The sequence below is a fragment of the Pinus tabuliformis genome, chromosome 4_1, assembly GCF_031772625.1.
Source record: "Pinus tabuliformis cultivar Carrire ecotype Pingquan chromosome 4_1, CPIR1, whole genome shotgun sequence".
NCBI lineage: Eukaryota > Viridiplantae > Streptophyta > Pinopsida > Pinales > Pinaceae > Pinus > Pinus tabuliformis.
Window position 1 is genome coordinate 802,633,599 of NC_142303.1, and position 144,179 is coordinate 802,777,777.

The 144,179-nt window shown below is 36.0% G+C and overlaps 1 pseudogene across 1 annotated transcript; it reads right to left on the reverse strand.

Moving 5' to 3' along the window:
- Nucleotides 1-3,158: 3,158 nt before the first annotated feature.
- On the reverse strand, nucleotides 3,159-4,117 carry LOC149178646 (uncharacterized; annotated as a pseudogene). Its single transcript, XR_016258865.1, has 2 exons — nucleotides 3,817-4,117; nucleotides 3,159-3,702 (listed from the first exon to the last, which is right to left on the reverse strand). The product of XR_016258865.1 is annotated as an uncharacterized LOC149178646 (transcript).
- Nucleotides 4,118-144,179: the final 140,062 nt, after the last annotated feature.

Genomic DNA, 144,179 nt, shown 5'->3' on the forward strand with positions numbered 1-144,179 from the left:
AGTAAAAAAAATAAAATAATAGATTTATTTATTTAAAATTTTATATTAATAGGTCAATAATTTTTAATTTTTAATGTAAATAGTGGTGATGGAGAGTTTAGAATTATTATTATGCTAATTGTTAATTTAATTAATTTATAAATATAAAACCATTGTTAATATTTAGTTAATAACTTAGAATATATAAATAATATTTAGCTATTAGTATATCTATTAAAATTTAAATTTTTATAGAGAGGGAAGGAGTTAGATTTTTAAAATATATTATTTTTATATTTATTTTATAAAGATATATGATTCATTGATAGGATAGGATTAATAAGAAGAAATAAGATATTTAAATATTAATTTAAATTTGATTACCAACATAAGAATATTATTATTTCTTATTATTATTGATTAATAGCTCTAAGTTTTTGAACATAAAATTTATGTATTATATCTATATTAATAATATTACTGACAATAGGGAGGGAGGAATGGGAGGGGTTGTTTCGCACCTCGACGAAGAAAGGGAGATCAAATATGCATGGGGTAGGGGTGGTGACCAACAATCAGGGAGAGTATATGGCATTATGGTAAGCGCTCGAAATAACAATAGCAAATGGAATACAACAATTAAAAGTCTTTGGCAACTCTAAAATTGCCATACAACAAGATTTAAAGTGTTGCAACTCGCACAACATAGGACTTAAGGATTCCAAAGCTTTTGCATAGAATCAAATTATTAATGGGTCAATTTCAATATATTTATTTTTACCACATCAAAATACATTTGAATGAGTTTGTATATCAAATGGAAAACATGAGAGTCTTATTAAATCTTGGAGATCAAGTCAAGTCTTACTAGCACAACCGGTTGAGGATGGGCTCGTTAGCAAGGCGACCTAAGATCCAACATCACAGGGGATGGCTGTGTCCTGCGCTAAAGAGAAGAGACATGCGGCTCCTCAAGCCATAAGTCAAGTATCCAGAATCACAAAGAACTTGACAAACAAACAAAAATAATCCATGAAATCTCAAATTAAATGGGAGAATACCATCATTCAAACCTATACCATAATGACAAAAAAGAACTCATAGATGAGGCAGCTCCATTGGTGCATTAATCTCTGGAACAGTGAACAATTAGTGGAGTCAAGTTAATTAAACACATTTTAATTATATTAAAGATGAAGCGCCATATTTTTGTGGGAATTTTTGTTTTCATGGCCACCTGAAGCGGCTACGTAAGCCCGAAGATGACACCGTATAGAGAACCCAACGACGATTTCACATTTATTAAGGTGAAAATGTGTGAAATCCATATGCTGGTGAAGACATATCTATTTGGCGGAGGGTCGAAAATAAAATTTTATAGTTATCACGTTGAACCATTAATGGATCCGACGCAAGTGGACGGGCAGAGATTAGAAGCCTTCAATGCGACGGGTTTTGGGAGCTGGCTCGGGATAGGAATTGCACAGTTATATATGGAGAACGAGGGTATTCAGGAGGCCGAAGTGAAATTTTCTTATTTTCTCACAACATTGAGACGGTTAATGCAAGATTAACAGGCGATAATGGTGCATGTTGATGGAGAGAAAGGTGACGAGATTGGCGCCCATCTATTTGAGATCGTAGGGGCAATGGAGTTTCTTATTATGTTGACATATCGCCAAGAAAATATGCAACTGACCAAGACCAGAGCCATAAATGAAATATTCTCCCATCGGATAGGTCTGCGAGACCTTAAATTTGAGTGTCAAAAGTTGGCAATGAAGATGATATAGTTTAGGTGGAGAATCTCTGCGACTGGCTGGAGGGCAATGAGATGGTGCACAACGCGGGAAATCTTGGAGTTCAAGAGTTTGTTGAACTCAATGGGAACGACGACCATCCAATAATGGCCAATGTGGAGCATAACTCCAGTTCTGAATACTTTGCACAAGACAACATGCATCAAGTAGAGGATCCCCTATAGAACTGCATATCATCATGTAATTCTTAATGGAGATTTTTGGAGAATATATGGGAAAAACCTTCTTAGTATAAGAAAATTTGTTATGAACTGCATATCATCATGTAATTCTTAATGGAGATTTTTGGAGAATATATGGGAAAATCCTTCATAGGATGAGAAAATTTTGGAAACCAGAAGGAAATACTAGGATAGGACACTTATGTAAAAAAGGTTATGCTCTTCAAATCAGATGATTTTTAATGTCACTCAACACCTGTTTTTTTTTTTATATTACTAACAAACTAAAAGATAGGGAATCAAAGAGAAGAGGGAGGGGGTTTATATAAAAAATATATTTTTTTTTATATTTAATTATTTATATATTTAGGAGAAGGATTGATGTGGTTAATAGGATAAGTTATTTGGGATTAGTGTTATGATATTTTAATATATAATGGATAAAATATTAACTAGAATATGAAATTTTATATAAAGGAATATGAATATATATATATATATATATATATATATATATATATATGGAAAGATTTAGATAAAAACAAATTTTCATATATAAAATTTGATACCTATCTTAGAAAGAGGGATGAAACAAAATATAGGAAAAAAGATGGGTAAGCCAAAAGGAGAATTGGTTAGGTTTAATCTATTTGGTCCCTTATGATAGGTGAAGTGTCTACTTGAAGACAGGGTAAACATCTACTCAAATTTCTCTAAAACTTTTAGACAATATAAATGATTGTGGAAATCTACACTCTCAAATAATTTTAATTTAATTTATCATTCAAATATAATTAATAAATATCAATAATTTTGAAAGAAAATATATTTAAAATATATCTAGAAAACTAAAACAATCAAATAAATAAATAGCCTACGAAGTTATTAGTAATATCATCTATTAAAGATAGAACAATCAAATAAATAAATAGCCTACGAAGTTATTAGTAATATCATCTATTAAAGATAGAAAAGATGAATAGCCTTATTAATTGCAAACCACTGTTTAGAAGATCCTTATGAATTCGGAACAATGCGCATCTGGTTGGAAGCCCCTCGTGAAATCCGATGAATAATAATTTTTTTTTTTTTATTAAAAATATATAAAGAGTAATATTTTTTTTTTTCAAACAAAACAATTACTCTATCTGAGACCGTTTTATATAATAAAAAGACAATATTTCTTTATTCACACAATTACTTTATCAAATTGATGGTATTATCCGCATCTTGATCGTCTGTTCAAATCTCTGAACTGCTTTCTTATTTGCCCGATGATATTATTCGTCAGTCCTCAACGTTCTTTTGCAATATATCAAAATAGATCTTTCTAACTATTGAGTATGGATGAGTGAACTGAAGATGACATATTTTTCTTTCTGCATTCATGGATTATAATTTCCAGTTACGTCATTTGCACATCATTAACTGTGCAAACTGCTAAGTAACGCCATCGTAATTTGACCCACGCGGCTTACAGGACTCGCTGATACAATAATAATCGATAAGGGAACGCTGGCAGATATCAAACTCAAAAGTGTGATTGCAACAACAGGGCGAGTGTTGATCAAAGTGTACTGTAACCATGCAATTGCCCTGAATACCTGCGCATGATACGCGGGATATAATTCTTTCTCCCATTCCATGTACGCTTCCGGAGTTGTAATTTGTCTCCTGCATTTTGAGGTCGAACATTCGCTTTCTCAGAAGTATCATATTGGCGTCCACTATGTTCCGGCCACCTGCATTCAAAACAATTTGGCACTTAATGTAACTTTTGAAAGGCCACTCATGGGCATAGCAGTCCACTACATAGATATAACCATAAGTCCAGTGATAAAGAATACAAATAGTACCTGAACCAAATTGATATTCGCCAGAGCTTGCAGCTTTTATAACGAGCTGCCTCTGGTTAACTCCTCTCTTCCTCCTTGGAGCAGAAAGAGTGGGAGCTCCCCCGTTCTGTTTCTGCGGCATTGGCGGTGAGAAGGCTCGGGAGATATGGCACACGTGCCCCGCAGAATCTTTGGGGATTGCTATTCCAACTTTCAGATCCATCACTGACCTACAAATCTCTAGTCTCACAGTATTCTAAGATTGCAATTCTTCGTTAACGACCAACAGAAAGAAACAAGCGTATAGTTTTATGATGTTTTTGCGCTGTTAATCTCTTGCAAGAAAAAAACAGTCTCGATAAAACGGTGCAGGTAAGAGATCTCTCATTTATAGGGCAAGTTGAGTGGAATCATTAATTCATTGAAAAGAAAAACGAAGCAGCCGATCTTCTGCTTCCTTATCGTCTATTTCTACGCGGTTTAACCATCTCGTCATACTCCGCTCTTTCTGGTTTTGAGTGGGACAGGCACCTTTTTTTTTTTTAATTTCCAACGAGATTAGCGCCACCTGTTAATGCTTTCTATCTGGTTACGACATTGTTTTCTATCTGGTTACGACATTGTGACCATTTGTGGAAAGTGGCTCACAGCCATGTGCACAGCGGCTCCCACAATTCCAAATATGCAGTTAAAAAACCATTTTAACTCCAACAAATCAAGATTTAACCTCAATTTCTTCCGCCTGATTCCGTCACTTTTTGAAATAATTATAAAATTAATGAAATTTATAATAATATATTGCTTTTATATAATTTAAAAATACAATGAAAATATAATAATTACTTAATATTTTTAAAAGTTGAAATACAATATTGTTATATGGAAAAGATTTTGAGAAGATGCAATGTGGGTAGTGAAATCCTTGTTTCATGTATATATTTCACCAAATTTTATAGAAAAACACTATACTTTTTGTGTATCTCACTTTAAAAAAATTGGGGTAATTTTTAAAGTTTTTTCATCATATTGAAAAAGGCCTTTGGTGTAACATGTTTGGAAATTTTATGTTTCGCCAAAATTAATTTGATTGTAACATGTTTTATAAACTATTTGTATTGCACCCACATAGACTTTAGTTTAGTGCAACATTCTTTATAGTGTATTACACCTCAATAAACATTGGTTTAATGCTATAAAACAATTGTTCTAAAGATATCAAATTTAGGTAAGTGCAATATATCACACAAAAATATCGCTTTCCATGGTGTGATATAGAAAGGGTTGTTGCCAAGATAGAAAGGTTAAAGAGATGCAATATGTGGACATTGGAGAAACTTGTGCAATATATGTTAAGGATATGTTGCATCTAAAGTGGTATTTTGACCAATATGCCATGTAAGTAAAAACTTTTGGTCCATGCGATGTGTTGCATAAGTGGATTATTTTCTCCCATGAGATACTGACAAGGAACAAAATATTAAAAAAATGCCATGACAAGGATGAAACAACAAATTCTCTTTGACATAAACATAATAATGGAGGACGAAAACATGTAGTGAAACTTCACAAGGTTGAATTGCAATTGAAGTAATCTGTCCAATAAATTAAATCTAGCAAGGCCAAGGCTCTTATCTTTTCTAAAACTACATAGTAAGGAGTTGCATTTTTTTCCTATTGCTTTTTCTTGAATAATATGACAAGTGATGGAGTAGTATAGAGATACCATGTGTTTCAAATAAGTGCATAAACAAATTAATAATTCCCTAAAAATCAAATCTCTTGGTTTGGTTTACAATCCAATAAAACTAGTATCAATGAGAAACGTAAGAAAATATTGTTGGTGATAACTCCCTTGAAGCTAATATAAAAAAGAACACAACTAGTTATGGTTTACTTAACATATTTGATGTGTCTTAAACAATTTTATGTATCAAAACAAAAATGTTTTCTTTATGTGATATGTCACAGGTTCGTAAATTTTGGGAATTTTTGTATTGCACCAATTATTTAATTCATGTCATAAGCGTGTAACACCAAAGGTTTTATTTCATGTGATAAGGATGTCACACTTAAAGTAGTTTGTCATTTGTGTCTCATATAAACCTTTAAAAACTTTTACCTTATATGTATCACACCTAAACTTTGTTTCTACATAATAGGCTTAAAAAAAGGTCATATCTATTGCACTTAAGCTTCTTTTGTATGTGAAATGTCTTTAACATATTTTTTATTCAACCCCTAATGATTTTTTATGCAATATGTCACATGTTATTTCTAAAAACCCTTATTGCGATTATTTTTGTAAGACTTTATGGTTTTATATTTATACAGAGATTGACTTGTACAACCCCTTATGGCTCTGGTGAGGAGAAGTGGATTTACGTATCATTACCTCAGTAAACTAAGAAGCCCCTATTGAAGTTCAATACGAATCTTTGGGTACTTTCCACGAAATCCATAAACATTATCGAATAAGAAAAGGCAGAATGGGAGAAATCCTTAATATAATATACATTTGAACAACTGTTGGTCATACTTGTTTCAATCGAGAAATGGAGGAAGCCATACAAGGGTTTGCCTATTCTGAACACCCAAAGAAACCACTACTAGCTCTCAGGATCTAATGTTATTGATCTTATGATTTTTTTCATTAGTGCAGATATAGAGATTGAGGAAGACTTCGAATCATTGGCTTGAACCCATTGCTTAATCCTGCACATGAAAATATGGATATTTTTCCTTATGAAGGAATGAACTAGATTTCCCTTTGATCATTTTCCCTTTGATAATAAAGTGATGGATAAAACTACCATTAAAAATCTTATTATCAGATTAATAGATCACTTCGGAATGACATATACATCACATGACTTTATCAAATTACGCTAATACTTTTGTATGTTATGGATAACGTAGGAGGCATATTAAACATCTTTTTTTCTTCTCTCTCTTTTTACTTTTTTCCTCTCCCTGCATTTTAAACAACAGTTGGAAATGGCTGCTAATACCCCATAGGCTGAGGAGCAAAAGGAGGAATTTGCCCAAGGAGGGGCTCACGTCTGATTAGTTAGTTGGTGAGGCAATGTATTACCAAGGCGACGATCAGTAGCTGGTCCGAGAGGATGATCAGCCACACTGGAGACACGGCCCAGACTCCTATGGGAGATAACAATATGGAATTTTCTGCAATGGGCGAAAGCCTGACGGAGCAATGTCGCATGAAGGCAGAAGGCCCACGGGTCATGAACTTCTTTTCTCGGAGAAGAAAAAATCACTGTATCTAAGGAATATGCATCGGCTAACTTTGTGCCAACAGTAGCGGTAAGACATAGGATGCAAGCATTATCCAGAATGATTGGGCGTAAAGCATCTGTAGGTGGCTTTTCAAGTTTGCCGTCAAATCCCAGGGCTCAACCTTGGGCAGGCAGTGGAAACTACCAAGCTGGAGTACGGTAGGGGCAAAGGGAATTTCTGGTGGAGTGATGAAATGCGTTGAGATCGGAAAGAACACCAACAATGAAGGCACTTTGCTGAGCTGACACTGACATTGAGAGATGAAAGTTATGAGAGAAAATGGGATTAGATACCCCAGTAGTCCTAGCCATAAACTATGGATACTAAGTGTTGTGCGTATCGACCCATGCAGTACTGTAGCTAGCGCGCTAAGTATCCCACCTGGGGAGTATGTTCGCAAGAATGAAACTCAAAGGAATTGACGGGGCCTGCACAAGCGGTGGAGCATGTCATTCAATTTGATGCAAAGCGAAGAACCTTACCAGGGCTTGACATGTCGTAAACCCTCCCAAAAGAGAGGAGTGCCTTCGGGAACACAGACACAGGCAGTGCATGGATGTCATCAGCTCATGCCGTAAGGTGTTGGGTTAAGTCTTACAACGAGTGCAACCCTCGTGTTTAGTTGCCAGGATTGAGTTTGGAACCCTGAAAAGACTGTCGGTGATAAGCCGTAGTCTCCAGGACCGATTGTTGAGAACAATGAATTATTATTGTCATTAATAGCATTTAACCAACTTGGGTAACCATATGATCTTACCTGCATTGAATGCTAGACCACTTGTTGAAGGTAGGAGTATATCGAAACCAGATAATGTCTTACCATGAGCAGATTGTATCCACTGAGAAAATATGGGCTCGATCAAGATTTGTTTTTTCTGGAGTACTGAAAGCAAGCATAACATCATTAAGGACATAAAGTCCCAAGGTATGGAAACCTAGTAATAAACTAACCCAACTAAGATGAGATATTATAACTTCTTTCTGCGCCAACATTCTTGCCAATACATTATCCTTATTCTATCTGGATTATAATCCATAATGAGGAATATAGCTCCATGAGCAAAGGCTCCTATCATAATGAACCCGACAATGTATTGATGATGAGTATATAATGCTGCTTGGGTGGTGAAGTCTTGTGATATGAATGCATAAGCCGATAAAGAATACATGTGTTGAGCTACCAAGGAAGTTATAACCCCCAAAGAAGCTAAAGCAAGACCCAATTGAAAATGAAGAGAATTATTGATTGTGTTATAAAGACCCTTATGTCCGCATCCTAATAGGCCTCCCGGAGGAACATGTGTGTTAAATTATGGTATGTTCTATGCTTAGAGCAGTTTACTTATTTTTCTTATTATGATCCACAGATTAGCAATCACATGTACATTAATTAAAGTGCAGATAGAACATTTAAACGATCAACAAAAAACAAGCCAAGACAAGAGACACAAGATGTGGTGGCTAGCCAGGGACAAACCCCAATATGGGGAAACCCTTTGATCAAATCTTCTTTTATCTTCAATAATTCAGTAGAGAGAAATAGTATAAAAATCTGATTTATATTAGCAGCAGCAAACCCTAGATCAGCAAAGTCAAACTTGGTCAAACGAGTTGAAATTGACCTCCAATATGCTTGGTCAATTTCTAGTCAACTTGCCTTTGAATAGCCTAAAGAAGTAGCCCTAGAATAGCCCCAAAAGTTTAGTCGATTTGCAGATCTCTGAAGTCAACTTGCAGCCCTAAACTAGGGCAGTCAATATCAGTCAAACTAGAGGTCAGATCACCTCGATTTCTGTGCCAAAAATTGCAGCTTGCCAAGGAGGATCAGCCACACCAAATCCATAGTCAAGGAGGAGTCCACGCTAGTCAACGCTGGTCAAAGTACCTTTCTGCAGCTTGTAACCCTAGAAATCTGCATCCTTTTTTCCGCACGTGTGAGAGAGAGAGTCTTTCTGCGCAGGAGAGAGAAAGAGACTATTTTCTACGCAAGAGAGAGAGAGATGATGAGAAGTGAAGTGACCAAATGAGGAGGAGACATCCTACATTTATATGCAAACGTTGAAGATGAATAGATGTGTCTTTTGGGCTTCTGAGCCTACATAAGTTGCTGGTCGATTTTTACAATTTGTCCATAATCAAAATAAATTCATATCTCCATAAATACTTATCAGAATCAGATGATTTTTGATCAATCCTACACCTCTCGATGAGAGGAATCTAGGAAAAATATTATCAGCCATGAATAAGGTGACCCACATGGAGTTTGGCCCTAGTTGCCAATTTTAACACTCCCTCTCAACTAGGGAGAACTCCATCTACAATTCATCAAACTGTCGCTACTATTCATCCATCAAATGCACTGCCTTGTACAACTTGACCCCTGCTCTGCTCTAGTCTGTTCTGTTCTGCTCCGTTCTGCTCTGGTCTGGTCTGTTCTGTTCTGCTCCGTTCTGCTCTGCTCAAACTATGAAGAAGAAGAAGTGATTGAGGATGTATCATATCATCCGCCACTGACCCGAAGTTAGTCTCAGAGTGTATACCACTCTCACTGGTCCCAAACCAGTATCATTGATCCCAGATCAATGGAGGTCATCCTAGCATAGGGAGTATAGTAGATACAACGATGTGTCCATCGATAAAACTACTATGGTCCCTATCCTCATTTCCCTGCTCATTGATCAGATGATAGGTACTTCCCATGAGTCCCAGACTGCATGGGTAGGATGCCTCGACAGGAGAACTAATCAAGAGAACGAATCATCCTGTCCAGTGGATGCCACGAAGATAGGATGCCTCGATAGGAGAACTAATCAAGAGAACGAATCATCCTGTCCAGTGGATGCCACGAAGAACTAATCATCCTGGCCCTTAGGAGAACTAATCATCCTCTTCCATAGTCACCATGGCGTGTCACAAGGGAAGGTTGAACCTTTTGCCCTGTACAGAGTGCACCAACAGGGGATAGTGAGTCACCCTGTGGTCATATGTCGCTCCAAGAAGTACCCTGCGCCCCCTAGAGCTCCCAGAGCTCAATACATCATACTTAAACCTCATCAAAGGGTCTCTGAACGACACCAAGTCGTTCTCGGAAACTTAGGAATTTGACTTTTCCTAGGGGCTTTGTTAGAATGTCGGTGACTTGTTCATCTGTACCGATATGTTAGAGTCTTATTGCTCCTCGCTGCACCATATCTCGAATATAGTGGTGCCTAATATCGATATGCTTGGAGGGATCATAAAATACGAGATTTTATGATAAATAGATCCCTCTCTAGTTGTCACATAGAATCATGGTGGTATCCAATGTAAATCCAAACAGCTCATTGAAAAGCTTTCGCAACCAGACTGCCTCATAGGAGGCCATACTAGCAGCAATGTATTCTGCCTCAGCAGTGCTCAAAGCCACCAACTTCTACTTCCTGCTCATCCAGGATATCAAGGCAGATCCCAAAGAGAAACAACACCCAAAGGTGCTCTTTCTATCCTCCACGTTGCCTGCCCAATCAGCATCAGTATACCCAAATAGTCTCACATTTCCGGCAGTGTATCTCAATCCATGAGTGATTGTGCCACAAAGATATCTCAGCAGATTCTTGGCACCAATCTAATGTGAGTGGCGAGGCTCAACCATATGTTGACTCAAAGTGTTGATTGTAAAGCATATACCCAGACAAGAGTTCACTAAGAACATTAATGCTCTGACGAGCTGTCGATACTCGATAGCATTTCGTAAAATAGGTCTGGCAGCACTACTACTTAACTTCTTGAAGTTAAGCTCCATCGGGGTAGTTACGGGCTCGTAGTCCACCATGTCGAATCTTTCCAGTATCTTCACCACATATTTTCCTTGAGATAGGAAAATCTCCCTTGGTTTCTGCCAGACTTCGAGTCCTAGGAAATAGTGCATGAGTCCTAGGTCTTTCATCTCGAACTTAGAAACCATCTCCCTCTTACATTTGTGAATGAGAGGGTCTGCACCTGTTAGAAAGAGGTCGTCAACATAAAGCACCAGTATGAGAGGCATGTCATCTATCACCTTAAAGTAAAGGTTAGGGTCAGCTTCACTTCTAGTGAATCCCAGCTTCATCAAATAGCTATCGATTCTCTCATACCATGCTCGAGGTACTTGCTTTAGCCCATAGAGGGCCTTATTCAACCTGCACACATGAGATTCTCGATCATAAATCTCAAATCCTTCGAGTTTCTCCACATAGACCTCCTCTTTGATCGAACCATGTAATAATGCAGTCTTGACATCCACCTGATGTAGGTTCCATCCTTGCAAAGCAGCAAGGGCTATGATCGAGCGGATGGTGGTATATCGGGAAACAGGTGCAAATATCTCATCATAGTCTATACCTTCCTTATGGGAGAAGCCATGAGCAACAAAAAAAGCCTTATATTTTTTAGTACTTCCATCAACTGCATGCTTTATCTTGTAAGGCCATTTTGAAGTGACAATTTCCTTGTCCTGGGGTTTGGGGATCACATCCCAGACATCGTTCTTCATAATAGACTCATATTCTTCGGTCATAGAATCCTTCCATACTTGATTCTTGACAACATCTGTGAATGATGAAGGCTAATTTTGGATGATCGTGCTCATGATGGTCAGGTATCCCTGATACCTGTTCAGTTGCTTACTTTCACGTAAGGTTCCTCAGGGTGATGTGTGTCCTTCAGCACCATCAAGTGTCCCCCCTAAGCCATGAAGGCCTCTTCCTTGAAGAGGAAGGCTCAGGCGGAGGAGGATCAATAGGATCCAAGGGTTCTTCCACATTGGGCATTGTCTCATCTTCCTTTTCCTTCGGTTCCTTGGTGTCAGCTTCTTGAGAGCTCCTCAAAGTAGGAAGATTTTCCACCTTGCTAAGGGCCATATCTTCGTCAAAGGTGACATCATGACTAATCTCGACTTCCCTTTGACTAGCTACATAGATTCTATAACCCTTAGTATTTTCACTATAACCCACAAAGAGTCCTTTCTTTCCATATGCACCCAATTTATTCCTTTTCTCTTTTGGCACATGAAAATATATAGGGCTTCCAAAAATTCTAAAATGAGATATGTTAGTTTCTTACCAGTGAACATCTCTTCGGGAGTCTTGGAATCCAATACTTGATGAGGGCATCGGTTTTGTACATATACGACGGTGTTTGCAGCTTTGGCCCATAAAAACTTTAGAAATCTTTGATCATGGAGCATAGCATGGACAACTTCCACAATTGTACGGTTCTTCCTTTCTGCCACACCATTCTACTCAGGAGTATATGGTGTAGTAGTATTTCTCTTAATGCCAACCTCACTGCAAAAATTATGAAACTCATTGGATTCATATTCAGTCCTGTTATCAGTCCTTAAAATCTTGATCTTCTTTTCGGTTTGATTCTCAATCAAGGCTTTGAAGTGTCGAAACCAAGAGAACACTTCATCCTTCTTTTTCAAGAAGTATATCCAAGTTTTGCGAGAATAATCATTTGTAAAAGTGAGGTAATATGAATATCCTCCCAAGGAGTTCACATGCATCATACCAGATATGTCTGAGTGAACCAATTGCAGTATATCAAAGGTCTTGCTTTGGCTTGAGGGAAATGGTCTTCTTTTAAGCTTTCCTTCGGCACATCCCGGACATACACTTTCTTGCTCTACTCGAAATTCGGGCATCCCTATCACCATTTGTCTAACATCGGGTAGAGATTTATAATGAAGGTGAGAAAACCTATGATGCCATAGTTCGGACTGAAGAGATGTGTCACAAGACATGACACCTAGCGGACTTCCACCGACTTGATATAATGAATCAACTCGAAACCCAAGAGTGAAGGCATCTTTAATATTCTTTTTCCATACATGTACCTTACCGTCATTGAAAGCCACCTTGTAGCCTTTGTCTTCCATAGCCGAAATGGACACCAGGTTCTTTTTAAGGTTAGGTACATATAATACATCTTGTAGGTGGATTGTATTACCCTGATTCAATTTAAGAGAGACATTTCCTACATCTTTCACGGGATATTTCGAATTATCTCCAAGAACAATTTCTAGGTTGGTTTCTTTCTCTATTAGATTATGTAGAGCTTCTTTGTAACCAGTGAAGTGCCTTGAGGTACCACTATCAATAAGGCAATTTCCTAGCGAGTCCGAAGGAGCAGAGGTAGATAGAGCAATTGGTAGATAATATTCATCTTGCTTATTTTTAACGGTGTTAGATTCATACCTAGAATTTCTTGCGTTCTTGAATGGTTGTCCTCTTCCTTGATTTCCAGCACTTCTTTTTCCTCGGCCATTTGACCTGCCATTCCTTTGATTTCCTTGAGAGGGATTTTGATCATCATCCTGGTGTGAGTCCCTTTTATCAGGACACTCCCTTGCATAATGACCTGGTTTATTGTAGTTGTAACATTGTCCTTTTATTCCACCCTTTGGTCCAACCTTTCCTTTGAATTTAGCCCTGGTATTGTTTCTTCTTTTAGCATCAGAAGAAAAGGCAGCGGGATCACCTTTAAGTGTGGGCATTTATTGTTCTTCCATCCTTGCTTCTTCTTGAATGCATCTTGCCATTAATTCCTCAAATCCAAGAATTACATTATTGTTGAGGAGAGTAGTCCTGAATATATACCATTCAGATGGTAATCCTCCAAGAGTTGTGAGTGCCATTTCCCTGTCAGGAATTACTTTCCCAATAGATAGGAGATATTTCTTGATCTCGGTGGTCCTTAAGAAATATGCTTGCATATTTTCATATTTTCCCTTCTTAATTTCCTTCATCTTATTTCTAAGAAACAAGACTTGATTTGCATCATCAACTTTAAATAAACTCACCAGTCTATCGTAGATTTCCTTGGAGGTGTTCAATTCAGAAACATAGGCCACCAAGTGTTTGTTAATAGAGTCCTGGATGATCTTCTTTGCTTTTACTTCTCCCTTGGTCCATTTGTTCCTGGCAGCAGCGAATGCATTTGATGGAGGCTCAACAATTCCACCTCTCACATGGTTCAACACTTCTTGTTCTTCTAATGTTAGATCGAGAGACATCTTCCATCCGTGGTAGTCAGACTTCTCACGGAGTTTGTCTTCAGTAGGGAAGTGTGTTTAGGACCCCATAGTTTCTTTTAGATAGCATTGCTAACCTTCTCTTTGATGATTTCTCTTGCTCTTGCTCTTGCTTGGGCTTTGTCTTCACCTTAGCTCTGATACCATGTTAAATTATGGTATGTTCTATGCTTAGAGCACTTTACTTATTTTTCTTATTATGATCCACAGATTAGCAATCACATGTACATTAAGTAAAGTGCAGATAGAACATTTAAACGATCAACAGAAAATAAGCCAAGACAAGAGACACAAGATGTGGTGGCTAGCGAGGGACAACCCCCAATATGGGGAACCCTTTGATCAAATCTTCTTTTATCTTCAATAATTCGGTAGAAAGAAATAATACAAAAATCTGATTTATATCAGTAGCAGCAAACCCTAGATCAACAAAGTCAAACTTGGTCAAACGAGTTGAAATTGACCTCCAATATTCTTGGTCAATTTCCAGTCAACTTGCCTTTGAATAGCCTGAAGAAGCAGCCCTAGAACAACCCCAAAATTTCAGTCGATTTGCAGATTTCTGAAGTCAACTTGCAGCCCTAAACTAGGGCAATCAATATCAGTCAAACCAGAGGTCAGATCACCTCGATTTCTATGCCAAAAACTGTGGCCTGCCAAGGAGGATCAGCCACACCAAATCTGCAGTCAAGGAGGAGTCCACGCTGGTCAAAGTACCTTTCTGTAGCTTGTAACCCTAGAAATCTGTGTCCTTTTTTCCACACGTGTGAGAGAGAATCTTTCTACGCAGGAGAGAGAAAGAGACTCTTTTCTGCACAGGAGAGAGAGAGAGATGATGAGAAGTGAAGTGACCAAATGAGGAGGAGACATCCTGTATTTATATGCAAATGTTGAATATGAATAGATGTGTCTTTTAGGCTTCTGAGCCTACATAAGTTGCTGGCCGACTTTTACAATTTGTCCATAATCAAAACAAATTCATATATCCATAAATACTTATCGGAATCGGATGATATTTAGATCAATCCTACACCTCTCGATGAGAGGAATCTAGGAAAAATATTATCAGCCATGAATAAGGTGACCCACATGGAGTTTGGCCCTAGTTGCCAATTTTAACAATGTGCGTCCAAAATATCTTCCATACTGTGACCAGTCCCAAAGTTTGTTCTATACATATGACCAGCAATTGAAAAAACAAATGCAATAGCTAAATTATGATGAGCCATATCATTCAGCCATAAACTTTGACTTTGTGGATGTAATCCTCCGAGAAGAGTTAGAATAGAAGTTCCCACACCTTGGGAGGTACCGAATAAGTGATTACTAGAATCAAGATTTTGACCATAAAGTTTCCACTGACCTGTGAAAAGTGGTTTTAAACCTTGGGGATGTGGTAATACATCCAAAAAATTATCCCATCTGACGTGCACTCCCCTTGATTCAAGAATAGTGACATGAACTAAATGAGTTGTCCAAGCTAGAAAACTGACTCTGAAGAGTCCTGACAAACGATGATTGAGACAGGATTCGACATTTTTGAACCATGAAACACTTGGTCTCCATTTAGGTTGTAGATGTAACCTACCCGCTATTAAAAAGATGACAGAAATAAGTAGCAAGAAAAGAGCTCCAGAATAAAGATCTTTGTTAGTGCGTAAGCCAATTGTATACCACCACTGATAAACATCGAAATAAGTAATATTGATTGCACCGAGAGTCCCTCCTCAAGTAAAGGCTTCTATAGCTAGTTGACCGAATGAGGATCCCAAATTGCATGAGCAATGGGTCTTACATGTAAGGGATCACGTACCCATGCTTCAAAATTTCCTTGCCAAGCCACATGGAACAAATTATCAGAGGTCCACAGAAAGATTATTTCCAATTGACCAAAGTGAAAATTTTATGATAAAGGCGTTCTTCAGTAATATCATTATGACTCTCAAAGTCATGTGCGGTCGCAATACCGAACCAAATACGATGAGTAGTTTGGTCCTGGGCCAAGCCTTGGCTAAACTTTGGAAATCTTGATGCCATAATGCTTTTAAAATCCTCCTAGCCATTATCCTACTGCAATAATTCTTGCTAGGAAGAATGCCCATGTTGTGACTATTCCACCCAGAAGGTAATGAGCTACTCCTACATCATGTCCCTGTACAATGCTCAAGGTTCTGGGCTGGATAGCAAGAGCAACCTTCAATTTGTTATGGGCCAAAACAATAGATTCAATGAGTTCTTGCCAATACCCATGGTTGCTGAATAAGAACATTAAACTGAAGGCCCAAACAAAATGAGCACCAAAAATTAAAAGACCATATGTAGATAATGAAGTACCATAAGATTGGATCACTTAAGAGGCTTTGCCCATAGAAAGTCACGGAGCCACTCGTTAATCTTAATGGAACTTTATGCAAAGTTTCCTCTCGCAATATGAGTTACCACTCCCTGATCACTTATACTACCACAAACATCGGACTGCATTTTCCAGCTGAAATGGAATATTACTACCGAAATTGCATTGTACATCTAAAATAAACCAAGGAAAACATGATCACAGGTAGATACCTAACATGTTCCTCCTCTCCCAGGTCCATCACAAGGAAAGTGAAAATCTAGATTCGCTTTACCAGGTATTAAATGGGAGCTACGAGCAAATAGAACACCTTTAAGTAGGATTAAAACAGTCACATGGATAATAAATTCATGAATGTGATGTACCAAAAGATCTGCGGTTCTTAATGGAATTGGTAACAAATCCACTTTGGAACCCATTGTCACCAAATCACCACCTCCGCAGGTTAAGCTGGTACTCGCTGTTGCACCAGGAGTTGTTGAACTAGGTGCTGAAGTGTTATCACTTAAGGAAAAAATATTTCAAATTCTGAACATCAATTTTTTAAATTTGTCAAAGGGTTGGTGTTAGTTTTGGGTCTAGTCTTTTCATCTTGTTTTAGAGTCTAAGATTTTGAATAGGAGTCTTGTTAAGAGTCTTGTTGGTATGTCAAAAGGGGTCAATTCTCTGCTTTAGTCTATCATTGGTCTCATATTTCACATGAACATCATATGTCGAAACTTGTTTCAAGGTCCTTTAGCGCAAAAACCCAGTCTAGGTGATTTCGTAGCGCAAAACCCAGATTTTGCACTGGCTGCGCTACGAAATCGGGGATTCATGTAGATCCATAACAAATCTTGTCTAGCTGTCATATCTGTCAAAATCCGTTATTCTTACATCATCAGTGGTCAGTCCATACACTTCGCTGATCACATTCAACCGCTTATCCTCATCATTAAGATTGTTAAATGTCTTGGTACGCTCAGATTGCAAGTTTCAAAAAGAGCCAAGTTGTCATGCTCATCATTATGATTGGATTCATGCATGAGGAACGAATTGAGCAACTTTTCAATTTGAATTTCTTAAAGATCAAGCGAGGCAGTTTTCAAGCGAGGCAGTGATCGAAGTGTGAGACAGTGCCAGTCTTTCAAATTTTCATTCTGCTGGAGTTTCATGGAGGGGTCTACAGAGAGAAAAGAACATAGGTCGGGCAGGTGCTTGAGGAATGAACCTGAGGGTTTAGACAGCATCCTAAAGAATGACGAAGTTGAACAAGCCTTCAAACAGGTTGGTTGTTGGAGGTTTTGCGAAAAACTTCAAGGAGGCCATATGCAAGTCACCAAGGAGTTCGCTTTAAATTTCACGGGATTGAATTCAAAGGTTGGGGTACTTGAGTTGCCAATCTCTCCAGAAGTTATATCGACAGTCACTGAGATTCCAAGGGGACAGGAAAAATGGTTTAAAAATTTCAAGTTTGACATGACCCCCTGCAAGGAATTTCTGAAACCAGAGTTCATTGATTCAGACTTAAACAAGTCCATGCCCAGAAGTTCTGTCAAAGATTCATACGCTAATTTGCTTACCTGCATACAGAGGTACTTCACCTGTGAAGGGAGGTATCATAAGGTGTATCCTTATCACTTCAAGCTGCTACTTCATTTCACTGGAAAGATCTCTATTGATTTACCCTTCTACTTGTTTCGTAGCCTGGGAAAAATGTGTGACAAGGTCCAGTCAAAGAAGGAAGCCTGTGAGACCTCGTTGTTTCATCACGGCTTAGTCAAGTTGATCATTCTGCATGAGCTCTAGAAGATAAATAAAGAATGGTCTGTGTTCATGTTTATGTCTGGCTTCAAGACTGAAACTGGTCTCAGTCCTCAGGCTACGAAAAGTTCTCCACCAGCAATCAGTCATCGTGCAGAAACAAGATCAAGGAGATTCATAAAATTGAAGGCTAGGAAACAGGTAAAGGAGCCCACCAGACCACTGGTAATCCAAGACACACCCCAGCAGTCCCAGAAACAGAAAACTCAGATCAAAGAGGGTGTACGTGAATCATCTACAGGTGAAGCAGTCCATAGAAGAATGACCAGGAGTCAATTAGCTAAAGAAAAAGGCAAGAGAGTGGTTGCTGAGGAAAGCCCAATTTCAAAGGGAAGTCTGAACGACTTGTTGCAAGCTATTGATATTGAAGAATCTCCCTTGGTTCGAGCAGACTTGATAGAATCAGGTAAAAACAGAACCAAAGGGATCAAAGCCTCGAAAAAGCTCAAATTTGATGATCAGGTTTCTAAGTTTGTCTTTAAACCAAGAAGACCTGTGACGAGGCGTTCAAAGGAGATACAAGAGGAGCTGCCACAGTCAAGTGAAATAGAGGAGTTAGCCAAAGCTCATGAAGAACCTGTGACTACATCAGAAACACCATCTCAGCTGCATAAAAACGATAAAGGTAAGGCAATTATCCCTCAAGAGGAACATAGTGTTGAAGAGTTGAAAAAGAAGTTGAAATTAGCAAACCTTGAAATTGCTAAACTGAAGAAAGCTTCAAGGAAACATGCAATTAAAGAAGCTCATTTTAACAAAATGGAGGCTCTGTGGGAAGACAAAACAATTGCAATACCCGAGGTGGTCGACTGTCATGCTCAATACTACACCTGGTCAGTCCCTGCAATAAAGGAAGCAAAATTCATCAGAAAGGTTAATACAAGACTGAGAGCTGGGATCAGAATCATGAAGAGGCAAATCGAGGACTTGAAGATACAACTAAGCCAGTGGGAAGGATTTCCCTAGCTAAGGAAAATCACACAGCAAGTAAGGTTAAGTCCTTAAATTTTGATGAATTACCTTTTTGAAGTTTTCCTTGAAGAATGATGCCTCTGCATTTAGTTTTGAACAACTTTAGAGCAGAGGAAAAGGACATTCCAAGATAAAGAAGCTCAAGACAGTCGAATTTTGGCATTTAAACTGTGTTTTTGTGATTACACAGCAGTTTCGTAGCGCCTAATGCACAACAGTTTCGTAGCGCGCTACGAAACTGTTGTAGCTACATATTTTGATGAAGTTGACCAATTTTGAGGGACAAAAAGGAAACCTTTTCAAAAAGGAGTTTCTGAAGAAGGATCATTTACACAAGACAAGCATTCAGCAAGGGCAAACGAGCAAAGGAAAAGCATATATAAACCATAAGCCATTTGTTATAAAAGTGATCACAGCCAAGTATTGTTCATCATACTTCAGGCAGAATTAAACAGGTTTTGTCCTCATACACGTGCATGGGCAAGGTACATGAAAAACATGATAGTCCAAAAACATTTTTGTGTAATCAAAGAAGAACAGCAAGGATAATCGATTTCGAATATCCTTGTGGAGACCAAAAGCAGAAAAACAGGGGCAGTTTCCTACTTTCCAGGAGCAGTTGAGAGATGAGACATTAAGGGCCAGCAAGCAGTTTCAAACATCTACCAAAGCTAAACTGAAGAAGGCCATCTGTCAAAGAACGAATTTGGATTGTATTTAATGCTACTACCAACATGATGAAGAGTTAGAATCCTAATTGTCTTAGGTCTCTAAAACTGCTAGTTAGCAGTCAGTTGTATTTATTAGTTAGTTTTAAATGTTAATAGGTGTCATCATAGGAAGAATTCGAGTTCCCCTCATGCTGGAGGAGGAATCTCAGTTATGTAAAAAGCTCTATATATAGCAGAAGAGCTGATGTACAAAGGGTTGGAAATTTATTGAGAAAAGCTCTGATATTTGGCTTTATGTAAAGACTCTGTTTTTTAGTAATACAGTACTTTGGCTTTGCTTCTCAGGAATCAGAAGGAATTCGATGCTTTGAATGTCTTGTATTATTCTCTTCCTATTATCTACAGTGGTATGAATGTGTGATTACTTAGAAATCACTAACAATGCTATAATTTCCTTCATGTGCACTTTTAAACTGTGTTGGCCCTATTTGTTTTTGGTATATTCTACATGCATTGAGTTCTAAATGCCCTGACTTCTATGTAAAGCTAACCTTACTGTCAATACTGAAGCATATCTAACTCCATAAGCCCAATGGATAATTTATAATTGTGGTTCCACCACTTACATTTCTACATTTGTTTCATAAGAGTTAGCCATCTTACTCATAAGCAAAAACTATTAAGCCTTTGAGAGAGCCCTCTCAGGTTGAGGAGGCTAAGCCTTAGTCAAAAGTAGGTTTGAAATAGTTACTTAAGGTCTACCTGATCAGCAGCCTATCAGGAATTGATTTTGAGATAACATGAAGCATGAGGGTTTTGTATCCTTTGGGCAAAGATAGGTTGTAATTGTATAGTAGTATTTGAGAACATATCTTGAGGACATCCTAGAGCACTCATAGTATCGTTATTAATATACAGACCAAAACTATGGGAACCTAAGAATATACATATCTAGTTGAGGTGTGATACAACTGCATAATGATGTCTAAGAACGTGATCTAATAAATTGTTGTATTGAGTAGTTGGATCATAGTCTCTTACCATAAAAATTGTTGCATGTGCAACAACACCAACTATGATAAACCCACTAATCCACATATGATGTGTGAACAGAGAGAGTTGGGTACCATAGTTAATAACTAGGTATGGATAGGGAGGCATCGAATACATGTGGTGAGCTACAACAATAGTTAAGGATCCTAACATAGCTAGGTTAATAGCTAATTGAGCATGCCATGAGGTAGATAAGATCTCATAAATACCTTTATGGACCTCCCCTGTAAATGGACCTTTGTGAACTTCTAAAAGGTCCTTGAGGTTATGGCCAATGCACCAATTGGTCTTATACATATGACCAACTATCAAGAAAAGAACTGCAATAGCCAAATGATGATGTGCAGTATTGGTCAACCACAGATCCCGCATTACTGGATTTAATCCTCCATGAAAAGTCAAAAAGTTTAAATATTCTAACTAATTCAGGGTGAAAAATGGGGTCAATCCCTCAGCAAAACTGGGATAAAGTTGAGCCAAAAGATCGTGATTCAAAATAAATTCATGAGGAAGTGGTATCTCTTTAGGATCCACTCTAACGTCTAGAAGTTGGTTAATGGGTAGAGAGACATGTATTTGGTGTCCTTCCCAAGGTAGACATCCAAGTCCTAGTAACCCTGCTAAATGATGGTTCAACATGGATTCTACATCCTGGAACCAAGCCAATTTTCGGGTAGCTTTGTGATAATGGAACCAACCAACAAAAAGCATTAACGTTGCAAAGATCAATTCACCAATTGTAATGCCGTAAAATTGTAATTCACTGGTTATTCCAAATGCTTGCAAAATCTGGAAGAACCTAGAGGTTATTTGTATCCCTCGAAAACATCCACCTACATCCCCATTCAATATTTCTTGGCCTACTATTGGCCAAACTACTTGGGCACTGGGTTTGATGTGAATGGGATCAGCCAGCCATGCTTCATAATTGGAGAAATGGGAATTGTGAAAGTACATCCCACTTAGCCAAATAAAGATGATGGCTAGTTGACCCAAATGAGTGCTAAAGACTTTGCGAGAAATATCTTCCAAATCACTAGTATGGCTATCAAAATCATGAACATCAACATGTAAGTTCCAGATCCAAGTGGTAGTATCAGGGCCTTTAGCTAGCGTCTGAGACCCTGACTGCGGTGCCAAGACTAAATTTAAATATTTTGAATGAAAAATGTAAATGTTTATATGCAATAATTAATAAAATATTGTTTTTGGAAATATTATGGGAATTATTATGTGAGTAGTGAGGTTTCTCTCTTGTCAAAAAACTATTAAAGTGGTTGATACCCAAGTAATGGACAAGTAAGAGGTGTTAGTTGTCACAATTACCCTCCCTTGATTCCCCAAGTTTATAGGAGTAATCACCACCAAGAGATAGTGCAAGTAGAGATAAGTGTCATGTTGGGTGGAAGGAGAGATATCTAACATAGTTGGAGAGAAATGCAAGGCTAGAGATTTTTTTTTTTTGTAATAATCCTAGGTACAGAAAAGGGAAAGGGAAAACATTGAGAAAAATAAAGACATTGCAAAAGTGGACATGGAGAAGGAAGAAGAATACCACTTAATGATGGCATGATATTGATAGTAGGGAAGTTTGAGGCTTAGGGGGGATTTTTGTGTTTGTAATTGTTATATATCTTAAGAAATGTGAAGTATACACACACACACACACACACACACACACACACATATATATATGTTCTTCTATTTTAATGTGACAAGCAACCCTTCACAATTTTTATACTAAACTCCTTTATTCTAAGTTTTCAACCCCCTTAATCAGATTACTATAGAAAGAGTAATGAGGGGAAGTTCGAGGCTTAGGGGGGAGCTTTCAATAGTTTTAGATTTACCATGAGCTTCAAGAGTAAGGCTTCAAATATTTCTAGGTTCGGCACAAGATTCAAGCATAAAGCTACGGATCCTTGTTTTATTGGAGAAGCTTCACATTGCCACTGGATTGCTCATTTGGTGCATAAAATGTTAATTATTTTGGTGGTAGTAATGGTGGTGGTGGTAGAAATTTGCTGCCATGTTAATATAACCAATAAACATTAAACGAAACAAAAATTTATTGCTCCAAAAAATACCCCAACCTAAAAACTTGGTAATGCTTACTGCAACAACTTGAACGCAACATTGACCTCGGAATGCCACATTGTTAATATGTGGCTTTTTGAATTCAATAAATAACTCAGTAATACATGTTGCAGGACTACAAAAATAACACACACTAACTCAGTAATACAATCCTCATGTGCATTATGAATAAACACACTTGCTACTACAGGTTAAATGCAACTATAGGTGGAAGAAATAGTGGCACAATGAGTTGCAGCCCTCCGCAGAAAGAAGTAGAGGTTGTGACATAAAGTCGAGAGTTTCTTAAGTAATAATGGTATCTATGAAAAATATTTCAAGGTTCTCTAGCATGGAAAGAAAACATTGAATGTCGGCTTGAAATCCTTGTTGCAGTGCCGACATATTATTATAAATTAAATTAAATCACATGAGGTGGAAAATTTAATAGGCAAACATACATAGACTCCATGAGTCCTTGTGTGGAGCTTTCACTACGGAAAGGAAACTTTCTCCACAAAGTGAAATCCATGCACAAGGAAGATTTGCACAATGAAACATAATAATAATATTAATTCGAAATTTGATCAACCTCCCTCGCTTATGTAAAGGACCTGCAACCGCATGAGTTATGACATCATTAGGAATAGAAGTAGCATAATATTGTGAGTGTCATAGCACTTGGATGCCGCCACACCCCTCCTGGCCTGGCCTGCCTACCCCCCCCCGCGCCCGCACTAAAAAGACATGAAACCGCATTAGTTCTGGAAAAGTGTTAGTGTCAAAGCACTCACCCATGGAATGACCACTCACAAAATTATTATTATTATTATTATTATTTTTAAATGAATTATCAAGACTAACAAATCAAAAAATAAAACATCCCGATCCAATTGAAAATTAGAAATAAGATTTCCAAGAAATTGGGAAATTATTTTTGAATTTAAAGAAAATAGAAATTTTCAGCATTTTCCTAAAATTTTGGTTAAAATTGGAAAAATAAAATAAAAAACATGAAAAGTAAACACATTTTGATTGCAAAGTGAATGTTATAGTCCTGACGAGGCAGGGACTAATGAGTTTTATGATTCAATTTTTCAAAACTTTTATAATATGTGTCGAACTTGATCTCCATGGCATTGAAATTCATTTGTTACCCACACTATGGAAATGATTTTAATGAAGTTAAACATGATATCTATTCCAATTAATACTAAGGCATTGCTTTAAATTATTGAAAGCACTTGTGGACATGGTTTTGATATTTATTATGGTTTAATTATGTATGATAACAATATAATAGAGCATCAATAGAGATTGGAGATGTCTTTTGATGTTTCAGAGAAATAACTTATAGGGTAGTTGCATCATATAGTTAGGAAATAATTATTTGAAGGGGTTAGCTATGGGGAAGCTTCTTAACATATTTCAACATTTGCTGACATGCAAAATTCTTACCCTTAAATCAACTCTTCCAACAAGCATAAAATGAAGGAACTATCTTTTGTTGCTAATGAATTTAAGTAGGGCATTCAAAATTCATTCTAACCCATGCTAAATCAAAGAGAGTTGGAATCTACAACATTTTCAGAGGCTTTCTTTCTCATGTATGTTCTATATATATTTATTTATTATAGTCTCATTGCAGTAGAATAGAAAATTTGACTTTTTTCACATTCCCTTTGTTCCCTCAGAAAATCTCATGTTTTGATTAATTTCCTTATCCATGCCTTCAAGATAGGAGTAGGTGATAACCATTTATAAATTTTCATCACACGATCTTAGAGTATAAGATGTAATTGATGAGAGGAACCACATTAGTTATTAAAATTCAATAAGATATTCCTCTACCTCAATATTCTATTATAAGAAGATATCTAAAATTCCTCCATATAATGCTTGTTAGCTAAAAGTTAATCCATGCGCTTTTAATAACTTGTATACCCTAAAAGTTAAACCATTGTTTATCCAATTGGAATGATATTTATGGCCTGTATTTTCTATGCTAATTAATTGGATGGAAATTCTTGGGAAACTATTGATCCAGGTGGATATTGGTGGCCACCTGCCTATTCCACTTGGACCCTCAACATTATTTCTTTCATTTTTTTAGTTTCCTTAATTGTAGCCCAATTTACTATTTTTGGCAGTTTTTCGGGTCCTAAAATTTCAGAGCCATTTTGAGGGAGGAATTTTGCCAAAAAAACGTAGCTTAGGGCTTCAAAACGGCTCCAGAAATTTACGACCCGAAAAACTTCCAAAAATAGTAAACTTGGCTACAATTAAGGAAAATGAAAAACTGAAAGAAACAATGGTGAGGGTCAAAGTGGAATAGGTGGGTGGCCACCAATATCCACCTGGATCAGTTCTCCCCCCTTAGGAAGCAATGGTCCCCATTGCATTGAGTTCCTCCATGAGATGAGGAAACTTCTGCTGAAGTTGGTCCCTACCATTTGCCTTAGTGAAGGAGTTGGCCTTCTTTGACAACTTGATATAGTTGTATCCTCTGTTGCCAAGTGCTCTTGATCTGTGTGTCCATGATCTGATCAGTTGTGGCTTGTTCCACGTAGTTCGGGGGGTAGCTCTGTTGGTGCGAGTTGTTCTGCAATGTCAGATGTGTCCAACAATGGTGGAAAGTATGGCCGAAGGCGATCTTCAATGAAAAATGGGTTCAGACCAAGGAACGGTGGGATGCTGAGCTCTAAGGCATTGTCCTTGATGACCTTGGTGATGGTGTATGGCCCATATCGGAGTGGGAAAAGCTTGCAGTGGGGTCCAACAAGGCGCTCCTTCTAAAAATGTAGCCAAACTTTATTGCCCACCTAGAATTTGTGCGACACTCGATGCTGATAATGGCACTGCTTGTACTTAGCATTGGATATGTCCAATATCATGGACCTATTGGCATAATTGTTGAATGCACTCAATGAAGCTGTTAGCCCTTTCAGCTTTGGAGTTCACGTGATCCAAATCTATCTGAGTGGCTACAAATGGTATGGCCACATCAATGGGGCATAATGGTTGAAATCCCAGCCCTACCCAAAAGGGGTTGTGGCCTGTTAAGCTGTGGAGAGCTCTGTTGTAGCTGTGTTGGACATAGGGGAGAATTTCATCCCATGTGCATGGATTCTTCGACTTGTACATGCGCAGAATGTGTACGATCATCTTGGTGAAAACCTCTGTTTATCAGTTTTGGGATGGAAAGTCGTGGACTTAGTGAGTTTTGTATCTAGCATCGACTAGAGACTTGACCAAAATGCACTAAGGAATCTGCTCTCTTGATCTGAGATAATGGACTATGGGATCCCAATCAGTACCCACACTTGCTCAAAGAAGAGCTTAGCATTGGCCTCTGCTGTGATACTCTTCTTGCAGGCCGCCATGATGGCCATCTTATAGAATCTATCAAAGACCACAAAAATGCAATCGTTTCCGTGCTTATTAGAAGGAAGGCTCGTTGGCCCTCATTTTTTTAATCCAATTTTTCTTAATTAAATACACTTAATTTCCATGTCATCCATCCATATACACTCTATTTTGACCAATTTATGCATATTCATGTATATAAATTAAGTTTTTCAATTTTTAGATGTTTTTAAAATAATTGGATTTTAAGTGCATTTTTGGACACGACTAGAAATTCCCATAATGGCTTCATTGATGTCATACTTGTAAGACACCTGGGCACGCGCTGAGCACATTTCTAGAAATCTTGGGAACTAAGAATGGACGTGTTCCTATTGGTTCGGTCCAACTGAGCTTAAACAGGCTCGGTCAAAGCTAGTCAAACAAGACCAGTGATTCAGGAAATCCCTAGGAAATATGCCAAAATTAGTGATTTTTGGGATTTTTCCAAATTTTGTGTAACCGAATGGGTCAATTTGATCAATATATATGGGATTAGGATAGATAAGGTTGTTAGAGACTTTTTAGTCAAGCTTGTTTGTTATTTCTCTATTTAAGCCAAGACTATTGAAGGCTTAAGCATGTAGAATTTATGTAATCTGATTTTGAGACTCTTTGAAGACTAAATGTTAATTGAAGAACTTGTTTCATTTCAATTTGATGTTCATGCTTGGTTGATTTACTGAAGTTGCTATAGCTGAGATTTCTTCAAGTGTGCAAGGCAAGGGTGGAGGGCCCCCACACTGAGCTAAGTGCACTTCTTGGTTAAATTTTCATAGTTTTCATAAATTATTTCTTGTTTCAAATGTATTTAGATGTGTGATGGTTGCTGAATGAATATTGGTTTAATTCTAATCTACATATGAAGGGACACACAAGAATTTAAGTTAAATTCCACTTCTATTTGATCTTGAACTAAAACTGGATTTCATTCTCCTTTTTTCATTTGAATTTATTTCTGCATTTCTAGTTTGAAGCAATGGTGATTATGATAGAGTAGAATTGTTAAGAAGGACAACCTGATCCTCCTTAGTTAGGAGCCTCTTCTTTTACATCTTCTACATCATAAACCATTGCTAATTAGTTTTTTAGATTTATCTTCATGGAAATAGTATTGTAGGGAAGGATAACCAGGTTCTCCTAAGTTAGGAGCCTCATTCCACATATTATTTAAGTGAATTAGAAATTACTTAATTAGAGTTTATATTTGTAATATGCATTTCTTTTAATTTTTCTATTTCATCTTCTAAAATTGACTACTATTGGAATCCATAGACTTTGAACATGCTTCTAAGCTTACAAGCTCAGATTGATAATTAAATACTTGTGTTAATTTACATAGTAAATTGACCTAACATTTTTGGCGCCGTTGTTGAGGAAGAATACTTCAATATAGTCAATTAGGAAGATTAAAAAAAAAGCACTTTTCATTATGGTTATTCATGCTTAATCATAGAAATTAGGGAGTTAGATTCCAAAACAAAAACCCCAAACCACTAATAAAAATACACTAACTACTAAATCCATTTGCAAAACAAGATTTACAAAATATGATGTTAAAGAAATCATTTAGAGAAGGAGGGTATGCCACCATAAGAATATTCTCAAATCCTTGTCCACAATTTAGAATACTCACTAAGGATGAATCTTCATTTCAAAAATTATACATCAAGAGAATTCACAAGAAGAGAACCTAGAAATTTCTTCTATTTATCTTTGTAAGGATATAAATGAGTTATGGATCACATGCAATGAAGTTCAAAAAATAGAGTTAGAAATTGAAGGATTTATAGAAGATTCCTTGTGCATTCATGATTTTGAACAAGTTCCACAAGAAGAACTTTGTGCTATGATAGTTGAGCAAAATTAAAAACTTAAAGATCACATTCAAACTAGGCTTCAACTAGTCATTAAGCCACAATACCACTCCATTTTTCAACATCCTTTAGCACCAGATCTTTATGATAAGCTAATTTTTCAAGTCCAAGTATTCATTAAGGTATATTTTTCAAACTTGGATGTGAGTCTACTTATGATATTGTTGCACAAATGGATGCATTGGAAATTCTCTTACACTTGAGAGAATGACTTATTTTTCTACAATAGAATATGATAGAATAGAATAAATAAATAAGTAGAATGAGTTCACAATAAGACTTCCATAATAATTTTGTTTCAAACTCTCATGAATAATTCTTCAAATCGTTGTTCAATACTCATTTGGAAGGATTTTATGGCAAAATGCAGTAAATAATATCTTGAAAACTAGTTTTTAAACCTATTTTTCAATTAAACTCACAAATGAAAAAGACAAGGTAAAAATAAACGCTAAATCTCAAGAGAAATTTTGAGGACAGAGTTATTACAACCTATATTTGAGGTGTCTAATGGAAACATTTTTACCTAATATTCATAGGGAAGATATCCCTTAGAATATAATTTCCAAATCAATTTGTATCACCTCAATCGGGTATCATATGAAAAAATTATTCTTGAAATACTAACTGCTTCTTGAAAAATCTGCATGGTGACAATTCTAGGTATTGACTGTTCATTGGCATATTTGACATATCAAATAATCTTATTTTCAAAACCTATTTATATGGGACATAGATATTCAAGTCTAGATCAATACACAATTTGAATAATCCCATTTTGAGATAAAATGAAAAAGTTAGGCCACATTTAGTGGATGCATGTCTTCAAATCAGCATAGTAAAACTCTGCCTCTTAGGTCTGTTCATCAGAAAATTTGTGATATCAAACCTAAGAATTTTTAAAACCTATTTCTACTGAAAAAAAAAATTGGATCTACTTGAATCTCCAAGTGGAATCACATCGATCCAATCTTTAACGAAAACGTTACACTTCAAATAGTGATTGTTGGTCTCATAAAAAATTCACAAGCAACTCTATCAAACATGGTACTCCTTATCATTTTTACCATATCATTTTAACCCATTTTGAAAACCTGTTTATACTGGAAGTATCCATATGAATTCACTTTAACTTGGCTTTGGAATCACTCTAATTGGACATACAACAAATATTTTGTGAACTAAATACCGCTAGGAGGTCTAAGGTGGCCACCATTCCTCAGGGGGTAAACAAATGCAATTTCTTTGAATATCATCTTTGGACTTGTTTTTAAGCATCACTTGTAATTATTATACATATTTCTTGGAAGAAAAGAGACTGTACACCTCTCTTCCTCCATCATCTAATATTGTATTGCAGGCAAATGCTATGTTTTTGCAGGTCCCCGAAAGATTTGAGAGGTTAGTTTCATAGATGAAGGATTTTTAAAATCAATCTTTAAAAATTCATATCTACGAATATGAAATGAAAGTATTCAAGTGAAAATTAAGTGGTAATTCACCTGATGTTGAGTTCATTCAAAGAAACTCAAAACTCTTGAAGCTTGTTTTCAATTGCTGACCAACACCACCAACAACCCTACAACATGAATCGAGATCGAGAAAAAAGGCATGGAGCTAATCTTTAGAAGAAAAAGTCAAGTTTTTGTACTATGACAACTCACATCCATTGCCTAAGAAGCCTTTCATAAGCCACATTATTCATGATTTCATTCATCTACCATATTGTATGCTAAGCTTCACAATCATTCAGATCTACCATGTTGAAGTCCAAATCATGATTTCAACCTATGATATTTTCATAAGCTTTCCATACTTCCCTACACCTTTTTACCCAACCTCTATTAAATAATAATAATAATAATAAAGGAGTTTGGTTGTAAAAATCCAGGAAACTAGCGCAATACAAACTGGAATTCATATCAGAAAACCAATTAGTTTGGCCAATATGAATTCCCCAATTTTTATTTATTTTTTTTTATTTTTATTTTTATTTATTTTTTTTCGGTCATTTTGCAAGATCATTCTCCACAAGAGTTGAGGACAAGTCTCAATATCAACAAAGGGAAGATTCATAAAAATCAAACCATGCAATGGTTTGATAAGGGACCTGAATAAAGAACCCGCATTCACATTTATCAGTTAGGGACTTGAATAAAGAACATGCATCCACATTCATGAGTGAGGGCCCTGAACAAGGATAATATAAAAGGGACTTGAATATCAAATGCAGAAACTAATGTCTACATTCCATCAAAGAATATCCTTGAAGAACCATCATCATGAATAAAAAATGAACCAGCAAAGGACATCATCGGTTACCATTGACATCAAATATTTTATGGGAGTACAAGTACAGTAAGTGAAAATTTTGCTCTTAAAATTTCGATTTTTTAAAATTATCTAAAAATTGTTTAAAACTAATTTAGCTTGGACATGCATTCTACATTGACATCCTATAATCTTCATTATAATCATATCCATTACACCATCATACATCATCATAACCCTACCATTACCTTGCCATACATTTCACTTAACCTACATTAATACAAATATTCCTACATTTTCCTATAAGCATTTTTGATCCAAAATTGGGGACAATATTTTTGCCCTTAAGGAATTCTTTTGTTGCCTACAAAACACAAGGGTTAGAGTTATCATAAAAAAAATTGATTTAAAAATGACCTATCCAATGGTCATTTTAAAATCAAAATTAGAAAAAATGAATAAAATGACAAATATATGTATGAAGGCAAAACTATAGGCAATGAAAAGGCGCATATATATACCATTGCAAATACAAATGGAGCCATGAAATGATTGAAACCAAGATGGACATACAATAGAATGAGTTAAGGCCTTATGAAACTAATTTTCAAATCACAACAACGTTGAAATCGACATCAGAGGGTCAAATCAAAACGTCGAAATTTCAAAGAGAAGTCTGCAGTTCTAAAACTCAAAGAATTACGTAGTTCTGAAATGATGTGAGTTGTGGAGCAGTGTTGATTAGTCGTAGAGGATACTCTGGGCTGTAGAAGGATAGATGTAGTAAAATTTGTGAGACTCTGAGCCGTGGAAAGAAGAAATTTGCATAGGAACAGAGTAGAAATAACAATGAAGAAGACTGCCTAACAAACATAGAAAGAAACCCTCTGTGGAGGAATCACTACGCTATGGAGAATAGCGTGGAATTGGGCGAAGAAATTAAAGGATTGTGTGGAGAAATAAAGGGAAATAAATATGTTTAAATGACGAAGTTAGAGACCGAGATTTTCTCTATGCCAAGCTAACCTTCTCTCCGGAAAATCCCAAGCATTTCACAAGTGGCAAGAAAGAGTGAATCCCATAAATTTATCAACAGTTAGAGGATTACAAGGATAGTTAAACTCATGATTTTATTTAAGAGGTGTCATAGTATGGAAAATGCAACTTCAGTTAAGGATTTGTCACCATAGATACACACTGCCACATGCTACCACCTGTAGATTTTGAAATTCCTAGAGAAGGGTTTTAATTGAAATTGTATTGTTTAACATGGGAAAACAACCATTTCCCAAAAATTTCTACAAGTTTTCTTGCAGTTAATCAAAGATCGGGTAATCTCGCAATTTCCTCATGCGTAGTTGTATGTGAAACACAAAGTTTTCCATTTTGATTTTGATACATACAGAGAACAACATTTTTTCTATTTTTTTACACACAATGGGCATAATTCGTTTCATCCATGTATGGTTTGTATGGGCAAATTCGTTTCATCTATGTGCACAGTGAAAATTTTCGAAACAAAGAAGGGATTTTTGATGAATTTTGGCAAAAATAGAGATTGAATTATGAGTTAAGGAGCAATAAAAACATGGTCAAAATGTTTTTATGATCTTTGTATACAGAGATAATTTTTTTTTTTTATCAGAGAAACACACTCCTTTTTGCAGCAGAAGAGAGAAGACACAAAAATTGAAGGCAAAGAAGGATGATTTTCATTTTCTAGATTTCAATTTTTGAGGAAGATTATGTAGCTGAGCATAATTATGATCGCCTTGTAAGTTGATTTTCATTAAACAAGAATCGATTTCTCAAAAGGTAGTGAATGAGTGAGTGGTTATGTTGCATGCAGTGGTTACCTTGAGCATTCTCCAGCATTCAATGTCTCCAAATAAGATCACCTTCAACATTTCAATTTCTCCAACATAAAGTAAATCTCTAGCATTCAATTTTTGAGAAGGTGAAGAAGGTGAATTTTAAAAAATACTTGTTCATATTTATGAAAATTTCGCATTTCCAGAATTTGATTAAAAAAAAATGAAGCAATAAGTGGTGATGTTATTAAATTTAAAAGAAACATTCAAAATTGCAGAATGGTTTTTGTCTCCAGAAATCAATTTCCAATTGAATGCATGCATTGGTTAATCTTCCAGAAATTGATTTCAAATTGAATGATCATGAAATTTTATTCAGTCTGAGAAATGCATTTTGATTTTTAAGAAGCCACTATTTTTCGTTGCTTTTTATGAGAAAACTAAATTGAAATTTGAAAAATGAAAACATGGGTTTTCTTCAGAATGAGCCCAATTAGGCTCGACACAGACAATTTTCTCAAATTCGTTGCTATTTGGGATATTTTCCTAGTTCTTTCGACCCCTATTTTGCAAATTGCGTGGGTAAAAAAGTGGCTAAATTGAAAGTGAATCCCTAGTCATAAAAAGGATTGGCACAAGTTATTTTTCAGTGGATTTATGGCAAGAAGAAAACCCCCTACACAAGTAAAAGAAGCTTTGATGTGTTTGATTGGTGTTTTCTTTGTAACTGTGTGGCATTGTTGTTGATCGCCAAGGAGTTCATCATGTTTAAAATGTGCCTATAGTTTTCATCACATGGTCATAATTAATATTGATTATTGGAATTCCATAGTACAAGGTGAAGAATTTCAAAGCTCATTATTACTATCATTTGTAAACATGAGAAACAAAAAGGTGAAAATAGAAATCTATAAAAGATAAGAAAAAGGACATAAGGTTTTTAACATTCTTTTACAAGTAACTCATTAGGAAGCTTCAACATCAAGAGCCAGAGTCACAGGTACATCAGCAAGGTAGCTATCATATAGAAGAAGAAGGTCAAAGAGACAGAGGCAAGTATGAGGACGTGCTTGTACATCAACAAGGGGGAGATGTTAGCCCTAACTTTTTATCTAATTTTGTTTAATTAAATACACTTAATTTCCATTTTGTCCATCCATTTACCATCCATATACACCCTATTTTGACCCATTTATGCATATTCAGGTATATAAATTAAGTTTTTCAATTTTTAGATGTTTTTACAAAAAATGGATTTTAAAATTTTTGGACATGACTAGAAATTCCCGTAATGGCTTCATTGATGTCATAATTGCTGGACACCTAGGCACGAGATGAGAACATTTCTAGAAAGCTTGGGAACTAAGAATAGACGTGTTCCTATTGGTTCGGTCAAACCGAGCTTAAACAAGCCTGATCAACGCTGATCAAACATGACCATTCATTCAAGAAATCCCTAGGAAATAAGCCAAAATTAGTGATTTTTGGGATTTTTCCAAATTTTGTGTAACTCAATGGGTGGATTTGACCATGACAGATGGGATTAGGATAGGTAAGGTTGTTAAAGACTTTTTAGTCAAGTTTGTTTATTATTTCTCTATTTAATCCAAGACTATTGAAGGCTTAAGCATGTAGAATTTATGTAATCTGATTTTGAGACTCTTTGAAGGCTGAAAGTTAATTGAAGAACCTGTTTCATTTCATTTTTTTTTTCATTCTTGGTTGATTTAATGAAGTTGTTGTAGCTTAGATTTCTTCAAGTGTGCAAGGCAAGGGTGGAGTTCCCCCACACCAAGCTAAGTGCACTTCTTGGTTAAATTTTCATAGTTTTCTCAAATTATTTCTTATTTCAAATGTATTTAGATGTGTGATGATTGTTGAATGAATATTTCTTTAATTGTAATCTACATATGAAGGGACACACAGGAATTTAAGTTAAATTCCCCTTCTATTTGATCTTGAACTAAGACTAGATTTCATTCTCCTTTTCTCATTTGAAGTTATTTTTGCATTTCTGGTTTGAAGCAATGGTGATTATGATATAGTAGAATTGCGAAGAAGGACAACTTGGTCCCCCTTAGTTAGGAGCCTCTTATTTTACATCTTCTACATCATAAACCATTGTTAATTAGTTCTTCTGGATTTTTGTTCATGGAAATAGTATTGTAGGGAAGGACAACGAGGTTCTCCTAAGTTAGGAGCCTCATCCCACATATTATTTAAGTGAATTAGAAATTACTTAATTAGATTTTATATTTGTAATGTGAATTTCTTTTAATCTTTTTATTTCATCTTCTAAAATTGACTACCATTGGAATCTATAGACTTTGGACATGCTTCTAAGCTAACAAGCCCGAATTGATAATTAAAGACTTGTGTTAATTTACATAGTGAATTGACCTAACAAGGCCTGACATTTAATCCATGGATACAGATTGCCAAGGTTGACTAGGAGTAGGTAGAGGAGTATAAAGGCCTTGCTTCTTGATGGTTGGTTTGGCAATGGCATAGGCGATGCAGGATCTAATGCACTTCCCAACATCCTGACGAAGTTTCGGCCAATAAAAATACTTATGCAATACCTCCATGGTTTTCTCTACTCCGAAATGTCCAACGACCCAACCGTAGTGCGCCTCCAAAATCATCTTGGAATGCTCAGTTGAAGGAACACATATGTGTCCCTAGTCGTATAACAGTGCATCTTGAAGGTGAAAATTTATAACTTTATTTCCTTCCAGGAGTGTCTGGTATATGTTGTCGAATTCTGGATCACTCTTGTAAAGATGCGGCCACCCCGATGTCTCATGTCCATAGTAGTCGAGCATAGTGTCTAGCGCCATGATCGATGGTCGGTTGAGGCAATCAATGACATTATTGGTGCTTCCATTCCTATACTTAATGTTCAAATGAAACTGTTGCAGATAGGAGGACCATTTCTGATTATGATCGTTCTACAACTTCCCTTGTGTCTGTATGAACTGTAGAGGCCGATGGTCTATGTGGATAATCGTTTTCTTCCCCAGAATGTAATGCTTCCATTGATGGCAGACCTGCATAATGGAATACATTCTTTGTCGAAAGTGGGATACTTTTGGACTGTGTCTGAAAGTATCTCACTATGGTAAGCCACTGGATGCCCATGTTGAGTAAGAACTGCACCAATAACATAGTCGAAGGCATCTATCTCAATATCAAATGGTTGTTGCAGGTTTGGTAATGTGAGCACTAGTGTAGAACACAAGCGATTCTTCAACTCGGAGAATGCCCATTGCTGGGTTTCTGTCCAAAAGAACTTGGTTTTTTCTCCGCCCTTGGTGACTTGACTTAAAGGCCAAGAAATATGAGAGAACCCCAACACGAACCTACAGTATAAATTGGCAAGGCCTAAAAAGTTGATGAGCTCTGTTAGAGTGGTTGGGGCTGGCCAATCCCGAATGAATTGTATCTTGAATCGGTCCACATGTACACCCTGATCATCAATGATGTACCCCATATATTGAACTTGGATCAAGCCAAGGTACATTTCTCCAAGTTAGCACACAACTTGTGTTGTCGAAGGGTTTGAAGGATCTGTCGAATATCATGGAGGTGCTCTTCCCAACTTTCACTGAAGATCAAGATGTCATCGAAATACACAACCATGAATGCATTGGTGAAGGGCCGCAAGATGTCGTCCATCAGTCTCATGAAGTTTGTAGGGGTGTTTGTCAATCCAAATGGCATGACCAACCATTCAAAAAGGTCCTCCTTGGATTTGAAGGCAGTCTTCCATGCATTGGAGGGTTTGATAGGAACCTGGTGATAACCTGATTTCAAGTCGATCTTGCTGAAATATTTGGCCCCCTTGAGCTAGTCCTAAAGGTTGTCAATCCACAGGATTGGGTACCTATTTAGGACAGTGATCTTGTTCAACGCCCGATAGTCAATACAAAGCCTCTAGGTCCCATCCTTTTTCTGTACCAATACAATCGAGCTCCCACAAGGTGATGACCTTGGCCTGGTGTGCCCTTTCAGCAGTAGTTCTTAAAAATGTTTTTTGATCTTGTCGTTCTCCAGAATAGAGTGTTGATAGATCAGTCCATTGGGTAGCAGTGCACCCGGGGTTAGATCGATGTAGTGCTTGACCTGATAGTGTAGAGGTACCCCTGTGGGTGAGGCAAAAATGTACCTGTACTCCTCCACAACCTTGTCCATTTGTTGTTGTTGTGCAGAGGAGCCCTGCTTGGAATTTCCTGGTCTGGGAGATGATCTTACTGCATTGCTTTACAATGATCAATGAGATGGCAGTAGACGGGGCTACCTCTGATATCCTCTACAACTTATTAGCCAAAGAAATAATCACAGAGTGAGGTCTTAACTCATATACAACATGTCACTTCCACAAGTATGGTTGTCCTAACAATACATCAAAAACTTCAAGAGGAGAAACGTCACACAATACCTCATCCATGAAGGGCATGATGCTATAAGGAAGGCGACACTGCTGGCTAACACGAAGATGTCGTCCTTGGTGAAGCCACCCGATGGTGTATGGCTGTGGATGTGATGTAGTATTTAGGCCTAGCGGCTTCATGACTTTTGCTAAAATGAGGTTCTTTTGGCTCTCGCTTCGACAATGAACTGCAACGGAGAACCCTTCACCCACATCTGTGAGTGGAAGAGGCATTTCGATCTCCAGGCTCAATTTTCTAGATCTTTGTGGTGGCCACGATGGCACTGGGATCCACATTAATGATCTGTTTCCCTTTTTTAGTCCCCTTATTGGGTTCTGATTCAGAGTCGGAACGTGCGTCTGATTTGGAAACCTTCAACTCAGTAACCAGTGACTGCTTGGCCTGACACTCACTTGTACTGTGAGTGGAGCTCTTATGGAACTCACACCATTTTTCAATATCCTTCTTTGTCTTCGTGATGTTGTTCTTTACTTGCGGTTTTGGCGGGTTGTCCTGGGTAGCCCCGCCTTAGCTTGGTCCCTTGTTCTTTGGTTTGGGGGTGCCTTTTCCTTGCTTTGCATTCGCAGATCCAAAGACCCGCTTCTTCTGTTTAAACTTCTTCTCAATCTTTACAACGTACCAATACATCGTGCCAAGCAAGGAAATGTCTAGGAACTTCATCTCGTCATGGATGTACTTGTGTAGGTAGTGGCAGCACTTGAGCACCAAATGCTGCTCAGTATCTTTGATACCAAACTTCATGCGAAGGGTATGAACATTATTTGTGAACTCTGCCACATCTTGGTCCCTTACTTGCCATAGCGTAGTCCACTTTATGTATTTATCTTCATAGCTACTGACATGGTAATATTGTTCCTTGATAGCGTCTCAGAAATAATTCCAAGTGGGTGCAGCTAAAAAATTTGAGGGTTCACTCTCATCCTTTTGTTCACAGTAGGCATCCCACTAGTCATTGACGTGTGGTGTGCTTTGAGAAGTGCAAATGTAATATTTTCTCAATTGGAAAAGTCATGAACTGAAAAATATCCTTCCAATAGATTTAACCATTTATCTACGGCGTCTGCATCTATGAGGCCTTCGAATATGGGAATATCGAAGTTAACTTGTACCTTAAAAGGAGTGGTGCCTCTAGAGTGGCTGATAGATGAAGATGCATCACCTGTGGGTAGCCGTCGAAGGATCTGGGAAAATTTATCCATCATCACGTCCCTCTATCGCTCGAGGGCTTCTTCGGGCAACATTTTGAAAGGATCTCCTGCCCCCTATTCTTTCTTTTCTTCCGCCATGGGAGGTCATCGGGTTTCGCGAGGTTGATCCTGCAATGGTTCAACCAGATCGAGCCTAACTCCTTATACCCTGACCTCGTTGGGGACATGCAAAGAAAAAGAGAGAAATAACAGACCGTTATGATACCACTGATATGAAATTAAACAGGAACGCAAAAAATTACAGATATACTCATAAACACATAGATGCAGGAGAAAAACACTTCATTTCATTAATAGAAAAAAACTGAACTATGGTTACAAACACAATGGAAATAAGATAGCTTGGGCGATGGTAGCTTATCTCTGAGAAGAGATGTGGCGGGTACATGCCCCTGAATTGAGTTACAATGAGGCTCAAGGGCCTTTTTATTATTGAACAATAAGAGAAAACCCTAAAAAACCAAAACCCTAACCCGAGGAGATTTAACCTGTTGGGGTTAGTTGGGCAGCCAACTTCCCGGGGTTGTAACTTGGTCATATTATCTCTGTTTGACATGTATGATAGCTCGTTGGAAATATCTCTCCGAGGAATACAACTTTCAATGCAATTACCTACATAATCATTGGTGATTACATAGGAAATCATGTCGGAAGTTGTAGTCCTTGGAGAGATCTTTCCAACGAGGTATCATATGCATCAAACAGAGATAATATGACCAAGTTATGACCCAGGGAAGTTGGTTACCCAACTAACCCCAACATGACCCATAAACTCTTGGTGTTACATCTCCTAAGGTTAGGGTTTTGGTTGTTTAGGGTTTCCTCTTATTGTTCAATAATAAAAAGGCCCTTGAGCTTCATTGTAACTTAGTTCAGAGGCATGTAGCCACCACATCTCTTCTCAGAGATAAGCTACCATCGCCCGAGCTATCTTATTTCCATTATGTTTGTAAGCATAGTTTAGTTTATTTCTATTAATGAAATGAAGTGTTTTTCTACTACATCTCTGTGTTTATGAGTATATCTGTAAGTTGTTGCGTTCCTATTTAAGTTCAGATCAACTACAATTTTCCATTTGTAGTATTATATTAATCTTAAAGGATTTTCTTCTCTATTTTTATCCACAACGAACATTTTCAATCAATGATTCAAGTCCAGAACAATACCCATCACTAGGATGTGAATTGCTAAGAGAAGGAGGAGAGAGAGAAAGAAATATATAAATAAATGGGTACCACCAATATGTATAGGATCTCCCTACTTACCTCCACTATGATTAGCTCTAGTTTCATCTATACCACTAGTAGAGACTCCTTCTTCGCCACGATTGGAAAAAAATCATTAACATAATTAAAAATGAAGTTAGAGGAGGGTTGGATATGAGCTATCATAGTTCATGTCCAAAGCTAGGCCTGAAACTTGTCTTTGAATGAGAACCTTTGTATAATTTTGCGCTACATAAGTGGATTTCAATGAGTGACACACAAAATTTGTTGTCCATGGAGATTGAGAAGACTGAAGTTATTATTTTATTGAGAGGACAAATAGAAATTTGAACTCCACAAACCTTTGTTTTGCAATAGTTTTAGGTGTAACATTTTTCCAAGTACTCTATAAGTTCTCTAGCTTTATGTTTTTCTTCATTAAATTTTCCTTCGTATAATTTCCTCTACATTAGAATTGAGATTTACCATGATGCTTCCATTAATGTAGTTCTTAATTTTGTCTAAAAATTTAACCAACATAGTTTTTCAATTGAGATCAAAATTGATCCTCGCTTTCTTTAAGAGGAAATGATAGCATATCAATGTGAACCATGACAACATTTCATTTTTAATGAATGATGATGTAACAAACTCACTTACTTATTCTTTCTAAAACCCCACTCCCTTATTTTCTTTTCGTCCAAAATTATTGTGTTAATTGGATATGCTTTCCTACTTTTATGAGCAATTAATGAAGAATTTAGGGCATGCCCATTGTTTTCACTATCTATATAAATATATGCTCCTCAACTCTATTGATTTACAACAATTTATTTGCCTCTATTTTTTCAAAACAATCAATATAATTTAATTTTGATATGGATTAAATAACTAAGATTCTACCTTAATGACAATGACTCGGTTACTTTCAATGCAAATTTAAGCAAATTTTCCATTCAAGCTACCACTAAGCTTCAAATTGAGTAAAATGTTAACAATTGAAATAGAGATAGGCATGCTTCAAATGCATGATAAAATCAAGCCAAGATTTTTATAGCAAGATTTACAATTGAAAATAAGTGAATTCTTCAATTATAGACTTGAGTTTTCCCACCAAAAATATGTGTGACAACAAATTCTCTACCCTTTACTTTCACATCTTTGTCTTCTACCAAGCATAATTCATACATACACAATTAAATATGTCAATCCCAAGAGGAACCAATGTCACTTTTATGTTTTTGATGATAGGAAAGAAGATAATGCAAGTGATATGTTCACATCTGAAGAAAGTTATGACCGCTATTGACATGTTGAACAATTAGACTGAATATGGATGATTGAATCTTACATCTACATCTGCTTACACATTTGGAAACATGTTATTTGAATGTGACGATTATACCTATGCAACTCTACTAAAATATATAAAAATCATTGTACTTAAAATATAAAACCATTTACATTTTTACCAACACATATATCACGACCTCCTCCGCCACATCTTCATACCATACCTCCATTATCACTTAATTAAATAGACATGCTTTTTAATAAATATGGATCGTCTATCCATTATTCACGCACGATCCAAAACTATTAACATATCTTCTAGCAATATAACCAGATTCACTTCAAAACATATTTTTCTCCACTTTAATAGTATGCTAATAATCCAAAACCATCAACATATTTTCTAGCCATATAACCATTCAGATTCACTTCAAAATCTCCTTTTCTCCACTTTAATAGTATGCTAATCTATATTCACGTGAGAAAATTAACTCTCGATGATAAATATACTCATCATAATAGTTTCACTTCATTATGAACATAAGAATCAAATTTCCCATATTCAAAATGTATTTAGTTATTTCCTATCACAAGATCCTAGTATGCTAATCTATATTCACGTGAGAAAATTAACTCTCGATGATAAATGTACTCATCATAGTTTCACTTCATTATGAACATAAGAATCAAATTTCCCATATTCAAAATGTATTTTAGTTATTTCCTTATTACAAGATCCTCAGTAGTGTAAAAAGAATGGAAATTATACTTGATAATGCGGAATTGTCTAAATAATGGTAAAATGATTGTTAATTTATTCATGATTTTATTTATTAATATTTGAGGAAAAATAATTGAAAATATGTTTATAGTTTAAAATGGTTAATATATTTTATAATTTTATTAGTAATTTAGAAAATAAATTAATATTTTTATTTGTCAATTTTTAGGAATTTTTAAAATATTAGTATAGTAATTAAATTAAATGGATAATAATAGGGATCAATTTGTAATAATTATCAAAATACTTATTTTTATTAAATTATCAAAATACTTATTTTTATTTTAATAGGGAGATTTCTAATTTATAAATAAACTTTGTTATAATATTATTAATCAGTATTATGCTTTATCAATACCCTATTTCAAAAAAATTTATATTTTACTTCATATCACACATTTTCAAATAAGTGTTTTAAAATCAATCAATTAATTAAAAAAAACAAAAACTTCTTTTAAAGATAAATTCAAATTTTATTATTATTATTTTTCTTATTTAAAATTTTAATTATAACTTTTTACAATTTTATTTATAAAAAAGGAATTTTAATTTATAAAACTTATGGATAAAACTGTGTAATAACCAGATGATGGAAAGTGAAATAATAGTTATAAAGATAAAAAATATATATCAAAAGAAGAGGATGAACTCTCAAAAGATGAGAAAATACCTTTATAATAAAAGAAATTGATAAAATTATTTGATGCTGCAAAATTATAATTGAAAATGTAGTTAAAAAAAAAATAAAAAATTATTTATTTAAATTTTTTATATTAATAGGTCAATAATTTTTAATGTAAATAGTGGCCATGGAGAGGTTAGAATTATTATTATGGTGACTTGTCTGTCTATATATATAATTGTTAATTTAATTAATTTATAAATATAAAACCATTGTTAATATTTAGTTAATAACTTAGAATATATAAATAATATTTAGTTATTAGTATATTTATTAAAATTTTTATAGAGAGGGAAGGGGTTAGATTTTAAATATATTATTTTTATATTATTTTATAAAAATATATAGATTCATTGATTTATTTTTGGAAGAATATGATAGAGTTAATAAAAAGAAATAAGATATTTAAATATTAATTTAAATTTGATTTCAATATAAGAATATTTTTTTCTTTTATTATTGATAATAGCTCTATGTTTTTGAATATAAAATTTATCTATTATATCTATATTAATAATATTACTAACAATAGAGAGGCAAGAATGGGAGGGGTTGTTTCGCACCTCGACGAAGAAAGGGAGATCAAATATGCATGGGGTAGGGGTGGTGACCAACAATAGGGAGAGTATATGGCGTTTTGGTAAGCGGATGGAAATAACAATAGCAAATGGAATACAACAATTAAAAGTCTTTAGCAACTCTAAAATTGCCATACAACAAGATTTAAAGTGTTGCAATTCGCACAACATAGGACTTCCAAAGCTTTTGCATAGAATCAAATATCAATGGGTTAATTTCAATATATTTATTTTTACCACATCAAAATACAATTGAATGAGTTTGCATATCAAATGGAAAACATGACAGTCTTATTAAATCTCGGAGATCAAGTCGAGTCTTACTAGCACAAACGGTTGAGGATGAGCCTCGTTAGCAAGGCGACCCAGGATCAAACATCACAGAAGGTGGTTGTGTTCTGTGCTAAAGAGAAAAAACATGCGGCTCCTCAAGCCATAAGTCAAGTATCCAGAATCACAAAAAACTTGACAAACAAACCAAAACAATCCATCAGATCTCAAATTAAATTGGAGAATACCATCATTCAAACCTATACCATAATGACAAAAAAGAACTCATAGATGAGGCAGCTCCATTGGTGCATTAATCTCGGTAATAGTGAACAATTAGTGGAGTCAAGTTAATTAAACACATTTTAATTATATTAAAGATGAAGCGCCATATTTTTGTGGGAATTTTTGTTTTCATGGCCACCTGAAGCGGCTACGTAAGCCCGAAGATGACACCGTATAGAAAACCCAACGACGATTTGACATTTATTAAGGTGAAAATGTGTGAAATCCATATACTGGTGAAGACATATCTATATGGCGGAGGGTCGAAAATAAATTTTTATAGTTATTACGTTGAACCATTAATGGATCCGGCGCAAGTGGACGGGCAGAGATTAGAAGCCTTCAATGCGACGGGTTTTGGGAGCTGGCTCGGGATAGGAATTGCACAGTTATATATGGAGAACGAGGGTATTCAGGAGGCCGAAGTGAAATTTTCTTATTTTCTCACAACATTGAGACGGTTAATGCAAGATTAACAGGCGATAATGGTGCATGTTGATGGAGAGAAAGGTGACGAGATTGGCGCCCGGGGCAATGGAGTTTCTTATTATGTTGACATATCGCCAAGAAAATATGCAACTCACCAAGACCAGAGCCATAAATGAAATATTCTCCCATCGGATAGGTCTGCGAGAGCTTAAATTTGAGTGTCTACAGTTGGCAATGAAGATGATATAGTTTAGGGTGGAGAATCTCTGCGACTGGCTGGAGGGCAATGAGATGGTGCACAACGTGGGAAATCGTGGAGTTCAAGAGTTTGTTGAACTCAATGGGAACGACGACCATCCAATAATGTCCAATGTGGAGCATAACTCCAGTTCTGAATACTTTGCAGAAGACAACATGCATATCATCATGTAGTTCTTAATGGAGATTTTTGGAGAATATATGGGAAAAACCTTCTTAGTATAACAATATGTGTTATGAAGAAATTTTGGTATGCAATAGGATGAGAAAATTTTGGAAACCAGATGGAAATACTAGGATAGGACACTTATGTAAAAGGTTATGCTCTTTGAATCAAATAAGATGATTTTTAATGTCACTCAACACCTGTTTTTTTTTTATATTACTAACAAACTAAAAGATAGGGAATCAAAGAGAAGAGGGAGGGGGTTTAGATAAAAAAGTATATTCTTTTTATATTTAATTATTTATATATTTAGGAGAAGGATTGATGTGGTTAATTGGATAAGTTATTTGGGATTAATGTTATGATATTTTAATATATAATGGATAAAATATTAACTAGAATATGAAATTTTATATAAAAGAATGTATATATATATGTGTGTGGGGGGAAAGATTTAGATAAAAAAAAAATAAAAAAAATTCATATATAAAATTTGAAACCTATCTTAGAAAGAGGGATGAAATAAAATATAGGAAAAAAGATAGGTGAGCCAAAGGGAGAATTTGTTAGGTTTAACCTATTTGGTCCCTTATGATGGGTGAAGTGTCTACTTGAAGATAGGATAAACATCTACTCAAATTTCACTAAAACTTTCCAACAATATAAATTATTGTAGAAATCTACACTCTCAAATAATTTTAATTTAATTTATCATTCAAATATAATTAATAAATATGAAATTATATATAGAAAATATATCTAAAATATATCTAAAAACTAAAACAATGAAATAAATAAATAGCCTACGAAGTTATTAGTAATATCATCTACTAAAGATAGAAAAGATGAATAGCCTTAGTAATTGTAAACCACTGTTTAGAAGATCCTTATGAATTCGGAACAATGCGCATCTGGTTGGAAGCCCCTCGTGAAATCCGATGAATAATAATCTTTTTTTTTTATAAAATATATATATAGAGTAATATTTTTTTTTTCAAACAAAACAATTACTCTATCTGAGACCGTTTTATATAATAAAAAAACAATATTTCTTTATTAACACAATTACTTTATCAAATTGATGGTATTATCCACATCTTGATCGTCTGTTCAAATCTTTGAACTGCTTTCTTATTTGCCCGATGATATTATTCGTCAGTCCTAAACGTTCTTTTCCAATATATCAAAATAGATCTTTCTAACTATTGAGTATGGATCAGTGAACTGAAGATGACATATTTTTCTTTCTGCATTCATGGATTATAATTTCCAGTTACGTCATTTGCACATCATTAACTGTGCAAACTGCTAAGTAACGCCATCGTAATTTGACCCATGCGGCTTACAGGATTCGCTGATACAATAATAATCAATAAGGGAACGGTGGCAGATATCAAACTCAAAAGTGTGATTGCAACAACAGGGCGAGTGTTGATCAAAGTGTACTGCAACCATGCAATTGCCCTGAATACCTGCGCATGATACACGGGATATAATTCTTTCTCCCATTCCATGTACGCTTCCGGAGTCTTGTAATTTGTCTCTTGCATTTTGAGGTCGAACATTCGCTTTCTCAGAAGTATCATATTGGCGTCCACTTGTTCCGGCCATCTGCATTCAAAACAATCTAGCACTTAATGTAACTTTTTGAAAGGCCACTCATGGGCATAGCAGTCCACTACATAAATATAACCATAAGTGCAGTGATAAAGAATACAAATAGTACCTGAACCAAATTGATATTCGTCAGAGCTTGCAGCTTTTATAACGAGCTGCCTCTGGTTAACTCTCTCTTCCTCCTTGGAGCAGAAAGAGTGGGAGCTCCCCCGTTCTATTTCTGCAGCATTGGCGGTGAGAAGGCTCGGGAGATATGGCACACGTGCCCCACAGAAGTGTTGGGGATTTTTCTGTCAAAATCCCAAAAACAATATAAACTGCACACAAAGACAATACTCTGATGCTGCCACAGGATCTTTAACACAGCGGAAGTTTAAAAGATTGTTTCTGAGAACAGAGTATAACATGCATAAAAGGGATTTGTATTAAAAAAACCTTGATACAAAATTCATCCTCTTTCACTCAGAGGGATTCACCAGAAGCAAAAAAAAAATACTACTCTATTCATTCATTCAAAAACCCATTACATTCTACGCTGCTGCGTATTACCAAAACATTCACTTCCGCTGTTGCGCTTCTTCTCTATTACACTCATTTCTTCGACAGACTACTACTCAACAACAACTATGCAACCTAGAGTCCCATACTGTGAGCTGCTCGAGGCTGTCCTTCACGTCCTTGACTGAGCTGAACATTAACTGTGGTAGCTGAAAATTCAATGTGCATGAGCTTGAATGCAACCTGCTTCCTTCTCGGCCATGCTGAAAATTGAAAGCAGTTGCCTACCGCGCTGTACTGTTCCATGCTTACTTTAACTGCCTCCGCGCCAATTCTCTGTTTCTCCTTATATTTTAAAATATATGAGCAGCACTGCTGAACTCATAAAATTTCCGTTTGACGGACTTCAAAAGTTAAACCATTATGTTTCGGAAACCCATCGGGTCCGGGCTTCATCGCATATCACTTATATAAAAGATTGTGTACCCATGGTTTCCCCGATTGCGATATGCCGATCGCGCTATGGGCCGATACCTCCGATCATATATATATATATATATATATGCCTGAAATACATTAAAACACGAAAAAGAGCCGCTTACGGAACTGAAATAATATTAAACAAAATTTTGAATACCCGTCGGGTCCGGGTTATCGGGTTGCAACATAACCCATGGTAAAACCTGCCATATTGAAAATGTCGATAGCGATACGCCGATGCGATATCGGCGATCACTCATCACAACCTTTAGATGCATCTTTGTAAGTCCTCCACTGCAACTTCGCCGATGCGATATCAGCGATCGCTCATCGGCAATATTTCTTATCGCTGCCACTGCCTACCTACGATTTGGTTTTTCTCATAATATTGGAGTGTTTATGCCTCCCGATCCTTGGTAACTTTCCGGCGCTGTTTTGGTAGGAATGCAAGCGCTTGGTCATTAGCTTAGTGCTGCTGCACGCCTCAACTGTTGCACAATTGAAATTACATTTTCAACGCTCCCCTTTAATTTCAACTGTTGGGCATTCAATCATACCCAAACACTTCCTCAAAATTCAAAGCTTTTCTGATCCAATGGCTTTGTCAAAATGTCTGCTACCTGTTCCTGAGTCCTGCAATGTTGTAAACTGATTTCTCCATTGCTTACCAATTCTCTGATATAATGAAACCTTGTATCAATGTGTTTCGTTCATTTGTGAAACACAGAATTTTTGGACAGGGCAATAGCTGAGCTATTGTCACAAAAAATAATTGTTGCTTTTGCCCGCTCTTGGCCTAAGCTCCTCAACATTCTTCTCATCCACACTGCTTGACATGCTGCTGCTGTAGCTGCCACGTACTCTACTTCTGCTGTAGACAACGCCACGATTGGCTGTTTCTTACATGCCCATGAAATTGCTCCTGAACCCATGTGAAAAACATAACCGGATGTGCTTTTCCGATCATCCACACTTCCAGCCCAATCGCTATCGGTGTAGCCAACTAAATCTGAACTTTTTGAGAAGGTATATAAAATGCCAAATCTTTTTGTACCTTTGACATACCTAGGAATTCTTTTTGCTGCATGCCAATGTGCCTCTTTTGGCCTCTCCATGAATCTGGAAATCAAACTAACAGCAAACATTATGTTAGGCCTAGTTGCAGTTAAATACATAAGGCTGCCAACTATGCTCTTGTACAAACTAGGATCAAAATCCTTGCTGCTGTCCTCTTTGCTGAGTTTTAATCCCATTACTGTGGGAGTGATTGCTGCCTTGCACACTTGCATATTAAACCTGCTCAACACTTCATTTACATATCTTGCTTGAGAGATAAAAATTCCATTTTCATTTTGATCTACTTCCATTCCTAAGAAGTATTTCAGCAAACCTATGTCAGTCATCTCAAATTCCTCTTTCATGACCGATTTGAAGTTTTCAACGAGGTAGTCATCATTACCTGTAAAAATAACATCATCAACATACAATACAACAATTAAAATCTTACCATCCTTTTCTTTGATGTAGACGGTGGGTTCTCCCTCACATTTGTCAAATTCATTTTCCAGTAGATAGGAATCTATCCTACTGTACCACGCTCTTGGAGCTTGCTTCAGCCCATAAAGAGCTTTCTTCAATCTGCACACTTTGTGCTCTTGGCCTTTCTTCTCATAGCCTAGAGGTTGTTCAATATAAACCTCTTCCTTTAACACTCCATTTAGGAATGATGACTTCACGTCCATTTGGTAGACTTTCCATTTGTGTTGTGCTGCTATGGACAACACTGCTCTCACGGTTTCCATTCTTGCAACCGGTGCGAAAGTCTCCTCATAATCTCTCCCATATTGATGCTTGTATCCCTCGACGACCAGCCTTGCCTTATGTCTTTCAATTTTGCCTTCAGCATTGCACTTGGTCTTATAGACCCATTTGACTCCAATAACTTCTTTACCTTTTGGTAGCTCAACCAAATCCCATGCCTTGTTTCTTTCTATGGCATTCATCTCCTCATCCATAGCTTCTATCCATTTCTTATCTTTAATATCATCTTCGAAATGAATAGGGTCTTCAACATGACAATACAAGGCAAATAAGGAATTCATTCCTTCATTATAAATGTCACTTAGATTCCTAAATTTCTTACCTCTTTCACTTGGTGTGCAAATGCTTGAAGATGCATTTGAATCTCCTCCTTGTGGTGTGCTTGGAGAAGCACTCTCATTTCTTCTCAAGGGTGTTCCTTGCTGTCCTTGTGTTGGCGCTGCTGTTTGGGGACGCATTTCAGCCTCCTCTTCATCATCTTCATCATGAGACAAACAGTTTTTAACATTAACTGTTTTCTCTATGCTTCCATCCCAAGCTTCTTCCTCAATGAACTGAACATCTCGGCTCACAAAGAACTTCTTGGTAGATGGGATATACAGCCTGTAAGCTTTGGATTCCTCACTGTATCCTATGAAGATACATTTCTCCCCTTTGCTGTCCAACTTCCTCCTTAGTTGATCTGGAATGTGTGCATAAGTCACACATCCAAAAACTTTCATGTGGGTGACTCCTTGCTTTCTCCCACTCCATGCTTCTTCAGGCACTTTGTTCATCACAGCTTTTGTAGGACACCTATTCAAGATATATATTGCACAGTTTACGGCTTCAGCCCAATAATCATTTGGCAAATGCTTTGCCTTCAACATGCTCCTCGCCATATCCATAATGGTCCTGTTCTTCCTCTCAGCAACTCCATTTTGCTGTGGGGTGTACCTAGCTGTAAATTGTTTATGAATTCCATTTTCTCTGCAAAACCGTAGAAATTCTTTGGAGATATACTCACCTCCTCTATCTGTTCTCAAAACTTTGATGCGCAGCCCACTCTGATTTTCCACAAGTGCTTTGAAATTTCGGAATTTTTCAAACACTTCACTTTTATTCTTCAAGAAATAAACCCAAGTCTTTCTTGTAAAATCATCAATAAAAGTTAGAAAATATTGGCTGCCAGCTAAAGATGAATTTTGCATTGGTCCACATAAATCTGAGTGGACAATTTGTAAGGGTGCTTTTGCCCTTATGCTTTTCCCGCTTGGAAAACTTTCTCTGTGTTGTTTTCCCAATATGCAGCCTTCACAAAGGCTGTCCGGTTTCTCTATCAATGGTAATCCTCTTACCATTCCTTTTCTGCTCAACAAGTTAAGACCTCCAAAGTTGAGATGTCCAAATCTCAAATGCCACAACCAATTTTCATCTTTTGGTTGGCTTTGGAAAGCCTCTTGGGAAACTGCTGCAATTACTTCTTTGTTTTTCAATTCTGCTCTTATTCTGAGAGGGAACATTCTATTCATTGTCATTTTTACTTCAGCAATGCATCGCTTGCTGGGTGCTCTATCCATGATGGTGCATACATCATTCTCAAAGAAAACATTGTAACCATTTTGAACAAGCTGTCCAATACTCAAGAGGTTACATCTCATTCCAGGAACATAATAGACATCTACTATGGTTTTCCTTTCACCTTTCTTTGTAAATATTTTAACTTCTCCTTTACCCATAACAGAAATTTTGCTATCAGTCCCAAGTGTGACTTGTGACTTCACACTTTGATCTAAAGCAGAAAACAAAGCTATGTTTCCTGTCATATGGTTGCTGCAACTGGAGTCTAGAAACCATATATCTTCACTATTTGTCTCAGCCATGTTACAAGCTAACAATACATTATCTTGGCTGATATTTTCTCTAGTGATATTTGCACTAGATTTATTACTCACATCATGCTGCTTCTTCCTACATTCACTGGCATAATGCCCATATTTTTTACAATAATAACATTGGACATTGGATTTTTCATACCTTTGTCCTTGAGCATGATGTTGTCCTCCTTGTTGGCTGCTGCCTTGACCTTGGTTCTGATTTGGATTGCTGCCTCTTCCTTAAGCATTCGCTGGACTGTTCCTTCCACCTCTATTCTGGCTTCTGCCTCTTCCTCTCTTATTTCCTCTGCCTTGACCTCTTCCTTTTCCAAAGGACATCTGGGTCTTGAAGGCTTGCTCTAGAGATGAGTTTTCATTTCTACTCAACCTCTGCTCATGTGTGATCAGTGATGCATGAAGCTCATCAACTAAAAAGTTTGAGAGATCCTTTGTCTCTTCTATGGTGGTGATAATCACATGGAACCTTGAGGGTAGGCACCTCAATAGTTTCTCCACAATCCTCCTTTCTTCAAGTATCTCTCCATGAGATCATATTTGTGTGACCAGGCCAATTATTCGAGTGAAGAATGAGTCAATATTATCTGACTCCTTCATGTTCAGATTCTCAAAATCTTTCCTCAACAACTGTAGCTTTGCTGTCTTCACTTTCTCCATGCCTTGATAAGCTGTTTTAAGAGATTGCCATGCTTCTTTGGATGTCTTAGCTGCTGCTAACCTTGGAAACATGCTTCCATGCACTGCTTGATACAAGAAGAAAAGGGCATTTGAATCCTTCTTCTTGTAGCTCTTTAATAGATCCTTCTCTCCTTGAGTTAGATTATTAAACTCATTTTCATCTGCTGGTTGTTCAAAACCATCTTCAACTATTTCCCATAAGTCTTGGGAAGCAAACAAGGCTTTCATTGTTATTGCCCAATAGCCATAGTTTTTGCCGTCGAATAGTGGGAGCTGCATACCCATGCTATTGCTGGTGCTGGTGCCAGCCATTCTTGCACTTTCAACTTGGATTCTTTTGCTGAGTCTTCATGTTGCTGGAGAAGTTGCTACAGTAAGAATCCTTCCTTCAGCTTCTTTGAACCCTTCAAAGAGCCTGGACCAGCTCTGATACCACTGTTGGGGATTTTTCTGTCATAATCCCAAAACAATATAAACTGCACACAGGGACAATACTCTGATGCTACCACAGGATCTTTAACACAGCGGAAGTTTAAAAGATTGTTTCTGAGAACAGAGTATAACATGCATAAAAGGGATTTGTATTAAAAAAAACTTGGTACAAAATTCATCCTCTTTCACTCATAGGGATTCACCAGAAGCAAAAAAAAAACACACAATGCTACTCTATTCATTCATTCAAAAACCCATTACATTCTACGCTGCTACGTATTACCAAAACATTCACTTGCGCTGCTGCGCTTCTTCTCTATTACACTCATTGCTTCGACAGACTACTACTCAACAACAACTATGCAACCTAGAGTCCCATACTGTGAGCTGCTCGAGGCTGTCCTTCACGTCCTTGACTGAGCTGAACATTAACTGTGGTAGCTGAAAATTCAATGTGCGGGAGCTTGAACGCAACCTGCTTCCTTCTCGGCCATGCTGAAAATTGAAAGCAGTTGCCTACCGCGCTGTACTGTTCCATGCTTACTTTAACTGCCTCCGCGCCAATTCTCTGTTTCTCCTTATATTTTAAAATATATGAGCAGCACTGCTGAACTCATAAAATTTCCGTTTGACGGACTTCAAAAGTTAAACCATTATGTTTCGGAAACCCATCGGGTCCGGGCTTCATCGCATATCACTTATATAAAAGATTGTGTACCCATGGTTTCCCCGATTGCGATATGCCGATCACGCTATGGGCCGATACCTCCGATCATATATATATATATGCCTGAAATACATTAAAACATGAAAAAGAGCTGCTTACGGAACTGAAATAATATTAAACAAAATTTTGAATACCCGTCGGGTCCGGGTTATCGGGTCGCAACATAACCCATGGTAAAACCTGCCATATTGAAAATGCCGATAGCGATACGCCGATGCGATATCGGCGATCGCTCATCACAACCTTTAGATGCATCTTTGTAAGTCCTCCACTGCGACTTCGCCGATGCGATTTCAGCGATCGCTCATCGGCAATATTTCTTATCGCTGCCACTGCCTACCTACGATTTGGTTTTTCTCATAATATTGGAGTGTTTATGCCTCCCGATCCTTGGTAACTTTCTGGCGCTGTTTTGGTAGGAATGCAAGCGCTTGGTCATTAGCTTAGTGCTGCTGCACGCCTTAACTGTTGCACAATTGAAATTACATTTTCAACGCTCCCCTTTAATTTCAACTGTTGGGCATTCAATCATACCCAAACACTTCCTCAAAATTCAAAGCTTTTCTGATCCAATGGCTTTGTCAAAATGTCTGCTACCTGTTCCTGAGTCCTGCAATGTTGTAAACTGATTTCTCCATTGCTTACCAATTCTCTGATATAATGAAACCTTGTATCAATGTGTTTCGTTCGTTTGTGAAACACAGAATTTTTGGACAGGGCAATAGCTGAGCTATTGTCACAAAAAATAATTGTTGCTTTTGCCCGCTCTTGGCCTAAGCTCCTCAACATTCTTCTCATCCACACTGCTTGACATGCTGCTGCTGTAGCTGCCACGTACTCTGCTTCTGCTGTAGACAACGCCACGATTGGCTGTTTCTTAGACGCCCATGAAATTGCTCCTGAACCCATGTGAAAAACGTAACCGGATGTGCTTTTCCGATCATCCACACTTCCAGCCCAATCGCTATCGGTGTAGCCAACTAAATCTGAACTTTCTGAGAAGGTATATAAAATGCCAAATCTTTTTGTACCTTTGACATACCTCAGAATTCTTTTTGCTGCATGCCAATGTGCCTCTTTTGGCCTCTCCATGAATCTGGAAATCAAACTAACAGCAAACATTATGTCAGGCCTAGTTGCAGTTAAATACATAAGGCTGCCAACTATGCTCTTGTACAAACTAGGATCAAAATCCTTGCTGCTGTCCTCTTTGCTGAGTTTTAATCCCATTACTGTGGGAGTGATTGCTGCCTTGCACTCTTGCATATTAAACCTGCTCAACACTTCATTTACATATCTTGCTTGAGAGATAAAATTTCCATTTTCATTTTGATCTACTTCTATTCCTAAGAAGTATTTCAGCAAACCTATGTCAGTCATCTCAAATTCCTCTTTCATGACTGATTTGAAGTTTTCAATGAGGTAGTCATCATTACCTGTAAAAATAACATCATCAACATACAATACAACAATTAAAATCTTACCATCCTTTTCTTTGATGTAGACGGTGGGTTCTCCCTCACATTTGTCAAATTCATTTTCCAGTAGATAGGAATCTATCCTACTGTACCACGCTCTTGGAGCTTGCTTCAGCCCATAAAGAGCTTTCTTCAATCTGCACACTTTGTGCTCTTGGCCTTTCTTCTCATAGCCTAGAGGTTGTTCAATATAAACCTCTTCCTTTAACACTCCATTTAGGAATGATGACTTCACGTCCATTTGGTAGACTTTCCATTTTTGTTGTGCTGCTATGGACAACACTGCTCTCACGGTTTCCATTCTTGCAACCGGTGCGAAAGTCTCCTCATAATCTCTCCCATATTGATGCTTGTATCCCTTGACGACCAGCCTTGCCTTATGTCTTTCAATTTTTCCCTCAGAATTGCACTTGGTCTTATAGACCCATTTGACTCCAATAACTTCTTTACCTTTTGGTAGCTCAACCAAATCCCATGCCTTGTTTCTTTCTATGGCATTCATCTCCTCATCCATAGCTTCTATCCATTTCTTATATTTAATATCATCTTCGAAATGAATAGGGTCTTCAACATGACAATACAAGGCAAATAAGGAATTCATTCCTTCATTATAAATGTCACTTAGATTCCTAAACTTCTTACCTCTTTCACTTGGTGTGCAAATGCTTGAAGATGCACTTGAATCTCCTCCTTGTGGTGTGCTTGGAGAAGCACTCTCATTTCTTCTCAAGGGTGTTCCTTGCTGTCCTTGTGTTGGCGCTGCTGTTTGGGGACGCATTTCAGCCTCCTCTTCATCATCTTCATCATGAGACAAACAGTTTTTAACATTAACTGTTTTCTCTATGCTTCCATCCCAAGCTTCCTCCTCAATGAACTGAACATCTCGGCTCACAAAGAACTTCTTGGTAGATGGGATATACAGCCTGTAAGCTTTGGATTCCTCACTGTATCCTATGAAGATACATTTCTCCCCTTTGCTGTCCAACTTCCTCCTTAGCTGATCTGGAATGTGTGCATAAGCCACACATCCAAAAACTTTCATGTGGGTGACTCCTTGCTTTCTCCCACTCCATGCTTCTTCAGGCACTTTGTTCATCACAGCTTTTGTAGGACACCTATTCAAGATATATACTGCACAGTTTACGGCTTCAGCCCAATAATCATTTGGCAAATGCTTTGCCTTCAACATGCTCCTCGCCATATCCATAATGGTCCTGTTCTTCCTCTCAGCAACTCCATTTTGCTGTGGGGTGTACCTAGCTGTAAATTATTTATGAATTCCATTTTCTCTGCAAAACCGTAGAAATTCTTTGGAGATATACTCACCTCCTCTATCTGTTCTCAAAACTTTGATGCGCAGCCCACTCTGATTTTCCACAAGTGCTTTGAAATTTCGGAATTTTTCAAACACTTCACTTTTATTCTTCAAGAAATAAACCCAAGTCTTTCTTGTAAAATCATCAATAAAAGTTAGAAAATATTGGCTGCCAGCTAAAGATGAATTTTGCATTGGTCCACATAAATCTGAGTGGACAATTTCTAAGGGTGCTTTTGCCCTTATGCTTTTCCCGCTTGGAAAACTTTCTCTGTGTTGTTTTCCCAATATGCAGCCTTCACAAAGGCTGTCCGGTTTCTCTATCAATGGTAATCCTCTTACCATTCCTTTTCTGCTCAACAAGTTAAGACCTCCAAAGTTGAGATGTCCAAATCTCAAATGCCACAACCAATTTTCATCTTTTGGTTGGCTTTGGAAAGCCTCTTGGGAAACTGCTGCAATTACTTCTTTGTTTTTCAATTCTGCTCTTATTCTGAGAGGGAACATTCTATTCATTGTCATTTTTACTTCAGCAATGCATCGCTTGCTGGGTGCTCTATCCATGATGGTGCATACATCATTCTCAAAGAAAACATTGTAACCCTTTTGAACAAGCTGTCCAATACTCAAGAGGTTACATCTCATTCCAGGAACATAATAGACATCTACTATGGTTTTCCTTTCACCTTTCTTTGTAAATATTTTAACTTCTCCTTTACCCATAACAGAAATTTTGCTATCAGTCCCAAGTGTGACTTGTGACTTCACACTTTGATCTAAAGCAGAAAACAAAGCTATGTTTCCTGTCATATGGTTGCTGCAACTGGAGTCTAGAAACCATATATCTTCACTATTTGTCTCAGCCATGTTACAAGCTAACAATACATTATCTTGGCTGATATTTTCTCTAGTGATATTTGCACTAGATTTATTACTCACATCATGCTGCTTCTTCCTACATTCACTGGCATAATGCCCATATTTTTTACAATAATAACATTGGACATTGGATTTTTCATACCTTTGTCCTTGAGCATGATGTTGTCCTCCTTGTTGGCTGCTGCCTTGACCTTGGTTCTGATTTGGATTGCTGCCTCTTCCTTAAGCATTCGCTGGACTATTCCTTCCACCTCTATTCTGGCTTCTGCCTCTTCCTCTCTTATTTCCTCTGCCTTGACCTCTTCCTTTTCCAAAGGACATCTGGGTCTTGAAGGCTTGCTCTAGAGATGAGTTTTCATTTCTACTCAACCTCTACTCATGTGTGATCAGTGAAGCATGAAGCTCATCAACTAAAAAGTTTGAGAGATCCTTTGTCTCTTCTATGGTGGTGATAATCACATGGAACCTTGAGGGTAGGCACCTCAATAGTTTCTCCACAATCCTCCTTTCTTCAAGTATCTCTCCATGAGATCTTATTTGTGTGACCAGGCCAATTACTTGAGTGAAGAATGAGTCAATATTATCTGACTCCTTCATGTTCAGATTCTCAAAATCTTTCCTCAACAACTGTAGCTTTGCTGTCTTCACTTTCTCCATGCCTTGATAAGTTGTTTTAAGAGTTTGCCATGCTTCTTTGGATGTCTTAGCTGCTGCTAACCTTGGAAACATGCTTCCATGCACTGCTTGATACAAGAAGAAAAGGGCTTTTGAATCCTTCTTCTTGTAGCTCTTTAATAGATCCTTCTCTCCTTGAGTTAGATTATTAAACTCATTTTCATCTGCTGGTTGTTCAAAACCATCTTCAACTATTTCCCATAAGTCTTGGGAAGCAAACAAGGCTTTCATTGTTATTGCCCAATAGTCATAGTTTTTGCCATCGAATAGTGGGAGCTGCATACCCATGCTATTGCTGGTGCTGGTGCCAGCCATTCTTGCACTTTCAACTTGGATTCTTTTGCTGAGTCTTCACGTTGCTGGAGAAGTTGCTGCAGTAAGAATCCTTCCTTCAGCTTCTTTGAACCCTTCAAAGAGCCTGGACCAGCTCTGATACCACTGTTGGGGATTTTTCTGTCAAAATCCCAAAAACAATATAAACTGCACACAGAGACAATACTCTGATGCTGCCACAGGATCTTTAACACAGCGGAAGTTTAAAAGATTGCTTCTGAGAACAGAGTATAACATGCATAAAAGGGATTTGTATTAAAAAAAACTTGGTACAAAATTCATCCTCTTTCACTCATAGGGATTCACCAGAAGCAAAAAAAAAACACACAATGCTACTCTATTCATTCATTCAAAAACCCATTACATTCTACGCTGCTAAGTATTACCAAAACATTCACTTGCGCTGCTGCGCTTCTTCTCTATTACACTCATTGCTTCGACAGACTACTACTCAACAACAACTATGCAACCTAGAGTCCCATACTGTGAGCTGCTCGAGGCTGTCCTTCACGTCCTTGACTGAGCTGAACATTAACTGTGGTAGCTGAAAATTCAATGTGCAGGAGCTTGAACGCAACCTGCTTCCTTCTCGGCCATGCTAAAAATTGAAAGCAGTTGCCTACCGCGCTATACTGTTCCATGCTTACTTTAACTGCCTCCGCGCCAATTCTCTGTTTCTCCTTATATTTTAAAATATATGAGCAGCACTGCTGAACTCATAAAATTTCCGTTTGACGGACTTCAAAAGTTAAACCATTATGTTTCGGAAACCCATCGGGTCCGGGCTTCATCGCATATCACTTATATAAAAGATTGTGTACCCATGGTTTCCCCGATTGCGATATGCCGATCGCGCTATGGGCCGATACCTCCGATCATATATATATATATATGCCTGAAATACATTAAAACACGAAAAAGAGCCGCTTACGGAACTAAAATAATATTAAACAAAATTTTGAATACCCGTCGGGTCCGGGTTATCGGGTCGCAACATAACCCATGGTAAAACCTGCCATATTGAAAATCCCGATAGCGATACGCCGATGCGATATCGGCGATCGCTCATCACAACCTTTAGATGCATCTTTGTAAGTCCTCCACTGCGACTTCGCCGATGCGATATCAGCGATCGCTCATCGGCAATATTTCTTATCGCTGCCACTGCCTACCTACGATTTGGTTTTTCTCATAATATTGGAGTGTTTATGCCTCCCGATCCTTGGTAACTTTCCGGCGCTGTTTTGGTAGGAATGCAAGCGCTTGGTCATTAGCTTAGTGCTGCTGCACGCCTCAGCTGTTGCACAATTGAAATTACATTTTCAACGCTCCCCTTTAATTTCAACTGTTGGGCATTCAATCATACCCAAACACTTCCTCAAAATTCAAAGCTTTTCTGATCCAATGGCTTTGTCAAAATGTCTGCTACCTGTTCCTGAGTCCTGCAATGTTGTAAACTGATTTCTCCATTGCTTACCAATTCTCTGATATAATGAAACCTTGTATCAATGTGTTTCGTTCGTTTGTGAAACACAGAATTTTTGGACAGGGCAATAGCTGAGCTATTGTCACAAAAAATAATTGTTGCTTTTGCCCGCTCTTGGCCTAAGCTCCTCAACATTCTTCTCATCCACACTGCTTGACATGCTGCTGCTGTAGCTGCCACGTACTCTGCTTCTGCTGTAGACAACGCCACGATTGACTGTTTCTTAGACGCCTATGAAATTGCTCCTGAACCCATGTGAAAAATGTAACCGGATGTGCTTTTCCGATCATCCACACTTCCAGCCCAATCGCTATCGGTGTAGCCAACTAAATCTGAACTTTTTGAGAAGGTATATAAAATGCCAAATTTTTTTGTACCTTTGACATACCTCAGAATTCTTTTTGCTGCATGCCAATGTGCCTCTTTTGGCCTCTCCATGAATCTGGAAATCAAACTAACAGCAAACATTATGTCAGGCCTAGTTGCAGTTAAATACATAAGGCTGCCAACTATGCTCTTGTACAAACTAGGATCAAAATCCTTGCTCCTGTCCTCTTTGCTGAGTTTTAATCCCATTACTGTGGGAGTGATTGCTGCCTTGCACACTTGCATATTAAACCTGCTCAACACTTCATTTACATATCTTGCTTGAGAGATAAAAATTCCATTTTCATTTTGATCTACTTCTATTCCTAAGAAGTATTTCAGCAAACCTATGTCAGTCATCTCAAATTCCTCTTTCATGACTGATTTGAAGTTTTCAATGAGGTAGTCATCATTACCTGTAAAATAACATCATCAACATACAATACAACAATTAAAATCTTACCATCCTTTTCTTTGATGTAGACGGTGTGTTCTCCCTCACATTTGTCAAATTCATTTTCCAGTAGATAGGAATCTATCCTACTGTACCACGCTCTTGGAGCTTGCTTCAGCCCATAAAGAGCTTTCTTCAATCTGCACACTTTGTGCTCTTGGCCTTTCTTCTCATAGCCTAGAGGTTGTTCAATATAAACCTCTTCCTTTAACACTCCATTTAGGAATGATGACTTCACGTCCATTTGGTAGACTTTCCATTTGTGTTGTGCTGCTATGGACAACACTGCTCTCACGGTTTCCATTCTTGCAACCGGTGCGAAAGTCTCCTCATAATCTCTCCCATATTGATGCTTGTATCCCTTGACGACCAGCCTTGCCTTATGTCTTTCAATTTTTCCCTCAGCATTGCACTTGGTCTTATAGACCCATTTGACTCCAATAACTTCTTTACCTTTTGGTAGCTCAACCAAATCCCATGCCTTGTTTCTTTCTATGGCATTCATCTCCTCATCCATAGCTTCTATCCATTTCTTATCTTTAATATCATCTTCGAAATGAATAGGGTCTTCAACATGACAATACAAGGCAAATAAGGAATTCATTCCTTCATTATAAATGTCACTTAGATTCCTAAATTTCTTACCTCTTTCACTTGGTGTGCAAATGCTTGAAGATGCACTTGAATCTCCTCCTTGTGGTGTGCTTGGAGAAGCACTCTCATTTCTTCTCAAGGGTGTTCCTTGCTGTCCTTGTGTTGGCGTTGCTGTTTCGGGACGCATTTCAACCTCCTCTTCATCATCTTCATCATGAGACAAACAGTTTTTAACATTAACTGTTTTCTCTATGCTTCCATCCCAAGCTTCTTCCTCAATGAACTGAACATCTCGGCTCACAAAGAACTTCTTGGTAGATGGGATATACAGCCTGTAAGCTTTGGATTCCTCACTGTATCCTATGAAGATACATTTCTCCCCTTTGCTGTCTAACTTCCTCCTTAGTTGATCTGGAATGTGTGCATAAGTCACACATCCAAAAACTTTCATGTGGGTGACTCCTTGCTTTCTCCCACTCCATGCTTCTTCAGGCACTTTGTTCATCACAGCTTTTGTAGGACACCTATTCAAGATATATACTGCACAGTTTACGTCTTCAGCCCAATAATCATTTGGCAAATGCTTTGCCTTCAACATGCTCCTCGCCATATCCATAATGGTCCTGTTCTTCCTCTCAGCAACTCCATTTTGCTGTGGGGTGTACCTAGCTGTAAATTGTTTATGAATTCCATTTTCTCTGCAAAACCGTAGAAATTCTTTGGAGATATACTCACCTCCTCTATCTGTTCTCAAAACTTTGATGCGCAGCCCACTCTGATTTTCCACAAGTGCTTTGAAATTTCGGAATTTTTCAAACACTTCACTTTTATTCTTCAAGAAATAAACCCAAGTCTTTCTTGTAAAATCATCAATAAAAGTTAGAAAATATTGGCTGCCAGCTAAAGATGAATTTTGCATTGGTCCACATAAATCTGAGTGGACAATTTCTAAGGGTGCTTTTGCCCTTATGCTTTTCCCGCTTGGAAAACTTTCTCTGTGTTGTTTTCCCAATATGCAGCCTTCACAAAGGCTGTCCGGTTTCTCTATCAATGGTAATCCTCTTACCATTCCTTTTCTGCTCAACAAGTTAAGACCTCCAAAGTTGAGATGTCCAAATCTCAAATGCCACAACCAATTTTCATCTTTTGGTTGGCTTTGGAAAGCCTCTTGGGAAACTGCTGCAATTACTTCTTTGTTTTTCAATTCTGCTCTTATTCTGAGAGGGAACATTCTATTCATTGTCATTTTTACTTCAGCAATGCATCGCTTGCTGGGTGCTCTATCCATGATGGTGCATACATCATTCTCAAAGAAAACATTGTAACCCTTTTGAACAAGCTGTCCAATACTCAAGAGGTTACATCTCATTCCAGGAACATAATAGACATCTACTATGGTTTTCCTTTCACCTTTCTTTGTAAATATTTTAACTTCTCCTTTACCCATAACAGAAATTTTTCTATCAGTCCCAAGTGTGACTTGTGACTTCACACTTTGATCTAAAGCAGAAAACAAAGCTATGTTTCCTGTCATATGGTTGCTGCAACTGGAGTCTAGAAACCATATATCTTCACTATTTGTCTCAGCCATGTTACAAGCTAACAATACATTATCTTGGCTGATATTTTCTCTAGTGATATTTGCACTAGATTTATTACTCACATCATGCTGCTTCTTCCTACATTCACTGCCATAATGCCCATATTTTTTACAATAATAACATTGGACATTGGATTTTTCATACCTTTGTCCTTGAGCATGATGTTGTCCTCCTTGTTGGCTGCTGCCTTGACCTTGGTTCTGATTTGGATTGCTGCCTCTTCCTTAAGCATTCGCTGGTCTGTTCCTTCCACCTCTATTCTGGCTTCTGCCTCTTCCTCTCTTATTTCCTCTGCCTTGACCTCTTCCTTTTCCAAAGGACATCTGGGTCTTGAAGGCTTGCTCTAGAGATGAGTTTTCATTTCTACTCAACCTCTGCTCATGTGTGATCAGTGATGCATGAAGCTCATCAACTAAAAAGTTTGAGAGATCCTTTGTCTCTTCTATGGTGGTGATAATCACATGGAACCTTGAGGGTAGGCACCTCAATAGTTTCTCCACAATCCTCCTTTCTTCAAGTATCTCTCCATGAGATCTTATTTGTGTGACCAGGCCAATTACTTGAGTGAAGAATGAGTCAATATTATCTGACTCCTTCATGTTCAGATTCTCAAAATCTTTCCTCAACAACTGTAGCTTTGCTGTCTTCACTTTCTCCATGCCTTGATAAGCTGTTTTAAGAGTTTGCCATGCTTCTTTGGATGTCTTAGCTGCTGCTAACCTTGGAAACATGCTTCCATGCACTGCTTGATACAAGAAGAAAAGGGCTTTTGAATCCTTCTTCTTGTAGCTCTTTAATAGATCCTTCTCTCCTTGAGTTAGATTATTAAACTCATTTTCATCTGTTGGTTGTTCAAAACCATCTTCAACTATTTCCCATAAGTCTTGGGAAGCAAACAAGGCTTTCATTGTTATTGCCCAATAGCCATAGTTTTTGCCGTCGAATAGTGGGAGCTGCATACCCATGCTATTGCTGGTGCTGGTGCCAGCCATTCTTGCACTTTCAACTTGGATTCTTTTGCTGAGTCTTCACGTTGCTGGAGAAGTTGCTACAGTAAGAATCCTTCCTTCAGCTTCTTTGAACCCTTCAAAGAGCCTGGACCAGCTCTGATACCACTGTTGGGGATTTTTCTGTCATAATCCCAAAAACAATATAAACTGCACACAGGGACAATACTCTGATGCTGCCACATGATCTTTAACACAGCGGAAGTTTAAAAGATTGTTTCTGAGAACAGAGTATAACATGCATAAAAGGGATTTGTATTAAAAAAAACTTGGTACAAAATTCATCCTCTTTCACTCATAGGGATTCACCAGAAGCAAAAAAAAAAACACACAATGCTACTCTATTCATTCATTCAAAAACCCATTACATTCTACGCTGCTACGTATTACCAAAACATTCACTTGCGCTGCTGCGCTTCTTCTCTATTACACTCATTGCTTCGACAGACTACTACTCAACAACAACTATGCAACCTAGAGTCCCATACTGTGAGCTGCTCGAGGATGTCCTTCACGTCCTTGACTGAGCTGAACATTAACTGTGGTAGCTGAAAATTCAATGTGCATGAGCTTGAACGCAACCTACTTCCTTCTCGGCCATGCTGAAAATTGAAAGCAGTTGCCTACCGCGCTGTACTGTTCCATGCTTACTTTAACTGCCTCCGCGCCAATTCTCTGTTTCTCCTTATATTTTAAAATATATGAGCAGCACTGCTGAACTCATAAAATTTCCATTTGACGGACTTCAAAAGTTAAACCATTATGCTTCGGAAACCCATCGGGTTCGGGCTTCATCGCATAGCACTTATATAAAAGATTGTGTACCCATGGTTTCCCCGATTGCGATATGCTGATCGCGCTATGGGCCGATACCTCCGATCATATATATATATATATATATATGCCTGAAATACATTAAAACACGAAAAAGAGCCGCTTACGGAACTGAAATAATATTAAACAAAATTTTGAATACCCGTCGGGTCCGGGTTATCGAGTCGCAACATAACCCATGGTAAAGCCTGCCATATTGAAAATGCCGATAGCGATACGCCAATGCGATATCGGCGATCGCTCATGGCAACCTTTAGATGCATCTTTGTAAGTCCTCCACTGCGACTTCGCCGATGCGATATCGGCGATCGCTCATCGGCGATATTTCTTATCGCTGCCACTGCCTACCTACGATTTGGTTTTTCTCATAATATTGGAGTGTTTATGCCTCCCGATCCTTGGTAACTTTCTGGCGCTGTTTTGGTAGGAATGCAAGCACTCGGTTATTAGCTTAGTGCTGTTGCACGCCTCAACTGTTGCACAGTTGAAATTACATTTTCAACAAGAAGCTTGGGGATTGCTATTCCAACTTTCAGATCCATCACTGACCTACAAATCTCTAGTCTCACAATATTCTAAGATTGCAGTTCTCCGTTAACGACCAACAGAAAGAAACAAGCGTACAATTTTATGATGTTTTTGCGCTGGCAATCTCTTGCAAGAAAAAAATAGTCTCGATAAAACGGTGCAGGTAAGAGATCTCTCATTCATAGGGCAAGTTGAGTGCAATCATTAATTCATTGAAAAGAAAAACGAAGCAGCTGGTCTTCTGCTTCCTTATCGTCTATTTCCCCGCGGCCCGGCTACGCGGTTTAACCATCTTGTCATACTTCGCTCTTTCTGGTTTTGAGTGGGACAGGTACCTTTTTTTGAATTTCCAACGAGATTAGCACCACCTGTTAATGCTTCCTATCTTGTTACGACATTTTGATGATTTGTGGAAAGTGGCTCACAGCCATGTGCAAAGCGTCTCCCACAATTCCGTGTATTTAACAAAATCATTAATGTCCAATAATTTTTCGTCAACTTCAAGTTAGTGGAGAATATCATAATCACCAGACACGTGACATTTTCATGTAGAGTAGTGCAATTACTTGTAATCGATGCCAGTCGATCTAACTATTTTAGATTTGGTTTCCTGGCCTCTTAGGATAGTTTTAACTTCCGTTAATGTAACTTTTATTTTTAATCTTTTTCTATAAGATTATAAGAGTTTTTTCAGTAGTGATGGCGGAACAAAATTCCATATAAACTAATTGATTTACACAGAAAAATAAAATTAGTAATATATTTCTCTTCTAAGCCTCACCTTAATTTTATTCAAAATTTCAAATATTCTTTAAATGGAAAGTGTTGTAAACTCAACCAAAATAATCAAATATGTTACCACTATTTCCCAAACCATTCTCACAATATCAGACACCATTCTCATAGTATCAGAGAAAAATGAGGCAATGTATTATTTAAATTTAATTTTATTAGTAAATTATTAAAAAAAAGTATAATAGATGATTTGAAATTTAAAAAAAAAGTATAACAGATGATTTGAAATTTTAAATATAAAGGAAATTTGAAATTAAGTTATAGTTACATCCATCTGTATTAAATAATTAAAAAAAGAAAAAAAGCACAAATAGTTTTACAAAACCCTTGATCCTAAGTTTTCAACCCCCTTACTCAGATTACTATAGAAAGAGTAATGAGGGGAAGTTTGAGGGTCAGGGGGAGCTTTGAATAGTTTTAGATTTACCATGAGCTTCAAGAATAAGGCTTTGAATATTTCTAGGTTCGGCACAAGCTTCAAGCATAAAGCTTCGGATCCTTGTTTCATTGGAGAAGCTTCACACTGCCAATGGATCACTCATTTGGTGCGTAGAATCTCCATTTTTTTGGTGCTAGAAATGGTGGTGGTGTTGGAAGAAACTAATTAATTCCAACTACCGGCTACAAATGTTCAACAGTGATTTAAATGCTGATTCTAGAAATCGTTGAAAATAGGCAAGCTTCTCCAGGAAGCCATCGCCTGAAATGATCTCCAGAAACTTCTCCAGCTTGTATATATACCTGTTAATTGATGAATGGAAGCATGTTTTGTGTTCAGTGTTTGTGTGTTGAGTTAAAAGGTTGTGCGCCTATAATCTCTATCATGGTATCGGAGCCACGTTCAACGTTGAGAACCTGAGGTCCGTGTGTGAGCTGTGAGCTGTGTGTTGTTGTGTGGTCGAGAGTTGTGTGAGCTGTGAGCTGTGTGTTGCTGTGTGGTCAAGAGTTGTGTGAGCTGTGAGTTGTGTGTTGCAGAGGAGTCGCGCAAAGAAGGGCTCAGCTGTGCGTTGTGGTGGAGGTTGCAGCAGCCGCTGTGGTGTAGCAGAAGCGTGGGCGACTGAGCCGAAGTTTGAGTAAGTTCTTTGAAAGAGCGCTGCTGATACTAGCGCTGGCTGTGAGATCGAAGGGCGTGTGGGATGCCGCCAAAGTCAAATGCCGGGAAGCACAATCTGGAGCCACGAAGGCATTTCCTGAACATCTCATAATTATGGTGAACGACATCATTGGAAAGTAAGTTTTATTACAATGTAATTTGTTGAAGGATTGAGGATTTTTGAAATCTGTTATGTTTATGCTTGGTGACTCTGATAATGAAATATAGCTGTGTGGACCTGTTTTAGTATTGGTGTTGGTGTCTCCAATCTTTGCAGTGGTATTCCAGCAAAAGAAAATAGCATCTGGCTGATCATGGTCAATCTGTCATGGTAACGTGCATGTCATCTATGTTTTTTTTTAATGTTGTAAGCTAGTATATATACTGAATAGACAGAGGTGGAAGGCTGTGCGCATAAGGAGGCTGAGGAGCCTATGAATGCTTCTTTGCTAAACTCTCTGCTAAAGTTGAAGGATAATTTGCTGATGAAGCTGCCATGTGATACTATTTACCCTATAAGTCCAATACTGATAAAGTTGTAGTTTTGGAAGTATTATTGGTATGCGTGGAATGGTACCAAGTTTCTCCTTTCCATTGTCTTTGCAAAATTATAGGAATTAATTCAATATGCTGGATAAACTGAGAGAGCTGTGATTTGCCACAATTTTTTGTAAGATTTGTGCTGATTAATGTGATTCAGGAAGTACTCAATTGTTCTTAAAAAAAAAGGAAGGAAGAGAGTTGTTATTATTGAGTAAAGAAATATTGAAGTTGTAATTTAAAAAAAAAAAAATTGCATTTTGGTGATTGGAGAAAGTTTCTCATCATGGCAAATTTGTTGCTTGATAATTATATGAATGAATCCACCAAACTTGATGGAGAAAATTATGTGAATTGGAAATTCAAGCTAATGACTATTTTAGAAGGAAATAATTTGTGGTCCATTGTAAGTGGGGATGAGCCCAAACCCACTGTTGCAGGTTCTATTCCAGATTGGGAGAGAAGGGAGACAAAAGCAAAGGTATTGCTGCATATGTCCGTAAAGGACAACATTATTCCTCACATCAGAGATTACAAGACATCAAAAGAAACATGGGATACATTGAAGGGTTTGTATGAAACAACAAATACAAACCGGATCTTGTTTTTGAAAACTAAGCTTTGATCTCTAAAAATGGAAGAAAATGAAGGTATAAGAAATTTCATATCTCGTGTCAAAGATTTAAGTGATAAGTTAGGAGATATTGGTGAAAAGGTGTCTAATACTGACTTAGTCACCATCATATTAAATGGCTTAGTGCAAGATTACCAAATTTTTGTTTCAAGTCTTGCAACTAGAGAGAAACCCCCTTCATTTGATGAATTGACAGGAATTCTTCTACAAGAGGAGGAGAGGATGAAGAGCTTTAATTTGGGCTCTAGCAGTTCAGATTTGGCATTGGTGGCCAAGGGAAAATATCCATACAGAGGCAAGCCATGGGACAAGAACAAAGGAGGCAAGTTTCAAGCAAAACAAAAAGGTATGACACAGTCTAAATTTCCAAAGAGAAATGATGAGTGTTATTATTGTGGCAAACCTGGGCATCATTCTAAAGATTGTTATAAAAGGAAATATAATGAGTCTAGGCAAAGAAACAGAAGGCATAATGGAAATTTTGTGGACAAAGATACCTCAATCAGTGATGGATTTAAAAATCTTAAATTGTTTGTTTTTGATGCTGCATTGTCTATGGAAAATGATGATAAGAATGCCTGGATCATTGATTCTAGTGCATCACCCCATATGTCTTGTAATAAGGAGTGGTTTTATGAATATCATGAAAACATTGAAGGAACATATGTTTGCCTAGGAGATAACAGATCACTTAAAGTTCAAGGTTATGGAGTAATAGGTGTGAATTTGCCTAATGGACAAGAGAAACAGATCCATAATGTGATGTATGTTCCTGATATCAAAAAGAATTTAATTTCTGTTTCTACTATTGACCAAGATTTGAAGGTGGAATTTGTTAAATCACAGTGTGTAGTGAAAGACAAGCAAAAAGTTATTGCCACAGGAACCAGAGTTGGGGGCTTGTATAAGCTAGATGTGACCAGGAAAAGTCATCAAGCTTTGGCATCTACAAAAATGTCAACAGTAGATTTATGGCATCAAAGGTATGGACATCTAAATCACAAAGATTTAATGCTACTTCAAAAGAACACTATGGTTGAAGGGCTTCATGTCTTGAAGAATGATCTTATTGAATGTGAAGCATGTATACTTGGCAAGCAACATAGGGAGGAATTTCCCATACATAAAGAAAAAAGGCAAAGGGAAATACTTGAACTAATTCATACTGATGTATGTGGAACTATGCAAACTACATCTATTGGTGGAGCATGATATTTTCTTATTTTTGTGGATGATAGATCTAGGTATACATGGGTTTATTTCATAAGAAAGAAGAGTGATGTTTTTGAGTACTTTAAAGAATTTAAGAATGTGGTAGAAAAACAAACTGGTAATTACATCAAAATTTTGAGATCTGATCAAGGGGGAGAATTCAAATCAAAAGAATTTAATCAATATTGTAAAAGCAATGGGATTCTGCAACAATTTATAGTGCCACATACACCTCAGCAAAATGGAGTTGCTAAGAGGAAAAACAGAACACTAGTTGAATGTGCACATAGTATGCTTCAAGGTAAAAATTTCTCTAATGTTTTTTGGGCTGAAGCCATTAATATTGTTGTTTATTTGAAAAATAGAAGTCCAACCAAAAGTTTAGAGCTTAAAACACATTTTGAAGCATTTTATGGGTACAAACCAAAAAGTGAGTCATTTAAGAGTTTTGGGTTGCAAGGCATTTGCTCATATTCCAAAAGATGAAAGAAGAAAACTTGATGCAAAGTCAATTAAGTGCATATTTATTGGTTATTTTGATAATCAGAAAGCATACAAGTTGTTTGATCCCAGTACTCATAGACTGCTTGCAAGTAGGGATGTGGTGTTTCATGAGAATACAAATGAAGGTGATAAAATAAATAATACTAGTGTGTGGCATGATATTGATGATTATGTCAAAATAGATACAAGTATTGAACAAGAACAGGAACAAGCACAGGAACAGATACAAGCTGAAGAGCAAGGAGCATCAAGCAGTCATGATACTCCAAGAAGAGGAGAGGGGACTCCGCAAAGCAAAAAGAAAGATGAAAGCAGTAAAACTCCAAGAAGGTCATCACGTCAAAGTCAGGTACCCGTAAAGTATAAAGATTATGCATTAATGTCTCAGGTTATGAATGTTGTAGAACCTTCAAGCTATGATGAAGCTAAAGAATATGAAGAATGGAGAAATGCAATGAATGAAGAATATAACTCTATAATGAAGAATGACACATGGGAATTAACAGAATTGCCTAAAAACAAAGTTCCCATAGGATGCAAATGTCTTTATAAATCTAAATTTAATGCTGATGGAAGTATTGATAAACATAAAGCTAGATTGGTTGCAAAATGATATTCACAAAAGGAGGGAATTGATTATGAAGATACTTTTGCACCTGTAGCTAAGTTGAACACAATTAGAATCATGATTGCATTAGCTACAAAATATATTTGGAAAATGCATCAGTTAGATGTCAAACCTGCATTTTTGAATGGTGAGTTAAAAGAAGAAGTTTATTTAGTTTAGCCTGAAGGGTTTGTAAAACAAGGACAGGAGCATTTGGTTTGCAGGTTAAAGAAAGCTTTATATGGCTTGAAACAAGCACCAAGATCATGGTATGTGAAAATTGATTCTTTCTTTTATGAGAAAGGTTTTATGAGAAGCAAGAATGATCCTAACTTATACATCAAGGAAGATGAAGACAAGAATGTTGCTTTAATATCTATATATGTTGATGATCTTATCATAACAGGAAATGCATGCAAGTTGATTAAAGAAATTAAAAATCAGTTGTCACATGTATTTGAGATGAAAGATCTTGGTGAATTGCATTATTGTTTAGGTCTTGAATTTTGGAGGGAACCTAGTAAGACACTGATCACACAAAGCAAATATACAAGGGAAATCCTTAAAAGATTCAATATGATTGAATGCAAGGCAACATCTACTCCTTTAGAACAGAATGTCAAATTGTGTAGTGATGATGGAACCAAAGAGGTGAATGGAACTATGTACCATCAATTGGTGGGAATTCTAAACTATCTCATCACTACCAGGCCTGATATAGCATATTCTGTTAGCATACTTAGTCAGTTCATGGCTAAGCCTTGTGAAAGACACTGGAAAGAAGAAAAGAAAGTCCTTCGATATCTGAAAGGAACACTTAATTTTGGTATTATGTATACTAATGAATTTGATGTTGAATTGGCAGGTTATTCTGATTCTGACTGGGCTGGAAATCCAGATGATAGGAAATCTACTACTAGATACGTTTTCAATATTGGTTCAGGACCAATATCATGGAGCAGTAAGAAACAACCAACTCTTTCATTTTCATCCACTGAAGCTGAGTATAAAGCATTATGCAGTGCTACCTGTGAAGCAATATGGCTTAGGAGTATACTTGAAGATGTTGGAGAAACACAACAAGCACCTTCAATAATAAGATGTGACAATAAAAGCACTATTAAATTGGCAAACAATCCTATATATCATGCAAGGACAAACACATTGAGACATAACATCATTTTGTAAGAGAAAAATTGCAATCAAAAGAAATTGACTTATCATATTTTAATACAAATGAAAATGTGGCTGACATATTCACCAAGCCTCTTGGAAAGGCTAAATTTGAAATGTGTAGAAATAAGTTGTACATTGTAGAAAATCCAAATTATGTTGTAAGCCTAGCTGAGACTTAGACCAGCAGGCATGACAATCAAGAGTATAGTGTCTTGTTTATTATATGTAGTTGGAATTAAGGGGGAGTGTTGGAAGAAACTAATTAATTCCAACTACCCGCTACACATGTTCAACAACGATTTAAATGTTGATTCTAGAAATCGTTGAAAATAGGCAAGCTTCTCCAGGAAGCCACCGCCTGAAATGATCTCCAGAAACTTCTCCAGCTTGTATATATACCTATTAATTGATGAATGGAAGCATGTTTTGTGTTCAGTGTTTGTGTGTTGAGTTCAAAGGCTGTGCGCCTCTGACCTCTGTCATGTGGCGGTAGCAATTTGCTGTTATGTTCATATAACCAATCAACATTAAGCTAAACTCAAATTTATTGCTCCAAAAAATAGCCCAACCTAAAAATCTTGGTAATGCTTACTGCAACAACTTGAACGCACCATTGACCTCGGAATGCCACATTGTTAATATGTGGCTTTTTGAATTCAATAAATAACTCAGTAATACATGTTGCAGGACTACAAAAATAACACACACTAACTCAGTAATACAATCCTTAGGCGCAATATGAATAAACACACTTGCTACTACATGTTAAATGTAACTAAAGGTGGAAGAAATAGTGGCACAATGAGTTCCAGCCCTTCGCAAAAAGTAGAGGTTGTGACACAAAGCCGAGAGTTGCTTAAGTAATAATGGTATCTATGAAGAATCTGTCAAGAATCTCTAGCATGGAAAAAAAATGTTAAAAAAATGTCGACTCGAAAGCCTTGTTCCAATGCCTCCATATTATTATAAATTAAATTAAATCACATGCGGTGCCAAATTTAATAGGCAACATGTGTGGAGATTTCACTATGCAAAGCAAGCTTTCTCTACAAAATGAAATCAGTACACAAGGAAGGTTTGCACAATGAAACATAATAATAATATTAATTAGAGATTTTTTTCAATCCCTCATCTATGTAAAGGACCTGCAACCGTATCAGTTATAGCATCATTAGGAATAGTAGTAGCATAATATTGTCAGTGTCATAGCACTTGGAAATTTTTTTACCCCCTCCCCACTAAAAGGACATGCAACCTGGTTAGTTCTAGAGTAGCATAACAATGTTTGTGTTTTAGCACTCACCCATGGAATGACCACTCACAAAATTAGTTTTTTTTTTTTAAAATGAATTATCAAGACTGACAAATACAAAAAATAAAAGTCCTCCACCAGGGGAATTATGTCCTATTAGAGCTGGCTGATCCAATTGAAAATTAGAAATAAAATTTCCAGGAAATTAGGAACTTATTTTTGAATTTACACAAAATAGAAATTTTCAACATTTTATTAAAACTTTGGTTAAAATTGCAAAAATAAAAAAAAAAACATGAAAAGTAAATGTATTTTGATTGCAAAGTGAATGTTATAGTTCCTGACTAAGAAGGGACTAACAAGTTTTATGAGTCAATTTTTCAAAACTTTTACAATATGTGTCGAACTTGATCTCCATGGCATTGGAATTTATGTGTTACCCACACTATGGAAATGATTTTAATGAAGTTAAATATGATATCTATTCTAATTAATGCTAAGACATTGCTTTAAATTGTCGAAAGCACTTGTGGATATGGTTTTGATATTTATTATGGTTTAATTATGTATGATAACAATATAATAGAGCATCAATAGAGATTGGAGATGTCTTTTGATGTTTCACAGAAATAATAACTTGTAGGGTAGTTACATCATATAGTTAGAAAATAATTATTTGAAGCTGTTAGCTATGGGGAAGCTTATTAACATATTTCAACATTTGCTGACATGCAAAATTCTTACCCTTCAATCAAGTCTTCCAACAAGCATAAAATGAAGGAACTATCTCTTGTTGCTAATAAATTTAAGTAGGGCATTCAAATTTCATTCTAACCCATGTTAAATCAAAGAGAGTTGGAATCTAAAACATTTTCAGAGGTTTTCTTTCTCATGTATGTTTTGTATATATTTATTTATTATAGTCTCATTGCAGTAGAATAGAAAATTTGACCTTTTTCACGTTCCCTTTTTTCCCTAGGAAAATCTCATGGTTTGATTAATTTCCTTATCCATGCCTTCAAGATAGGAGTAGGTGATAAACATTTATAAATTTTCATCATGGGATCTTAGAGTATAAGATGTAATTGATGAGAGGAACCACATTAGTTCTTAAAAATCAATAAGATATTCCTCTACCTCAATCTTCCATTCTAAGAAGATATCTAAAATTCCTCCATATAATTCTTGTTAGCTAAAAGTCAATGTATGCACTTTCAACATCTTGTAGACCCCTAAAGTTAAACCATTGTTTATCCAATTGGAATGATATTTATGGCCTATATTTTTTATGTTAATTAATTGGATGGAAATGCTTGGGAAACTACAATTTTCCATTTGTAGTATTATATTAATCTTAAAGGATTCTCTTCTCAAGTTTTATCCACAACGAACATTTTCAATCAATGGTTCAAGTCGAGAACAATACCCATTATTAGGATGTGAATTGCTAAGAGAAGGAAGAGAGGGAGAAAAAAATCAATAAATAAAGGGGTACCACCTATAGGTATAGGACCTCCCTACTTGCCTCCAATATTGTTAGCTCTAGTTTCATCTATAGCACAAGTAGAGACTCCTCCTTTTCCACCATGGAAAAAACTCTTTAACATATTTAAAAATGAAGTTAGAGGAGGGTTGGATGTGATCTATCATAGTTCATGTCCAAAGCTAGGTCTGAAACTTGTCTTTGAATGAGAACCTTTGTATAACTTTGTGCTACATAAGTGGATTTCAATGAGTGACACACACAATCTGTTGTCCATGGAGATTGATAAGAATTAAGTTATTATTTTATTGAGAGGGGAAATAGAAATTTGAACTCCACAAACCTTTGTTTTGCAATAGTTTTATGTGTAACATTTTTCCAAGTACTCTATAAGTTCTCTAGCTCTATGTTTTTCTTCTTTAAATTTTCCTTCCTCTAATTTCCTATACATTAAAATTGAGACTTACCATGATGCTTCCATTAATGTAGTTCTTAATTTTGTCTAAAACTTTAACCAACATAGTTTTTCAATTGGGATCAAAATTGATCCCCACTTTCTTTAAGAGGAAATGATAGCATATCAATGTGAACCATGACAACATTTCATTTTTAATGAATGATGATGTAACAAACTCAATTACTTATTCTTTCTAAAACCCCACTCCCTTATTTCCTTTCTGTCCAAAATTATTGTGTTAATTGGATATGTTTTCCTACTTTTATGAGCAATTAATGAAGAATTTAGGGCATGCCCATTCTTTTCATTACCTATATAAATAGATTCTCCTCAACTCTATTGATTTACAATAATTTATTTCCCTTTATTTTTTCAAAACAATCAATATTAATTTTGATATGGATTAAATAACTAATATTCTATCTTAATGACAATGACTTGGTTACTTTCATTCCAACTTTAAGCAAATTTTCCATTCAAGCTACCACTAAGTTTCAAATTGAATAAAATGTTAACAATTGAAATAGAGATAGGCATGCTCTGAATGCATGTCAAAATCAAGCCAAGATTTTTATAACAAGATGTACAATTGAAATAAGAGAATTCTTAAATTATAGACTTGAGTTTTCCTACCAAAAATATGTGTGACAACAAATTCTCTACCCTTTACTTTTACATATTTGTCTTGTACCAAGCATAATTGATACATACACAATTAAATATGTCAATCCCAAGAGGCACCAATGTCACTTTTATGTTTTTGATGATAGTAAAGAAGATGATGCAAGTGATATGCTCATAGCTGAAAAAAGTTATGACACCTATTAACATGCTGAAGTATTAGAATGAGCATGGATGATTGAGTGTTACATTTACAATTGCTTACACATTTGGAAACATGCTACTTTAATGAGATGATTATAGCTATGCAACTTTACTAAAATATATAGAAATTGTTGTACTTGAAATGTAAAACCATTTACATTTTTATCGACACATATATCACGACCTCCTCCACCACATCTTCGTACCATATATCCATTATCACTTAATTAAATAAACATTCTTTTTAATAAATTCTTCATCAGTGAATCGGTGATATTTAATGAATCCACTATCCAAAACTATTAACATATCTTCTAGCAATATAACCATTTAGATTCACTTCAAAAACTTCTTTTCTCTACTTTAATACTATGGTAATAATCCAAAACTATTAACATATCTTCTAACAATATAACCATTGAGATTCACGTCAAAATCTCCTTTTCTCCTTTTCTCCACTTGATTGGTGTGCTAATATATATTCACATGAGAAAATTAACTTTCGTTGATAAATGTGCTCATCATAGTTTCACTTCATTATGAACATAAGAATCAAATTTCCCATACTCAAAATGTATTTTGGTTTTTTCATATCACAAGATCCTCAATACTCAAAATGTATTTCGGTTTTTTCATATCACAAGATCCTCAATAGTGTAAAAAGAATGGAAATTATATTTGATAATGTGAAATTGTCTAACCAATGGTAAAATGATGGTTAATATATTGATATTTTATTTATTAATATTCGAGAAAAAATGATTAAAAATATGATAGTTTAAAATGGTAAAATGATGGTTAATATATTGATGATTTTATTTATTAATATTTGAGAAAAAATGATGGAAAACATGTTTGATAGTTTAAAATGGTCTAAATAATGGTTAATATATTTCATAATTTAATTAGTAATTTAGAAAATAAATTAATACTTATTTTTGTTATATTTTTTGATGAATCTTTTAAGTATTAGATAGTAATATAAATTAAATAGATGTTGATAGAGATCAATTTATAATAATTATCAAAATATTTACCCTCATTTTAATATGGAGATTTTTAATTTATAAATAGATTTTGTTATAATACTATGAATCAATATGATGCTTTATCAATACCCTATGCCCAAAAATCCATAATTTACTTCATATCACACATTTTCAAATAATTATTTTAAAATTAATCAATTAATTAAAAAACAAAAAAATATAACTACTTTAGAGATAAATTCAAATTATTATTATTATTATTTTTCTTATTTAAATTTTAATTATATATTTTTTACCACTTTATTATTGGTATAAAAAAACGAATTTTAATTTATTGCCAGGAACTTCTAGATAAAACTGTGTAATAATTGGAGAATAGAAAGTGAAATAATAGCTACAAGGATAAAAAACTATATATTAAAGGAAAAGATGAACTCTCAAAAGATGAGAAAATATTTTATAATAAACAAAATTGATAAAATGATTTGATGAGGTAAAATTATAATTGAAAATGTAGTAAAAAAATTATAATAGATTTATTTATTTAAAATTTTATTTTAAAATTTTAAAATTTTTAATTTTTAATTTTTAATGTAAATAGTGATGGTAGTTTAGATTTATTAAAATTGTGTGCGTGTATATGTGTATATCTATATATATATATATATATATAGAGTTAATTTAATTAATTTATAAATATAAAATAATTGTTAATATTTAGTTAATAATTTATCATATATAAATAATATTTAGTTATTAGTATATATTAAATTTTTTTTATAGAAAGGGAAGGGGTTATATTTTAAAAAAATATATTATTTTTATATTTATTTTATAAAGATATATAGATTTATTTATGAGAAAAATATGATCGATTAACTAGATGAAATAAGATATTTAAATATAATTAAATATTAATTTAAATTTTATTGTTAGATTATAAATATAAGAATATTATTATTTCTTATTATTATTTGATTAATAGCTTTAAGTTCTTAACATAAAATTTATGTATTATATCTATATTAATAATATTACTAACAACAAGGAGGTAGGAATGAGAGGAAATATGCATGTGGTGACCAACAATCACGGAGAGTATATGATGTTATGGTAAGAGATGGAAATAGCAATAGCAAGTGGAATACAACAATTAAAAGTCTTTGGCAACTCTAAAATTGCCATACAACAAGCTTTAAAGTGTCACAACTCGCACAATATAGGATTTAAGGATTCCAAAGCTTTTGCATAGAATCAAATTATCAATGGGTCAATTTGAATATATTTATTTTTACCACGTCAAAATACATTTGAATGAGTTTGTGGTTCAAATGGAAAGCATGGGAGTCTTATTAAATCTTGGAGATCAAGTCAAGTCCTAATAGCACAACCGGTTGAGGATGGGCCTTAGTAGCAAGGCGACCCAAGATCATACCTCACCTGAGGTGGTTGTGCCCTGTGCTAAAGGGAGGAGACATGGTAAAAAGTCTAGTTAGCTTAGCGCCAGTCTTGCCTAGGTCGAGTGCGATCCCCAGATGACTTTGACAGATTAGATGCCCCTGAGTTGCAACTCCTCAAGTTATAAATCAAGCCTAGAAAATCATAGACAACTTGACAAACAAACAAACAAAAATCCGTGAAATCTAAAATTAAATGGGGGAAGACCATCATTCAAACCTATACCATAATCACAAAAAGGAACTCATAGATTAGGCAGTTCCATTGGTGCATTAATCTCAGGAATAGTGAACAATTAGTAGAGTCAAGTTAATTAAATACATTTTAATTATATTAAAGATGAAGCACCATAGTTTTGTGGGAATTTTTGTTTTCATGGCCACCTGGAGCGGCTACGTAAGCCTGAAGATGACACTAGACAAAGAACCCAACGACGATTTGACATTTATTAAGGTGCGAATGTGTGAAATCCATATGCCAGTGAAGACATATCTATTTGGCGTAGGGTCGAAGTTAATATTTCATAGTTATCACACTGAAGCATTAATGGATCCAATGCAAGTGGACAGGCAAAGATTAGAAGCCAAAGATTAGAAGCCTTCAATGCGACGGGTTTTGGAAGTAGGCTCGGGATAGCAATTACACGGTTATATATGGAGAATGATGGTATTCAGGAGGCCGAAGTAAAATTTTCTTATTTTCTCATGGCATTGAGACGGTTAAGGCATTTACATGCGATAATGGTGCATGATGATGGAGAGAAAGGTGACGAGATTGGCGCCCATCTATTTGAGATCGTAGGGGCAGTGGAGTTTCTTATTATGTTGACATATCGCCAAGAAAATATGCAACTGACTAAGACCAGAGCCATAAATGAAATATTCTTCCATCAGATAAGTCTGTTAAAGCTTTAGTTTGAGTGTCTACAGTTGGCAACGAAGATGATGTAGTTTAGGGTGGAGAATCTTTGCGACCAACTAGAGGGCAATGAGATGGCGCGCAATGTGGGAAATCTTGGAGTTCAAGAGTTTGGTGAACGACGACCATCCAATAATGGCCAATGTGGAGCATACCTAGTCCAATTCTGAATACTTTGTAGAAGACAACATGCATCAAGTAGAGGATCCCCTATAGAACTACATATCATCATGTAGTTCTTAATGGAGATTTTTGAAGAATATATGGGAAAACCCTTCTTAGTATAACAATATGCGTTAGAAAGAAATTTTGGTATGTAATAGGATGAGAAAATTTTGGAAACCAGATGGAAATACTAGGACACTTTGATGTAACAGGTTTTGCTCTTCAAATTAGATGATTTTTAATGTCACTCAATACCTGTTCCTTTAAAAAAAATATTACTAGCAAACCAAAAAATATGGAATCAAATAGATGGGAAAGGGGTTTAAATAAAAAGGTATATTCTTTTTATTTAATTATTTCTTTATTTAGGAGAAGGATATGATGTGTTTGGGATTAATGTTATCATATTTTAATATATAATGGATAAAATATTAACTATAATATATATATATGTGGAAAGATTTATACAAAAACCAATTTTCATATAAAAAAATTTGAAAGCTATGATAGAAAGTAGGATGAAACAAAATATAGGAAAAAGGAGGGTGATGAAAAGAGGGAATTGGTTAGGTTTAATCTATTCGTCATTTATTTCTTTTTTTCTTTATTTTCTTTTCTTTCTTCTTTTTTTAAGATGAAAAAAGCGATATATTCATTCATATATAGTAATTACATATTCTTCATAGCTAAGTATCCCAAATAGCAGCTCTTTAGAGATAGTATGTCGGTGCATTTTTGCTATCTTGCATTCATACAATTGTATCCTAATAATGAGTCTGAGTAGCAAAAACTGATCTTACAATTGTGGATATCAGATAGTTCAAAAATAGTAACAACTTGTGTAGCTGATAATAGGCAATAATATATAATATCTGAAATTTTGTAACTATTAAATCGAAAAGGAAATAACAAAAGGGATCTATGTGATATCAAAAAGGAATTATCATGATTAGTAAGCTATCCTACAAATGGCATAATCCCGGCCTTGAACCAAGTCTCACCCATCTTGATCTCTATGTAAAGACCATCCAGATTGTTTATGACGCCTTTTTTGGAGAGACAGTCCGCTTTAATGTTGAAATCCCTGCTAATGTGTTGAATGGTGGAGTGTTGAAGTGTACTCTAGAGTGTCGTGATTTGTAGATGATAGCTTTGCCGCCAACATAGTCTATGATGACCTTTGAGTCACCATAGATGTGGACAGATTGAATATCCAGAAAATGAACAAACCGGAAAAGTCCCCATAACGCCATAGCTTCAGCCTTTGTACTGGAGCCTCTACCCGCCCCGTAGTGAACGTGATATGTCATCTCTCCTGAAAAGTGGAGAATGAATCTGCACCCACATATGCTGCGTTGTGATGCGCCATTGAAGAACCCTGCAAGGTAAATGATCTCAAGGCCAGTGTTGGATTTAGTGGGCTTTTTAGTGAATATACCAACTTGTAATTCAACAAAGATTTTGCTTCTAATTCTTTCCAACACCAGAGCATCGTTTTCTCGGTAGTCGTTGAATATAATATTGTTCCTCCATCTCCAGATCTCCCAAAAGAAAATAGGAGGTATATAGTGCCATGAACTGTGCTGTTTACTCCACCATTCAAGACAGTCAGTTATCCAAGTGAACTGCGGGAGGTGGAGTCCATATGTGGCGTCCAGATTTTGCCAGAATATAGAAACCTCTGGGCACTTGATGAACATATGCCAATAATCCTCTTCCGCATTCCTGCATAGAACGCAATATCCAGGTTCAGACCAATTTCTTTTTTGAAGGTTTTCCCATGTCAAATTTTTGTTCCTCTAGACTAAACAATGAAATGGAATGTTTTTTGTAGGAATGTGGGAGTTCTAGAATTTTGAAAACTAGCTAACTTGTTGATTGTCATCCAAGCAGCAAAGTTTTTGATATGCATCCACCACCATAATGTTGTCTTCCTTCATCTTGCCTTGCCATGCGATCGAGTCACTTTCCAAGTCCCGGCGAATCCCAGTCAACGGATGGGTGAAATGTCCACCTAAACTTAAAAAAAGTAAACATCTACACAAATTTCTCTAAAAATTTCAGACAATATAAATTATTGTGAAAATCTACACTCTCAAATAATTTTAATTTAATTTAGCATTCAAATATAATTAATAAATATCAAGTAATCTATAGAAAATATATTTAAAAACTAAAACACAAATAAATAAATAGCCTACTAAGTTATTAGTAATATCATCCATTAAAGATAGAAAAGATGAATAGCCTTATTAATTGCAAACCACTGTTTAGAAGATCCTTATGAATTCGGAACAATGCGCATCTGCTTGGAAGCCCCTCGTGAAATCCGATTAATAATATTCTATTTTTTTTTTATAAAATATATATAAAAAGTGATATTACTTTTTTGCAAACAATTACTCTATCTAAGACCGTTTTATATAATAAAAAAATAATATTTCTTTATTCACAGAATTACATTATCTAATTGATGGTATTATCCACATCTTGATCGTCCGTTCAAATCTCTGAACTACTTTCTTATTTTCCCAATGATATTATTCGTCAGTCCTCAACGATCTTTCTAACTATTGAGTGGGACAGGTACTTTTTTGAATTTCCAACGATATTAGCGCCACCTGTTAATGCTTTCAATCTGGTTACGACATTTTGACCATTAGTGGAAAGTGGGTCACAGGCTACAGCCAGGTGGACAGCGTCTCCGACGAGTCCTGGAAGGTTCCCACAATTCCATGTATTTAACAAAAGCGTTAATGTCCAATAATTTTGCGTTAACTGCAAGTTAGTGGAGAATATCATAATCACCAGACACGTGACATTTTCGTGTAGAGCAGTGCAATTACTTTTTTTGTTAAGAAAAAAGCATGGTGATATATTATACTTAAATTATAAGTAAATTATATTATTCCATATGAAATCAACCATCTACATATTGATAATGATCTTCCCACATCACTTGATAAAGAGAAGAACATGGTGTTTTGATCATCATCTGAAGTTAGGATAGAAGAGATCAATATAGTTTAAGAGACATTTTCAACATAACTTATATCTCTAAAGAAGTTGTATCATCAAAACATATACAGTCATGATTGTATGCCACATTCTCTCAATGTGCAACAAGAAAAAGATTATAGACATATATAACAAAATTACAAAAAAAGAGGGAGAACAGGAAGAAAGTCTTTTAACCCGGATATGGAAAGTCCTCCATATCAAAAATGTTCTGCTCCTAAGTGATCTCAAGGTACTATTTGCCAATCGTTCCCAGTAAACCTTTCTTTGATAATCTATCCACTTCCTTGTTCAGGTTCCTTCCAATATGATGGATTGTGGAGCAGCCGTGTAATTGCCATAGAAATTCGATCTTTTCCAGCCATCCCTGAAGCATCAGGTTGTTGATGGATGCCCTCCCCATGACTTGATCAATGATAATCTTCGAGTCTCCATATACGTGCAAAATGGGGTTCCCAAGGAAGCTGTTGAACCATAGGAGCACCCAGAGTGCTAATGCTTCAACTTTGGTATTGGTATCACTACCACTATTCCAGTAGACCCTGTATGACAAATCAACGGTCATAGCAATCCAAAATCCACATGCACAGCTGTTCCATTGGGCAGTCCTGTCAAAAAACCCCATAGGGTATATGAATTATACATTATTATGCATTTGTGGATTGATATTAGTGCATGATGGCTGTGAAGAAAAAATTGAAAGATTGGTGGAGATTCTTTCAATGACCAAAGAGAAATCTTCCTTAGAGTTCTAGAATATACTTTTGTTCCTCCAATTCCAGATTGCCCAGAAGAGAAAAAGAGGAATGGCTCTTAAGGCAGCTTTTTGAGTACTCCACCATTTTAATGAGTCCCTGATGTAGGGATGTTGAATGTATGGGAAACCAAAGAGGGAAGCAATCTTTTCCCATACCTGAATAGTAAATCGGCAGTGCAGAAAGATGTGATCATTATTTTCAGTATCATTTTTGCATATGGTGCATATTCCAGGGCCATGCCAATTTCTTTTCTGCAAATTCTCCCATACAAGATTTCTATTATGATATACAAGCCATGTGAAAAGTATAACCTTTATAGAAGCTTTAGTTTTCCAGAAGGCGTATAGAGTTTGATGATCCCCCTGTCTGGCAACCATATTTGATAGAGTGTAATATGTTTCCGCAGCTATAATGTTATCAGTTGCTTTTCTACTCGACCATACAATTTTGTCTTGTGTTCCTGTGCGGCAAATGTCGAGATGCTTCATTATAGAAATAGTGTGATTCCATTCACGTTCCTTTTGGCCAGTGAACCCCAAATCCTGGGCTTTTTTCCATATAGGAAGCGGACTATGCCACCCATTTATAACTTGGCCCCAGAAAAAAATGCCTCGCCCATTCAGGTGATGGATAATACTCTCAGAGATGGTGAAATCCATTCCAACACCCAAGATTGGGTCCATGCCAATAAGAATACGATTGCCTGACTGAAATTTCCATGCGAGTTAGTGAATAATTTTTTTTTTGACATTCAGGAAAGTTAGCCAGATGGCCGATCCTTGTTTGATACCAATTGTGCCATTTCTATGCCAAACGCTGAAATCTTTATCCTTTAGATACTTGTGTTAAATGATCTTGCTCCATGTGCCAACTCCAAATAAACCCCTCCATAGGGATTTTATGAGCAATGCCCCACCAAAACGATGAAGGTCCATGATTCCCCAACCACCCATACCCTTTGGGAGAGTGATGTTTGATAATTTGGTCAAGTGATATTTTTTCCCATTGTGGATTCCCCCCCAGATGAAGTTTGCCATGAGACAGTTTAGGTTGTTAATGACGGAGACAAGGATATGGAAAGAGATGAGCCCAATAGACCCCCAATTGTCACAGAACGACTTGTGTGAGGATAACCCACCCCCCTAAAGACAAACATCTAAACTCCCACCCAGAGATCCTTTTGTAGAACTGATCAACAAGCCATTTCCAATCAGCAATTCTGTAGCAAGTGGGTTTGAGACGATAACCAAGATATTTCAAACCATTTTGTATAGGCCTTGCCTCAATACCAAATAAATCTTTGATATATGCAACAGTCTCCAAGTCAAATTGTCCATGATATAGAATAGATTTATTAATATTCATGTGCAGCCCAGAAGCATTTGCAAATCTACTGAAAATGTGAAAAAGATATAACCAAGAAAAATGGCAGAGCATACCCATTATAAGGATGTCATCAACAAAAATATTATGTGAAATGATGATGTTATTTCCCAACTTCAGTGGCTGAAATTGATCCTCCAAGACCGCTTTTTTAATATGCAAACTTAGACAGTCCATGACAAGAATGAATAATAGAGGGGATAGTGAACATCCTTGTCGGAGACCCCTGCTAGCCCAGAAGAACCTTGTAGGGTATCCATTGATAATGACATCTAAGTTTACATTATCCACACAGGGCATGATCCAGTTAACACATTTGGGTTGTAAACCAATCTTGATTAGGACGAGTCGGAGAAAACCCTAGTCCAGGTAGTCATATGCTTTTCGAAGATCAATCTGTAGTATAGAAACTTCAAGATGTTTGGTGTGAATCAAGTGCATACTTTCCTGTGCATTTGCCACAGCATCATGGATGAGTCTGTCTAGAAGAAATCCATGCTGTTCTGGGGTGATGAAGCGTGAGAGAGTTCTATGCATACACCCAACAATAGTCTTCGATATGATTTTATAAATGATGTTGCACAGAGAAATAGGCCTGAAGTCAATGAAACCCTTTGCAGAGTTGTTTTAGGAATGAGGGCGATATATGTGAAAGTTATCTTATGATGGATGAAGCCCGTGGTCCTGGATTCTTCAATCATGCCCAAAAGGTCAACTTTGAGAGTTTCAAAAAAGTGTGTGAAAAGTTCGATTGTCCATCCATCAAGACCAAGACTTTTATCACTCTTAAATGACTTAAGAACACCCAAAAGTTCTTCTTCATAGACTTCCATAAAAAAATCATCATTTTTCTCATAATCTTACATGATTGGGGTATGGATTAGTACCCAAACCATGTCTTCAGCAAAAATATTTTCATTGTTGCCATAAGCCATTTGGAAAAATTGTACAATAGCATTGTTGATCCCCTCTTGAGTCTAGTGTATGTGTCCATCAGAGTCTGTAATCTCCCATATGGTATTTATATTACGACGATGGTTAGCATATCTGTGAAAGAATTTTGTATTGCGGTCACCTTCCTTCAACCATAACACCCTGCTCTTTAATCGCCATGTGGATTCTTCCATAGTAAGGATCTGCTTCTTCCTGAGTTCTAGTGATTGAATATTGGAGCGGATGTGAGCAGGAAGATAATGAGTAGACATGGAGGAATGGAAAGAGTCCAAATTATTTTGGATATCAACAAGATCCTTTCTGTTGTCCCTGATTTTCTTTTTTTGCCAGTGTTTGACAGTCCCCTGGAGGGAGTCAAGTTTCTCCAGAATGTTGACCATGGGAGAGGTCCCAGCTGAGCAAAGTTTGTCCCAAGTTTCCAGCACCAATTTATTAAAATCAGGGTCCCCCAAAACTATTCTATTGAATTTGAAGGGGATGCCCGTGCGTAGTTCCATTTTTCTCCATTTAAGAGAGATGTGTCTATGATCTGATATGAAGTTACTGATGATGTTTACCTGGACATCCCTTAGACGATCCATGAATTGTTCATGGATCAGAAATCGATCCAGTCTCTTTGCGACGTATGCCGAGCTAGTGTGCGTATTGTCCCAAGTAGGGCCAATTTTGGTGGGGAAAATGTCCACAAAGTTGTGCATGAGAATGGTATCTTGTAATTTCCCAGCAAAAGGATCAACTTTCCTGAAACATCCTCAAACGTCATCCAGAAAGATAGTGCAGTTTAGATCCTCGGTTATGATGAGCGACTCCAGGTCTATTAAGCCAGAAGATAAGAAACAGTCCTAGAACTTCCTCTGTCTTTGTACGGGGTGTATATGTTTAGAATGTGAACATGACCAGGGAGACCACGAATGCTGCCTTCCAGTAGAATACCAGCAAAACATTCATAGGCCTTTATATTGATCCAGCTGGGATCCCATAAGGCCACCAGACCACCTAAGAGAGCCATAGCAACAGTAGCAGATATATACCAGTTAGGAAACATTTTCTGAAAGTATTGGACAATGCAGGGAACATTATGCATAGTTTCTTGAATAAGAATAATGAAGGGCTATAAAGACAAAAAAAGATGATTGAGGGCTGAAGTATTTTGGGGCAGTCCCCAGACCCCGGATATTAAGGGAGATAATGCACATATGGGAGATCTTTCTTGGGCTGTCATGCTCTAAGGGACCGTGAGGGGGAGATGTCAGCGATGGGGATGTCAACTAGAAATTGGTCCACTGGGGAGGAAAATGGATTTTTATTAGGGTGTCCTAAAAAATGACGACTACCGCGGTTTTGTTTTCTTCGCACAGTAATCTTTCCTGCCAAGGTAGGGCTGAAGTGGGGATATGATTGACCCCCAGGCTTGTGGATAATGAGGGTACAGAGATCAAGCGTCTTCCTTTGTAAGAGGAAGTCCAGGTCACTCCTGACAAAATTTGTAGGCGAAGCTGTTGGTGAATTTGGGGGAGTAATGCTGAGGCATGGACCTTTATCCTTTGACTAACAACAAGGTGGTGCCACAGGGGCAACGTATGCTACATGCGAAGTGGACAGTATATCTGGATCAAGGAAAAGTTTAAGAACCCCCCCTAAATTTACATGTATAATAAATGGGCGAATCTCCATGGTATATAGGAAAAATGGAAGGTGATTTTATCAATAATATGATATGTATATATAATTTTTTGGCGAATCTCTCACCAGGCATGGCGAATATTTTACTCAATTATAAAATCTTGTGTTTATTGAATACACAAATGAAATCATTGCATTTATTTAAAATATCTTTTGAAATCAAAATTACCAAAATTACATATTCATTGCATTTCTTTAAAATATCTTTTGAAATCAAAATTACCGAAATTACATATCGATAACCTAGTGGGTGTAGGATAAAATTCACCCGTGCCATTCACAGAAAGCATGAGAAAAAACCTAATACTATATATAAAACCAAGAAAAATTCAAATTCATCACTTCTAGGGACCTCGTAGCCACCCTGCCAATCTATTTAATATTTTCATTATCATAAAAACCAACCTATATCCATCTTAACTCCACATCTACCACTCTTAGGGGGATGAAATCTATTTATCCCTCTGAGCACTTGGTAGACCCAGAATTAAGATGGATCTAAGATGATAGAATTTCCCCTTTAAATAGTCTATGCTCACATGAATAACATGGTATTAACATGCGTCAATACCATGGGTTATCATAAACCTGGAGCTTAAAAATTACTATTAGTAATCTATAAAAATTAATAAAATTAATAGTTGAATTTTATTTTATTTTTTATTTTAACCAAGCTAAAATGTTTAACATACATTAAATTACAACATCCATTTTTACTCTTGATCGGATCAAATATTTTTTCACTCTATGCTAGTTTGCATATCACGATATTTATACCTCTCGGGGGTTAGTAGATCTAGAGTAAAGATGGATCTATGCTGGTTTAATTCCCCCATTTAAATAGGCTACATTCCAGGTGAATACCATGGGTCAATACCATGTGCCATTTTTATTTTTATTAATACTAATATTAGGGTTAATAATGTTTTTCTGCATGGTATTAATAACAATCTAGTCCATGGTATTTGTCCCATAGTATTTTGCCCATAGGTTTCACCTAAATATAACGCATTTTTTGAGTGTTCGTAAATAGAAGGTGACTTATGGAGTAAATATAAAAAAATGTTTTATTTGTTTACCATACTTCTCATTTATTTATATTTTTATTAATTTACCATACTTCTTTTACAAATATGGTATTTGGCCCATAGGATTCACTTAAATAAAACCTCTTTCTTGAGCCTTTATAAATAGAACGAGAGTTATGGACTAAATATAAAAAGAGGTTTTATTTATTTACCATGCGTCTAGTTTATTTATATTTTTATTTATTTACCATACCTTTTGAGTAAGTATAAAAAGAAGTTTTATTTATTTACCATACCTCCACTTTACTTATATTTGTATTTGTTTACACCCTTCATGTATATAAGGTGACTTATGGAGTAAATATAAAAAATGTTTTATTTATTTACCATACCTCTCATTTATTTAAATATTTTTATTAATTTACCATACCTCTTTTATAAATATGGTATTTGGGCCTTTGGCCCATAGGATTCACTTAAATAAAACCTATTCTTGAAAATGGGCGAATGGATTCACTTAAATAAAACCTATTCTTGAAAATGGGCGAATGGAAGGTTGTAACTCCTAATTTCAAGGGCTAAATTTACCTTTTTTACCCTCTCCCTTAAAATAAGGTGGGCTATTTGAGGTGATTTGTAAAAATGTACTATGATACAAAATATTCGCCCACTAAAAATTTAAAACCCCTTAATTTTGCCAAAGGGCGAACATTCGCCTCTAAAATTTTCTATGGTCTAGATATGGATGCGGAGTTGTAAAAGGAGTTGGAATGTCTTGACTAGTGGTAGGCTCAGGTGGCGAATGACATATGAAGGCTGGTGGATTGTCAGAAAGAGGAAAGTCTGATTTGGGAGAGACATTTGGGGATGATGGAATAGTAATGGGTGATTAAACTATTGAATTGAAAGCATCTGAATGTTGGGAATTTTTGTGCGAATGCATACCTGGATGATGTGATTGATGATTATGTGGCATAACCCGTTTTCCATTGAGGCATGGTCGACCCGAGTCAGAGTGTGATACCATGGCACCATTGTAGCATCTTCTACGATGAAAGTGTCCACCATGTCAAAAAGGGAATTTTTCATGCATATGACCAGTTCTATGACAGCAAGAGAATCTGAAGGGTATCCCCCAATAGTCCAGCCTTTGCTGGAGGAAGGTGTCACCCCAATGAAGTTCAATGTGAGCTGGAAAGCCACCACAATAATCCTTCTCAATGAGAATCCAGGCAACTCTCTTGTCCTGTGCCCCCAAACAATGTGGGTCAACATAGATAAATTTGCCGATGGCATTGCCAATATCAGTGAGTGCCTGTTTGGTCCATAATTCAAGTGGAAGACCTGGTAATTTGACCCAGACCAGTTTTTTGGAAGGCGTATTGCGAAGAGGATTGTACCCTATATGCCATTTATGAAGGGAAAGAAAGCTTTTCCCATATATCCATGGGATATCTTTAATTTTCTCCAAGTCCTCCTGACTGAGAAAATGAAAACTGTATGATCCCTTCAATAGCTTCACAACCGTAAGCAAGTACCCTAGCATAGACTTCCACTTTTTGTCAATCCATTTACCCATCTCAGAGTCCTCCATCTCTGAGAAATACCATCTACCTACTAAAGCATGTTTTTGGAGACTGTTAATATGGTCCACTAGTGTATCATTATCCAAAGCCAAAGCCGGAGGTGGTGGAGCAGTTTTTATAGAGTGGTGTTTTGAACGACGATGATGGAGTGCATGCCATCACCCAGCTAATCAAGAGGCCCATGAGCGACATTTGGCACACTGCCGCCACCCAGGATAGTACACCATGCATCAAGTGACTGGGGACTATTTTGGCAGGCGTGGACAACACAACCAATATGATGGGATTCAGCGTGCATGGTGGCACGAATAAGTGCCGAGCTGGCAGATACGTCAGAGGTATAATCTGCCATGGGCTTGGTTATAGAGGAAAGAGTGGAGTATAAGTCAATGAACCCTGACAAACTAATAAAGGTAGGCCATCTTGACGAGAGGGAGAAAAGAATGTATGACGCAATGAATGGAACTCCAGCTTTGGGATCACCAATTCTCGAAGAAAGAGGCGATACAAGAGCGTGTGAGGTACATAAAATATTTAGAGTCGAGAGGTCGGACGCCGTCAAGTGAACATTCCAAAAAGGGTAAATAATAAAATACTAACATAAGGAATTATACGCCAAATATGGACTGATGTAATAATAAGTGTACACATGGAAATGCGTCCAGCTGACACGTTGGCTTAAATGATATGCGATGACAGTTATAGCCAATAGCACCCTAAACCCGCCAGAAAATGTAAAAGCCACCCAGAAAAAAACTAGCTGACGGAATGAGAGAGACAAGAGAAGGACTGAGATGTCGAAGGTGGAAAGCTATGACAGAAACTAACCAGACGATGTGGGAAGAATCAATCCAGACAAAATGGAAAATAAAACCAAAAAATGTAGTGCTACTTCACAGAGACGTGGTGTATAGTGGCATGAAAGCTGAATTAGAACCTGAAATTCAAACAGCAACAGTAACACTAGTTGCAGACAAACAACAGATTGCATAAAGGAAAACCACACTGCTTGAAGGGTTTGGAGATAATTAGGTGATTTGAAATATTGAGCCACGACGGGATATGAATATTAATTTGGTTTGAAGCTAGCCTGAAGGTGGAGAAACCTGATAATATGTCCCCAATGGCTTGAAACCCCCACGGTATATGGAGGTAAGAGAGGATAGTTAGACGGAGGATTTAACCAGAAAGTAACGAATACGGGGACATTTACTTAAACCAACACAATGTGCAATTACCCAGAAAGTAACGAATACAGGGAAATTTGCTTAAACCAACACAATGTGTAATTACCCGGAACATAACAAATACAGGGATATATACTTAAACCAGCACAATGTGCAATTACCCAGAAAAAAACAGAGAATTTTTTACCCAGAAATCACATTTTGTGAGCAGAATAATCAATTTATGGTTCGATAAAAAACAATGGAGGCATACTTGTGAAATAATGATAACATTTGTCAGGAGCAGCACGTAGACTCTAAGACGCCCCTTTTAGGATGATGTTGTTTTATGACCACTCGAAAACTCGTGATAAGGATTAAACCGAGAACCCAAACTTAAACTAATACTGTATATTCAGCGAAATAACACCATATGTAGTGACCATGGATGCACCATCTATCGAGGAGACAACCAGTTAAGTGTAGGTAAATCAGGTCAATCCTGGTAGAGGACACTGAATGCCCAGTGGCCAAGAGAGAACTGCATGTCAGAGAGGGAAAATAACCACAAGCTCAGTATTCTGTGACGCAGGAGCCATGGCACTACACCAACATGAATTTTTTATCCCAGTCTATTCCATTATCAAAAGTCTAGATCAGATCAGTAATCTTCTCTGTAACCTTCCCTGGTTTTGTATATTGCTCACTATAAGCATATTGGAATTCAATGGTATGATATGGGACTTAAAGTCTTTACAGAGATCTGTTACTTTTGTTCATTTCGGTTTGGGTATTGCCTTATTAATATTTTGTCAGTAGTCATAGTAGTGCAATTACTTGTAATAGATGTCTGTCGATCTAACTATTTTAGATTTGGTTTCCTTGCTTCTCACGGTAGTTTAATTTTCTTCAATATAACTTTCATTCTTAATTTCTTTCCATTAAGATTTTTTCAGTTGTGATGTGGTGGGAACTCATCTTCGCACTTTATGAGTATGGAAAAACAAAATTAATTATATATTTCTCTTCCAAATGTATTAAGATAGTAATTATATAATATAAATTTTATATATTATTTAATAATTATAATTAACACAATTACATTAATAAATATGGTTAATATAAGTTTATAAATATCAGGTTAATTTGATCTAAAATCTCATAAACTTTAAGATTTTTTTTCTCTCTTATTGAATTGGTTATAGAAACCAAAATAATCGAATATGTTACCAATATTTCACAAACCATTCTCACAACATCAGAAACATTCTCATAATATTAAGGCCATGTATTATTTAAATTTAATTTTATTAATAAATTATTAAAAAAGTATGTGAAATTCAAATATCAATAATAGATTTAATAATATGTTACATTGTTGCGAATGGTTAATCCCATCATTTTCTAATACAAAATATAAATATTATAGCTATAAATTTACATAATATTCAGAAAAAGAAAAAATAAGTCATATATGATTCGAAATTCTAAATATAAGGAAATTTGAAATTAAATTATAATTACATTCATTTGTATTAAATAATAAAAAAAAATAACAAATAATTCAAAAAACTTCATCTTTATAAGCTACATTACCTCAACCCCAACTTTACCACAACACCCTATTGAACCAATTTCATGGCTTAACTTTTTTTAATGGCACCCCTAGATGTGTTAATCAGAGTAAGAGTAACATTGAATAAACTAACTCATTGATTAAAAAAAAAACAAAATCTACAAGCCTAGATCCACCGTGAGTGCTCATTGACTAAAAAAATCAAAATCTACCAGCCTACATCCTCCGCGGGTTGAAATTGGTAAGTCTATCAATATAATATATATATATTTTTAAATAATTATAAAATTATTGAAATTTATAATAATATATATTTTTAAATAATTATAAAATTATTGAAATTTATAATAATGTATTGTTTTTAGATAATTTAAAAATAAATTTAAAATGATAATAATTGTTTTATTTATTTGTTTAATTATTTTCCAATAGCTAGTTTTTAATGGTTAGTTTTCAAAAGCTGCCCTGGAGCAATGATGCATCCCTGCTATTTATTCAAGAAGATTGTATGATTTTTCACCTTGTCCTGAGGATGAACCACATTAGTTGGTTTAAAAAGTCGACCAAATTCTAATAATGTGATTAATCCGAAAGATATTTATCTCCAATATGGATCACAAAACTCTTCGATCTAAAATTACTCTATGCTTTTAAAAATTGAAATACAATGTTGTTATAAAAATAAAAGACTTTGAAAAGATGCAATGTGTGTAGTGAAATCCTTGTTTCATGTATATAGTTCACTAAAACTTCATATAAAAAGACTTTATTTCTTTTGTATCCCACCTAAAAAAATTGTGTAATGTACTTTTAAAAGTTTTTTTATCAAATTGAAAAATACCTTTGGTGTAACATGTTTGGAAATTTTGTGTGTCTCACCAAAATTAATTTGATTGTCACATTTTTATAAAGCTTTTGTATTGCACCCACACAAACTTTAATTTAGTGTAATATTCTTTATAGTGTGTTACACCTAAATAAGTATTTTTTATATTTTTTTCTTCTAAATATGACTAATTCTATTAATGTAACAAAAAATAATACATGGAGGCACCGGCCTCTGCAGAACCTGTCTCAGATTTTACCATGTTTTAACAAACAATAACTAAAAATGACTGCCCTCATTGGGGAAACCAGTCCAAAACTCGAGAAGTGTGCTGCCCACGCAGGGGAACTAGCCTGTAATAGCATTGTGGAATAGTTTTTTGAACAAAACAACAAAATTGACAACAATTACAACAACAAACATCAGAAAAGACCCCTAAGTTGGTGACCAGGTGCTCAAAGAAACCTGAAATAAACCTTGGCCTGCTAGGTGTCATTAGGTGGTAGAGGTTCCTCCACAATTATAGACTTGTAAGCCTCTAAGTCATCTTCATTGTGTTGTTGCTTGCTCGTCGTTGCTTCTATATTCGTATTTCCACCTAGAGTATTGTGTCCCAAAGCTGCATCCGTTCAGTTCAGAGCTTCACCATGTGTTCTGCGAGTCCCAGAGCTGCTACCAGGAGTTTTCCTTCTGCTGGTGTCGGTCCTTTCCTGAATGATGCGAGCCGGGACGACAGAGCTCTGTGGCTCCTCTTTGAAAGCAACAAAAATGGTAGCAATAATGCACGGGCGCTCCAGCGTGCACCGAAATTGGAACTAGGTAGAATGGCAGGGTTGCATCATCAAGACAGAGGCATCAGGAGGTTGATGAGCATCTGCAGCATGCCTAGAGTCGGCTGTTTGAGCATGCCCCCTACCACTGCGCGTGGCGGGATACCGACCCGTGAAGTGAGCCTCTGTCAAGGGAGAGGAGGAATCCGAAGGAATAGAGTCAGAGAGGGACAACGAGGGAGGGCGAGTTGCTCTACCTCTGTTGCTGCCCCTTCTACATTGCATCCTGTGCCACAAACGAGGCATATTTGCCTGGCTAGAGTTGGTTCGACGGGTGTTAGGAGGAGCAAGACGAGGGATAGAATGGCTAGTGGGAGCAGGAGAATGGGGAATTTGATGTTCAGAAGCAGAATTCAGGGCCGAAGCAGCAGTTCTAAAGCAGCAAAGCGGATTATGCGAGAAGTGGGCACCTTCAACGATTTTAATACAGTAGAGGATCTGGCACCTTCTCCCCGTTGTCGTGCACGAGCTCGGCTCTGCAGCAGCAGGGAGGCAGTTACAGTTCAAAGGAGGCGTAATAGGGGGAAGGCAGTTCGAAATTGCCATCTTATGGATCAAAGTGAGGTTTCCTCGGCTTTCACACAGCATTAAAACGCCATTAATTATGGCGGTGGGCTTCTGGCTAGAAGCGTGGGTGGCCATGTGGCCACGCCACTTGCCAACCCAGATTTGCTGCATTGTACCAACGCGATTAATAACCTGCATCCAAGAGTACACCTGAATAAGTATTGGTCTAATGCTATAAAAAAATTTGTTCCAAAGATAACAAATTTAGGTAAGTGCAACATGTCACACAAAAATATCGCTTGGCATTGTGTGATATAGAAAGGGTTGTTGCCAAGATAGAAAGATTAAAGAAATGCGATTTGTGGACGTTGGAGAATTTTGTGTGATATATGTTAAGCATATGTTGCATATAAAGTGGTATTTTGAGCAATATGCCATATAAGTAGAAACTTTTGATCCATGCGATGTGTTGTATACGTGAAATTTTTTCTCCCATAAGATACATGACAAGGAACAAAATAATAAATGAATGTCATGATAAGGATGGAGGAACAAATTCTCTTTGACATAAACATAATAATTGAGGAAGAAACATGTAGTGAAACTTGCAAAGTCGAATTGCAATTGGAGTGATATATGCAATAAACCAAATCTAGCAAGTCCAAGGCTCTTATCTTTTCTAAAATTACATAATAATGAGTTGCATTATTTTTCCTATTGCTTCTTTTTGAATAATAAGACAAGTGATGGCGTATTATAGAGATATCATGTGCTTTAAATAAGTGCATAAACAAATTAATAATTTCGTAAAACTCAAATCTTTTGGTTTGGTTTACAATCCAGTAAAACTATTATCAATGAGAAAGGTAAGATAAGATTGTTGGTGATAACTCCCTTGAAGCTAATATACAAAGGAATACAACTAGTTATGGTTTACTTAACATATTTCCTGTGTCTTAAATAATTTTACGTATCACAACAAAAAAAAATTTGTCTGTGATATGTTATAGGTTCTTAAATTTTGGAAGTTTTTGTATTGCACCAATTATTTAATTCATGTCATAAGTGTGTAACATCGGAGGTTTTATTTCATGTGACATGCTTGTCACATGTAAAGTAGTTTGTCGTTTGTGTCTCATAAAAACCTTTAAAAGCTTTTACCTGATATGTATCACACCTAAACTTCGTTTCTATGTAATGGGCCTTAAAAAAATGTCATGTCTATTGCACTTAAGCTTCTTTTGTATGTGAAATGTCTTTAACATTTTTTTATTTAAGCCATAATGATTTTTTTTTGCAATAAGTCACGTGTTATTTGTAATACCCATATTGCAATTAGTTTTGCAAGATTTTATGGTTTTATGTTTACTTGTAGATGTTTAAGTGAGATACATCGATTACGAGGTCAATATTAAATTTAAATATTTTGAGTGATGGATGTAAATGTTTGTATGCAATAATTAATAAAATATTGTTTTTGGAAATATTATGGGAATTATTATCTTAGTAGTGAGGTTTATATACTGTCAAAAAACTATTAAAGTGGTCGAGTCCAAGTAATGGACAAGTAAGAGGTGTTAGTTGTCACAATTTCAACCTCCCTTGATTCCCAAAGTTTCCAAGAGGAATAATCACCTCCAAGAGATAGTGCAAGTAGAGATAAGTGTCATGTCGGGTGGAAAGAGAGATATCTAGAATAGTTGGAGAGAAATGCAAGGCTAGAGAAAAATGAAAAAGGGATTCTGTAATAATCCTAGGTATAGAAAGGGAAGACATTGAGAAAAAGCAAGAAACTGGAAGAGTCTACATGGGGAAGGAAGAATAATACCACTTAATGATGACATTTTATTGATAGCAAAGAAGTTTGAGGCTCAGGGGGGTTTTCGTGTTTGCAATTCACTCATTGGGAGGAATGTACTTGTTCTTACTATATTTCCAAGTGTTTAGATAAGTGAGAGTACTGTAGATGGTATATTATCAAGATGCTTAGTTTGAAACGTGTTTTACTAAGTTATATATGAAATTATGTGTTTATACCAAGAATAAACAATAAGCAATGCATACAGTAAATCTCATGGAAGCATATGATTTTGATAGTTAGTAAAGAAAAGTTATAAATGTGTGTCAATATGTTGAACAAAGAAAAGATAGGTATGAATGTATTCTGTATAAGGAGTTGGAAATTCTAAACATATAATTAAATTAGAAAACTATAGATACCGTAGTATTTCATTGGACAAGTATTTTTGTGTTACTTGGTGTCATGAATAGTAAAGAAAGGAAAAAAAAAATTGGAGATTGATTCTTATTTTTACCAAGCTATCATAGAACCATCTAAAGGATTTATGCATGTTACACATGATTGTAGTTAGAATGAAGAGATAACTCCCGTAATAATTGTAAAGTATTCAATACTATTTGGTTAACAAAATTGCTCTTATAAGGTAGTTATAGAGGTTATTATACAAGACCCCTATAGTCACCCTTCTCACACAAAGTTACTTAGAATAATTCTAAGCTTAATCTTTGGCTAAATATTGAAAGGAAAAATTATTGAGGTAACTAACTACTATGGAATATTGAAAGCATCTATTAATTAGACAAGAAGTATTAGACCAACTAAAAAGAATAAGCATAAAGAATAATCATACATAATTATTGGTTGAAAATCATGTTGGAATTAGACATACAACGAAGGAAGTTCCAAGACTAAATACACCCATACATAATTGTATATTCATATTACATGTTTAAATTATATATAATAATTATGAAAAAATGGTGGGTTTAGGAACCTTAGACAAAATTAATACAATATATATAAACATAAAGGATTCCAAAACAAGTTTCTTATTGATACTGTGGATTTAAGTGAAAAAATTGTTAAGAAACAAAGTATCGAGCTAAGAAATAGACTCCTTGAAACTAACAAGATACTAGAGGTTGAGATGCTGAAAACGTATACAATAAGCTGAGAAGAAGTATATGCATTTATGATTGCAAAACCTTAATCTCCATATCATTAAATACTTGTGGAAGAAGAGTAATGTTAAGAGTAATGTTAATGGATGTTAATAGTTAAAGAAAAATTAAATTATTGTATTGAGAAATTCTGAGTTGGGATTTGTAAGCCAAAACTGCTATAATAAAGTAATTATGTTAGAACCTTCACATAATATAATTCTAAAAAAATTTGGAACATAGGGACTCCTTAGCAAACTTACCTTAAGAGTGTACAAAAAGCTATAACTGAGTGGCATGTTAGAAGAAAATGAACGATTAGGGGATTTGACAATACTTTCTAGTTTATAATTATCTTCAGGAAAGAAAAAAGAAGAGTAAACCCCTTCTTCCACAATTTTCATTCGAGTCAACCCCTCTATTGAGATGACCTTTTGCGTTCTGAGACCCAAGTACCAACATAATAAAAACTTAGTACAATGGTTTGACTACTCTTAATATCTAAAATGTAGGCTTTATACTGAGAAGTGAATATGCCAAAATACTAAGAAATAATTTGATCACCTAAAAACCTTAGAATTAGAAATAAGAAGAGTAACAATGACAATATCATTCTTTATCTGCATCAAAATTTCTCGCATCCTTGACAAGAATTGATACTAAGAAAATAAGGGTAAGGGTTTCTCTTTATCCGGTGAATTATGCACCCAAATACCCTGAAGGGGATTTTGGTTAGAAACTCTCATAATGAAAAAAAAAATAAAAAATTCCAGGATGACAAAAAGCCAATATAAGACTAACTATTCCAGGAACTGATGACAGTGAACCAAAAATGAAGTAGTGCTTTGCCTCGTAGAAACTATTTGCATCCATGGCACAATACGATATTAATAGAACTGGTTTTCTTCAATTAGTGTTGTCTCCATTGAAACCTGAGAAGAATTCGAGTGCAGAAATCCTCATATTTCTTAAAACACAAAGGAACCCTCGTGTTAATTTTAATCGAGAAGCTAAGAAAATCATAAGAAAGAAAAACTTCTTTACAAGAAAATGTAGTCATAAAATCATTCTTACTAGAGGTGTCATGAGGTCAAATCCTTGGAGCGGTTGTGCTCCTAAATTCTTGAGTAATGAAACCCTAAATTGGTTACCTTTCTTGTGGAGAACTGAAGACACCATATCAAGAAATATTGGTAAGATGGTATTGACCTAAAGCCTTCCTCTTTAAAACCTAAAGAAAACCTGGAAACCCCAAACGAATTGATAATCAATCGGATGTTTTTCAATAACCCGTTGAAGGACCTACAAACACTGAGTAGCATGTTGCTTAGAAAAATATTTTTCGAAGAAAGCTCTTGTAAATAGCCGAGGGATATTGTTATTTTAAGTTTAATATTGAAAAAACCTCGGTGACACAGTTAACAAAATTACCATCAGAAAAAGAGCCTAAGGTTACATGTCATTTGCAGCACTAAGATTTGTGACAGTGCGAGTTAAAAGCCAAACAGTCGGTGAAAGAAAATTACCATCATTTACTAGAAAATGAAACTGTAGAGTTAAAACCATAAACCTCCATCATGGAAATCTCTGACTGTAGTGGAAGAAAAATGTAAAGTGAGGTTCGGGGGTAGTCAATCCAACTGGTTGTTTCGTCGAGTGAATAATACAATCCGATCAAATCAAAGCATCTAGACCATACATCTATGACCCCATCGCATGGATGGGTCAAAACCATTGTTTTTTTTTTTTTTCAATCTAGGATAATCTAGGATAATGGGTCAAAACCATTGTTGCATGCTCGATGCATGGAGAGAGAGAGGCCCCACACATATTAGACTCCAAATGTATCCTGGTGAAGGGAGGGTCAGATAATGGATTAATATTTATGACAAAATAATAATAATAACAAGGACGGCCTGCAGCTGAGTCGTCCCTGCCAGCGCAGAATGCAAAAAATTGTGACTATATAATGCTAATAAGAAAACACCGCTTGCAACAAGTGGTCGCTACTAAGGAGTAAAGAAGTTTTAACTTAACATCTTCATTTTACATGATTACATGAAATGACAGTGACACGCGAATGGATAATTAGAGCGAAACCGTGGTAATATCCAGCAGTATCACGAGAACAATCTGGAGTGGGAACAACAATATTAGAAGCATTATCTAGGTCGAACTTCTGCAATGGAGAATTCTGGTTTATGTTCAAATAAGAGGTATACTACTACACTATAACAATATTTTGTATTTAACCAAATATAATCGTGTATTTTTTACTTAACCAAATATAAATCTGGGCAAAGCAGTTGGTTGGCATGAAGCAGCTGGTAATAAAGCAGTTTGATGGCAAAGGGCGGCTGGTAGTTGCTAGTTACTGCAGGTTGTCGTAAGCCAGAGCAAGAATTACCAAATGCTAAGAGAGCTAAGGGAAGTCCATGTCAAATGATTTCAGTCGCATATACCAAAATACAAGAGAAGTCCATGTCAAATGATTTCACTCGCATATACCAAAATACATCACATAGAGCTATTGTAAATCTTTATTTTAAAGATTAATGTAAACATTTTTCCATATCTCATATGGGCTACATGGGCTACATTCAATGCTATCAATTAAGGTGGGTAGAGGACCCTCACTAGATATAATGTTTAGCTAATTAAAAATTTTAAATCGAAGAACATATATGAGTTGTCAAGAAGGTAATGGTCTCCTTGAAATCAATAATATCGTTGTTGTTAAAGCCCTATTCCAGAATGAGCTAGTATGTACCAAATGGAAACAGGTGAAATAGGTCACTTTTTCTTTTTTTAACTATTCGTTTTATAAATTTTCATTCAAGAGATATCACAGATAAAGTTTTTCATTCAAGAGATATTGAAGAGATAAAGTTTGAAGTGAATCGATTAAGAAAATATGATTTTGACTTCAAGGTTTGAGTAGAAATATGAATTCGCAACATTTTTACTAAAGGATAAGCAACAGAACAAAATTATAGCAGCACACAATACTAGTCATTTTTAAAAACCACGTAGTCTTTAAGAAACCAATAGACTTCAAATTGTGCATTAATGGCAGTTGTGAATACTTGCATAAAGCAAATCACGTGTTGTCTTCATGAACGCTTTTGCATAAAGTGAAGAAAAAAGAAACCATGTGTTGTCTTCAATTCCATGCCTCAGACATTGTCCCATGCAACTTCCAGATAGAGTGAAAATACCAGCGACCCTTAGCGTTTCATGCCCTTAGCTGGAAAGCCTTATCGTTTCATGCCCTTAACTGGAAAGCCAAAAGCTGCCTTGAATACAATTCTGATGAACACAATTCTCAGAAATTCCAGTGCTCAAAAATGTCTCCATGCTTGGAAGCTCGCAGAAATGTTCATGGAAGCTTGTAGAAATGTTCCCATTCTCAAAATGGAAGCTCGCAGAAATGTTCCCATTCTCAGAATCTTGTAGCGTGGGCTTGGACATGTAAGTTCCTCTAATCTTTTACCAAACTCCTTCGTACCACTTGTGACACCTCTAATACCAAAAATTGTTTCCTGCAAAACATATTACACATATTTTTTGGGGGGGTTTAAACTAAGCTTTTGTCCAATTTTTGAATGGAACTCATTTATAGTTTTGAATTTCATCGTTTCATGTCTAGGAATCCATTTATTAGCACGCAAATCAAGAACCTTCCTGACCATGAATATCGTTTGAAACGCAAGACGTTGATTTCTACTTACCTGCTTCATTATGGTGATATAAGAATCAATGATACTACGACTCCTGGTTTCTTTGAGGATGTTTTCCTACAATATTCAAAAGAAAAAAAGAGTAAGCATACACTATACACTATACAAGCTTGAGAGAAACATTTTAATCAACTATTAACTGTATTTTTGCAATTATTTTTGTTAATCTAACTTACTATGCATGCTATGGTTTTCTATTTCCCTCAGACAGAGAACATGAATATTCGCTACTAGTTCACTTTATTCAGGTACTAGTGTTTCCCTCATGCTTTTCATGCCTGAGCTTCTCTCACGCAAACTGACATTTCTGCACCGCAGCCCACTATTCAAATGTTGTACATGTTTATTCTCAATCCTTTGCAGATGCACCATCAATGAAGCTTGCTTGAGTTTTTCTTCAGTTCATTCCTTTAAGATTCCTTAAGTTTAAGGAAGTTTAATTGCAGAGATGTAATTAATCAACAATGTAAGTATCTAAATTTTTACGTCAACGCATGGCCGAGATGTCCACTGGCATAGATCTTTCTTCTTTCTTCAGGTACAGGCAAGGCATCATTTATGACTTGCTCAACAGCGAGCTCTCTCTTTGCATACTAATGAGTTCGTCCCCGAAGCAGCAAGCTAGTTGGATATCATGTGATTATATTTGGATATCATGTGAGTATAGGAGATGGAATGATGCCCACACCATAAACTAGGCTCGACAACAACCTTGTATGGTAGCAATAGGTGGCGGCCCAGACCATAACCCAGGCTCGACAGCAGCCTTGCATGGTAGCAATAGGTGGCGAGGAAAAAATTTTGTTTAATTTATTCCAATGCATAGCTAATTGTAAAACTAAGGATAAGGATATATGTAGTGTCAAATTTATATACAGTGACAAACTTTGAAATATACAAAATGGAGGATATATGCAGTTTGAAATTTTGGATAAAGGGGTGGATGGGTTTTTTCAAACTTTGGATAAAACCTTTGCAGTTTCAAACTTTCGATAACTTTCGATAAAAAGGCGGATGGGTATTCTCAAACTTTGGATAAAACATTTTTTGGAGGAACAGAATCCATAGCCCAACAATAAGACCTCAAACCAGAAACTTTGGATAAAAGGATTTTTTGGTGAAATGGTTTTTTAAAAGATTGGATAAATGAGTTGGTCAACCCAACTTAATATGGATTCAATGCTCAATCGAACGCTATAGTCCCTGCTATGCCGGAGGCAAGGACTAATAATAGTAATCATGAAACATAACAATACCTTGAATTATAACAATGGCTGGCTTATCACATAAGGGTTCAATGGTGGATATGAGCCTCAAGCATTTTTATTGGTGTATAAAGTGTTCAGATTGAATATATGTGAGATGATGATGATGTGGGTTTCCATGATCTTAATCATATTTTATTTACAAAGAAAACTTTACATTGGTGTGATGAAGACATAGTGGACAAGCAAGATTTGTCTAAGTATTGTGGAACCCAAGGTTAATGGGTTTATTTTCATTCCTTTTAGTTATATAAACATAATATCATTTGAAAATAAAAGAAAATGAACCATGATATACCGAGGGTGCTTCTATATTCATATTATCAATCAAAGTTTCTCTTAGGAAACATACACATAGGGTATATTGATTCTGCATCATGGAATTAAAACTTGTATGTAAGAGCAAACTTTTCTAATACAACATTGAATAAAATAAAAGAAATGATAAAAACAAACTATATATGGTTTTGGAGGTACATTACATGTGGTATTAGAGATTTTGGCTATAAGACTGATACCTACGAGTTAGATCATGGCTAGAATTTAATTGAGTACATGTTTTGTCTTACACAATAGAGAGAAACTTCATAGCAGAACCATCTTCATGACATCTTGATGTAGAGAAACTTTGGGTACAACTCGATGGTGAGGCATCATCACATACATTAGAATTGTTACAGATTCTGAAGGGTCTAAAATTGGAACTAGAAAGCATTAGAGTAGATAACGAAAAGCTATTGAAAGTTAGTGTGGACCAGGAAAGACTCATGAAAAGTATAATTGGAAAATGAAATCATTAAACATTAGGAAAAACCTCAAAGAATGGAGATAAAGAGGAATACCTTAAAAGGAAGGATCATGATAGTATAGACGAGATTGAACCTCTCAAACCTAAAAATGAAAAGGAACTAGATGAAGAAGGAGTTGAATGTAGTTTAGCGAAAATGCCACTTATAGCAACCTAATTAGGTGAAGAAACATAAAGTAGAACTGCAAGGAGAAGTTAAGAAGATTATGTCTCAGGTATTGTATGGTGAATCAAAGGAGTTAGTTGAGGCATGGTTGATGAACATGAATAAATATTTTAAAGTATATGAATTTCCCAGTAATTTGAAGGCCAGATTACCCACATACTAGCTGGAAGTTGATGAATTCCTGTAGTGGGAAGAAATCATAATTGTACATAATATAGAAGATAATAAGATGAGTTGGGAGGATTTAAAAAAAACAATTCAAAGGAAAATATCTAAGAAAAAGGTATTATGATGATAGAGATAAAGAGTTCCATGAATTGAAGCTTAGCCACATGACCATGGATGAATTAGTCACTAAATTCACCCATCCCCTAAGATTTGTAGTGTACATTCATGAGGAAAAAGCTAAAATTCATTGATTCTTCAATTGTTTACCCATTTCCTTCAAAGTGAATATTGAGTATGAAAACCCTAAGGAAATGGATGAATTTATTAAAAAAGCTAGAATATGTTACCAATAGTCTCAAAAGAGAAATGATAAATTAAAAACCTGGAAAAATAAGAAAAAGGATAGATTCATACAAGGAATAAAGGGTTCAAATCATCTTTTTTTAAGAATTTTGTTAATAATCACCAAAATATAAATTTCAATAGGAATAATAACCAACAAGAGACTCATATACGAATAAGATTCAGACAAATATCTAAATTGTAGAATCTCCAATGAGAAGGAAAGATAACCCTCCAAATGTTCGGGCTTTTTAGAGCCTCATATTCTTGGAAATTTCCTATACAATGTTAAATTTAGTCAAGATTACACAATGTACAAGAAGCTTCCATGATAAATGATGTGGCTGCAAGTATTCCCAAAATAAATGCAACTCTAGAGGATTTATAAGGTGAACATCAATCCTCTATGATGGAAATAGAAGGTAATATTTTGAACCAAGATGTGTCAATTTTAATAGACCCAAGATCTATTTTATGTTATGTTAGTCCAAAGATAGTGGAAAAATTCAAGTTGAAAATGGATAATGAAAAAAGTCCTCATTGGTACAACTAGTAAATGGTACTAAAAGAAAGATTACTAGTTGGGTCAGGGAATTATTAGGAATAGATGTAGCATAATATTTTGAGTGTCATAGCACTTGGATGCACCCCACCACCCCCCCCCCCCCCCCCCCCCCCACCACCACTAAAAGACATGAAACTGTGTTAGTTCTGGAAAAGAAGTAAGTGTTAGTGTCAGAGCACTCACACATGGAATGACCACTCACAATTTTTTTTTTTTTTTTTTTAATTATTATTTTTAAATGAATTATCTGGACTCCTCCACTAATTTCACTATGTCTTCACCTAGGAAGGACCAGGTCGCTTGGAAGAATTCGACAGTGAATCTATCTGGCCCTGGTGCTTTGTTTCTCGCCATATTCCTAATTACCTCTTCCACCTCTGCTTTAGATATTTCTCTTAATAGAGCCAAGTTTTGGTCTCTGCTTATCAAATTGGGGATATGTTGTATGATTTTATTAATATTATCTCCCTTTCTAATGTTTGGCTCTGTCAAGAGCCCTTTGAAATGCTATACTAACAGTTTCTCCATTTCTTCCTTTTGGGTGAACCGATTTCCTTGTTGATCCATTGAGGAGAAGATTTTGTTCTGCTGCTTGTGTTGTATCATTGCTTTGTGGAAGAACCTTGTGTTTCTTTCTCCTTCTTTTAACCATTGGATTCTTGATTTTTGTTTCCATGGGACTTCTTCTTGTTGTCTTTTTTCTTCCAATTTGTTAATCACCAGCCCTTCCTCTTCTGCAAGCCCTTCACATCTACCCTCATTGATTATTTGCTGCTATACTTTCTTCATCATTGTTTGGATTATCTCCTGTTCCTTTTGTATGTTACCAAATTCTACCTTGTTCCATTTCTTTATCTTACCTTTTAGATCTTTTAGTCTAAGTTGAAAGGTGTGCATCTGGTTGCTTCCTCCTATCTCATTCTCATTCCCTTTCGACCATTCCTTCATTTTTCCTATTAGGGTCGGTTCTCTTAGCCAAAATGCTTCAAACCTAAAGGGTTTTTCTTGATTTCCTTGATTCATTTCTACTTCTATTTTAATAGGCTAGTGGTCTGATCATAGGCACGGAAGAATTTATGCTTCATAGAATATGTCATTGCCAATGAAGTGTTCTATTGCCAAGAATCTGTCCAGCCAAGAGGTTATCTGTCTGCTCCTCCCCTTCTGTTGTTCCATGTATATTTTTCATTTATAGTTGGGATGTCTACTAATTTTAGTTCTTCTTGAAGATCCTTGAATCTCTCCATTTCTGACTCTTCTCTTTGCAATCCTTCTCTTTTCTTCTCTGTTGAGGTTGTCAAATTGAAGTCCCCTACTATCAGCCAGAGTTTTTCATCGTGGAGTTTACCAAGCTTCTGTATTTTTTGGAGGAAATTCCCTTTTAAAACTAGAATATGAGATTCATATATTGTAGAGACTAAAAACCATTCTCTGTTTCCAATTAGACAGAACCGCCCCGTGAGGATTCTTTTCATACCCACCCAATAGTCTACTATGATCTGTGCTGGGTTCCACAATATTTCTATACCTCCCGCACTACCTTTCACATCTATGGTCATGCATTCATACTTTGGTTTTATTTTGCTTAGTATGTCCTCCATTCTCCCTCCTGTAATTTTTTTTCTTGTAGTAGCATAAGTTGAGGTTTTTCTTTTCTCAGTCTCTCAATTAAGTGTCTTTGCTTGCCTTTGTTGTTGAGGCCTATTATATTCCAGGATGTAATTATCATTGAGTTACTTGGTTTATTTGTTGAAATACCACCGATAGCGGTACTACCCTCCCTGTATTCACCAACATTCCTCCCATAATCTATATAGATTCCTGTAGGTTTCTTCGGCCTCTTTTCTTTCCGCCTTCCATTTTTTTTGAGTAATCTTGGGAATTGTCTTGGTGCATCCCCAGTTGTCTGCCATCTGCACGTTCCCCTACCCCTGTTTAACTTGATACTACTGGAATGTTTCTCTGCATAGTCGCTTTTGGTCTTCTGGAATGGATCACTCATCTAGGTGTCTCCGTTCATTCAACAGTTTCCTCAGCACCTCTTCTTCCATGCTTAGTTCTTCTCCCATACTTGTATCTATTTCCATTGTAGTGTTATCCATATTCTCTCTGTCTCCCTTCTCCTCCTTCTTTGTCGGCTCACTTTGGGATTTCCTCTTAGGTTTTAGCTTGCCTTGACTTGAGCTGCTTTCCTTTCCTTTTTCCCCTTGATAGTCCATTATTTGGACCTTGTTATCTTCTTCTTCTCCTCCTTGTAACACATCAAAGCTATTTGTTCTGCTCAACTGAGCTTGCTATTCTTTTTCCCCCTCACTGGAATTCGCTCTTATTTGTCTTCTCTTACTTTTCACTTCTTGAAACCCTTCCTTATCTTCTTGATTTTTCCTATGTTGTTTATTCATGTTCTCTCCCTCTTCTATATTCAGAGGGCACTCCTTAAATAGGTGACCATACTCATGACATCCTATACATCTGAATGGGATGTGTTCGTAGTCTAGGGTTTGCTTCCAGACCTCTTCATGGTACTCTAGTTCCACTGTGTCTAGGATGGGTTTAGCTATATTCATGTATACACATATTCTCGCATATGAAGTATATCTTCCTTTTTTTTGTCGTTTCTAGTATTTTGACAAATCTACCTATTGTATTTCCTATGCCCTCCGTATCTCTGGGTCCCAGAAGTCCCTTGGGAGGTCAAATAACCTAACCCATATTGAGGCTGCCAGAAAGTTTTCCTTGTCTGGGTCATAACATTCTTCCCAACATCTCATAAACAATCCAACATTATAATGGAAGTAAGGACCATTTTCAAATACTTTTTCTTTGTCTTGCAAGTTCGAGAATATTACTGTGAAGAAGCCTCTAGCTCCTAGCTTGAGCTTGATATGGCCTTGGGGCTACCATTTTTGCTAAATTCATTTGGTGAGGTCCTTTTCTGTCGGCCATACTCTGATGAACTTGCATATTAGTGCGTTGTCTTTCATGTAACTTCTATATTGCTCTAGTTTGTTCATCTGTATGATGAATCTCAGTTTCTCCGTCGCCACATGGTAAACATTTACCTCTGTTGCCTACCAGCCATCTCGCTCTGAGGACCGGTCCTAACATTTTGTTTGTTTCTCCCGCTTATTTCTGGTTACTTGTGTTCTGGCATGATTTCCCTGCCGCCGCGTCTGATAAGAGGGGATCTCCACCACCCCCCCTCCTCCTCTGTCATTTTGATCTGGTTCCTGGCCTCTTGGGTTTGCAGCTTTTCAATAGTCTGTAGGTTTTTGGAGACGTGGTGTCGTTTATCTCATGGCTACATCACCATTAATGTTGCAAAACCATTCCAATAATGAAAGAAATATTTGTGTGAATTGTAAATTTGAATTATTACATATGTACGAAAATAGTTTTTTTTTTTTAGTATTATATAATCAAATTTTAATTATATTTAAAAAAATAATTTTCATTTAATTATTAATTAGCATAGATCTATCTTAACTCCGGATCTATCAAACAACCAGATGGATCAAATCTTTAGAGGTTCAAACCTTTTGAGTGTAAAACTTGAGAAAATGTTTACACCTTGAGAGATTTTATCCCTCTAAGAGCTTCATAGATCCCGAATTAAGATAAATCTAGATTGATTTAATTGTTAATAATTATAATTATTAATTTTATTTTTAATTTTTATATAATTTGATTGCGTCAAAATGTTTATATATATATAATTTGACCAAGTCAAAATGTTTAGATAACACAACATAACATGATATTACAACATCTCTTTCATAGTGGCTTCCAGAGTGTTCAACTCAAAAGTGTAATAAATTAAATTAAAAAAAATTATAAAATACTTTGAGTATGAAATGAGAGATGGTTGTTTGGGAGTTGTATTGATAAGCCATGGTATTGTAACAAATCTCATTCACTTCTTAATAATATCTATGATAAAAAGGGTGTAAATATCCGTGGTTAAAAATCTTATTATATTGTGAATATTAAGTTTCTATGTACTCATTAATGAAAGTTAAATATGGTAAATTATGATTTTAACTTAAAATGTATCTTAATTATTAGCTACTATATATATCTTATAATTTTGAATGTGATAGGGGGTTTAGATATAGCTTAAAGGTAATTATAATTTTTTCATGAACCACACTAGATGGTTCGAAACATAGACCAAATAATACTAATGTCATTAATCCAAAAGACATGCTTACTATATTATGGATCACAAAATCCTAAGCTCTAACAATAAAAAAAAGTTATAAAATTAAATTCAAATAAAATATTTATAAAATATTTTGATTGTAAAATGAGAAATTGTTTTTAGGCATGCAGTATTGATGAGTCACAACATTAGCCCATGGTATTGTTATAAAGCCTATTTACAAGTTAATAATATAATGAAGATAGCTTTTGGCTTAATCACATCTCGTCATCTAATGTGGTTCATCCTCAAGACAAAAGTTAAAAAATTAATCGATCCATAACTGTAAATGTAAATAGTAAATATGCATTTGCCTCCAAAATTAGGAGTTGGGAATTATACATTAGGAGTTAGTTATTATAAGAATGTAATTAATATTATTTTGGTATTGAATTAAATTAAATTAATATTCAATTATAAATTATTAATTATCCGTTATGAAATAATTGTAGGAGTTACCCTTAGAAATAAGGGGTTAAAACAATTGAAATAATAATAATTACTTAAAACACACACACAGGCGGGCGCACACACACATATATATATTAAATTAAAAATAATTGAATAAATTAATATTAATATTTAATTATTAGAATATGAATTAATATAATTGTTTATAAAATCAGATTATTATTTTTGGGTTGAGAGGTGTTCTACAACCTAGTATAGGTTAGATGTGTAGATGTAATTCAAGTATGTAAACAATTTTAGATGTTGGGCTAATTAAAAAATAAAAATAAAAGTTAAAAGCGATATTAGGGATGAGTTTAAACATTTAAATGTTGTCTCAGTAATAATAAAAAGTTAAAGTAATAAAAATAATAAAATTCAGTTTGTTATATTTTGATTTTGTTATAACTTTTGAGTAGGCTTTGTTACAATACCATGGATCAATACCATGGCTTATTAATACCACATGCCCAAAAGCCATAACTTATTTCACCATTACAATATTTTATAACAATACAAATTCTTAATCATGGATATTCATCCCCACTATATCATGGATATTATTAACTTGTAAAAAATAGGCTTTGTTACAATACCATGGGCCAATACCATGGTTTATCAATACCACATGGCCAAACACATAACTTATTTCACAATCAAAATATTTTATATCATTATGAAAATATTCTTAACCATTGATTTTCAATTACACTTTACCATGGATATTATTAACTTACAAATATGCTTTGTTACAATACCATGGGCCAATAACATGGCTTTCAATACCACATGCCTAAAAAAACATAACTTATTTCACAATCAAAATATTGTATAAGAGTATGAAAATATTCTTAACCATGGATATTCGCCTCCACTTTACCATGGATATTATTAACTTGTAAATAGGCTTTGTTATAATACCATGGCTTATCAATATCATATTCCCAAAATATATAACTTATTTTACCATCAAAATATTTTATAACAATATGACAAAATTCTAAACCATAGATATTGACCCCACTTTTTCCATTGATACTTGTGAATAGACATTGTTACAATACCATGGGTTATCAATAATGCATGCCCAAAACTCATAACTTATTTCACAATCAAAATATTTTATAACAATATGACAAGATTCTTAACCATGAATATTATTAACTTGTAAATATGTTTTGTTACAATACCATGGGCAATACCACCATGGCTTTTCAGTACCACATGCCAAAAACCATAACTTATTTCACAATAAAAATATTTTATTTTAATTCAATTTTATGATATTTTTCTAATTGAATCTAAAAGGAAAAAATTATAATTAATTTTGAGATATATCTAAACCTTGTATCCTTAGGGCTATGAAAATATTCCCATAGAAATTAAATTAACTTTTAATAAAGTTAAAAATGAGAACACTTTTATATATAAACACTTAAAATTTCTAAAAATAAATAATATCATTAAAAACCAGATCCATCCTAAGTGATGAGACCAATCAAAGTGACTAACGATACTAGAGGAAAGAGAGTGCATGGTTTTTTTTAAGTATTCCATTATTGTATTTTAGTTGACATGATTGATACAAAATATAGATTCAATATTTTACAGCCAATTAAGTTTTTTTTTTTTTAATTTAGATATTTTTCTAAACACAATACAATGGGATCAAAATTAAAAGAGGAAGGGGGAGGGGGAGAGGGGGGAGGCAGTGAGAGAGAAAGGGGGAAAGAACAAATACATAGAGAGATAGAGGTGGAGAGGGAAAGGGAGTGAGAAGGAAGAGATCGAGAGAGAGTGAGGGACAAAGGAGAGGGGGGAAGACAAAGAAGAGGAGATGATAGAGATAGGGAGAGAAGGGGAAGAGAGAGAGGGATGCACAAATATGGAGGGGAGAGAGAGATGGAGAGAGGGATGGAGATGGTGACAAAGTGTGTGTGTGTGAGAGAGAGAGAGAGAGAGAGAGAGAGAGAGAGAGGAGATAGACAAGGAGATAAGGGGAAGAGAGAGAGGAGAGGGACAACAAAAGAAGGGTAAGAGAGAGAGAGAGGGAGACACAAAGATGGAGTGGAGAGAGAAAAGGAGAGAGGGTTTGAGATAGTGACAAAGTTCAAGGGACTAGAGAGAGAGAGAGAGAGAGAGAGAGAGAGAGAGAGAGAGATGGGGGGGAGAGATAGAGGTAGGTGGGAGAGAAAGGAAGACAAATAGGACTCAAGAGAGATAAGGAGAAAGAGTTGGAGTTGGAAGGGGAGAGAGAGGGAGGGAAGAAGAAATACATAGCGGGAGAAAGGCAGAGAGGGAGAGGAAAGAGAGTGAGAGAGAAGAGCAGTAAGGAAGAGAGAGAGGGAGAAATTGGGAAGAGAGATAGAGAAGGGGAAGAGAGAGAGAGGGAGAGATAGTTAGACAAAGCTAGAGAATGTGTATGTTTGGGGGGTTAGATAGAGAGAGGGAATAAGAAAGAGACACATATATGAAAATATAGATATTATATATTATTATATAAGGAGCCTAGATCCATCTTAACCCGGATCTATCAAGTGTCTTGAGAGATCAAATCTCTCAAGGTGCAATCATTTCCTCAAGTTTCACACTAAAAAAATAGATTTGCACCTCGAGAGATTGGATTCATCTCGGTGCTTGATAGATCTGAGGTTAAGATGGATCTAGGTTGGTTATATCATTCTTTCAAAATATAATTGATAATAAAAAAAGGGAGGGAAATCAGGAAGAGAGGGAAGGAGCTCCTGCTTAATTTGCCATTGTCTTGTTGAGATTGATTTCTTGTTTCTCAATCTGAATGGCCTATCTTAGCTTCCCATGATGGAAATGATCAACCCTTGTGATGAACCACATTAGATGGTTCTAAACATCAACCAAATCTTAATGATGTGATTAATGCAAAAGACATCTTCATTATCATTATGGATTACAAAATTACAAAAGTTTAAGATCTAGCAAGTTAATTACGTCGTAAGGCATTCCGTTTGAAATGAACTCCCTCTCTTGCCCACTTGTCATCATTATGGGCCATAAGATTATGTGTTAGATGATTGAAAATAGTTCCACCATTGGAGGAAGGGAAAGTAGTTATAATTCGTTGCATAGTATCAAGGATGTCATTTGATTAAATTAGCACACCATGGCAATGGTTGCACTTGCCACTGCAACCACAACAACCACAACTGCACTGAAACATCAAAATGATTCTGATACCCATATCTATACATCCATTGCTGCTAATTACAGCCCTAGAGGTTACCCAGTAGCAGAACACATGCCTCATTTTGGATTTCTTACTCAACGAATGTGGGTTGCACCACTCTGAGCTTTCAAGAATCCTCAAAATAAGGCCAATCTTTGTCAGAACGAGATCCACTTCTATAGCCCAACAAACTGTTCGGTTCTTGACAGATTCGAGATTCACGGATGACCGGGTAAGGAACCTCATTACCAGAAACCCATCTATTCTCACTTAATGCTGATTGGCTGTTGAAATCCAAGTTTGAGTGAATGAAAACATGTGGTCTCACTGCCTAAGACATAAAACTTGCCTTATCTCGGGCACCCAGATTAATTAAATGTAGTATAGAGAAACTTCTGTGTCCTAACATGCAGTATCTTCAAAATCTGTTAGAAACAGAGGCCGATGTTTCCACAGTTTTTAAATGGGCACCTCAGATTCTAGTCAATAGTAATATGTCGTGACTTTTGGAAAAAAAAATGAAGTATTGGGCAACTTTTGGCCTCCTGGAAGATGAGATGAATGAGATTTTTAGCAGAAACCCTTATATACTGAATGTTTCCATGTTGAAGGTGCAGAAGAACATGGATTTTTTCATGCACACTGCAGGGCTTCCTGCAAAGTTTGTTTTATCATATCCTAATTTACAATCTCATTGCAACTTGGCGTGTAGGATCAAGCCTTGACACAAGGTGTGGAGCACTATTAGTGCTATGCACAACACTAAAAATTCAATTACATAACCCTTTAACAACCTCCAACTAGCTATAGCTTTTCGTAGTTAAAAGAGTGTTACTTGTTTGATACATTTCCGTAAAGTGAGTGTTTTTTCATTTTTTGTTGCATTTGTAAATTGTTTCATTTTTCTAATTAATAGAAGAAATTACATTGGTAGTAGAAATCACAATGTAAGAAAAAAAATTCTTCTTTTATTTATTTACTAGAAAAATCGAAAAGCCTTAAAATTTCATTGAAGTCAACCATGCAATAAAGCAGTCCCAAAGATATTTGATGTTAGGTAACACTCTCATTCGTACTCTGTTGCCTTAATGCTTGCTATCTAGGGCTGACACCAGTATGCCAATTAGTAGCACAGTTAAATCTCATAGAAATTTTCCCTCAAAAGTTTGTTTTAGAGGAACCATGGACCGTAACAGCCTTTGATTTCTTCTCAGTGGCACATTGTTCTCCATATATCAATCTGAATGCAGACAGATATCAATAACCAAAGAGGCAATAGAATTTGTGATTCAGATTTTAGAAAATTGGACTCCATATGTTCATTAATGAAATAGATCAAACACTATAACATCATCATTCCTGAATTCTGGGTCACTCCTAACTTATTGCTAAACTCCACCTACAAATGAGATAAACTATCTCACACTATCCATCACACACTCCCTCTGTACGATAAAAGTGATCTCAATATCAATTTGCATGCATGAATTGGTGGATTTCATTTCATTTGATAGTGTATGTAGAGGACAGAGGAAACAGATAGAGGTCTGCATGTATTTTGCAATTTTCTCTTGTCCTGAATCCCAACTAATTACTTGTTCATTTTCTTGTCTTGCAATATTATAATTTACGGGGTCATTGTTCTCCATATATAAATATAAATGTAGATAGATATCAATAACCAAAGAGGCAATAGAATTTGTGATTCATATTTTGGAAAGTTGGACTCCATACGCTCATTAATGAAATAGATCAAACACTATAACATCATCATGTAATATTTTATAAGTGGTTGGATTATCAGCTCTTGAGAGGGTAGTTAAAGTTTAGTTTTTTTTTTTTTTTTTTTTTTTTTTTTTTTTTTTTTTTTTTTTTTTTTTTTGTGCAGCATAATGTGGATGTTTAAACCTGAGTCTTTTTTCGAGCAATATGAAACAGAAAAGGAAGGAATGAAGGATGGACCAATCTTGAGAATCAATTCGAATGCTTGGTTAGACTTGCTGGTATCCCATGGAATGAACCACACATTTCATGTATATTATGATAAAATGAAGTGACTTAAGGAATTAAAATAAGCATGCTCTAATGGATGGGTTGTTTTCTTAATGACTTTTACATTATGGAAAACCTATGCCTGTCGAATCTTCTCATCAAAAATTAGCTTTGATGCTTGAATGTAGACAATGCCATAGGCTAGCATGCATTGATGCGATAGAAAATAGCAGGTAAGAAGAAACTTCACAGATATAGGTAACAGTTCTCTGAACAATATGATGGAAGTGAAAAGACCCTACTTTAGATATAAGTTATAAACTTCATAGCTTCCTGAATTCTGGGTCACTCCTAACTTATTGCTGAACTCCACCTGCAAATGAGATAAACTATCTCACACTATCCATCACACACTCCCTTTGTACGATAAAAGTGATCTCAGTATCAATTTGCATACATGAATTGGTAACAGATAGAGGTCTGGTTTTTACCTTTTCATATTTGGCATGTATTCTGCAATTTTCTCTTGTCTTGAATCCCAACTAATTACTTGTTCATTTTCTTGTCTTGCAATATTATAATTTATGGGGTTATAAAGCCTCCGCAGGTTCTGTGACACACTTCTTGGAAAGACAAATGTTTTACTAAGAAAAGAGACGTCAACAGACTCTAAAGTCAAATCATTATCTAGTAAACGCTAATAAGCAAAGTCATTTCTACGACTCCATTATGTGCAAGAAAATACCAAGGGGCAACACTACATTTCAATCTGAATGTACATGCCAGAGCACCAAATGTTATGCACAAGCATCGCATAGAAAGAACCTTGATGACGAAATTTTCTAGTATAAGTTGTAACATTCCCATTGATATTTTGAAGGTGGCTTATCATGTAATTTACACAATAACTATAGTTGTTGCAGGTAAAAAATTTCCTTTGATTGGAACTCAATTATCAGAAAGTAGTTCTTGTTTAAGCAAATAAGAGCATATGCAGCTCATTTTGATGGGTCTGCCATGAACATATTCAAAACGGTATCTCTGCTTGTATATAATGTGTCCGACTTTTTTTATTGCCATTGCTTTATAAATAATACATATTTATAATAAAAAATATAATAAGAAACTCGAGCACAAAATCAAGAAACATCTTTTTCAAAACATGAATACCAAGTAACTAATTGAGAACATGTCTATTCCAGCCCTCATGCCACAGAATTATTTGAACTTTACAGTGGAAAACCTGCCCTCTTGTAAATGACAAGGCACAATGGTTTCTAGTTTGGTCATAGTTAGATTGTATTGCCTTTCTCTTGATGATTAAGTGCATTAACCAAGGGATCGTCTATTGGTTAAGATCCAGTGTCATGATCCCTATTTGTTCTCCAGTAATGTTGCGACTATAATGCATTGGCGAGGATAGACCAATCGAAAATCCATTACACAGTTCTTTTCCAGAAATACTCAACAACTGTGAAAGCCTCTAGTCACTTGTAGACATGAAGATTTTTAGTTTGTCTGAATTATGGCTAATTTGTAAAAGTAAATGCCCAATCCCATTGGCATGTGGGGACCTCTTAAATTCTTATATCCTTTATAGTCTTTAAAGTGGCATGAATTTTTGTTTTCTTATCAGCAATTGTTGTTTGAATCAATTAGTATTGCTACAGACACTATTTAATATAGAAATGCATTTGTTGGTCACATTACACAACCTTTAGAAACTTTATGCACAAGTGTGCCTGCTATGTTAGTAGCTTGCAAGAAATACTGTAGAAATATGGAGAAAGCAGATAGAACCTTGATGACGAAATTTTCTAGTATAAGTTGTAACATTCGTACTGATATTTTGAAGGTGGATTATCATGTAATTTACACAATAACTATAGTTGTTGCAGGTAAAAAATTTCCTTTGATTGGAACTCGATTATCAAAAAGCTTAAGTAAATGAGAGCATATGCAACTCATTTGATGGGTCTGCCATGAACATATTCAAAACGGTATCTCTGCTCGTATATAATGTGTCTGACTTTTTTTTACCAATGCTTTATACATAATAAATATTTATAATAAAAAATATAATAAGAAAATCGAGCACAAAATCAAGAAACATCTTTTTCAAAAAATGAATACCAAGTAACTAATTGAGAACATGTCTATTCCAGCCCTCATGCCACAAAATTATTTGAACTTTACAGTGGCAAACCTGCCCTCTTGTAAATGACAAGGCACAATGGTTTCTGGTTTGGTCAAAGTTAGATTGTATTGCCTTTCTCTTGATGATTAAGTACATTAACCAAGGGATCGTATATTCGTTAAGATCCAGTGTCATGATGCCTGTTTGTTCACCAGTAATGTTGCGACTATAATGCATTGGCGAGGATAGACCGATCGAAAATCCATTACATAGTTCTTTTCCAAAAATACTCAACAACTGTGAAAGCCTCTAGTCACTTGTAGACATGAAGATTTTTAGTTTGTCTGAATGCCCAATCCCATTGGCATGTGGGGACCTTTTAAATTCGTATAACCTTTATAGTCTTTAAAGTGGCATGAATTGTTTGTTTTCTTATCAGCGATTGTTGTTTGAATCAATTAGTATTGCTGCAGACACTATTTAGTATATAAATGCATTTGTTGGTCACATTACACAGCCTTTAGAAACTTTATGCGCAAGTGCACTTGCTACGTTAGTAGCTTGCAAGAACTACTGTAGAAATATGGAGAAAGCAGATATGAGGAACACACTGTGGATGGTCCCATCCATGCTGGCCTTGGTAGATTGATTTATGACTAGGCTTCTCTGAGATATGTTGAGGCAATTGCACAGGGGATGAGGCAACAACTGGAAATTTTGAAACATCAAAATGATTCTCATACCCATATCTCTACATCCATTGCTGCTAATGACAACCCCACAGGTTACCCAATAGCAGAGAACACATGCCTCATTTCGGATTTCTTACTCAACGAATGTGGGTTGCGCCTGTTTGAGCTTTCAGGAATCCTCAAAATAAGGCCAACCTTTGTTAGAACGAGATCCACTTCTACAGCCCAACAAGCCGTTTGGTTCTTGATAGATTCAAGATTCACGCATGACCGGGTAAGGAACCTCGTTACCAGAAAGCCATATATTCTCGCTTTCAATGCTAATCAATTGTTGAAATCCAAGTTTGAGTGGATGAAAACATGGGGTCTCACTGCCCAAGACATAAAACTTGCCTTATCTCGGGCACCCAGATTGATTAACTGCAGTATAGAGAAACTTTTGTGTCCTAACATGCAGTATCTTCAAATTCTGTTCGGAACAGAGGCCGATGTTTCCAAGGTTTTTAAATGGGCACCTCAGATTCTAGTCAGTAGTAATATGCCTTGACTTTTGGAAAAAAAATTGAAGTATTGGGCAACTTTTGGCCTCCTGGAAGATGAGATGAAGGAGATTTTTAGGAGAAACCCATATATACTGAATGTTTCCATGGATAAGTTGCAGAAGAACATGGAGTTTTTCATGCACACTACAGGGCTTCCTGCAAAGTTTGTTTTATCATATCCTAATTTAGTGTCTCATTACAGCTTGGAGTGTAGGATCAAGCCTCGCCACAAGGTGTGGAGCGCTGTTAGTGCTATGCAACCTTCCAAGCATCCTCGTAGTCTCATTAAAGCGCTTAAATTAAGTGAGCGGAGGTTCCTTGAAGAACATGTCTATTCCAGCCCTCATGCCACATAATTATTTGAAATTTACAGTGGAAAACCTACCCTCTTGTAATTGACAAGGCACTATGGTTTCTAGTTTGGTCAGAGTTAGATTGTATTGATGATAATCTAATTGAAAGAAGAAAAGTAAACCTATGACAGCCTCCCATAGGACCAACAATTCTAAGAACTACTTTATGACCAGGTCCATGCCCAATAAGAGCAGGAAGAGGAATAAACTGCTAGCATTGCTAGAACCTGGAAAGAACAAATGGATAAATAACAAGTGGTGGTCCAGGACTAGCCTCTTCCTATTCCAAGTATCCCAATCCAGTCCTAGACCATTGAGTAGGTGTACCCCAAAAGAAAAAACCAATTTTGACTGCTATGGGCTACAAGGGCTCAGGAGGTTTGGCTAAAGAGAAGCGAGGACCAACAGAGCCTCCTTTAGTGTAGAAGAGGCCAAAGGGGCTTGGGCTAGGGGCTGGTCCCAATGCTCCTACTACAATAAAAAATGACTTACAGTATACATTCACCCCTCCCATGGTTGAGCAAAAGTAGCAATAAGAAGGAATTCTTCTGAAGAAGAGGAGACATGCACTCTTAGATGGAGGTGCAGACAGTTTTGGCAGCAGACAAAGACCCCGAAGGGGGCCACATCTGACAAGAAGAGTCAGATAATCTACCCTATTGCAATGGGGGTATGCTTTTTTCAATAAAAAAAGAGCTAAACAAGCTGCCAAGATCCTTGAGGCCATGAAGTTCCCCCTAGATAACCCCTGCAAGTATGATCATAAGTGTATAATGGCTTAGCTAAAGGGAAAAAATTGGAAAACATGAGAGCATACCTACACAAGAAAAATTGGAAAACATGCACTCTTGGGTGGAGGTGCAGGCAATTTTGGTAGCAGATAAATACCTTGAAGTGGCCACATCTGAGGTGTTCCTTGCTCCCTTTCCAGACAGATCGGGGGTACAACCTTTCAACACTTTCTATAGAGCACCAAATGAGGTGGTACCTCCAGAAGGAATGAAGTCTGTGGCCCTTACTTAAGCAAGGAGGAAAGATGTGGCCCTTATTTAAGCAAGGAGGAAAGAGGCAATTGAAGATGCTTTCACTACGAAGAAGATGGGGGCTTTTAGGTTGTTAATTATGAGGAGATTGCAGAATTCACAATATTCTAGAAATTTAACTAACATGAGTTTATTCATAAAAATACAAACTCAATGTCACTGCTAGGATAGCAATAACAAAGGTTATTGGAGAAACATGTTTTTGAGATGACACAAATTAAAACAGCAAAAAGAGATCATTTACTTATAAAGGTTTCAAAATCTTAATGAAGAGAATTTTTATAAATTCTTCACTTTGAACATTCACTTCTTTCTTCTATGCTATTGATTCTTATGCGATTGCCTTACGGCGTTTCCTTTGCAACATGTGGTGTAAATGCTAGTAATATCTCTTGTAAAGTGGGTGTGAATATCCATGGTTAAAAATATTAGTATATTGTAAGCTTATTGTAAGTACTAGAGTTTTTAATTTAAATATGGTTACAAAATCATTATTTTAATTTATAAGGTAAAATCAATCTTAACTTATAACAAATAGAATTTTATTAGTTTATTACTTTTAACTCTTTTGTAGACACTACAAAATCTCTCACTTTAAACTTTTTATTATTATTTAATTGAACCCACAGGTAAATTTTTACGAAGCCTTTACCTATTATAAATTGAAATATATTTAAAAATATTTACTTTCTTATATTACATCTACATATCTCTCCTATATTGGATTGTAGAGCCGTCGGACAATAATAAAACAAATAAATAATAATAATAGTTGTTGTTGTTATTATTATTATTATTATTATACATGTAAACTACAATATATTTATTTATTTATATATGAAAATTGTGGTTGAGACATAGAGGGATTAGATTCTATAGGTTTGCAAACAAAAGTAAGCAACTAGAATTTTTTAATTGTTACATTAAAACTTGATGGCTAAGCCCACTAGGGGACACAAAATTACAAAGTGATGTCAAACAGGGGACAAAGAAGAAGGGCATCTATGACATTTAGGCTTTGCAAAAAGGATGCAAAGCATGGAAAAATTACTTAGCATTTGGACGAGCTGACTAGTTTAGATTTGGAAGAGGATCATCCTTAAATAGTTGATGGGATAGAAGGAGAACTTGAGAGAAGGGAGTTTTTTGGGTTCTTGCATGCTACAAAAGATGCAGGGAGGAGGCTAATCAGACGCACTTGCAGAAAAAGGAGGAGATGTTCATTCGCGGGTCAATTCGTTGATTTAAGTGAAAATGTACTGTCATCCATAATTCTTCCAAATCAACAATTAGCTATGTAGGAGCATCCAATTCAAATCATAACTCATGTATGAAGTCTCCATGAGAGTGCGCTTGGGCATGAGTACGTCGTAGTTCATTGTAATCCATTGTGCAGGGGAACAACCTCGACGAAACATGGGACTCCAGGGGATCTAGAGATCTAGAGATTAAGGGAAGCGCTTATTGTTGGGTTGCGAACCTGGATGGAAATGGAACATGGATGGGAAGTGAAAACGGCATATATATATGACCTACAAAGCATAAAATGGAAGGAAGAAAAATAATTTTCATGAGGGAAGACTGCAATGCCATGAGATTTGAGTTAGTGGAGAGGTATGGTGGGATGTTCCTCTTGTGTGGATTTATGATCTTATATCACCTTTTGAGTGAGAGATGTGGAGAGACTCTTGTGATTGATATGGTTATAGAATTAGAATGAGGCCACATTGACTCATTATAACTATAAGTCCTTTTTACCCCTAGTTATATTGCTTCATTGGCTTGGGAATTTGCCACATAGTTGTTGGCTAATATACCTATAAGTCTCTTTTGTTCCAATTTGTATTGTCTCATTGCCTTGGGAATTTGTGATAGAGTTGTTGGCTATTATAACTATAAATCCCTTTTTCTTCAAGTTGTATTGCCTCATTGGCTTGGGAATTTGCCACATAGTTATTAGTTCTTTAGATGTGCAACCAATCTTTTTGGCACTCCATTATGGATGATAAAGCTCTTATTCTGGATAAGATTGCTTCTAGAAAAAGATCTTAGACATAGGTTTTTTTTGTATGTGTTAAATTATCATTAAAGAATCTCCAAAAACAATAAAGTGGTGAGAAGCCTTGTTATAGAACATAAGTTTTTACCAAATTATTGATCGTAACCCTTAGATTTAAGGAAAACTTCATCTAGAATTCCTATTGATGAAAAGCACCCTACACATGTCCTCCGTTATAATTTTTTTAATATATTAAATATATAAATAATAATACTTTAAATTTTTTCTTTAATATATTTTCAATAATTAAATTTATTTTTTAGTTTACTTAAATTATTATAATATTACTTTTATTTAAATATAATAATAATTTTTTTAAGGACTAAACTATTATTTACATATATATTAAATAAATTTATATATTTAATATTATTATTCATTAAAATCCCTTAAAAATTGAACAAAATTTTATTAAAAAATTTAATAATTTATTTAGAAAGCTCAAATCATATATGAGTTAATAGTAAAACCCGCACGTGTACACCATTAAAATTGTTAATATAATATATATTAAAATTGTTATTAAAAAGTATCTGAAGATGAATTTTAGAGGACGGATTTTTTTAATCACTTTTCTGGCTAAACTTTTATGCAAATACAAAACTGTAATTGATTTTTTCTTTATAACTTTAATAATATTTTATTCTTTTTAATATTATTTATTGATTATTAAAAAATAGAGATTTTAAATAAAGGTATTCAGCTTAACTCACGTACGTTTGCAGTCACTTGTGTTTCCGAAAACAGGGAGAGGATAACTGAAATAATTATAACGTTACTATTATTTTAATACCATTTTAGAATTGCTTTTGTTTTTGGATGTGTGTTTGTCAAGAATATAGAGGAGTCTTTGTTGTAGAAGAAACACAAGCAGATACATCGGAAGAACCAGAACAACGCCTCAGAATCTGGATGGTGAGGGCACTGGGAACAACGCCTCAGAACCTGGGTGTTGAGAGCACTGAGGACGAGGCAGTTTCCAGTGTGCTCTCTTCTTTATCGCTTTCCAAGAAGGGCATGAATGAATAGGAGCACCCCTGTTATTGGGTAAACTCATCTAGAATTAGGGCCGCCTCCTTAACCTCGCCCTCATACGCCATGATTCGGAAAACCAGGAAGGAAGATGAGATGGAAACGAAGAAGGCTAAACAAAAATATGATTTTATTTCCTTAGACTCTAGAGTTTTCTCCCAAGGTAGGTAATCTTAAAATTCGCATGAAATTTTACTGCCTTTTGTAGATAACATTCCCGAAGTCGTCTTCGTTTTCGCAGGTTCTGGAAACGTTGAAAGTTATTATCGGAAATTTCGTTCAAGGGTTATGCCAAGGCGTGAAAGACGTGTCGTCGAGGATGAGCCCAGCAAACACCCAATCTCTTTATTACTGCTCTACATTAAACGAGAAGAGGATTGAAGTAGAAATTTCAGACATTAATAATTAGGTTATAAAACGGGAGACGACAGTTCAGTTTCCTTGAGTTTGACTCGTGAGTCGTGTGGTTATCCGGGTGAATACCCTACAATATTATGTGATACTTTTTTCTGTAAAATTGAAAAAGAAATTTTCGATAAACATGTAAGATTCCTTTAATCTTAGTACTTTATTTTTTTCGATAAACATGAAAGATTCCTTTAATCTTAGTACTTTATTTTCGTTATTTATCATAGGAGGATTTTATAAGGAATTTTGCTAGACACAATCCAAACCAAATGTAATGTTTATATTGAAAATTTAAATAGTAATTAAATTTGAAGAATTTGATTTAATTTCTGATTTATTTTAATTTTAATCTAAAAGATTTATGTTCATTTATTTTTTAAAATAGATTAATTTTACTTCCATTAACAATTATAAATTAAATAAATATTTCATAAAAATAATTAAAAAAAATACAAATAAATGTTTTACTTCAATTAACAATTTTAAACTAAATAAACATTTGATAAAAATAATAAAAGTAAAATACAAGTAAATATGTGAATCTAGAGCCAATAATTTTCATAACAAAACATTTTTCTAGAGTCAATAATTTTTATAACAAAACATTTTCCTAAAAAATATAGTGATACAATATTTCTAATATTTATATTATTGGGTAAAATTAAAACCTAAATAAATGTAAAGCTACCATATGTGTTATCTTTAACAATCAGAAAACCTACTGTGTATAGCTACCCTATGTGTTATGTTTAACAGAGTAAATCCTACATGTGCATGAGTCAAAGCTTGTCTAATGAAGAGTTTAGGTATTTTTTCATTGAGAAACATACATTTTTTTTGGTAAAAGCCATCCACAAATTCAGAAATTACATTCTTGGTAAACACACATGTTAAACTCTCTTTACCTCCGGTTAAATTCCTCCCATCACAAACTTTGCTTTCAGGAGAACTTGCACACCAAGATATCAGAACATGATTTTACAATTTCAAATTCCAAAACCATAAAGGTAGGCGACTTGGCATTACATTTAACACAATATCTTGAGCCAAGTGTTTCAAGCGATGATGATGAGTCACTTTCTGCTTCGTTTTTATCTTCAAAACCAAAGATGTCCAGATAATTTGAATAAATTCCAATGTAGATGTTTACGCGTAGATTCTTCTATATTATATTATGAACATGATGTTGTATCATAAATCATATGATGGATTATTGTTAAAGACTTGAAGGGTGTAGATGATAAGGCTCATGTTAAGTTGTTATCAACTTGTCATGGTTCAACACAACAGGATTTCACTGCTCATAAAATTTTCAGATTAGGTTTTTATTGGCCTACTATCTTCATTGATTGCTATAAATATGTGCAAAGATTCCCAGCAAGCAGCCAGAAGAGAGATTCCATGCTCTGCCCCATCGTCCTGTAATTCCTGAATTCTCTTTCACTAAATGGGGATTGGATTTCATTGAATCTATAAATCCTCCCTCTTTTGCAGGTCACATCTTCGTTTTAATTGCCATTGATTACTTCAACTGTTCAAAAGCCATTCTTCAAAAATGCTCGTGATGAACAAGTACTCAATTTTTTTTGGAAACTTGTATTTTCTCATGCTTTGGACAGCCTCTTGAATTGAGTTCGGATTCAAGATTTCAGATAGCGGGACTACTTAAATATCTGCCCATATCACCCAATTCTGCAATCAATATCATGTCAAAAATTCTACTTCGTCAACATATTACCCACAGGGTAATGGTTTAGTTGAATCTACCATCAAAAATCTTATTAGAATCTTGAAGTGGTTAATTAATGACAAATCACATACTTGGCACATCATGTTGAAATTTGTGCTATGGGCAAATCACACCACCATTAAATTCAGCACAGGTGCTTCTCCCTTCTGTGGGATGGAACATCATAGTTTATGTCTCTCAGTCCCTCTTCTTGTTGCCCATGCTTCCCTCCCTTTGGACAACATGTAACATACTCTTTCACAGTCACTTACCTTATGTATAACCAAAGATTCTGAATTCTAACTAGCTTTGCAAGTCTCTCTATGAAATCAACAATGTTGACCATGATAAACACTAATTAAACCCGCAATACATTGGGCATTTCAAAAATTAACCTCTCCTATAATTATTTCTTGGAACGCCTAATAGGTCGGATCCCTCTTAAGAATTCATGGCCATAGATTATTAAACTATTATGAAGAGGATTCACTTCACAATCATTGTGTAAAGATGGTTGTCCTAAGGTCACTTGTCATGGGTTTCAAAATCAAACATTAATGTTTAGTTATATGTGCAATGTGGAAAATGGGTAAGGTTTATGGTGGGATTGGTGTAATGTTACAACCTAATCATTGTTTCATATGTTTGTGATTGGATGTGATCTTTATACACTGCAATATACATAAATATGTATTATACTCATGGATAAACATTTTATGGCATAGACGATGGGTTATATATGATTATTACTTGGGGCTTTATGAAATGTCTCGACACTCGGCATATAATATAATTACATGGGGTAGTTGGATCGATTTGATTCACAAGTAACCTGGAGGATTATGGTATGTATTTGGCAAGGGTATCTAGTGTTTGTTTTGATTGGCATTGCATTTTAAATGGTATGGTTATGACCCCTCGACAATCAATTTTGATAATTACCGGCATAAAATATATGTTTGCGGAGCATCTAATATAATTTCATAACTTGAAACATATTTCTGAGTATCGTTAGTCGGATTATTTTCACCAAAAAGTTTGTATTGTTTCATGCAATGTGACTTTGGCAGCGGTGTTTAATACTATGCGATGTACACATGAATCGGTGTGCTTTCCAACCCTTTATTCATTAATAATTTTGCTTTGAATTATATCAATATGATATGTTAGCTATTGACTTGGAATTCTTTCACTTGTTTGATTGGTTAAATCATTGTCCTGGCTCTGATTCAACCCATATCTATTGTTAATCTATTGTGTAGTGTCTATCCTCATCATCATTTCCCACTCGAACACACATGGTTGGAACATATAGATGTGGTATGGGAAACATAACTCAGTTAATGAAGCATGCCTACATTTCTTTCTTGCATTTACTCCACCACCTCGAGTTGAGCACTTAGATTCTTGTCAATTTACAAAACCCTCCAATGTGGTCATTCTCATTATTTTACAATTCTTGTTTCTCTGCAAGTAAATCCTAGTGGTCAGTAAGTGTTTACTTTTTTTGGAGTTTGGAGTTTGATTACATGGATTAGAGGTGGTTTTTCTAGATTCAATTTCTCGTTGTACCCTCACTACTCACTAGGTATGTACAAAATGGTTGTCATTTGCTTTCTCTGTGAACTACGCTGAGTTTTTCCCCTTTTTAACCTCCTCCATTTTGGTGTCTGCATGCATATGTATATGTATCCCTCAGTTGGCGATGAAATTCATTTTTCAGTCTTGTGTGTCAAATATAGGTTCTGTCATGAGTTTTTGCCTAACTTTTTATGATGTCTTCCCTGTGCATTATGACTAAAAAGCCTTGAGGCCTCAAAGCCTTGGGCTTATACTATCTGGAATTAATTAAAAGGCCCAATCATGATGGCCATGAGTCGATCCAAAGAAACTCATAGCTATGAAATATTGGCCCCATCCCAAAACCCTAAATAAATTCCATGAATTCTTATGAATGGTAGGGTACTACATGAAGTTTTTGAAAATAATGGAATACTTGTTTATCCCTTAACCACGGTACTCAATAAAAATACTTTTGATTGGAATGAGGTCGTTGAAATATCCTTCTCACCTTTAAAATATACCATGTGACCAATCCCAATATTAGTTGTACCAAATTTTACTATGAATTTTTTCTTCAAATGTGGTGCCTCTCGTAGTGCATATAGGGTAGTACTCATACAAGAATGGAACCCTTTGGAATTCACTTCTAAGTAATTTCATGACCCCAATTTGGGTAAATTCACACATGAAAAATAAATGATTGTCATCATGCAAATTGTAAACACTTGGCATGCATACCTTATTGGGTGATGCTTCCAGATTAAGACTAACTATCATAGTCTAAATTTATTGAATTAAGGTTATCTTCACCAAAATAACATAAGTGGGCCACCAAGCTACTAGGGTATGAATATGAGATTGTCTATAATAAAGATAAACAAAATGTTGTAGCAATTCCTTATATTTATCCTTTCAAGTTTAGTTTAAGGAAGTTGGTCAAGCATTCTTGGAAAATGACACTATCATTAAACTCATCCATGGGCTTTAGGAAGATCCCAAGCCTCCTAAGGAGTATAGGTTGAGACTAGATACACTATAATATGAAAAAAACATTGTTCTAATAAAGTATTATTCCTTAGAACAAAGAATCATAGAAGAATTTTATTGATCTGCTACATCAAGCCACACTTGATTTCATAAAACATATGAATGAACTAAATGCTCACTTTTTTGGGAGGGAATGGAAACTGAAATCTGGGATTTTGTGGCCAATTGTGGCCAAATGTGACACTTGTTAAGGAAATAAAGGTAAAATAGATGTGCTGGTCAAAATGGATGGAATAATACTTTACTAGAACAATGAATAAAATTCTTCTATAATTCTTTGTTTCAAGGAATAATACTTTACTAGAACAATGTGTTTTTCATATTATAATGTATCTAGTTTTAGTGTATATTTTTTAGGAGGGTTGGGATTTTCCTAAAGCTCATGATGAGTTTAATGATAGTATAATATCCCAAACAATGAAATAATCAACCAATTTGGTACATCTAGGTGTTCTAGTTAAAAACAATTGCAATCAAAACCTGCAATGGCATGCACTAATCCTTATCAAAAGAGAAGACAAATGCACTGAAGTACAATTGTGGATCTCGGATGGATCTACTAGACAAAATAACACCCACAGGTTTTCGTCCCTAGGATCAAACTAGAACTAGTCATCCCAAGTTCTACAGAAAAACACAACAAGATAGATAAATTGAATCATCTAAATGCTTAGCTTCTATCCCCTATTATAGGCTTGATAGACTCTCTAAAGACCATATTTTATTATTTTCCCTCGAAACTGAAGGTAAATACCATGGGAAAATACCATGTGGACAAATTCCGTCCATTTTGACCTGCATTCTTGATAGTGCCATTTGTTTCTAATACGGGAGAGCACCAGACAAAATAACACCCACGGGTTTTCGTCCCTGGGATCAAACTAGAACTGGTCATCCCAAGTTCTCAAGAAAAATACAACAAGATAGATAAACCAGAATCATCTAAATGCTTAGCTTTTATCCCCTATTATAGGCTTGATGGACTCTCTAAAGACCCTATTTTATTATTTTCTCTGGACTCTCTAAATACCATGGACAGATTCCGTCCAGCTTGATAGATCAAAAAAATAAATATTACAGATAGTGACATTTTCCAAACATTCTTGATCAACATTCTTGATAGTACCATTCGTTTCTAATATGGGAAAGCCCAACATGTCTATTTTCCCTTAATGTCCTTAACAAATGTCACATTTGGCCACAATTGGCCACAAAATCCCAGATTTCAGTTTCCATTCCCTCCCAAAAGAGTGAGCATTTAGTTCATTCATATGTTTTATGAAATCAAGAGTGGCTTGATGTAGCAGATCAATAAAATTCTTCTATGATTCTTTGTTCTAAGGAATAATACTTTATTAGAACAATGTTTTTTTTTCATATTATAGTGTATCTAGTTTCAACCTATACTCCTTAGGAGGGTTGCGATCTTCCTAAAGCCCATGGATGAGTTTAATTATAGTGTCATTTTCCAAGAATGCTTGACCAACTTCCTTAAACTAACTTTGAAAGGATAAATATAAGGAATTGCTACAACATTTTGTTTATCTTTATTATAGATAATCTCATATTCATACCCTAGTAGCTTGGTGGCCCACTTATGTTATTTTGGTGAAGATAACCTTAATTCAAGAAATTTAGACTATGATAGTTAGTCTTAATCTAGAAGCATCACCCAATAAGGTATGCATGCCAAGTGTTTACAATTTGCATGATGACAATCATTTATTTTTCATGTGTGAATTTACCCAAATTGGGGTCATGAAATTACTTAGAAGTGAATTCCAATGGGTTACATTCTTGTATGAGTACTACCCTATATGCACTACGAGAGGCACCACATTTGAAGAAAAAATTCATAATAAAATTTGGTACAACTAATATTGGGATTGGTCACATGGTATATTTTAAAGCTGAGAAGGATATTTCAGCAACCTCATTCCAAACAAAAGTATTTTTATTGGGTACCGTGGTTAAGGGATAAACAAGTATTCCATTATTTTCAAAAACTTCATGTAGTACCCTAGCATTCATAAGAATTCATGGAACTTATTTAGGGTTTTGGGATGGGGCCAATATTTCATAGCTATGAGTTTCTTCGGAACGACTCATGGCCATCATGATTGGGCCTTTTAATTATATTCTAGATAGTATAAGCCCAAGGCCCTGAGGCCTCGAGGCTTTTTAGTCATAATGCACAAGGAAAACATCATAAAAAGTTAGGAAAAACTCATGACTGAACCTATATTTGACACACAAGATTGAAAAATGAATTTCATCACCAACTAAAGGATACATATACATATGCATGCAGACACCAAAAGGGAGGAGGTTAAAAAGGGGAAAAACTCAGCGTAGTTCACAGAGAAAGCAAATGACAACCATTTTGTACATACCTGGTGAGTAGTGAGGGTACAAAAAGAAATTGAATCTAGAAAAACCACCTCTAATCCATGTAATCAAACTCCAAACTCCAAAAAAAGTAAACACTTACTGACCACTAGGATTCACTTGCAGAGAAACAAGAATTGTAAAATAATGAGAATGACCACATTGGAGGGTTTTGTAAATCGACCAGAATCAAAGTGCTCAACTTGAGGTAGTGGAGTAAATGTAAGAAAGAAATGCAGGCATGCTTCATTAACTGAGTTATGTTTCCCATACCACGTCTATACGCTCCAACCATGTGTGTTCGAGTGGGAAATGATGATGAGGATAGACACTACACAACAAATTAACAATAGAGATGGGTTGAATCAGAGCCAAAACAATGATTTAACCAATAAAACAAGTGAAATAATTCCAAGTCAATACCCAACATATCATATTGATATAATTCAAAGCAAAATTATTAATGAATAAAGGGTTGGAAAGCACATCGAGTCATGTGCACATCGCATAATATTAAACACCGCTGCCAAAGTCACATTGCATGAAACAATGCAAAATTTCTGGTGAAAATAATCCAACTAACGATACTTAGAAATACGTTTCAAGTTATGAAATTATATTAGATGCTCCGCAAACTTATATTTTATGCTGGTAATTATCAAAATCGATTGTCGAGGGGTCAAACCATACCATTTAAAATGCAATGCCAAACAAAACAAACACCAGATACCCTTGCAAAATACATACCATAATCCTCCAGGTTACTCGCGAATCAAATCGATCCAACTACCCAATGTAATTATATTATATGCCGAGTGTCGAGACATGTCATAAAAACCTGAGTAATAATCATATATAACCCATCGTCTATGCCATAAAATGTTTATCCATGAGTGTAATCAACCAATTTGAAACATTTAGGTGTTCTAGTTAAAAACAATTGCAATCAAAACCTGCAATGGCATGCACTAATCCTTGATTTCAGTTTCCATTATTGGGTGATGCTTCTAGATTAATACTAGCTATCATAGTCTAAAGTTCCTAAATTAAGGTTATCTTCACTAAAATAATATTAGTGGGCCACCAAGCTACTAGTGTATGAATATGAGATTATTTATAATAAAGATAAATAAAATGTTGTAGCAATTCCTTATATTTATCCATTCAAAGTTGCTTTAAGGACGCTGGTCAAGAATTCTTAGAAAATGACACTATCATTAAACTCATCCATGGGCATTAGGAACATCCCAACCCTCCTAAGGAGTATAGGTTGAAACTAGATACATTACAATATGAAAAAAACATTGAAAGAAGCATTGTTCTAGTAAAGTATTATTCCTTAGAACAAAGAATCATAGAAGAATTTTATTGATCCACTACGTCAAGCCACTCTTGGTTTCATAAAACATATGAATGAACTAAATTCTCACTCTTTCAGGAGGGAATGGAAATCGACATCTAGGATTTTGTGGCCAAATGTGACACTTGTTAAAGAAATAAAGGGAAGATAGGCATGTGGGTTAACATTATTATGGATTTAATAATGGAATATCTAAATCAAAACAACATATATGTAGTCATGGTGATAGTTAGTCTCTCTCTAAATACGTTCTTTCTTTACCATATCCATTCACTCTTCCTAGTTTCCCAAGTCTTTCTGGATTAGAATTAAGTTACAAGAAATTTTCACTAATAAATCATTCTAGAAAGTGTTTAAACTATAAACTAGAAGGTACCAACTACAAATGAACACTATATACCACCAATAAACATATGGTGAAACTGAAGTGTTCAACAAGTTCCTAAAAGACCATTTAAGATGTTTTGCCTTTAAAAAACAGAGCAATGGATATGATGACTTGGCCTCTTAAAATGGTGTGAAAATGTCTTTAAATGTTTTATCCAAATTCAATTTTAAATTGATTTTAAAAATAACCTTTTAAATAATATAATATTCATATTTCATTAGAAATTTATTACAAAATTAAATTACTTTTTACACTTTCCCTGTTTCAATTTCAATTAATTACATAAGTGTATAAAAATAAATGGAAATATAACAAAATTACTTGTGATAAAAACGAAATTAAATAGGAGATCGACGAAATGTTGCGCTTTCCCGTATTAGAAACGAATGGTACTATCAAGAATGTTGATTAATAATGTTTGGAAAATGTCACTATCTGTAATATTTATTTTTTTGATCTAGTCAAACTGGACGGAATTTGTCCATGGTATTTAGAGAGTCCAGAGAAAATAATAGAATAGGGTCTTTAGAGAGTCCATCAAGCCTATAATAGGGAATAGAAGCTAAGCATTGAGATGATTCTGGTTTATCTATCTTGTTGTATTTTTCTTGAGAACTTGGGATGACCAGTTCTAGTTTGATCCCAGGGGCGAAAACCCGTGGGTGTTATTTTGTCTGGTGCTCTCCCGTATTAGAAACAAATGGCACTATCAAGAACGCTGGTTAAAATGGACGGAATCTGTTCGTGGTATTTTCCCATGGTATCATCCCATGGTATTTACCTTCAGTTTCGAGGGAAAATAATAGAATAGGGCCTTTAGAGAGTCCATCAAGCCTATAATAGGGGATAGAAGCTAAGCATTTAGATGATTCGATTTATCTCTGTTGTTGTGTTTTTCTTTAGAACTTGGGATGACTAGTTCTAGTTTGATCCTAGGGACGAAAACCTGTGGGTGTTATTTTGTCTAGTAGATCCATCCTGGATCCACGATTGTACTTCAGTGCATTTGTCTTCTCTTTTGATAGGGAGTAGTGCATGTCATTGTAGGTTTTGATTGCAATTGTTTTTAACTAAAACACCTAAATGTGCCAAATCGATTGATTATTTCGTTGTTCGGGATATTACACTATCATTAAAATCATCATGAGCTTTAGAAAGATCCCAACCTTCCTAAAGAGTATACACTAAAACTAGTCTATACATTATCATATGAAAAACACATTGTTCTAACTAAAACTAGTCTATACATTATAATATGAAAAGCACATTGTTCTAGTAAAGTATTATTCCTTGAAATAAAGAATTATAGAAGAATTTGATTCATCCGGTGTCAAGCCATTCTCGATTTCATGAAACATATGAATGAAATAAATGCTCACTCTTTTGAGAGGGAATGGAAGCTAAAATCTAGTATTTTGTGGCCAGATATGACAACTACCAAGGAAATAAAGGGAAAATACACATGTGGGTCAACATCATTATCGATTTAACACTGGAATATCTAAGGTGAAGTAACAAATATGTAATATTTATGGTAAAGTAACAAATATGTAATTATGGTGATAATTGATCTCTCTCCAAATATGCCTTTTCTTCCCATCACATCCATTTACCCTTTTTTAATAAATCTTTCTTGATTAGAATTTTAAGTTACGTGGAATAACCACTTTAATTGCTTTCTTATGGGGACACTATTTTCACTACTAAATTATTATAGGAGCTATTTAAATTATAAAGTACCCAATTACAAATGAGCACTATATATCACCACTAAAAACATATTCAATATGTTTAATAGGTTCCTAGAAAACCATTTGAAATGCTTTGCTTTTAAAAATCACACAAATAGATATGACCGCTTAGCCTCCTAAAATAGTGAAAAAATGTATTTAAATATTTATATTAAAGTACAATTTTATTTTTTTTGAACACTTTTCTCATTCAAATTTCAATTAATTAAAAACACCATAAGTGCTTAAAAACAAATGGAAATTTAACAAAATTACTTCACATAAAAATGAAATAAATGGGAGAAGGTGGGAATTTTGGGCTTCCGTATTAGAAACGAAATGATATGCAAATGCAATGGGAATATTCACAACGGTCTCCATATGTTGAAATTAAATATCATTCTTATACTAAATCTGACAGTGGAAACGAACTCATGGAGAGAATAGTCACTGAGAGTTGACGTACATGCACCCTTTGTACCCTTGGTAGGATCAGACGCCTAGGCTAATATCGTTTCTCATGAAAATTGTCATTTCTCCTTACACTTCCCTTGAAACCCTAATTCCTTTCATAAACATGGGTGACCTTCTAATGAGAATGGGCAATATTTAAGTGTTTCTTAGAGTGATATGTAGTATTTGTGTGTGAAGTTGTAACAATGTTTGATGGAGACCATTAACCCAATAAGTTTTGGGATTTCCAGGTGGCGGTCTATCAGCTGTGAGGTACCATCAATCTGAATTGGCCAGCTTAATCCGTGAGCCGCGTCATATATATAGAAATTCAGAACCAACAGAAGCCCTATAATCGGCTTAACTCCTTCCCCTTAGCCATAATTATTTAATTAATTAACTAACAAACACACACAGAAATATACGAAAATTGCTTTCAACTCAACTCATAGTCTACGAAGAGAATGAAAGAAGGACAAAGCAATTTAAACTGTAATGAGAATTGAAGGAGAATTTTCACTCCTTAAAAAGCCAAGAAGAAAAAGGAATGGAATATCTAATCATTCAAGAAAAGAAAGGCGCAGACCTAGACCTAGCGTCGCGTAGATGTAAGGGTAAATGGTTTTATTTATTTTTTAATTAAAATATTTTATAAAGATTCTGTCATATTTTCAAATTTGGAAAAAGAAAATGGTTTAGGAGGGTTTTATTTATAAAAGTTGTTGAGTGTATAAATGATAGAAAATGACACATTTGGTGAATATCAATCACATTTACTAATATGATTGTGTTAATATATATGGTTGTGTTAATAAATAATAGGAAGAAATTTTTTTTGTTTTATATTAATTAATATAAAATTTGTTGCTTACATCACAAGTTATTTCGGAAAACACTGAAAAAAAAATTCAGTTTCCTAAATTTCAACTCACATGAAACTTTTTAAAATAGTGGAAAATGCATGGATTTCCTTTCTTTCTAGCAAATGGTGGAGGAAATAAGTATATATATATACTCCTCTTCTCTCCATAGAGTGAGCAAGTCCCTACTCCTCGTCGTGGAGTAGTACAACAACAATAGTGTTGAGAAATCTACGGTAGAGTATCACTAGACTAGGGTAAACAAAAATATGATTTTATTTCATTAGACTCTGGAGTTTTCTCCCAAGGTAGGTAATCTTAAAATTCGCATAAAAGTTTACTGCCTTTTGTAGATAACATTCCCGAAGTCGTCTTCGTTTTCGCAGGTTCTGGAAACGTTGAAAGTTATTATCCGAAATTTCGTTCAAGGGTTATGCCAAGGCGTGAACGATGTATCGTCGAGGATGGGCCCAGTAACCACCCAATCTCTTATTACTGCTCTACATTAAACGAGGAGAGGATTGAAGTAGAAATTTCAGAATTACGTTATAAAACGGGAGACTACAGTTCAGTTTCCTTGAGTTTGACTCGTGAGTCGTGTGGTTATCCGGGTGAATATCCATATATAACTTATCTTGCAATATTTCTATAATATTATGTCATACTTTTTCTATCAATTGAAAAAGGAATTTTCGATAAACTTGTAAGGTTCCTTTAATCTTAGTACTTTATTTTCGTTATTTATCATAAGAGGGTTTTATAAGGAATTTTGATAGACACAATCCAAACAAGAGGTAATGTTTATATTGAAATTTTAAATAATAATTGAATTTCAAGAATTTGATATAATTTCCAATTTAGTTTAATTTTAATTTAAAAGATATATGTTCATTTAGTTTTTAAAGATAAATTATTATAGAATTAATTTTATTTCAATTAACAATTATAAATTAAATAAGTATTTCATAAAAATAATAAATAAGTATTTCATAAAAATAATAAAAGTAAAATACAGATAAATATTTTACTTTAATTAACAATTATAAATTAAATAAACATTTCATAAAAATAACAAAAGTAAATATGTGAATCGAGAGAGTCCATAATTTTTATAATAAAACATTTTCCTAGAGAGTCAATAATTTTCATATAAAAACATTTTCATAAAAGAATATAGTGATACAATGCCTCTAATATTTGTATTATTGAGAAAAATTAAAACCTAAATAAATGTAAAGCTACCATATGTGTTATCTTTAACAATCAGAAAACCTATTGTGTATAGCTACCATATGTGTTATCTTTAACAATCAGAAAACCCTATTGTGTATAGCTACCATATGTGTTATCTTTAACAGAGAAAATCCTACTATGTGTATGAGTCAAAGCTTGTCTAACCAAGAGTTTAGGTATTCTTTCATTGAGAAACATACATTTTCTTTGGTAAAAGCCATCGAGAAATTCAGAAATTACATTATTGGCAAACACACATGTTAAACTCTCTTTCCCTGCTGTTAAATTCCTCCCATCACAAACTTTGCTTTCAGGAGCACTTGCACATTGGCGAGTTTAGGTATTCTTTCATCGAGAAACATACATTTTCTTTGGTAAAAGCCATCAAGAAATTCAGAAATTACATTCTTGGCAAACACACATGTTAAACTCTCTTTCCCTGTTAAATTCCTCCCATCACAAACTTTGCTTTCAGGAGCACTTTCACATTGGCGAGTTTAGGTATTATTTCATCGAGAAACATACATTTTCTTTGGTAAAAGCCATCGATAAATTCAGAAATTACATTCTTGGCAAACACACATGTTAAACTCTCTTTCCCTGCGGTTAAATTCCTCCCATCAAAAAATTTTCTTTCAGGAGAACTTGCACGTTGGCTCGCCAAGATATCAGAACATGATTTCACAATTCCAAATTCCAAAACCATAAAGATACGCTACCTGGCATTACATTTAACACAATATCTTGAGCCAAGTGTTTCAAGCGATGATGATGAGTCACTCACTGCTTTGTTTTTAGTCAATGAGCAATTGATTGATGTAGCAGAACACCCCTGGTATAGTAACCTTATTTTTAGTCCCTACCATTTGGCAATGGCCAAGGGCTATAGTGATCGGTTAGTGATGTTATTCCATTAATTCACCTATTTGTTTTTAGTCCTCATCAATTATAAATCAAAGTTTTCACAGGCATATAGTTTCACCATCTTATTTGCCCTCTTCCCGAGGCAGAGAGGCCAAAACCATATATTATATGTACTTATTTCGGAAATCTATTTCACTATGTTTCATATTGTAAACTAATGCTAGCATTAGTTTCACAGTTTAATAGATATTAAATGTTATAATGGTAAGCTAAAGCAAGTTCCCGTAGTTACCAGATGGTGCATTGAAGTTGCCATGTGGTGCATGTTGAAGTTACGGTGCCAGGTGCAATAGCTGCAAGCACCCAGGGTGTAAGGCCTTCGGGAGATGAGTGCGACGGGCACCGGAAAATCGTGCACGAGAGCAGGGGCGCGGGCGGGCACATGGGCGCGCGGAGGAAATGATGCGACGATATGCAAAACACTTATGCGACTAAGTGTTGGAACGTATACATATATATGCGATGGAGAGAAATGTGCAAGCCGACTTGTACATAGGCTTATGGGCGCATGTATGGTGGTTTTGGGGGTCGGCCAAGGGGCTGCACACCCCTTGTAAACCCACACAAGTAAAGTTAAGAAGCGTATAAGTATGAGAGCTTTGAAGCTCATTCAAACATCATTCATTCACTCACATCTTCGTGGAGTTCAAGAGAAGTGCGCAGAAAGAGAAGAGTAATGCGCATATCTCATGCGCTTAGCTCTTAAGAGGTTGCACACTTGGAAGGTGAACAGGTCGAAGGTTGGCAAGCATGCCCGGGGTGAATTCTAAGGTGTTGTTCTTGGTGTAAGACTTGGCAAGGATTCTTGGTGGCTCGGGTGAGCACCGTCCTTTGTGCAAGAGATGCACAAGATGTTGTAAAGGCAGGTTTGCCTCTCTGTTGTAATATTCGGTTAAGTGTGAGACTTGGTTCGGCCAAGACACACTTGTATTGTAATCTGATATTCTTAATAAAATTGTCGGGCAGACTCACACTATGGGGAGTTTCCCCTCCCCTTTATACTTGTTGCAATTGTTGTTGTTCTTGGTATAATTGCATGATGATAATGAATGAGTATGGGCTTCATTAAGTATAAAGGATAATTGCATTTTACTTAGTTGCGAAACACAAGCTAAGTATGTTAATGTGAAAGTAGGCGTAGTCCACGAATGTTAGTATTGGTGAAAAGAAAGCGTTCGGTGGTGCCGCACCTTGCTACAAGCGGTTGGAAGACTACCACAGGTGTAGGGGCGTGACAGGTGGTATCAGAGCAGCTGATCCGGGTATCGAAGGTGTAAGCTACTACACACCTTCACCGAAGTGAAGGTGGTATCAGAGCAAGGTTTGCTCGTGAAGATTTGAAGTTGATGACAGCTATTGAGACTTGAACAAGGTTCAGGTGTTGAAGCATTTGAATGTAGTTTCAAGACTTGGTTTGAGCAGGGTTGCTCATGACAGTGGAAGCAGGTTTAGCAGAGGTGAAGCTTAGTGCTTGGACCAAGCTGAACGAAAAGGCATGGCAAGTTCGGGAGAAGGTGAAGGGAAGCTCTTGCTTACCTTATACAGGTTGAAGAGGTTGAAGGAAGAGAAGCCCCGGATCCGGAAGGAACTTGAAGTCTTGGAAAGGAATGTTGAAGACGAACTTCTTCAACTTGGTTGGATAATGGAGCAAGGTGAAGTTGCAGATTGTGCTAACAAGGAAGAGGAAACCGTGATAGTTGAAGATGTTGCAGACATGACCATGATGGAGGATGAACTTGAGGATGATCAAGTTGGACCAAGATCGTGCAGTTTGTGGACATGGATGGATGAGGATACTCATGTGGAGGAACCTCATGATGATGATGAAGTAAGTATTGATACTTGTGTTTCATTTGGGCATTTGGTGGATGGACCGTATGCAGGGAAAGGCAAAGCCAGTTTGCCGATGCTAGGGAGGATCTCGCCATGGATGTGTACGATGGGACCTTGTATGGAAGAGCAAGGATTGTCGATTGTTGCAGGACTTGTTGGGGTTGTTTATGACCTTATGGTAGAAGGTACAAAGGCCCTTGACAAGGGTGGAACTTGATGATCATTGTGGAGGATTGGGTCATGCTTTAGCCACATGGAGAATTGGCTAAGTTACCGGCGTGACTCATGGACAGATTGAGGAGGGCACACTCTTGAGATATGATGATGCTTGGGTGGACTTCTCATGGCCGAGACCAAGAGATAGTCTTGGTGGACACTTTGGTGGAGGAGTTGTGATGGAAGAGACTCATGACATGATGATATGGTTGGGTGACCGAGTTCACTAAACCAAAGATTGAAGACTTGGATGAGGATGACCGATTGTTGTGATGAGCCTACTTGGTTGGACTACATGGGCAACTTAGTCATGGACATCAGGTTGGAGGCATGGAGCATGGAAGTCTTATGCAGGGACATTATGTGGGAGCACTTGTAGAGGTGTCATGGACATCCAATGAGGAGTGCCAAGGCAGGGATGTTGTGCAGATGGATTTGCTAGTGTGACATGGAGACTTATTACTTATGAGTTGATGGAGAGGTTGTGCACTCTTGTACAACAAGACCATGAACTTGGATGGATTTGTGAGCAGATTATGGAGCATTCCTACTACATGGAGATGTTGGTTGGAGATGACTCATGGAGCTCATGATGACATGAGATTGTTGTGACTTTTAGGGACTTCATACACGGTGGACTTAGAGGATTTGATGCATTGAGGAGCTGAGGTCAAGAGAATTTGATGCAGTATGGGATGCATACTTTCAAAGTACATGTATGGGCATGGCTTGGAAGAGTGAATTGGTGTAGAGGATTGATATGAGACACTTTGGAGTGATGGAGTTACAACGATGTTGATGATGCCTTGGTGGCTGCACTTGGGCATGAGTTGAGCCGAGACTCAACTACTTTTGGCACATGAGAGCTGATTGAGCAGCACATGGACAGGTGAGGCAAGTGCATACTTGTTTCTATGGCAGACTTAAGGGATGGCACATTGTAGATATGATGAAGGATTGCTTCATGGACCTAGATGTGGCACATCGAGAGATGGTTTGATGAGATGATCTCTTCATATGGAGGAGACACACACACACATGATGATGTTGGGATAGATGTGGCTGATTTCATGTAGCACATTGACACCAAACATCATGGACAACATGTTGCAGATGAGGTGGATGGAGTTCCATGGACCTGAGCATGGATTATGGAGATAGATTCTTGATGAGTCAAGGATGTGGCAGATGTTTTGAGAAACAACTGATGGTGGCATGAGGATGTTCACTCTCATGGTTTGAGCGTGGTAGTTGGACTGGCCATCCGACTAGTTCAAGACATGAGGGCATGCAGTGGGCAGAGATGTGTTAGCATTATGTTGGAGTATCATGGCAGCAGTTCACATGAGGACACATGATGAAGACAGGAGGTCAGTAATCATGGATCGAGATGACATCTGATGAAGAGCATACCGTGGAGGTGCATACCTTGGTATGGTGAGCTTGGTGGCAGTTGGTCACTAAGTCGAAGCATGATGGAGATGAGGCTCTACACATGTTGCAAGGATGTTTGCTTTGTGCAGAGGAGTCAACATCATGGTTGGTGATGATCTTGGTGGATGGCTACCGGGATGGTATGTTGTCGAGGACGACAACGATTTCAGGTGGAGGAGGATGTAAGGCCTTCGGGAGATGAGTGCGACGGGCATCGGCAAATCGTGCACGAGAGCAGGCGCGCGGGCGGGCGCACGGGCACGCGAAGGAAATGATGTGACGATATGCAAAACACTTATGCGACTAAGTGTTGGAACGTATACATATATATGCGATGGAGAGAAATGTACAAGCCGACTTGTACATAGGCTTATGGGCGCATGTATGGTGGTTTTGGGGGTCGGCCAAGGGGCTGCACACCCCTTGTAAACCCACACAAGTAGAGTTAAGAAGCGTATAAGTATGAGAGCTTTGAAGCTCATTCAAACATCATTCATTCACTCACATATTTGTGGAGTTCAAGAGAAGTGCGCAGAAAAGAGAAGAGTAATGCGCATATCTCATGCGCTTAGCTCTTAAGAGGTTGCACACTTGAAAGGTGAACAGGTCGAAGGTTGGCAAGCATGCCTGGGGTGAATTCTAAGGTGTTGTTCTTGGTGTAAGACTTGGCAAGGATTCTTGGTGGCTCGAGTGAGCACCGTCCTTTGTGCAAGAGATGCACAAGATGTTGTAAAGGCAGGTTTGCCTCTCTGTTGTAATATTCGGTTAAGTGTGAGACTTGGTTCGGCCAAGACACACTTGTATTGTAATCTGATATTCTTAATAAAATTGTCGGGCAGACTCACATTATGGGGAGTTGCCCCTCCCCTTTATACTTGTTGCAATTGTTGTTGTTCTTGGTATAATTGCATGATGATAATGAATGAGTATGGGCTTCATTAAGTATAAAGGATAATTGCATTTTACTTAGTTGCGAAACACAAGCTAAGTATGTTAATGTGAAAGTAGGCGTAGTCCACGAATGTTAGTATTGGTGAAAAGAAAGCGTTCGGTGGTGCCGCACCTTGCTACAAGTGGTTGGAAGACTATCGCAGGTGTAGGGGCGTGACACAGGGGGTGGTGCATGTTGTTATCAGTTGTCGAGCATACTAGTGGTGATGCATGAAAGGGGAGTTCAACAATTCAATAACAGGACCGCTTCCCACATGCCTGGAACTTGATGGCTGGCTGCTTCCACCATGCTTGGAAGTTGATTTTTTGTTGCAGGCTTCAGCTCCCCTATCTTTGTTGGGGCATTTTGTTGCAGAGGCATTCTTTTCTTGCTGGAGCCATTACTGGAGGCATTAAGTTATCACAATCAAGGTATGCTTATTTGTTTTACATATAAAGGATAAGGTTATAAGCGGAGGCATATCTCCCCATATCAACTGTAAATAAGAGTAGAAAGAGCAAGATAGACGTTAACATTAATGATTCATGAAGAGTAATACCTATCTTCATGCAATATTTTCCAGCTTCTTTCTATTTTCCTTTTGTTGCAGGAGGCAAGCTAATTCTGCCTATTTTCCTTTTGTTGCAGGAGGCATTAGCTTGGCTTCATAGACATAATAAGAGAAAGACACATGTTAACATTAACATTAATGATTCATGAAGAGTAATACCTATCTTCATGCAACATTTTCCAGCTTTTTAGCTTCTTTCTATTTTCCTTTTGCTGTAAGAGGTAAGCTACTTCTGTCTATTTTCCTTTTACTGCAGGAGGCATGAGCTTGGCTTCAGGCATTAGCTTCGGTTCTTCGAAAGTCCAAAAGAAAGCTGCTAAGCCAAGTAAGAATGTTAGATGAATACTAGTCTATGGGCTCCTCGAAGAATATAAGGACTAGCTGCCTTTCCATTAGTGCAGATGACCTCTTGAAGTTTAATTGTTAGAGTTGTTCCTTAGTCCTAGGACGGTCTGTGATTGGGCTCAGGCTCCACAAGATCAACGAGATTAACTTAGCTGCCTCTTCTTGCCACCAACCAACTCTCCTGCACAAGTATGAGGAGGCTCAAAATTGGTGTAAATATTGTGCTTGGTCTTCAAAAAAGCGCCTCATACGTTGTTATACCTCTTCAAACAACACTCAAATACCATATAAATTGGCTAAAGAACTGCACCTATCGGCTACCTTTTCTTCTGCCCCCGTATTTGTAACCTTGGCTACCTTTGCTTAAGTCCCCGTATCTGTAACCTTTACAGCCAGTCACCTTGAAACTTTTTTCTTTTTACAGAAGCTAGGAGCCATCAGGGCCTCACCCACCTCACCTAATACAGGGAAGGGAAGAACAATTAATTGATGGTCTACCCTTGCTACATCTTGAACTACTATTGGTGGAACTACTCGCTTTGATTCTGCACCTGAAAACATGGCTCTAGAGCTACTGCTGCCGGATTGTTTGGTATACTGCTAGTACTGGGCAAGATGGCAACTATTGGTTCAAGGTCTTCATATGGACCACGAGCAGAAGAACTAAAACTAGAACTAGTTGGTTCAAGGCCTCATGGAGCTATGGATATGCATACACTGCCAGCATAGTTCCTTATTTCATACGATGGAGCAACCTCCACCAGGTCCCAGTGACGGCTTACCTTCTTCTCACTAGCTCTACTGTGTTCAGCTAAGACCTACGAGCAACCTGAAGCCATATTTGTGCCCTCGGACTGTATATTTCATGAAATTCTAAGGAGATGGTGCGTGACTGAAAGGGATTTCAGGTCTTGCTTACAGTGTAGGCGATAATGGCAATGCCAAGGACAACTTGTTGGTCTTGCTGAAGCCGATACCTGGGCATAGCAATCACGAAGTTAAAGTGAATTTGACATGTTACACTATCCGTGCATGCAGCCAATGATTTATGTGCACAGGTGTTATGCTCTAGAAAAACATGCAACCAGTAAATTATGTGCACAGGTGTTATGCTCTGGAAAAACATGATAATTTGAGGTGGCCACTACTATAGAGGTGACGGAACAACCTTTCTGCGGACATGCATAGCTAACTGCAACAAGTTTGACAAAGATAGTGTAGTTACAGGCCCAGACTTTGTAGAATAGGTTTACAACTTTCTCGGTGTGAGAAGCCCACTAGACTATATAAAGTCAATAGTTAGTTAACGGTCTTGTCTTGCTCTCAAAGCATCTCCCTACAGCACATAATCGCATTTCTTCGGGGTGTAAATGATGGCATAGTGCGTATATTGGCTGGCATAACGTTTCTCAAACTTGGCATAACGTTGGCGTAGCATATATAAAAGTTGGCATAGTTTGTTTAATGGTTATTGTAGCGTAAATTTTAGATATTATAAATCCTACAAAGCTAGAGCTATAACGATAATTGAATTAAATATAAAATTATAATAATACTATATTTCCTATTACAACATACATAAAATTACTATAAGACATTGATATGATAATATTATAATGGTGAAGCGTTATAATGTATTTTACAATATAGTTAGACTTACTCTATATTTGATGATTTATGTTTTATCTTTCACTTTTAGTTCGTTTGAAGTTACTTTTAGTTTATTAAAGTGGATATCTATGTGAAATGGACTTTCACAAGGACGTTTGAAACGCTGATGGAATCCTAGGCTATCATTCATTATAAGATGATAAATATCAATCAATTTCATTAGTAACCTAGCATCATGATAGGAAAATCCACTAACTAACTAATATGATTATCATTCGGATTTAGTAACCTCAGTCCATAATTACAGGACCTCAATCCAATCAGTTCCATCGTGCATGATAAACAGGAAGCTTAGCTAATTAGACAGGCAGGGTTTGTTCCGTTCCATCATTACAGGCAAGGGAGAATCTATCTCATCTATGATATAGCAGAGATAAGGTTTGGGCTCAGTTTGTTAGTTCCATTTAGTCTTTTATATCAGTTAGTTCTGTTTAGTCCATCTCTATCCTCCTTTCTACATTAACATTTCTCTATTTTGCCCATCCATTTCTAAACACAGATTCAATTTACCTTTTTTAAGTAACATAGGCATAGGCACATTCACCCGTTTCATTAGTTGATCTAGTAACATATGCAACATAAGAAGTCAAGGTGGTTGTTGGTATCATCCCAAGACCCTTTTTCCTTCCCAAAAACATATCATTTGTCCATACATTTTCATCATATATCCCTCAAAATCCTTGAATATTGATTATTAATCGTTTTATAGTTATTAAATTGCATAGAAATTAATTTAGGGGTTTTATGTTCAAGAATTGGAAGTTTTTGATGACCTAGTTATAGGAAGTACCTACATCCTATAATGAGCTTATCGTTTGACATGTGGCGCAGCAGATGAGCTAGAACGAAAGGCATGGGCGAAAAGCAGAATGTCCAAGCATGGACAAACTCCTATCTCCCGGCCAAATCGAACCTCCTATGTATGCGGTCAACTCAAGTCAAAGCAGGGCACTCTGACAGACAAAAGCAGAAACATCATCGTTCCATTTTCATTTTAGTCTTTTTGTTCTTTTTGAAACACTCAACATGGAAACATTTTGAAAAGGCTTATGTGATAAAAGCGGCAACAGCCGAATGTACATTCATTGTATCGATGACATGGCTGTGTGTACGCATATGTAAATACAGTCAGGGTTATGTTTAGAGTTTAGTTGTTGAATTGTTAAATCGTTTTTCTCAGAACAGAGTTTTAAGTTAATAAACAGACCTATTCACAGTCACGACGTGTGTATACTTCTTGCGTTGATTTGATAGCTGATCAGTTATAGCCAGTATACCCTTAGGCGCGGACGAGCCCTGCGTTCTTCGATTGGTATACTGTTCATTTGTTTTGTTACATTTCAGTTATCACATGTTCGCACAGTATTTATATTGGATTCGATTTATATAGCATATGGTTTGCATCACAGTACGATTACATAGATTTCAATTTACACAGTTCATGGTTTGCATAGTAGTTACATAGCTTTTGATTTCAATAGCCTTTGATTTTCATTGCATGTCTATGGTGTGCGCTTATGAATGGTTTATGGTTATGTTGAATGGTCAGCACTAGGATCTGGAAGGGAGTCTTGTAAGGGATTCGATCCCTGTGTGACTTATAGAGACATTATTATAAACTCTGTTTTGTTTCACAGTTCATTTATGTTCTCTTTATATAGTTTGATAGTGTAAATATCTTTGCATGTTGTGTGTGTTTACCAAACAAGGGTTTTCTGGGTGATATCTCTGTAAGGAGGTTAAAATCATTGTTACAGTCATACACAGTACTTAGGTTCATGGTTTGATTTGATAGATGCATCTCATAACAAGCACTGTAATCAAGCATATCAGTAGAGTAACCTAGGTGTGTGAATGTTAGGCTACATATTCCGGTCTTCCGTAAAGAAGCCTTGTATCCTACATCCTAATCACTTGGCCAGAGATTCTTTATGTCTATATATTTTAGACCACGCCTCTAAGCTTACGCACCTCGGTCGATATTAAATATAGAGTCTAGTCTAGTACCCTAGCTGGAACCACTACATTTTGGCGCCGTTGCCGGGGAGGCGTACGTAAAGGATTTAAACAAAAAGAAAAAAAATTTCAATACACAAAAACCAACAAAAACACAGTTAGAAATCATGTTCATTTATGCCTAGACTTAAAGACAATCAAGGGAGATTTGTAAGAACCCCCCACCATCTCAAAACTAACCCATCATCATCAGGAGCAGACTCTCCAGGGAATACAACAC